Source organism: Bidens hawaiensis, unplaced genomic scaffold, assembly GCF_021521415.1.
Source record: "Bidens hawaiensis isolate Kalapana, Puna unplaced genomic scaffold, B.hawaiensis_p1.1 tig00006555_1, whole genome shotgun sequence".
Lineage (NCBI taxonomy): Eukaryota > Viridiplantae > Streptophyta > Magnoliopsida > Asterales > Asteraceae > Bidens > Bidens hawaiensis.
Window position 1 is genome coordinate 722,546 of NW_027491442.1, and position 144,179 is coordinate 866,724.

General features: G+C 36.8%; 8 protein-coding genes and 1 pseudogene across 14 annotated transcripts; 4 read left to right on the top strand and 5 right to left on the bottom strand.

Annotated features, from left to right (window-relative positions):
• Window positions 1-639: 639 nt before the first annotated feature.
• LOC143632947 (uncharacterized) lies at window positions 640-6,456 on the bottom strand. Its single transcript, XM_077101354.1, has 9 exons — window positions 5,740-6,456; window positions 5,339-5,527; window positions 5,058-5,150; window positions 4,303-4,485; window positions 4,113-4,215; window positions 3,836-4,021; window positions 1,635-3,739; window positions 789-1,309; window positions 640-688 (listed from the first exon to the last, which is right to left on the bottom strand). Exons 1-9 carry the CDS (start codon window positions 5,974-5,976, stop codon window positions 679-681), a joined length of 3,627 nt encoding a protein of 1,208 aa, XP_076957469.1. The 5' UTR covers window positions 5,977-6,456; the 3' UTR covers window positions 640-678.
• A 7,437-nt stretch (window positions 6,457-13,893) lies between these two features.
• LOC143632965 (phospholipase A1 PLIP1, chloroplastic-like) lies at window positions 13,894-20,908 on the bottom strand (annotated as a pseudogene). The gene is made up of 7 exons (XR_013153603.1): window positions 20,834-20,908; window positions 20,018-20,094; window positions 15,545-16,154; window positions 15,092-15,481; window positions 14,950-15,003; window positions 14,463-14,880; window positions 13,894-14,387 (listed from the first exon to the last, which is right to left on the bottom strand). The product of XR_013153603.1 is annotated as a phospholipase A1 PLIP1, chloroplastic-like (transcript).
• Window positions 20,909-49,501: 28,593 nt separating this feature from the next.
• On the top strand, window positions 49,502-52,017 carry LOC143632917 (abscisic acid receptor PYL9-like). The gene is made up of 3 exons (XM_077101322.1): window positions 49,502-49,632; window positions 50,501-50,716; window positions 51,578-52,017. The coding sequence occupies exons 1-3, from the start codon at window positions 49,525-49,527 to the stop codon at window positions 51,815-51,817; spliced, it is 564 nt and encodes a 187-aa protein (XP_076957437.1). The 5' UTR covers window positions 49,502-49,524; the 3' UTR covers window positions 51,818-52,017.
• An 18,901-nt stretch (window positions 52,018-70,918) lies between these two features.
• On the top strand, window positions 70,919-71,572 carry LOC143632918 (transcription initiation factor TFIID subunit 9-like). The gene is made up of 2 exons (XM_077101323.1): window positions 70,919-71,199; window positions 71,273-71,572. The coding sequence occupies exons 1-2, from the start codon at window positions 70,942-70,944 to the stop codon at window positions 71,531-71,533; spliced, it is 519 nt and encodes a 172-aa protein (XP_076957438.1). The 5' UTR covers window positions 70,919-70,941; the 3' UTR covers window positions 71,534-71,572.
• A 4,926-nt stretch (window positions 71,573-76,498) lies between these two features.
• On the bottom strand, window positions 76,499-80,811 carry LOC143632948 (DEAD-box ATP-dependent RNA helicase 42-like). 2 transcript variants are annotated; one of them, XM_077101355.1, is made up of 2 exons: window positions 77,593-80,811; window positions 76,499-76,624 (listed from the first exon to the last, which is right to left on the bottom strand). In XM_077101355.1, the coding sequence occupies exons 1-2, from the start codon at window positions 80,791-80,793 to the stop codon at window positions 76,610-76,612; spliced, it is 3,216 nt and encodes a 1,071-aa protein (XP_076957470.1). In that variant the 5' UTR covers window positions 80,794-80,811; the 3' UTR covers window positions 76,499-76,609. The 2 variants fall into 2 exon arrangements, with proteins under 2 accessions (XP_076957470.1, XP_076957471.1); XM_077101356.1 differs by having other exon boundaries at window positions 76,499-76,616; window positions 77,561-80,811.
• Window positions 80,812-84,151: 3,340 nt separating this feature from the next.
• On the top strand, window positions 84,152-89,764 carry LOC143632919 (BTB/POZ domain-containing protein POB1-like). Of its 4 annotated transcripts, none has more exons than XM_077101324.1 (6): window positions 84,152-84,416; window positions 87,899-88,024; window positions 88,133-88,254; window positions 88,346-88,409; window positions 88,494-88,773; window positions 88,838-89,764. In XM_077101324.1, the coding sequence occupies exons 1-6, from the start codon at window positions 84,152-84,154 to the stop codon at window positions 89,649-89,651; spliced, it is 1,671 nt and encodes a 556-aa protein (XP_076957439.1). In that variant the 3' UTR covers window positions 89,652-89,764. The 4 variants fall into 4 exon arrangements, with proteins under 4 accessions (XP_076957439.1, XP_076957441.1, XP_076957442.1 ...); XM_077101326.1 differs by lacking the exon at window positions 84,152-84,416 and adding an exon at window positions 84,844-84,868; XM_077101327.1 differs by lacking the exon at window positions 84,152-84,416 and adding an exon at window positions 86,265-86,283.
• A 2,510-nt stretch (window positions 89,765-92,274) lies between these two features.
• On the bottom strand, window positions 92,275-93,056 carry LOC143632920 (uncharacterized). The gene has a single exon (XM_077101328.1). It carries the CDS (start codon window positions 93,016-93,018, stop codon window positions 92,275-92,277), a length of 744 nt encoding a protein of 247 aa, XP_076957443.1. The 5' UTR covers window positions 93,019-93,056.
• A 1,185-nt stretch (window positions 93,057-94,241) lies between these two features.
• Window positions 94,242-96,613, bottom strand: LOC143632921 (protein CURVATURE THYLAKOID 1A, chloroplastic-like). The gene is made up of 5 exons (XM_077101329.1): window positions 96,433-96,613; window positions 94,998-95,092; window positions 94,811-94,918; window positions 94,612-94,683; window positions 94,242-94,437 (listed from the first exon to the last, which is right to left on the bottom strand). The coding sequence occupies exons 1-5, from the start codon at window positions 96,587-96,589 to the stop codon at window positions 94,372-94,374; spliced, it is 498 nt and encodes a 165-aa protein (XP_076957444.1). The 5' UTR covers window positions 96,590-96,613; the 3' UTR covers window positions 94,242-94,371.
• A 26,892-nt stretch (window positions 96,614-123,505) lies between these two features.
• LOC143632922 (common plant regulatory factor 1-like) lies at window positions 123,506-126,571 on the top strand. Of its 2 annotated transcripts, none has more exons than XM_077101330.1 (11): window positions 123,506-123,777; window positions 123,866-123,919; window positions 124,002-124,097; window positions 124,196-124,264; window positions 124,355-124,494; window positions 124,594-124,642; window positions 125,162-125,210; window positions 125,319-125,506; window positions 125,597-125,674; window positions 125,759-125,884; window positions 125,963-126,571. In XM_077101330.1, exons 1-11 carry the CDS (start codon window positions 123,712-123,714, stop codon window positions 126,173-126,175), a joined length of 1,128 nt encoding a protein of 375 aa, XP_076957445.1. In that variant the 5' UTR covers window positions 123,506-123,711; the 3' UTR covers window positions 126,176-126,571. The 2 variants fall into 2 exon arrangements, with proteins under 2 accessions (XP_076957445.1, XP_076957446.1); XM_077101331.1 differs by having other exon boundaries at window positions 123,869-123,919.
• The last annotated feature ends 17,608 nt before the right edge of the window (window positions 126,572-144,179 follow it).

The window sequence follows — 144,179 nt, forward strand, 5'->3', positions numbered from 1 at the left end:
GTTTAATAACCCCGGACCTAAAAATTATTATCATAAATATTTACGTAAGTGTTTTACATTTCGGTCAGAATTTGACGAGTAATTCAACATTTTAACAGCCCCACAACACGCAGCCGGTAAATCTCCAAGCCACCCAAGAATTATTGCCAACATCAAAATAGCATATTTGACTTTGTGGCAAATTTGAGCTTTTACAATGACAATGTTAATTTTAAGTCAACAGTATAATATACATACTTGGTTCAACATGACAAAATCTAAGACATGGTTAATTAACTGCAAAAGTTACATGACAAAAGAGTGGATCCATGGAAATTGGTACAAAGTGTTTTTATGTACTAAAAACCCTAACCATCATCACTAGTAAAACATGAGTAGCAAATGACGAAAGTTAATGTACTCGTGTTTAAACCCTAACATATTTGGCGGTGATGGCCCTTGCCTGCCTCGCGCATAACATACAAAAAACGAATAAACGGATTTCGTCACACCCAAATGTCACCGCCTTCAAGAGCATATTAAACCTGTGTGCTTTTGCTGCAATTGATAATCCGAGTACATATGGCACCTTTGTTGGCATCACGAGCCGCTTCTTTGTCTATTCCCAGAAGGGCAACTTTTGCAATTCTAATCGTCTCATCGCCTCATTAATGAAGGATATGGGATGGCAAAAGACAATCATAGCCTCCTTCCACGAAACAATGATACGCTTTTGTTAATATCATACAAAACCAACATACCATAAATAAACCGATAGCAATTCCGATATGTAGTCAGATAGAAAGTACCTTTGATGACGGGGCGATGATGGTTGATCTGGTGAATATAACCTATGTTCCTCAAGCATTCCCCGGGCCCGACTTCCTTCACCGCGTGGTGATTGCTCATTACCAGCAGAAGATCCCACCGAAGCAAACGCAAGCTGCTCGTTTTGAGAAGAAAAGCCTGCATTTTGCTCAAACGGGTACACCATCACAACCGGACCGTTTGACCCGTTAGACGGGACACCCTGTAAAGGATACATGCCATACGCCACATTAGCAGGACCACTTTGACTTGTTCCAGGATGCAATAGCCCGTTTTGGGTCTGGTATGTAGAAAACGAATCGTGCCTGTGTGAATTCATTGACCGACTTCCACTTGAACCCAGCCGGTCCGACCTAGCCGTTGACTTGTCCATTTGATTACGGTTGTGGTTCTGGTTACGGCCGGAACCACGTGATTTCGAGTTACCGTCTCTATCACCATGATTATCACCTCTGTCATTGTTATAATTCGCTCTGCGAGGCCGGTCCCTAACACCAACCTTCTAGAATAAAGGCCAAAATAACAAGTTAACTAATATTTTGTCGAAAAGGTAAAACTAACAAAAATCATAATAAAATTTAAAAAAAAAAATAAGTTGAAGTATATGAACCGAAAGAAAACTGCAAGTTTGTTATTTTGGCAGATAGTTTAATTAAAGTAGTAAAGTAGTTCACTTAGTGTCAATTTACATAAATACCCTCCACCAACAATATATGTAAAAATCTTATGAACCGAAAATAGCATATATGTACTTCACACTTTGAAGACAGCCAATGTATTATAAAATATTTTACTAAAATATAATAAATAAAGATCAACTTTCTTACAGGATTTGGCAAATACGTCCCGGTCCCGCTACGATATCTTGGCATATCTTCAACATAATGCTGGTAAACATTAGGAGGTCGGTTTGAACCAGACTGAAGCGGTGCAAACGGCACGAGCCGTGGTCCATAGTTCATGAGCTGTGTAACCATGTTCATGTTTGGCACGGGTCTTCCGGGACCGTCCCATGGGACCCGACCCTGCAAATACATGGGTGGAACCATGACGGGTGAAGGATAAACAGATGGTCCATGATGACGTGGACTTTGACATAACCGACCAAACTGTAGATTCTGCAAATGGCTAGCAAAGTCACTGTTAAGAATATCCGGCTTGTGCTCATCTGGTGTCTCGCCGGGACCCACCCCTTGAGGACTAAAATCCACCGACTGGTCAGCTCCTTCATGATGAAAGTTTTGACCAATATCACCGTTTTCCATTCTCTCAAAACGGCTAGCTGACGCGTCTGTTGACCCGTTTTCTGATGGGACGTTATAAAACGGAAGCATTGTCAAGAACGGAACGGGCGGCCCGGTTGGGTAAAAAGTCAAAGGCGTACCACCCGAATTCTCCATCGTTTGGTGTCTCGGGTTGGACCCAATAATCATCGGACCCATTGGGATTACAGAACTCGTCCCACTTGTTTGAGCCTGTTCAGTATCCGGGTCGTGGGGTCTCGGAACATGAATCGGAGCAATGGTTTGAGATACCGACTCAGATCCGAAACTCATTGGTGGGAACCAGTCCTGGTCATCCTCCTCCGACTGAAACCGGTCAGACATAGACGACTCCACAAGGTTGACCGTTTTCTTCCCACGTTTCTCCTTTGTTGACTTGTTGACCGTTGATGATTCATCTCTAGAACTCGCCGAGGAAGTTTTACTTCTTACAGAATTACTGTGAGCAGCAGACGAAAATCTTGAACTCGTGGCCCGTTCGTCTGAATAAGCATTGTTTAACTTATTTTCTTGAAACTGTGAATGATCCGGAAGATTATTTTCTCTTAACCGGTCTCGTTTTTCTTTGTTATTCTTGTGTTGACTTCTTACTAACCCACAGGACCCGCCTACACGACAAGGTGGCGGAATGTAGTTCATCCCGGTAGAAGACGATTGTGGTTTATTATCTTCTTGTGGAACAATTTCAGAATTCACTCTATTGGGATCCCGCCATAATTCATGATGATTAATATTATTATTACTATTATCATCAACAGAATTCATTTCAACCGACCCGATATTATTTTCATCAACTGAATCTTCGGAATTTGGAGGCACGTTAAACCCGGGAAAGTAATGAGGAACAACACCGTGAGGAAACTGCATACCCGAAAATTGGGGGTCAAGGTACGGCATATTTGCGGGAATCATTCCAGGAATATTCCTTTGTGTGTAACCTAAAGAAGCTAGAAAAGAAGGTGAGATTGGGAACGGTAGATGGCCCGATGGAAAATTCATCGGCCCGTTAAACCCGTGAAACCCAGAAGATGCCATCATGTTCACAAGATCTTGTTCCTCTTGATGCATATCTTCATAGTGATACATGTTTGACTCAGCTGACGGGTCAACACTTTGCTTCGGTGGAGCATGGGGTGAAGACGAAGCCTCGGTTTTCTCAGGTTCCGGTTCAACATTCTTTTTTCTGTTACGAGTTTTTCCATTTTCAGGTTGTTTGTTGTGTGTTCCTTGAAAAAGGACATATTGGTATGTGTCCGTTAGTTCCGGGCTGGACCGTGTTCTAGCAAAAGGGGACCGCTGAATGTCATTGACCAAAAGGCCAGATTTCAAATGACCTTGGTTAGCATTAGTAACACGGGTCTTTGGTGAACTTCCTGACTGATGATTGGTGGACCGAGTTTGGTCAAAGTCAGATTCTTGACTAACGGATTCTAACTTCTTGCCAACTGAATCACTCATACGAGTATCGATTTTCGAAGTCAACGAATCGCTAGCAGGTGCATCCAAACGAATACCATTACCATGTCGGTCCCACGTGTTGGTAAAAAATTTTGTTACTTCGTCAACAATATTTTCCTTCGGGCAGTCGAGAAATCTTCTCAGCCTTTTAGCCCCGAGCGAAAATGCACTACGTATTCTGAAAAAATTGCCTGAAACATAATAACAAAATTGTCGAAACAAAAAATAACATAATCATAATATATATACGCATATGTATATAGATGAAACTTAGGATATATATATACCTTTACTAACACTTCTTCCAAGATTATTACTCACACGTAGTGGATCAACGACATTAAAATGTTTAGAAATAAAAGGTTGCCCCTGATTATCTTGACCACTAGGAAAAACCGCATACACGGAACTACAAGCATCAAGAAACAATTTGTTAAGCAGCAATTCTCCACTGTCCTTACGAGGTGGCTCGGCTGCATATATTACAAAATATATCACCCTTAATACAAATATGTTAAATAGTTTATCATCAAGTAAAAACATATTTTAAATTAACACTATTACCAGTTACATCTGGAAGTGAGTTTATTGGCACTGGGCCCCACAGGCTCACACAGAAATTATCCCAATCAAAATTACTGAAAAACTCCAGAAAACGATAAAGCACCTGAAAGTGAAATGATAGCATTTCCTCACATTGCTATAAAACAATTTAAAAAAAAAAAGAAAAGAAAATGCGCATCAAGATTATAACCTCGAGTGGGCCCGCAAAAGAATTGTTGAAGACATGGAATATGTAAAGAACCAAAGTCTCAAGAGCGTAGGTGGAAATAAGTCCATGATGAGCACCGAGTATACGGCTCTCGTAATAACACCATGCTTTGATTAGTATGATGCTACGCTTAAATAAATGATTATGGTTTATCAAATGGTCTACCTGCACAACTAAAATTTCATTAAAAGAAGTGGAAAACGAAATCCATGATACGTGTAAAATCACATGCACTACAAATTTTTATATAAGAAGGTGCCAACTCGTTGCATAAATCACAACAAAGAAGTTTCTTGCTGACGTCTTACAAGAGAGTCGGCGCCCCTACCATCGGCAACCTCTTGGTGTTAGAACACATGCACTGATTTAGTCAGGTGAAAGATGCGGTTCCTACAAAAAATTGTCCCCGCCATGAGCAATATCTGCCACGTTTTGAAAAAAATTGCCCCTACCAAGAGCAAGCTCTCACTGGCGTTAGTACTGACTACACTGTAAGGTTACCACTGACAGGCACAATCTCCCCAAAAAATAGCAAATGTCGCCCATGATGGGGGCAATTTATGTGGGACTTATACTTCTCGCCTAACTAAAACAATGCAGCATGCATTTTAACACCAAGATGTTTTCCATGGTAGGGGCGTCGACCCCCTTGTGAGACATTGGCAAAAAACTACCCCCTTGTTAGATGCAAAAAGTAGGTACCCCCTTATGCAATAAATTCTTTCCACTACACTAACCTCCTCAAGAAAACAAAGCGTACAAAGCCCTCCAAGCTGATTAAAAGATATATCTACCACAATATTCTCCACCAAGCATTTTATAATCTTCACCTGCAGTTAAATGAACAATGTTGATGACTTGATGACTTGATGAACCATATAACTGTTCTTTTACAGGAAGCCATTGTTGATGACTTGATGCAAAGTATTTGTATACGCAAAATAACTCCAAAACTAGAAGACTAGTTATCATGATGATATGTAAAATAGTCGATGAAACATTAAAAGAAAAAACGCACTTCTGCTTGAATGTATTGAACTTCCTTTACATGAAACTCTGCATTCTCGTTCTTCTCTTCGGTCTGCAACAAATCACATACCTCACTTGCCCATGAATCTTTCAAGTTTGGATTGTTGCTGAATGCTGTTAAGTCGATATCCCCGTCAGGTAAATACGTTTTAAGAGGTACAGACCCGAATGTAAAAACCTGCAAATCACAAAAAAAAAATCATTAAAACTTCAATAATCACATTCATTCACCCTAAATGATTAAACAAACATAATCATAATCAGTTTTTGCCACACTAAAGTTTGTCAATAACACATAAAAACTAACCATAAATCATATATTTTCTAAATCATCATAACTAAAAAACAGTAAATACACAAGTAATAAATAAACATAAAAAAACAAACAACCTGACAGGGGAAACACTGCATAATAAGCCGTTGAACATAATCCGCAACCGCATTTCTCCGTTCTTCCGATGGCTGATTCGGTTGAATACAACTAATAAGCTCAGCTGTCCTTTCTTCCGCAATCAACCACCTATCCGAATCCAAATTATCCACCAACGATCGCGCATTCGGCACTAACCCATTCGGCAACAGGCGGCCCCCACCCCCCACCTGTGCCCATCCCTCAAGCTCACCCATACACACCCACTAAACTACACACAAACTCTTAACTCCTTAAAAAAAATCAAACTTTTTCAAATACCCAACGCATAAAAATCACTAATCTAAAATACCCAGAATCCCAACTGCCATAAAAAGTTCCAATTTTTCAGGAACCCTAATGAACAAACAAACCCTAAAGAACAAACAAGCCCTAAACTTTGATCAAAATCAACGGCAAGAAGATTATGAGCAAAGGGTGATGAAGGGTACAAAACCCTTGAAGCGTTAGGGCTATAATTGATGTATCCGAAAGAATTGGGTAAATGAATGATGAATTGGGGGTTAGGGTTTCGACGAATAATATAATGGAAACGGTGATGAATGATGAATTGGGGAAAAGGGTTTGGAGGAATCGGATGGAAGAAGAGAGAGAGAGATGAAAGGTGCGAAATTGTTGGGGGGTTTTGATTTGATTTGATTTTGATTTTGGTTTCAAGAAAATATTAAAAGGGGTTTTTGAAATTGTGAATTGTGAATTGAAATTGGGCAAACGATTATGTTTACTGGTTGGTGGTGATGGGAATCTGAACAGAAAGAAATTGGTTCATTTAATTTTTTGGAAGAAGAATAATAATAAATTGCCACAAAATCTATATAGATAATTTTATTGTCATCCCTAAGTTGTGTCGTTTTGGTGGATATTGCCAATTAATGATTTGAGTTATATATTGCGAGGGTGTTAATTCAGATCCCAAGTTTATCCGGGTTTTCTTCTCATAGTGTGTTACGCCAGTGAGTTCTGCTCTTTTAACGGCACAACGGCTGCCAAGTCACAATCGATAGTATGGTTTTCCGGGGGAACGTTCAAGCTAAACCTGAAGCGTGCACCCGGTTAAGGCACGCGTAGTCTGGCCAGAATAGGACAACGGGCTCTCTAATTTGAAGAGTTTGGTGGCCTAAACACAAAAAGAAAGTCACCATCTAAAACAAAAGGATAATTTTATTGTCCTTCCAGTCTGGTGTGGTGGATACAGGTTTAATCCTCACAGATAATATTTCTGGGTGCATGTGTGGCTCAATAAAAGAATACTGAGATTTCTGTGATTTTCAGTTCGATTCTGATTAGGGCGTCTGTATTTTTACCACCAATTGTCCTTCGGGTAGTTTTTCCCGAAACTAGACATAACTTGAAGGCGCTTGAGGACTCCGTACGGCTGGATTGGGCTAGCTGGCGATGGCCTTTTGTCGTTAAGTAACCCTGTACGGAGTACCTAGGTAATTCTCTAAAAAAAATATAGAAATTTTTATTATATTATATATTAAAATAAAATTATATGAATTAATAGAATAAAATGATTTATGATGTTAGGAATCATCTGATATCTAACTCCTATGTTTGAATTGATTGATTAGTTTTCCTTTCATGTAGTTTGTTTATATGGCATGTTATCATTGGCATTAACTTTAGACAACTAGTTTTATAAACTGTTTTAGTTGTTTGGTAATTATATTTGTTACAGTTTAAAACATTGGTACATGATCACTTGATATGCTTGTTTCAAAGCATTAGCAAATTTTTGTGATCATTGATGTTTGGTTTTGTTTAGCTTTTTTTATTAAAAATTTATATACATGCTTTACATGTGTGATTTTGTAATATTAAACTAAACAAAATAAAAGGTTATCTAATACGATCCTATATTATTATTATTATTATTTAAGTTTATCTTTTATTTAGTTTCCTTATTGTAGTCATATTATGTTTCCTTATTACTTATCTTTTACTATTTTTATGTCTTTGTTTTCCTATATATTGTAATATCGTTTAAGAAAAAGAATAAGAAAAAATTATTATTTTGGGTATCTTTTCTCTTCTTCTCTTGTGTTCTTGGGAGATTGACGGTTGTCTCGAATAAACCGTAACATTATCAAAGATTTTATCAATATGAAAATAGCCCGTAGGAGTTGGTTTCTTCCTAAAATACTTTTGAATGAATATAGTTTGTCAAAGGAATTGTAATTTGATTCGGGTCAAATTAATTAGAATATCATGCACTTCATGACTTCAACACTTATTAAAAAAAATAAGCAATATTTCACTTTTTGTATGTTTTGGTTTTATTGTGTCAAATGAATTGCAGTGTAAATTTTATGTTTTCTTAGCCACTATTATGAACTACCAAACTATCTATCAACATGAACTTCATATCACCATTACTGGTAAATTGAACCTCTATTCTCTTCTTTACTTTGTTATTCCATACCTTGACCATTGGCAAACATATTAACACTAATAGCAACATGTTTGGGGTATAAAGTTTAACGGACGTTGGGCTAGGTACCAGATGTTGTTACAAAATGAAAACCACAAAACTTGAACATGTTACATTTCGACGTTAGACCACAACCTGTTACTTGGGCTAAACCGCAAAGACCGTAAATTTTTTAGGTGGTATTCCATTATGATCCATTTGATTTGCTTGATGTGTTCTTTAATTTCGATGTAGGTATTCCAATAAGTTGTCGATGTATCCTCATTAATCACATCAGTTCTTTTATATTTGCGATTGATGTTGCTACTATCTTCGTGATGCCTTCAATGGGTCAATGTTCATCATCAAAACGGACAAAAACATATTCATCCAACGATTATAGCATGTCAACGAGAAGCCGATATGCCCGCTCAAGAGGAATAATAAAGTGAAGAATAAAATGAAAAAAATTATAAACAAATCGGTGACCACGTTCAAGGAAGTGTGAAAAAATTAGTGTCAAATGTGGCCGCTTTGGAACTCTTATATGAAATTGCTTACCATGCCGACTAAACAGCTGACTAGAGAGTCATCTGTTAGAAGCGATGAAAGAGGAAATCCATCAGGATTACAAGAATAATTAAGTTCTTTTTAATTTAAAACGCAAGAATTGTTATTTTTATTTTAAGTGTTTTGTGTTTTTTTTAAGTTGTGTATTTCCTTTAATATTGATTATTTTCTTAATATTAATTATATTTTTAAATATTTAATTAAAAATAAATATATATCAATCTATCTATCTATATAAATGTCTACCAAAAAAATCCTATGTGTCGCTCTCTGGATGCTCTTCATACCTATTAAGCCACCCGATTGTTTGTTTTTGTGACTTGAAGTTTCTCATGCGTTTGACTCAAATTCGTGGGTATGGATCTCACCGAACCCGGATAGTCCTTAAATGGTTTATAACATCTCATTTATTTGTGAAACCATTTTATAATCAAACAATAATTTTCACTGATCATGGGTCTCACCAAATCTGGATAACCCTTGAACGGGTTATGGCATCTCATTTATTTGTGAAATAACCTCTTAATCATCAAACAAAATTTTCAAGGGGCATGAGTCTCACCAAACTCGGATAGCCATTAAACGGGTTATAACATCTCATTTATTTGTGAAATACTTTCATCATCAATAATTTAATTTATCTCCTTCACATATTCTTCATCGTCGGTTAACTTCCGATTATCACCCACCATCGTCAACTTCCTCTCTCATGCATCGACCACTATCATCACATACATCAACCGCCTCTTTTCATAAGACAAATGTTTGTGTTCATGTTTGTTCGTTAAAAAAATCAGTAAGTTCATGTTCGTTTGTTAAAAATCTAAAAAAACCCACACATCTCAATTGAAAAGGCCCAAACGTTAAGAAAAATATAATGGACAAAACAAACTAATATATGCACTATTAAATCAAAACAAAACTACGTTAAAAAATAAACAAATCATTACAAAATATAAAACAGTAAATAACAAAACCTAAATAACCCCCCCCCCCCCCCCGGTAACACACGTGGGGCTCTAACTAGTATCATATGAAGAAATGAAATGATTTATGATGTTAGTAATCATATGATATCTAACCCCTTTGATTAAATTGATTGATTAGTTTTCCTTTTATGTAGTTTGTTTATATGGCGTATAATTATCATTGGCATTAACTCTAGATAAGTAGTTTTAAGCATGTTTAAATTGTCATCTTTGTATAAGTTGTGTTAGATCGTTTTATCAAACACCGAAATAACGAGTTGATTGGTGATTACTTGATATGTCTTTTTCAAAGTATATGTGATTTCAATAAGTAATGCTAAACATATGTAAATTATTGTAATCATTGATGTTTTATTTAAAAAAATAATTAAATAAATAAACTTTATATACATGCTTTACATGTGTGATTTTGACATTTTGTATATATTAAACTAAAACAAAATAAAAGGTTTTCAAATATTTTATTAGTATAAAAATAACCCAAAGAGGCTGGTTCGTTCCTAAAATACTTTATAGTGAATTCTAATTCGTCGAAGTAATTGGAATATCATGCACCTCTACACTTAGGAGGTGTTATGGATTCCTTATTTTATATCATTATTTCAGTAAATAAGTTAAAAAAGTATAACTTATTAATTTTTTCCTCTTACATCAAAAGTAATCTCAGACACCTTATTTATTTTTAAAAAGTTAATAAGTTGGTGAAAATAAGCAATCTGAAACGCCCCCTTAGTTTGAAATATAAACAATATTTCACTTTTTTTATGTTTAGGTTTTATTATGTCAAATGGATTCCAACGTAAATTTGAGGTGTTCCTTGCCACCACTATATGAACTAACAAGTTGAACTATATATCAACATGAACTACCTATCACTCGTGTACTTGTAAATTGAATCTTAAGTCCTTAACTTCCATCCATCTTCTCTCTTCATCTGGTTAAACTATGTTGTATACTCTATGTTTCCTGCTAAGAAGATGACGGGACAGAGGTTTTTCTTATAAAGGGGCTGCCATAATAAGATTTAGGGGCGAATCTAGCTTAGAAGCAAAGGTCCAGGCTTTTTTTGGCGAAGTACAAAGTTGGTAAACTTTTGTTCCTTACCCATTTTATTTATTCGAATACCCCCTAACTAATATTAAGATACTCATAATGTTAAAAAAAAGTATTGAAGTGCCCCTGAATATTTCCTTCAAATTCGCCACTAGTAAGGCTGGCAGGAGAATCCAGGGCCGGCTCTGGGTCTGTGCAGGCTGTGCTGCTACACAAGGCCCGGTAACTAGTAGGGGCCCATAATATTTTACATAACATATAGCCCACATGTCCAAAAACCTAATAAAACACAAGGCCTGGTAACTTTAATCAGGTCTAACCCAAATGTAAACTGAAGGCCTAATAACTGCATAAAAAATTCTGGCCCACATAAACGATAGTACCTTTTATCATGTTAAAAACATTTCCCTCCACTTAGTATTGTTTTGTTTAATGCTAATATGCTATCACACTTATCGTTCTATTACTGATTGTATGTATGTGTGTGTTTGCGTGTGTAAGTTTATATTAGAGCCCAGTTTTTTACTTACACAAAATCTATAAAAGCACACGCATTCTCAGAGACGTTCCTGAGAGAGTCATCACACTAATCTCCTCACCACTTTCAATCATTCGCTATCTAAAACTATTATTTTAATATAAAACTAATTATTGTTTTACTTTAAAATAATGGAAGATGATGGTGTATACCATATAGCCTTATTCCTTATCTTAACCATTTCTTCATTTTGTTGGCAAACATAATAAAAATAATAGTTAATTACACAGGTTGTCCATATGGTTTGGGCCAAATAACGAGTTTGGGGTCTAAGATTTAGCAAAAATGTTGGTCTTAGTACCCAATATAACAACAACAACAAACATACCCAGTACATCCCACAAATAGCAAAAGCTTTGGTAGGGTCTGGGAGGGTGTGATGTAGGCAGACCTTACCTCTATCTATGAGGATAGAGAGACTGCTTCCAAAAAGACCATCGGCTCCAAAGCATGCAACATAAGTACCAATAACAAAACTTATAGTGAGAAAGTGGCACAATTAAATACCAACACATATGAAATCATAGAACCCAAATAACATACCAACGCAAGAACAAATATAAGCCAAATTTGCCTAAAATGTAGAAGAGTCTAAGCCCATACGCTAAAACTAAGATACAAAAAGAGTAAATTGCGGTTTTCGTCCCTGTGGTTTGTCCAAATCTGCGGTTTTTGTCCAATAGTTTCAAATTTGCGATTTTCGTCCCTGAGGTTTCATTTCACTTGCAATTAAACCCGAATTCACTAATCCCGTTAAGTCTGGTCGTTAAACTCGTCAACGTGTCCTTCACGTGAGGGCAGTTTTGTCATTTTTCTCCCCAAATAAGCCCACGTCCTAATTTGCAAGCCCTCTCACGTGAGGGACAGAGGTGTATTTTGGGGGGGGGGGGGGGGAAGGACAAAACTACCCCTCACGTGAAGGACACGCTGAAGGGTTTAATGACCAGACTTAACGAGATTAGTGAATTCGGGTTTAATTGCAAGTGAAATTATTGCATATTTGAACAAACCACAGGGACGAAAACCGCAGTTCAATCATACAAAAAAGACCTTCTCTAAACGTCTTAACCTTAATTCTACGTCTCCATGAACACCTATCATGGACCATGTCCTCAGAGAGGTGTAACTCTAGCAAATCCTTCTCTAAAGTCCTTAACCTTAGTACCCAATACTGTTACAAAATGAAAACCACAAAACTCAAGCATGTTACATTGTTACTTTAGACCTTAGTCCCCAAACCCGCTACTTGTGCTATACCATCTAAATACCTACCTACATTGAGGTTTTAACCCTCACCACCTAGTTGATGAAAATTCACCAATGCACCAAATGCCTCTTGGCACCTTCAACAACTATAAGCTAATAACTATCATTTGTGTTAAGTGTTATACACGTCCCACATCGTGATTCATATCAACAGGTAATGCATTCATTGAATTGACAGGTGAAACATTTATCATGCGAGGTGATGAGATGGGTGACAGCTTTGAGTGGTTAACGTAACTAGCAATCATAAATATGCAAGAAAACCATGATCTATTTCACCTTGGTATAAATTCTATGTTTTATGGTTTCAAACTTTTTAAAAATTGTAATACATTTACCATCCATAACCATGTTGAGTATGAAAATCCGAAGATTTACAAATATTATCCAGTGTAATTCATTATTCTACGAGTGTTCAATATTCCGATTCAATAAGAAAAGCGTAAAATTAAAACATGCAAGCTTCTATGATTAGATATCACAAATTTGACTTAAGTAAAAAGGTTTTTTATTGGCTTCAAACAATTAAATTTTTAAATGAGCTTACTTGTTTATGATTTGGGCTGTGCAAATTTTTTAATATAAGAACGGACTTAAATTTGTTGAATAATTGTGTTTAAACATTAAGAATGCATATTTTTTTTCAAAAAAATATATGTACAAATTTAAAAAATAAAAACTTGGGCCTACTGGGTTGATCTGGTCGGGTACGGTCGACCACCAGCTGGTGGGCTGTTCACGTTAGGAGTACTGAGCATAAAACTGATTCACTTGACCACAATCGAAAAACCAAAGAAAACGACTATCCGATGGTTCAATTTTTTAACTTCTTGATAACCAATTTTTTGGTTCAGCTTTTGGTTACAAATATCCACAAAACTGAGTTAGAACCGATCCACTATTTTGAAGTAAAGAAACCAAACTGAACTGCACGGATTCGAGTATTGTTCTTTCTATTAAAGATTTTTGACAATGCTCAAATATTTAAGTCCATGCACATATTAAATTTGTTAAAATCTTTTATTTTTTGTCAAGTCTAAATAAGTAAATATGTATAATATTAATCCTGGTCCAGTCAGACAAGTCGAAAATGCAGCTCAATCGTTAATCTGTTAACCGAACCATAACCAACGATTTTGCATATTTAACCGGTTACTACATGATTCATATGATATGATATGATCATACAAATTAACTTCTAAAGGACTACTCATATTAATTTTATTAGTAAATGCATAATACAATAACACAATTTACAATAACATAAATCTGAAGCCGAACCGTTTATGAACACCACCCCATTTCGGTTAGTTTTAGTTTCCACGTCCTACTACATAACACGCTTCACGCCACCTCTGTCGTAACCAGCCTCTTCTGATCCGAAAAAGTCAACTTATTTTCTTTGACTTTCGTCTCTTGACTCCAATAATGTGGAGACTGAGAAGTCAACAACGGCCACAACACGTTCCTTTGTTGTTTAGGCTTCCTTATGAATGTCTTTGTGTGCTGTCTTATTATCGCGTTTACAGCCTTTAAATAGTTGCTCGAGTCATGGTCTCTAAGGATCGTCCCATCTGAGCCATATGCTGCAGGGTGTTGTAAAGTTTCTATTGGATGTGGTGAATTTAGAAACACCCGAATAGCGGTTTTGGTTAAAGTATGTTGTGTATTCTCCATAACATATAAAGCGCTTCCGGGAGGAAGTAAAGGATGACGTGGCGATGACTTTTCTTCGGGTTGGAGAATGAACATTTTTCCCAATGGTGTATATAGAAAACTCTGCATATGTAAAATATTATCTAAACATATGTAGATATAAAATTATATATAAAATATATAATAAAGTGTACTTACATTTTTATTCAGGCACGGATGAGAACGAAACGTGCCACACAAACGTTTAAGTAACCGCGCAACATGGCTAGGATAATTGCATGAAAATGCTCTAGGCACAATGTCTCTATGCATCATGACACAATGAACATGGTTCTCATCAAGGCCCAACTGATCAAGAACCTTTTGACCGTTACAAAACACGAACGGTGAGCCAAAGGTGACTACTGGTCTTAGAGCGGATGGTTTGACCACCTTCCGGGTCAATAACATCAAGTTTATCAGTAGAGATAGACTCCCCCCCTAGAGAATGACCTGTAAACTGAAGCTTCGCTCTTTCACCATATCGGTTCAGATGTTCGAGAATATGCGGCATGAATTGCTCGTATATCCCCTTTGCCGCCTCGTATATTAACCTATGAACTGGCACACCTGTTTCCTGTAAAAAATTTTTTATTAATAATAATTATCTTATTATTATTATTCAGTTATTTGAGAATCATCCTACCTCAAACTTAGCTGGTTCAAAGAAAAGATTTGCCTGCCATGAAGCCACCGAACCCTGAAATTTTTAAGAATAAAATGGTAAAAAATACACGCCTACATAACGGGCTTGACTAATTAGCATAATATAGGAAATACATGAATACCTGGATGACAAAACACCGAGTGTATATACTTGAATCATCACAAATAAACCATTCACACGGTGACGAATGAAGCGACTGAAGATCCCGTGCAGCCTCCTGTTTCTCCTTCTCAGGGGCTGCAACTACTGCTGTCATGGTAGAAGCCGCCATATACGCAGCCATTTCATATTCCTCGGTGAACGGTTCAGAGTCAATGTTTTTCAGCCCACATGCTTGCGATTGCACATATGTTGCAGCCGAGGCTGCTATTTCATACGCAGAGGTACACATTATCTGCTTCTCGGGCGTCTTGTTGTTTGTTAAAGTGGCTAACGGTACGCGTGCCAACGCTTTCCTTTCCAGTGAAGATGTTACAAATGTCAAGTCATAATATCTTCTCAAGTCATCTTCCTACAATGTTTATCATACATATTATCATATCATCATATGTTAACATATTACATATTTGCATACCTCAATTTCCGGGATAACATAGGCCATGTTACAAAGAAATGCCAGCTGCGAAAACTGCTTTGTATCCGACCATGAAACTTGTTTCAACAAACCCGAGAACGTTTCTTGATTAATGAGTATATCATCTTCATCATCACTATAATCCACCTCACACCCGCATCCGTTTCCATCTTCATCGCACCCTCTTTCCTCTTCGCTTTCACCACCGAGTTCATTATTTTTTTCATGAACCCATTGGCTTCTAATCTCCATCAACCTCTCAATCCAACTCGCCCGTTTCTTCTCGTCTTTCTCCACTTCCACATCACTTACATCCGTATCCACATCCACATCCGTGTTTATATCATTACTCGTTTCAAGATCAAACAACAATGTCTTGAGTGATTTTGGAATAAAGGAACTCGATAAACTCAAGTTGAACATCCCAACCGAGCGGCTGGTTTTCAGCTTCGGTTGGTTCATGGATGCTTGAGCATTATTAGTTGAATAACATAAGTTGTTGTCCGAGTGAGCTCTTCGAATTCGTGCATGCTGTCTTAGGTTTTGACTTGAGATTGAGCGGTTAAGGATGTTCGGTTTCTTTCCTGTTGGCTGGCTGGAAACCGAAATACTAGCATGCCATCCTTACCGAAAACCGTTTCACGTCCAGATAATAACCTGAGACATGTTTTCACTATAACATATTTATTTGGTCTCTGAAATGAAAACAATAAATGCAGTGAACAATTTATAAAGAAGTTTAATAAATGAGACAAACTGGGACCTTGGTATCAAAGACAACATAAGTCCATTGTAGATTACAACAAAAGGTAACATGTATTCTGAGGATGTCCGGCTGTTCATATAGGATTGATGCTATAATATTTACAATATTAATATAAACACAACACCGTATCTTTTCGCGTTTTTGGGGACCTTTTGCATACATCACTTACAAACTTTTGACTGCATTGTGTCAATACTCAATCACCAAAGAACATGCCACATTATATAACTATGATTCATAAGTGTTCATTATTTGGATCAAGCTCTAGGGGTGCCCGGTTAATGGTAAAAATTATACCTGTGAACCGACGGTATTGCTAATACTAGGTTTGGGTCCCAGGCAGGTCTCTCGGGTCCTAGAACCGTTTGTTAGTATTGGAATTGATTTGTGCAGTTTCTAAGCCATTCTTGCATACCCGGACCTGATTTTTTGGGCATTCCTAGGACCCAGGAACCGACCATATTGTATTTTGTGCATATGTTGTTTGTTCTATTTTTTATTTCGGTTTGTTTGAATTTTTCAATTTGAAATAACCTTCATTAATACTGAACAAAAGGATCTAATTCCAATTACAATAGAGAAGCAGGTAAGCGGGCAACAAGCTACGCCACCACCCCCGTTTGAATTAACCTGAATTAGAATCGGTTTGTTCGAATCCGGTTTTAAAATCTCTAAATTGAAATAAACCAAATAATCTGACTCTTCGACCCGGCAAACACCTCTACTTAAGCTTCGATTATACGCTAATTAGCTACGTCAAAAATATGCATTTTTCACATGTATGTTAAACTGAATTAACTAAAAGAATTTTATTATCCCAAATTTGTGCATTTTGTCCTTAATTGTATTGTAACAAAACAAAAGCACAAACCAATCATATAGAATACTAAATTATTAATACATTTGTCTTCAAACTGTTCCCTGGAGTTGATACCAATGTGAGAAGACTACAGTTTTAGCGTTCCAAAATAACCGGACACGAGACACTATAGAACAAAATTTGTAACTAAAAGTGAGGGTCAAGCCCGTGTCATGCCTTATAGGTTTTCTCACATGATCAGATCCGTACGAGGTTTTTGATATGTTATGTCCTGCAATCTGCATGAATCTAACTATAATATGTCAATATAATGATTGCTTCCTAGGAGAGGTGATACCTAAATTTGTTTCATCATAAATGATAAAGAGTATATTCATGGATATATTGAATCTATATAAATAAAGGTTATGCCATACTGTCCTAAAAGTTGTAACAAGTTGTCTTATTAAGAGGTGTTTTATCATCTTATATTTGTGCTGCAAGTTGTTACTTTTAACAAGACTATCAGAGATAATACGCGTATAACGTATACGCATTAGCTTAAGGCTAGTGATGAAGATGAACTCATGAAACTCCAGCTGATAAAATCTTAGTTAAATATGAATATATGTGATGTTATAAACTTGTTTTCTTTCTCTTTGGTCTACAAAGTACAAACTTGTTTGTATAAATTTAGAAGCGTTAAAAAGTTATATAAAGAAATGCTTTTTATCGCTCTTATAACGTAATTTGTCAAGCAATATATTTTATGATTTCCTTCAATCATAAATATGAGATATATTTTTTTTCTTTCATATTTAACATAATAACATGTTAAGGAATTACAGTATATGATAACAACACAAAGTATACTTGTTTTTTATGTGTAAAATATTGTTAATAGACTTTAAAAAAAATGAAAGTATGTTTGTTTTTTATGGTATTTCCCCTATATATAATATAAAAAAAGAGTAAAGTGCTAAAATCGTCCTTGAGGTTTGGTCAATTATGCGACTTTCGTCTAAAAAAATTATTTTTTTCAACTGGACCATCGAGGTCATTTCTTTTCAATTACGTTCAAATCATTAACTCTGTTAATGTAAAGTCGTCAAAGACGGAACCCTTTATTTGAATTGGGCCCTGAGGCCCACATATATCAAGAAAAACTGAAAAACTGCAGTTTTGGGGCATTGGGCCCTCAGGCTCACATTGGGCTTTTAACAAATAGTTATATAAAGTTCTTAAGCAACCAAAAATCTAAAAGTACATTTAATGCATAAATGCATGTGGGATGAAGCCTGGTGAAGGTGCCAAATCACTTGGGCTGTATGAGCTGTCACGAGGTTTATGAGAATCTTGTCCCACTAATACTATCACTAACTAAAAGAGTAACAGCAAGGTGGCATGGAATAGAAAATTATTATGTTATAAAAGTAGAAATAATTATATAAAAATGTTGGAAGTATTTTCTAGACAATAATTGCTAGAATCCAGATTATTTGCTCTGTCAAGTATACAATTGATTGAAACTTTCCTCAAAACTTGCAAATTCTTTTGAAAACATTTTTATTTATTTTTGTAACAAATCAAATGAAATTAAATACTTTTAAACTTTTACATGATGATACCAAGCTAAGCCTTTTGAAAACAACATTAATGCATCTTGGGAGTCATAATATTATTATGCATCATCTGTTAAACCCGGCTAAATAGCTTTACAGTCTTAGGTGTAAGAGCATTCTCATTCAACCCCTCATTTAATGTGAGGGGTGTTTTCATAATTTAGGGAGTGATTCATAGTGTTGTGAGTGAAGAGTTTTTATATTTTAGAAAAAGTAGTGATTTTTGTGTATATTTGAAAAGTTACTGTTCATCCTCTAAAATTTTTTAATATATTTTGAGAGTGGTTGTGAGTGAAGGAAAGAGAAAAGGTAATGATAAAATGTATAAAAAGTATTATTTAATTGAAATAGAGAGAAAAAATGTAGTGAGTTTTAGTGTAATTTTTGGTTTAGGGATAGGGGTGGGATGAGAATGCTCTAAGAGCATTCCCAACCCATTCCCCACCCTATATCCATATAATTACACTAAAAATCATTGTTTTTCTCTCTCATGTTTAATTAAATAATACTTTTTATACCTTTATCATTATCTTTTCTCTTTCCTTCACTCACAACCACTTTTAAAAAATTATACGGTATGAGCAGTGAAATCTCAAATTTAACTTTCTCCTATAACATTTTCTCTCTCCTCTATTCACAACCACTCATAACCATACCATATAATTTACAAATCCCTCTCACATAATTATAAGGAACTGGCTGAGAATGCTCTAAGAAAACTAAAAATATAAAAAAACAAATAGCATTTGTTTATATGTATTACTCACTTATATTATATTATAATATACAGTATAAAATAAAAATAAGAAACAAAATGTTACGACATATAAATCTATTTTAAAATAAAACTACTCTGTCAGCTAAAACCAAGTCACAATACTAACCGTGTATATCCATTTCATTAACGATCAACAAATAAAGTCCCGCTACCCGGAATAACCAAATAGCAAAAGATGACCCCAAATGCCCACAACCGTAGACAATGATGGGTAGCCTAAGCCCACCGTCTTGTGTGCTGTGAAAAACCCGCCGCTCGAATACTCATTGGGATATTATTCGAACTTGAGACATTACAGTCTCCAGCTCAAATCATCTCTTCCTCTCTGATGACAATTAAACTAAAATATTATTGTTATATAAAGCAGAATTACACTAGCATGAGACAACCAAAACACATTTAATGAGCCGTTCAAAATGCAAATAGAGTCAATAAGTTAGCAACTTAGCACATATTCTTCAAAGCATTAACTTCACATAAATTCATAAACATGTCCAAGAAAAATTACCTGAAACCTTGAAATCTATCAGCTATCAACTCAAGCGGCTTCAGCACGTTTGAGATCGGATTTTGCATCAGACATATCTGCAAAAATTACACAATACAATTAACTAAACCTTCAATTTTCTCGAAATTTTACTCGATGTTAAGATCATCTGGATCAATTGATTGATACATTTACAAGATCTCTGCATGAAGATTAATGATTTTCTGAGATATTGTCATCATCATCATCATCATCATCGTACTCAGTATATCCCACCAATAGCAAAGCTATGGTAGGGTCTGAGGAGGGTAAGATGTAGACAGCCTTACCTCTACCCCATAGGGATAGAGAGGCTGCTTCCAGTGAGACCCCCGGCTCGATAGTAGTTTTGCATCAAGCATTGGACATAAGGCACATAGAACTCAATCATCGGCTGATCGGTGCATGTACCATTGTCTTTCGGCTATCAACGCCACCACATGATGCCTGATTAACCTTCCGCTATTTTTAACGTTATTTTCACGAGTTTAGTAAAATAACGTCAAAATTAGTGCAATTTCACTTTTGCCCACCCGAGGGTTCACACATATATACATTATATGCGCGCACCGCAAGCAATGCTTAATTTTCTGAGATATTATACTAGTAGAAAATCATTAATCTTCACATAACAACACACAATCAAAAAATCCACCTAGCTATACTGTAAATGTAACGCTCATACATCAGAGCTTTGGTTGTTTCATATGGCTCCGCATATATTGTACAAACAGAAAATCATTAATCTTCACGCAACACCACAAAATTATAAATCTAAAAAAAATCATTAAGCTTCACCAAAGCTATTTGAACAACCAAAGCTCTAATATTTGCTTGAAGATTAATGAATTCTCGGTTCGTACAATATCCCATAAAATCATTAATCTTCACTCTAGAATCATAAATACAAATAAAAATATTGACGAATAATTAGCGAAACGATGAATTTGCTCCAAATTCTCCACAATTTCACTCGGAATTTAAAGGAAATTATTATGATATATTAGCTGTCATATTTAGTTGCCTGTTTAGTTTATCTGTTTCCTTTTTGTTCTCCTTGATCTTAGGATCTTATTTTGTATTTAACCTCTTGTTATGATATGAAAAACTAAGATTGAATACCAAATTCTATATGGTATCAGAGCGGGTTCTCAAGAACCACCGCTCGTAACCTAAGATGGCCGGAGATAAATCCAGCGGCAGTGGCAAGAATGAAGCCATCGACGCCAACTCACCCTATTATTTATCCCCTTCTGACTTACCCAAACAGATGCACGTCAATGAAACCTTAACCGACGGAAACTATAGTGACTGGGCGAAGGAGATGACAAACTTTCTGTTTGCAAAGAACAAGATGGGATTCGTGGACGGTACGATCCCTAAACCAGAAAAGGCGGCAGCCAACTACATGCTGTGGATGCGTTGTGACGCCATGATCATTGGATGGCTCACGACAGCGATGGATAAAGACATCAGGGGGAGTGTGAAGTATGCTAACGCCTCCTCTGAAATATGGAATGACTTGAAGGAAAGGTTCGGGAAGGAGAGTGCGCCTCGAGCCTATGAGTTAAAACAATCTCTCTCAATAACCCACCAAGATGATTCGTCCGTTTCGGCGTATTATACCAAGCTCCGTGGGATATGGGATGAGATACAATCTGTCTTTCCCATCCCGCGATGCACTTGTGGAAATTGCACTTGCAACATTGGGAAAAGACTCACTGAATTCAAGGACAAAGAACGATTGTATGAGTTTTTGATGGGTCTCGATAGGGATTTTTCAACAATAAGAACTCATGTTCTTTCCATCAAGCCCACTCCCACACTTGGAGAGGCCTATCGTCTAGCTTCTGAAGAGGAACAGCAGAAACAAATCACCATGATGAGAAAAACACAGGTGGAGCCGGCTGCGTTTAGAACTCAAGGACAACGGGAAGGTTCTTCCAGCTTTCAACGAAGCAAACAAGTTGATCATTGTTCTCACTGCGGGAGAGATGGTCATAAACGGGAAGGCTGTTTCAAATTGATAGGCTATCCCGAATGGTGGTCCAGTAAAGGTAAGATGGACAAAGGGAAGCCGAAGGCTGCACACGTTGAGACCGAATCCAGTCTAGCGGGCCTAACAGAAGCACAATACCAAACTCTCATGAAACATCTTGGTGGCAGTGGGCAGCATACAGAAGGTGAACCTACTCGTAAAGCAAACATGGCTGGTAAGCGTAATGAACCTGATTATTGGATCTGGGATTCGGGTTCGACCGAACATATTGTACATAAACAGGAGTCTCTTGAAAATGGCACTCGAGCCATACGAGAGGCGCCTGTTATGATACCGAATGGCGACAGTATACCGGTAGAAGCTAAAGGGAACTGCACCCTAATTGGTGGAATTAAAATCAAAGATGTTTTACACATTCCTAACTTCAATTGCAATTTGCTTTCTGTTAGTAGACTATCAAAGGAATTACAATGTATTGTAAGTTTTTTTCCGGATTTTTGCGTGATGCAGGACTTACACTCGAGGAAGTTGATTGGCACGGGTAAATGCGTTGAAGGTCTATATCGGATGGGGATGGTGGCTCAAGAAAGGAAGGCTATGGCAACGAAGGTTGATGCAAAAACTTGGCATTCAAGACTGGGCCATGCATCTGAATCCAAGTTATCGCATATTTCTTTTTTAAGAGAATTTTCTTTCAATTTTAAGAACAATGTTTGTGATTCGTGTACTAAAGCAAAACACACACGGTCTCCTTTTCCTAAGAGTTTTATTAAAACTACCGAATGTTTTGAGTTGATTCATTGTGACATTTGGGGTAAATATCGTAAACCATCCACAACCCATGCAAGTTTTTTCTTAACTATTGTGGATGATTTTAGTAGGGCTCTTTGGATTTTTTTAATCAGGCACAAGAGCGAAGCTAGTGATTGTTTGATAAACTTTCACCAAATGGTTAAAACCCAGTTTTCAAAAACCATCAAACGGATAAGAAGTGACAATGGAGGTGAGTTCACTTCCAATCGCATGAAAGAATTTTATGCGCGTGAGGGTATTTTGTCAGAAACTACTTGTCCTCATACACCCCAACAAAACGGAGTGGTTGAACGAAAACATCGACATCTCCTCGAAACGGCTCGGGCTCTCATGTTCAACGGGGGCATTCCAAAGAGATTTTGGGGAGAATGCATAGAGGCGGCTGTCTACATCATTAATCGCCTTCCGTCTAAGGTTATTAACAACCAAACCCCTTATGAGATCATTTTCGGACAAAAACCCGACTATGAACACATGCGGACTTTAGGGTGTTTAGCCTATTATAGCAGCATAGAGACAGGAGGTGACAAATTCGAATTCAAGGGAAGACCGGGAGTGTTTATGGGTTACCCACAGGGAACGAAAGGTGTCAAAATTTTTGATCTTGAGCACGGAAAAATGATAGTCTCACGTGATGTCAAGTTTGTTGAGAATAATTTTCCATTTGCTTATCTCAAATCCAAGGATCCAACTTCTGATATTTTTGAGCTCCCCATGTGGCATGAAGATGTTTATGCCAAGCATATGGAAGACGACAATGGTGAAGAAAATGCCATGTCCGATTTCTATCAGGAAACCGAACCCATTGAGACTACTGAACCGATTGAAGAGACACAAATCGAGGATAACATTGCCATTGAAGAATTTCATGTTGACCCTCTGGCTCCACGGGACACAAGGATCAAGGTGCCTCCATCCCGACTACAAGATTACAACGTGTCACTACCACCATCCATAGACCACGCCAAACCCGTGCACAATCGAACTTCTTCTACGGTACATCCTCTTTCCAATTATGTTTCTTATAACAAATTTTCGGAATCTCACAAAGCTTTTTTAGCGGCCATTACTGTTTCAAATGAGCCAAAATCCTTCAAAGAAGCTATGCAGGATAAAGATTGGCGTGATGCCATGCAGCAAGAGATTAAAGCTCTTGAACAAAACGAAACATGGACGTTAGAACAATTGCCAGAAGGGAAACACGCCATCGATTCGAAGTGGGTTTACAAAATAAAATACAAACCCAATGGCGAGATCGAGAGATATAAGGCCCGTCTAGTGGCAAGAGGATTTACTCAGATAGAGGGAATTGATTACCATGACACTTTTGCCCCAGTTGCAAAACTGGTTACTATTCGAACTCTGATCACGGTTGCTGTCAAGAAAGGATGGTCACTACACCAATTGGACGTAAATAACGCTTTTCTTCATGGTGATTTAAAGGAAGAAGTATACATGAAGATACCGCAAGGTTTTTCCAATCCAGAAGAATCTAGAGTTTGTCGTCTCAGAAAGTCCCTATACGGATTGAAGCAAGCCTCGCGTACTTGGTATCAAAAGTTCACAGTCTCGCTTCTAAATATTGGTTATAAACAATCTCATGCTGATCATTCCCTTTTTACCTATCAAAATGAAAGCAAGTTTGTGGCAATTTTAATTTATGTTGATGATGTCGTTATTACTGGTAATGACGAAGATATGATTCAAAGAACCAAAGCTCATTTGGATACGAATTTCAGCATTAGGGATCTTGGCCCATTGAAGTATTTCTTGGGTATTGAGGTTGCTCGGACTGAAGATGGGATTGTTCTAAGTCAGCATAAATATGCCATGGATATACTAATTGATTGTGGGCAGCTTGGATGTCGACCCAGTGGTTTTCCCATGGAGCAAAATCTAAAGCTTGATAAATGTCTTGAAAGTCACAAGGTCGATGCCTCTCTTTATAGGCGTCTTATCGGGAGACTGTTATATCTTCAGGCCACGCGTCCTGACATTGCCTATGCGGTCAATGTACTAAGCCAATTTGTCTCCGATCCCAGAGATAACCACATGAATGCAGCTCTTCGCGTGCTTCGTTACATAAAATCTAGTCTTGGTCAAGGTATATTTATACCAAAGGATGGTGGAATCCAACTTGTCGGTTATTGTGATGCCGATTGGTTGGGTTGTCCTTTCACCAGACGCTCGCGGACGGGTTATTTGCTGCTTTTGGGTGGTGCTCCGGTATCCTGGAAAACAAAGAAACAGTCAGTAGTTTCCCGTTCCTCGGCGGAAGCTGAATACCGTGCTATGGCTACTACAGTTAGTGAAATTCTTTGGATTCGTTCGCTGCTTAAGGATCTTACAGTTGACATACATGATGCTACACCTCTTCATTGTGATAATCTAGCTGCCAAACATATTGCAAACAATCCAGTTTTTCACGAGCGCACCAAACACGTGGAAATGGACTGTTTTTTTGTCCGAGAACGTGTTGAATCCTGTGAGATCTTGCCCCTTCACGTGTCCAGCAAACAACAGATTGCAGATCTTTTTACCAAGCCCTTGGGAACTCAGCCTTTATGTGATCTTCTTGGCAAGCTAGGTGTTCGAGATCTCCACACTCCAGCTTGAGGGGGAGTAAAGGAAATTATTATGATATATTAGCTGTCATATTTAGTTGCCTGTTTAGTTTATCTGTTTCCTTTTTGTTCTCCTTGATCTTAGGATCTTATTTTGTATTTAACCTCTTGTTATGATATGAAAAACTAAGATTGAATACCAAATTCTATAGAATTCGATCAATTAGTAGGCATTAACTGCGTGTTTTCGTGTGTGTAATCCGATAAAAAAAACATAAAAAACAAACTTACACATTATTGCTGCGAAAGCTCCAATTAATGGAGGACTCTCGCAGCAGTATCTACGACGATTTGATCGAACGCGTTCTCGGATTAATCGGTTTAACAAATTTTGATAATTCAGAAATTGAATTACATGATGAATGAATACGTATAGAATGTCACACAATGTAATGTATGTGTTAGAAGAAGGTGAGAAGAGAGATGATATAATAAGTTTAGGTGGTTAGTGAGATCTGGTAAGACTTTATATGGTTACCTGAGCAAGAATCTCATCACGTGGGTTTTCAACCTTAGCCACGTACTATTACCATTTCAGCATTTTTCTTTTTGACCAAAATACCCCTCCTCCTCAACTCCTAAAGAATTTTGTTGCTTTTATAAAGTAAAAATTAAAAGGGTATCAAAACGTAATTAAACAATTTCTGCCTAATGATATGAGACTTGGGTTCTTCGATATTCAATGAAAACCAAATTTTGATTCTTTTTTATGTTATTTTGGTGGATTAAGACAATTAAGTATTTGAGTTAGGTCTTGTGTAAGCTTGTCAGTTCGAATACAGAGCCCATCCGGGTTTTCGTCACACCGTATATTACGCTAAAGAGTTATGTGCCTCTTGTGGCGGCACAACGACTGTTTAGTGGTAGCCGGCGGCATGGTTTCTCGGCGGAACGCTGTCACACCCTGACCAAAACGGAAACGTCGGGGCGCAACCGATTGTTCATCGCACACAACACTATTAAGTGACAATATTTAATCAATTCATTTAAATTCATAAAAACACAAAGAGTCGCATAACTTGTTCATACAATAACCGAATTCAAATCATAGTAAATAATATATTGTTCGTTTTGCTAATATCCTAATAGTCTTGATAACGTTTTTTCTTCAAGTCCTCGAGTCAACCTAAAGTCAAACCTGTAACATTGCATAAATAGAATTTGTCAACACAAAGGTTGGTGAGCAATTTCATAGTTTTTGAACAATAGATATATAATATGAAATTCCACAACTTGTATACAAAACAATAAATATATGTGACATCCGTGGCAAAACCGAGTACACCTTAGTACTTACAAACTCGAATAAGCGTTTAACCACTTATTGCGTAACGAACAAACGAATAACCAAACGGGTCTGGTTATGGTCCGGATATCTCAGGGTGCCATCTATAAGTGATATACGATCTATGCAAGCTAAAATATTAGTAATATGGCCTTAGTTCGATAGCAAACAAGTTAAACGAAAACATGCTCGTTTAACTACCCGCTATAGACTTAAACGCGAAAGATAGTTACAAACCAAGCATTGTATCATCCGTTAAGCCGAAAAAGACTTACCAAACACTTATTTGAAATGTTTTAAGTTATCTGTGAAAATATTTTCGATTTTTACAAACGTATAGTATGTTTTTAAAATTTTACACAAAACTAGCCGAAAAACACTCGTTTTCGCTCCGTTTGTCGCACCCGATATATTTTTGTCGCCAGAAACCGAACCCGAAATAAATTTGGACACGGAATTTCATGTTCGGGCACGTAAATCGAGAAAAGTGGGCCAAATTGGCCCAAAAGGGGATCCAACGAGCCCAGCCCGCCAAAGAAGACTTTCCCCCCCTTAAACCCTTTTCATATTTAAACAAGTTCTAAGATATTTTGTGATATATTTTTCATGAGAATTCTGGACACAAGTTCTGCTCCAGCCACAAAACCTTCAAACCCTAAGGTAAGGAGCTTAAATAAGTAGCTTTTTCACTTGTTTAAATTTGTTTAATACCATAAAAACATGTCTTGGTTACTAAAAATCATTCCTAACCGTGTAAAAATCCTAAAAATGGTCCATAAACATGTTTTGATCATACACATGGTAAGGAACCTGTTTTGATAGTTTTTTTGGCCATAAACACGGATTAAAGTGTTGAAACGACGTTTTTACGGTTCAAAAGTTCGTTTTTGTGCACTAGCCGAAACCCTAAGTTAAAGGGCTGTTCTATTTGATGAAACTTGCTTGGTTTGTGATATAGGACTTGTACCTAGCTTTCTTAGAAGCACAAGAACCTGAAAACTTGATTAAAAGGTCGGAAACGAGCCAAACCCGCTAAGGTAATGCCGAAACACTCGCTTACGGGCTATTTAGGTTAAGGTTGTGATGTGCATATTTTTAGGACTTGAAATTTTTCATGGACATCAGGGACCATGTCAACAAGTCCCTGTTCAAATTTGGTAATTTTTCGACCATCCGAGAATATTTGGCGAATTTATTACCGAATTGGGACGTTTATTTGGGAAAAATAGCTAAAATACTTCAAAAATTATGAAATTTTTCTGGGAACTCATATTTGATGTATTTTTATCACATATGAATTTTGAGATCATTTGGAGAAGTCTAAAGGTGTTTTGTACATATGCGTTCGTGCTAATTTTTATAGCCGAATTTGGGCCGAAAAGAATATTGAATAAGATTTTTATATTCTGGAATTGATACAGATTGTTTTGGGACATGATTTGAGTATTCAGGAATTTTTGTGGAATTTTTGGAAATTATTTGGGGTAAACGGACGATTTTCAGGCGAAATATAGCTGATAAAACGAATTTTTATATATTAATAATCAGTAAATAAATTCCAGAAATATTTTTATTAAAATCTACATATTTTAATTGAGAAGTGGTTAAATTTTCATAATTTAATGATTAACGTTTAATTAATTATGCTAATCTGAATATTAAACAAATTCAGTTTTTATAACAACCGGCAAGTTCGCGGCTAGTGAACATGCGGGAAAATCAAAACACCAAGAGTGATCAAAAATCATATGTTTGGACTAATTAAGTGAAAACGAACTTTTCTATGAGAAACCTGGACAATCCGGATAGATTGTGCGCGTTTCTTCTTAAAGCAAACTGAATAAACGGAAACGGGCCCCGTGACTAATCCGGGACCCCAGTATGTGATCCTTCTTTGTAACTTAATCATTTTATTAACCAATACATTTACCCAAGTTTATTTTCCCATAACTATTTCCTGAACGCGTAAACGAACAACTTGGCCCAGCTAGGAAAACGGGAATCTGAGCCAAGTTCGGTTTTAAGTATTAGACATTGAACAACATCACAACCTAAGCCTATTGCCACTTTCTAGGCGTTCCAGCTATACCCAGATTAGTTATACAGCCCAGTTTAGTACTGAGATTATAATAATATTAAAATATTAATATTATTATAATATGGACTATAGGGACTAAGTGATAGCAAGGAAAACGAACCCCGAGCTGACCTCGCACTGAGTGCCTACAAAACTGCGAGTTTCATGACCCCACTCTTTAAACTATTTTACGAACTTTTAGGGTGGAAAGCATGTTTATACACGTTATCTATCTGAAAACGGTTCAGGATATAAAATATCTGAACATTTATATATGAAAAGTCCCTACAAACATAATGATTGACTACGTGCTGATGAAAAATAATTATTATCGTTGATTGATATATTGAGTGGAGTTAATACAAATTGCAAAACATAATGAAATTACACGTGACAGCATGTTTATACAAACAAATTATGTAATGTTAAACATAACCAATTTGGGAAACAACATGGTCTGTAATGGCCATGGGGATAACGTGGTCTGTGATGATTATGGGGCTAGTGTGGGCGGAAGGGGGGCCACAATAGTAATAAACTAAAGTTGAGTATGGCCTATGAGCCAAGTTCTGCTGCAGCTTATAAACTAAAGTTGAGTATGGCCTATGAGCCAAGTTCTGCTGCACCTTACTAAACTAAAGTTGAGTATGGCCTATGAGCCAAGTTCTGCTGCAACTTATAAACTAAAGTTGAGTATGGCCTATGAGCCAAGTTCTGCTGCAACTTACTAAACTAAAGTTGAGTATGGCCTATGAGCCAAGTTCTGCTGCAACTTATAAACTAAAGTTGAGTATGGCCTATGAGCCAAGTTCTGCTGCAACTTATTAAACGAACTAACTTAATTATGACATGAATGTTAAGAAAATAATGTGATTATGCGTATTGTGGGCGGATGGGGAGCCACAGTATTTGGTGATACGTGATAAATACTATATGTGTATATGTGTCTATATACATGCTATGTGATTAGCCGTAGGAAATACTATGTGTAGAATATACTAATTATTTGCGTGTACACTATATAATGTTTGAGTTTACGTGGAATCATTGTGGGTGGAAGGGGGACCACAGTGGTTGATGTTAACGCGTAACCGTTGTGGGCGGAAGGGGGGCCACAGTGGTTGAGTTTATGTGGAACCGTTGTGGGAGGAAGGGGGTCCACAGTGGTTGGTTAAACACGGAAATTGGAAACAGGTAGTACGAACAAACAATCACGATTTTACCGAAATTTCGAATTTATATTATAAACTTACATGTGTGCATATGCACACACAAGGATATGGCTGTACATATTTATACAAATGTAAATACATATTTTTACATACGCGCGTACATACAAACTATGACTGTGTGGTACGCAGAACTGATTTCGTTAAACTTATGAAACTCACTAACTATTCGCAGTTGACCTATTTTAACATGCTTTTCAGGTAATCAGATATGAGAAGTAATTTCCTGTGCGTTACGTGTCTGACTGATGATTGATGTCGCGGGCATTTGAGTTAGAAGTAAAGTAATTGAAGAACCGGTTTGATTGTATCACCTAGTTTGTAAAAGAGATTAGAACGATGTAATATATTGTAAATTAGTTAATAATGTTACTTTATGAACAATGTATTTGATACCAGTTGTATCTGTTGCATTTCCGTTTTACGCTTCCGCAAATCGCTTAACGGGGTGTGACATAATAGCAACAATTTAGATAAATGAAATCGTTAATAAGAATACATTAACGACACCTTTCTATAAGGGGATGCCAAATATACTCAAATTTTGTATGAAATCGTTAATAAGAATACATTAACGACACCTTTCTATAAGGGGATGCCAGATATACTTGGATTTTGTGAATCAACCATCCAAAAGCGGTAAACACATTAGCACTTAAGCATATAAGCATATAACACCAAATCGAGCATTTATTTAAGTAAAGTATACAATAAAGTTTGTGGTTTAAGACTCAAGTATAAATCATTTGGATTTGAATAAGTTTGCAATGTCACCCCCAAAATATAAAAGAGTGAAAACGAGGGATGAAAGTACTCACGTTCAAGTAATAAACTTTAAAGATTTGATGATTTGGAGATTTACCGGAACGATGAGTTTAACGAACGAAGCCTAAAGGAGTTTGAAGTCTTTAAATGAAAATAAATGATAAGAAATGTAAACAATTTAAAGTTTAAGGTTTAAAATGTAAATATTTAAGAAATTATAATAATAGTCCTTTAAAAATGTAAGTTTGCTCGAAACCGGGTTAAAGTATCTAGCCCTTAATTTTACTCAACCTGTGTTAAGTAATAAGGTGGGTAAAAATGCAAGAAAGCAAGTCCCTTTATAATATATATACTAAAACGGGTTTTAACGAGTGGTCGGTTCGGGTCTTGGTGACTTGACCAAACCCAAAGTCAACTTTCCCAAAATAATAAATGTATGAGATAACTCAATAAATCTTAAAGAGACTTAACCAAGTATGTAGTTCTATTGTTTTAGAACTAACAACGTCCGTTAAGCGAGTGTTCGGTTTAATCGGTCCAAACTTTGTTATAAGGTCAAGTTGGATTCAACATTCCGAGTACTTTGTGAAAATAATTAAAATCAGTTTATAAAGTTTTTTTTAAAAGAAATATATAAGCTTTAATGGTTAAAAACACACTTGTGTGTCTTAAGCGAGTAAACTTTGTTTAGTTCGGTTTGGTTCGGTTTTTATCTTGAATAAGCCCAAGAATGGTTACCACATGTCCAAACATCATAGAATTTGTAAAATAATTTATAAATAATAATACCAAAGTTTTACATACAAAAAGTCAACAATAAAGTCTTTAAACGAAGGTTTGGTTTCCGGTTCGGATCTTGTTTCGGGATAAGTCCGAGGATAGATTCTACAAACCCATAACCATGGAACTAATTAAAATGATTTTAGAAACTCAAATCTTACATAAAACATGTTTGTACAACTATTTAAACAAACTAGTAAACAAGAGTTCGGCTTCCGGTTTGGAGCTATTTACGGAATAACCGAGGCTAGTCTCTACAAACCCATAACCATGGAACTCAAAATGTAAAATAGAACTAAGATGAGCAGAAGTTAAACAAGTATAACAAGTTAGATGGTTATACGAGGAAAATATATAATCAAGGACTACTACGAGTCCTCCATGTAGCTTTGTCTTATGGGGACACTTAACCGACCGAGACCAAAGAAATGCCCGCCGAAGGTACAAATGGTGCTATTATATATATGTTGTATAACAATCTTCAAGTATTAATAAGTATTAACAAGTGATTATAATGTAAGACTATGGTCAGTTTGACTTTGGAAGGTCAAACTACCAAAAAAATATGAAGAACACCTTTGAATACTTGAGAATTAGGAGAGAAAGAGATGAATGAGCAGGGATTAATGAAGGGGATATGGGTGTATATATAGGGTGGGTTGAAAGGGTCAAGCATGGGGTTAAATATCAAGGTTTGCATGCAAAGGGGGGTCACGACAAGTCACAAAACAAAAAAAAAGGAGATGAAGCTGCCGGTCTGCTGCTGGTTCGCTACGAGTCGGTTCGTGTCCGGAAGTTCGTTTTTGATGTATTTTGAGCGTTTTAAGTCCGTTTTCGAATCCGTAAAAGGGGTTTTTCAAATTAGACAAGCGAGAATGTTTTAGTAACATAAAATCCAATATTTTATATATTTGAAATGTTCGGGATATAAATCGGGTCGGTTTACAACATAAAAGCAAATACAAAATAAATACAATTTGACCCGAAATCGAGGGATGTCACAAACGCCCAAGCCAAACTTTGAAGCCGGCGTGGGTCCGGTTAAGATAGTATAGTCTGGCTATAGTGGGGTAATGGGGCTCTCAAATTTCGGGAGTGAGCCGAGAATGAGCTTGAGCTCAGCTCATTTGAGCTTCTTTTGTATGGAGGTATTGCCAGGAATCGTGTTGAAAGCAAGAAGTGATAAGTTAATCTTTTTGGATGGAAGACGAAAATGAGTAGAATGCCAACCTTGGATACTCTTAATAAAAGGCGATCTCTTGATGAAATTAAATGGCGTCCACTATGTCAAGATGTTAGGGAGCTGCTAAAGCAAATATCCTATTATCTTGCTATGCTGCATAGGTGAAGCAATTTGTAAGTAGTTAGTTTGGAATCCCCCCGTATATACTTTTGAAGTCTGTGATCTCTTAAAGATTCATCTTACTATTGGAGATCAAAATACAAAAAAGAGACCAATCTAATATGAGATAGTTAGAGTATGTTGGTGTATATAAAAGACAAGACTTGAGGTACTTTTCAAAAACAAAAGAGCCTCAGTCAAAAGAGTCAATGAATACATTAAAAATATAGCTTCTTTAGATAAAGAATAAGGTGAATTAGTCAAATTAAATTGGAAAGCTAGGTGTTCGTTTTCTTTTTAAAAATAATTTTGTAATTGGATATGTATGTTATGCATACTCTAGACACTTACCATTCTAAACTACAAATAATCAAATAACTTCTTTAATTAACCAAAACGATAATCATATTTCGTTAACCAATTAAATTAAAGATAATAATAAAAAAAGATATAAAGTGAAAATTTAAACAACTTTTTGTATACTTAAAACAACTTGTCTATAATAATCAAACGAACTATACTAGTAACTAGTAAGCATAACATTCATAGCCACAAACTAATTGTAATTAGTAGCATATATTCCAACATTGATAACATCTTCTCAATCATACTTAAACGTTATGAAATAAAATTACATTATTGATCCAACTATAAATGTTGATAGACTATTGATATCAATATGCTTTTAATGACTATATTACTAATATATTGCATATTGAAAATTAGGGGTGGAAATTTCATACATGATTCGAAATACAACTCAACTCAAACACGAAATGAAATTTATTAAGCTTTCGGTACACTAATATAACCCATTTTATTGAACATGACAACACAAACACGGTTCGTTTAAAATGAGTTAACCCGAAATGATTTGTGTGATAAACGAGCTAACCAGCTAACACGCTTAGGATGAGTTTTAAAAAAATGCCTATTAGAATTTCAATTACAAAGGTTTCATTTGAGCCGGGTATTTCTTTTTTAAATTGCTACTAAATTACTATTATTATTATATTTATATAATACAATTATAAAGTTTGGTGTCGCAAAGTCCCGACTGGGCAACTTTGCGGCACTGTCTCTTTTAGTTTGTTTTAGTTTTAATCCGTAACAAACGTAACGAGAACCGGCCGAACACCTTCTTTGTCCTTTTTGGTCTATTTTAGTTTCGGTCCGTAACAAACGTAACGAAAACCGACCGAATGTCAGTTTTGTTTTGTTTTAGTTCTAGTACGGTACCAAACATAGCTAAAACCGACCTAATGCCGATTTTATTTTTGTTTTTGTTTTAGTTCCGGCACCTTAACAAACGTGACAGAAACCAACCAATTTGCGTAGACTCACTGTCTGAACGTCGTCCGAGATTGACAACGGTAGGGTTTTACCAACGTCCGAGTTTTACTGGCCAATGCCACTTGGTCCACCTCAAATTTTATTACCTTTTGTTTTTATTTTGGCTTTAGTTCCGGTATAATAACACACGTGGCTTAAACCGACCAAACCCACGTCGACTTACCGTCTCAACACTTGCAACCGACAACGCTTGAGTTTACAATTGCCCAGGTTTTATCGACCAGTATCGACGCAACGCGCCGGGTAAAATACTAGTTACTTATATTTGCAAAGAGTCATTTTCTAAAAACCATAATAAAATGTTGACGGAATATACTGAGTACGATGATGATGATGATGATGATGATAATAAAATGTTGACGGAGCTCAAATCCTTAATGATTTATTAAAATTCAGAAAACCTAAGATACGTTGGATTCCATGAATCTTGACTAAAAAACAAAAGCAAAGGAATTTAGTAGTACAAGTCCAAGTGAATACTATGGAATATACGTTGGATAACAATTTAGTAAAGGGTATTATGGGCAGTTGACATATTTATTTGTCAGGCAAAGATGGCCAAATGTGCGGTTGCATGTAAGTGAGTGTGGCCCAGTGTTATTAGGCAACCCGTCAGCTAATAAATTTAAAACCAAACTAGTTTTTTTTTTTTTTTTTTTTGAATGTTAATGCTTTCCTCCTACTATTTACAATATACCACCATTGCCAGGAATCGAACCCTGGACCTCTCACCCAAAGGCCAAAGCCTTTACCATCCCACCAAAGTGGAGATGGCTAAAACCGGACTAGTTGTTAAACGTTAAATTGAATAGACGTTGGGAGCTGGATCATTAACAACGGTTTTGTTTGGTATTTTGTGCAACGGACACGTGGCAGTAATCAATCTAGTTGGTTTCTAACTTCTTCATTAATGTTTTACACGGAGAGTTACCGTCGTCTCACCGTCATGTTAGCTCAAAATTCGTTGTCTCTCCGTCGTATTAGCTCAAAATTCGCCGTCTCCCCACAATGTTAGCTAAAAAAATTCTACCTTATTATCTTTACTACAAGCATGTGTCCTAAACTAATCTAAAAAATATTTAATATTTTTAATTTTATTGGTTTTAAATTCTTGTATATTGGATTTTAGATAATAATACGATTAAGAAAACTCATGCATACCATCAAAATCATTTTATGTGTACCTTATTTAGATATAATTTTTTTAAATAACAAAATTTATGAAATCTAATGTTTAAGCTAACAAGGCGGGAAGACGACGAGTTTTGAGCTAACATGGTGGTGGAGACAACGAGTTTTGAGCTAACAAGATAGTCAGACGACGAGTTTTGAGCTAATATCGCAGGGAGGCGACGAGTTAAGAAACATGTCGTCTCGAATTCCTAACGTAGATGCGACGACGTGTTAGTAAAGAGACAAATATGGAATTTGAATTTTATAGGGACATATTTGGAATCTATATATAAAAAAAGAGATATTTTAAGAATTTTCCCAATAATAAAAGGGAAGAAATGGAAAAAATTTAAAGGTTTGATGGTAAGAAGTATTTTATAATGTTTGTGCTACTGGAGGATCTTTTGTACTGTACCTGACGAGGTATGGACAAAAGATCTGACCAAAGCTGCGACAGCTCACTGACAACAGTACAACGAGCAGCATGCTCTATTACTTAATGTCACTATCAGCCGCTGCCTACTCACCAACCTGTCGTAGCACGTGCATAGCCTGCAGTTGGTGGAAAAGGAATAGTACACAGCCGGCCTGGTCACTATCAGCCGCTGCATACCCACCAACCATCAGCAAGGCATGTGCGTAGCCCACAGTTGGCAGAACAGGAATACTATTCAGCCGGCTGTACCTTCTTGGAAACCTACCTTCGGCTATAAATACTCCAACACCTTGGAATGGTATGGACACATTATCTTACATTATCTGATATCTCATTATCTTATCTTCTCTAGCAATCTCTTAATATACACTTATATTCAAGAGCAATCTAGTCTGATTCTCACGCCGGAGGGTGGTCACAAGGAGGTACCCCCCCTTCTCAGTGACGAGCTCACGGTGTCTGTTTTGCAGGTCATCAGAAGAACCATCTTTGCCGGACCTAACCCCTCGTGGGAAACATCTATTTAACCCCCAGATTATCCGTAATCTGCCCGGGGTCAATTAGTGTTTCTTCAGTTTGTGAATAGGTGAGTTAAACGTTAAAACAGACAAAGACAAATATGAATCAAAGTGGTTAAATACTAAAGTGGTTAATTAGACAACTGTATGTTGGTTTCATAAGTTACTACGTGTCTGCATATACCTGTTTAAGATTATTGTAGTTAACTTTTAGTACCATGTGACTAAATATACAACACAACGTGTTGTTGACAAACTATATCAATCTGTTGTTTCAAGTTTCAACTAATATAACAACCACAAATCACCACTAGACAACACACGACTTGGTATCGATCTTTGTTTACTAAATCTCGTAGCAAGTAGTCCTGCGTACTTCTGAATACTAAGCACTTCATAGGCTTTGCAAATCACTGACTCCGGTATTTGCATAACATACTTGTGTAATGTAGGGGTGTTCACGGTCCGGTTTTGACGGTTTCTAGGTCAAACCGTGAACCAAACCGTTAATCACGGTTTTTTATTATCAAAAACCGAAACCGAACCGTTAAATTTCAAAACCGAACCAAACCAAACTGTTACTAACGGTTTGAATCCGGTTCGGTTTCACGGTTTTTCAATTTGTAGTTTGCTTTTGATTAGAATTCAAAACTAGAAATATTTGTAACTAAAAGACATGTGCGGTTTTTTTTAATCTCATTTCACTGTGTTTTTTTTTCAAAACTTAAAAAGCATTCTAACTAATGTAGCTACAAAGCCATTTGACGCACCAAAGCAAAAACCATAGACTAGAGCAACAAATGACAACAAAAAAGAAAACAACGTATAACAGCATTCGATTTTTAGCAACATGTTAATGATAGTAAAGTAGTAATTCAAATTTTAGAAACATTTATATGTTGATTCAAATGATATAAACCACGTATATAAAAAAAGATTATAGCTAAATATACATTACGGTCCTCCGGTTTTTTACGGCTGGTTTGCGAGATAAACCGTAAACCAAACCGTTCGCTACGGTTTGAAAACTTTGAAACCGACCGACCAAAAGTTAACAAAAAAACCTACCGTAAAACCAAACCGATGATCGGTTTGGGCGGTTTCACAGTTCCAAACCGAACCATGAACACCCCTAGTGTAATGTGTCATTTATTGCAACTTTAAGGCCATGGGATATATGTATCCCCAACCCAAAAAACGAATTCACCACCCAAAACTAAACAACACTTTCATAAATAATATGCATTACATACTTTCACACCTTCGTACATAGGCCAACTGGTTGGGCCATGCCACCACTTTTTGGAGCCCATAATCATTTAGCCTATATTCATACTTCATAGTAATTTCATATACAAACATTTATAGACATCATTATTCATTAGTATTGATGTAACAAAATCGAGTAATAATCTATAATAATAATATATATAATTGAAACCCCTAAAATCCTACAAGTCGTGATGTGGTCGCTCCCTCTTTTTATGAAAGTCATCAGATTACTTGATTTTTAAATGGAGACCTCTCATTAATTTAACCCAAATTCATAGGTATGAGTCTTATCAAAATCAGATAGCTCTTAAACAGGTTATAACATCTCATTAAATTAAAAATTAATCTTACCAATTATTTGATAGGAAAATCCTATAAAATAGGGATATACTAAACTTTAATGTCCAATTTAAAAGAAAAATATATTATTTATATATAATAAACAATTTTATAGTAAAAAACATAAGCGGTTATGGGTCACCAAATCCAAATAGCTTTTAAATGGGTTATAATATATCATTTTTTTATGAAACCTTTTCATCATCAAACCCTAACTATATTATTAACTTTTTTATAATAAAGAAAATTAAAATTCAAAAAGTAAATACTAAAAAACGAAAAATGTAAAACAACCATTTTCTCAAGCAATCAGATTGCTTTATTTGTAAATAAAGGCTTCTCACGCATTCGACCCGAATTCACGGGTAAAGGTCTCACCAAACCCATATAACTCTTAAACGGGTTCTGACATCTCATTATATTAAAAATTAATCTAATCAAATATTTGATATGAAAATCCTATAAAATAGAGATAAACTAAAAATTAATATCCTATTTTATTTAAAAAAAAGATATTATTTATAATTAAGAACCAATTTTATAATAAAGAAAATAAATGGGCAATGGGTATCACCAAATCCAGATAGTTTTTAAACCGATAACATATCATTCATTTGTGAAACCATTTCATCATCAAACCTCAAGTATATTAATTATTAACTTTTTTATAATAAATAAAATTAAAAACCAAATAGACATATATAAAAATTGAAAACGAATGATGTAAAACATCCCCCGTAATACAGGGGATAAAATCTAGTATTTTATAAAGGACACTAGTACATTTATACATCCTAAATAATAATATAAGCTTGAGAGGAAAAGAAGGAAATAATTGAACAAATTCCTGAAATATTTAAATAGGTGATAAGAACTCACAAGTATAACTGCCGAGTGCCGACCAATAAATATGCATCAATCAATTTACGGCAGCTATAATTTTATAACATGAAATATTAATTTAAAAAAATAGTCATAATTTGTGTTGTAATTTTCATAGAAACAAGAAAATTCGTTTTGATAATTATATATGCATTTTTGGATCATGTTTGCCCTTAACGCCTTTACTATATCAATACTGATTTCAATAATGTATACAAATATAGCATTTGGTGACATTTGGAATTTATTTATTTTACTTAAGCATGTGACCACCTCTCGGATAATTTAATTAACCAACATATCAAACAACATGATGTGGAGCAAGTTTATGAGCTCAAGTTTGTGGGAAGTTTGTATCTGCAAACGAGAGGTGAACAGGATGTGGTGCGGCATGGCGTTACATAACTTTCACATTCACATATATATACAAATTTAAAATTTGTAATGGGGTTTGAAAAAGCTTCTTGTTGTGAAAGAAAATGTGTTTTTGAGCTAATGTACCAATTTATGACTGTTTAGCGTTATAGATGCTCTAAGATACTCTAGTTTATTAAAATGTAAAACCTCCCTTTTACCTGGATGATGCCTAGTGTCGTAAAATGCCTCTTTCACATAGCATGTTTCACTAATTCTACAACACATATAGGTTTTGCTTGTTTTTGCTTAAAAGATCTGCAATGTGCTTATGTCTGCGAAAATGCAGACATAAGTCTCTAAAGACAGTTTGTTTTTTTTAATATCTGAAAAGTACTTTTATGGTATTAAAAAACAAGCTAATATCTGTGACACCCGGTAAATTCCCAACCCCTTAAACTAAGTAATTAACCTAATAATTAGGTGATTGTAAATATTATGCGCGCCATGATAGTCAGCGCGTGCATGTGTTATGTGCGCCCTGCGCGAGCGCACCATATTAAGAACCTGCGTAAGCATATATTATATGCGCCATGCGTGAATGATTTGGCTTTATGTTTTCATGTAACTTAAACGTTATGTTGTCTATGGGTTGACCATCCCGCATGATGCTAAGGCGGGTGCATCCTACATCGTTTATGCGCGTGCGGAAGGGAACTAACCTACCCGCATGGCGGGAACGTTGAGAGCTAGTTTGTCTGAAGCTCCAGGATGGAATTGACTTCAACATGACTGATCACTATGTTGAAATACCAAGACCACCTGGAGAATCTACAAATGAAACTCAAATATCCCTAAACTGCGAGAAGGTTACGCACCTACCCGCAGCAAAGAGATGTTCTACACGCAGAAAGCTATGCGCACCAAGTTATACGCGCAGAACACTTAGTCAATGTTCAGATTTAAGGAAATTGTCCCCGCCCAAAAGAGGGCGGTAGCGTGTTTCAGAAAACTACTTTTTACTGTACACTGTCTAAAGCACTGAAAAAGCAAACTGTAAAAGTCAACTGCCAGCCACCCACTCTCACCAGCCACAGCCCTGCATGTCCTGTCCATATCAAATCAGAATCTTTAATCTACTTTTCTACTCTTTTTTAATAAATAATAATAATTTCCATACTTTATCATCATTACAAAAGATTACAATTCCCTAAAGCAAGGGATTGTGTTCCCTTGAGTTTGCCTATAAATTTGTAGCCTAAATTATCACCCAAAACACACTTCAAAGAACTACGAACTTGCACTAATCCTTTCCCAAGCATCCGTTGTTTCCAGCTCCAATCTTGTTACTAGGTAAGCCGAGAATATAACCTTGAAACCTACTATCCAACCCTTGTATTCTCCTATTTCTTGATCTTAATATATATACTTGTTATTTGATCGTATTCTAGACCTTCGATTCCGAGGCCAACACCAAGAAAACCCGAATCTCGATTAATCCCTTAACAAGAACCACAGGTGAGTCTCACAGCCCCTATTTTCACTGTTTTCACTGTTTTAAACTGCTTTCGGGGCGAGGGACACGTACTTAAATAATGTTTTATCATGGTATACTTACAAGCTATGAAAGCGATTATGTGTTTAAGATATGTTTCATGATGAGCAATGCAAACAGTTATCTAAGGTTTTCAATGTATGTGCGCTAGAACTCGAGTAAGTGATCACTTTACCATTGGAACTCTAAGGGTAGGGACTGCTGGTTTGATCCACCCACTCGTAGGGGTCGCACCTCTTTGCATGGACGAGTGCCTAGTATGGTCATGGGGCAGTACTATGGGTTTGAGCCCGCTCGTAGGGGTCGCGCCTCTTTGCATGGACGAGCGCCTTGTTTTCCGGCACAACGTCCGCGCGTAACCCGCGGGACGGAATTATTATTTTAGCTCGTAGGGGCAATGCCTCTTTGCATGGACGAGCACAGTTTCTCAGAATTGTTCGCGCGTAACCCGCGGGACAGTATCCTTAGCTCGTAGGGGCAATGCCTCTTTGCATAGACGAGCATAGTTTTCCAGAAACGTCTGCGCGTAACCCGCGGGACGGTATTACATTATTTTAGCTCGTAGTGGCAGCGCCACTTACACAGACGAGCACAGTTCCCAGAAATGTTCGCGCGTAACCCGCGGAACGGTTTTATCAGAATATGTTAATATAACTGTCTTACCAAGCATGTGTTTTAATGAGGCTAACAGAATATGTTTCAGAATGATTATGATGCAATACGATTTATCAAGTTACTAAAACTTGTGAACTCACTCAGTTTATACTGATTCAAATGTTTTTACGTGTCTTTCAGGAGATAACTAGGTAGCGCATGGAGTCACACTTAGAGCACCTCACGCTGAACATCTAAAACTAGCTTTTTGGAAGATTTTAGTTCTATCCCTTCGATGCGCGTGGTTGTACCCGCCGCGCAAGGGGATATGGCGTGGAAATCTTCAACAGTTTTTATACTTGGATGTTTTTATGTAATCTTAAACAATGTCATTTGTATTAAACATTTCATGCGTAATGAAAATCTTTGAATGCTTTGCAATGGCCCGTGCTTAATTATCAATCCCCACTCGCGCGCGCCCGGCTGTTTCCGCCGCTCAGGGCCGGGTGTGACAGATTGGTATCAGAGCACTGGTTATAGCGAACTAGGAAAAGAAGTTTTTAACCTAGACTATAACCTTTGGGGAATCGCATGAAATATTTTTCAAAGAATATTTTCAAAAGAATATTTTCAAAAGAAAAACCACACACGCACTTAGGAACACGGGTCACTGTCTAGAGATAAGAACATTATGTGCTCTGAGTACATGCGCTAAGTTTGTTATATTTTCTTTTTATGAAAAGAATGCCTCCAACCAGAGCCAAGGGAATTACCATGACACCCGAGGAGCTCGCAGAAATAATCGCGCAGGCGATTGCAACGCATGAGGCCAGCAAGGCCGAATCTAGTCAGGGTCGCCAAGAGAACGAGACCCCAGAACCCGAATCCGGAGCCTTGAACAAAGGATGCTCCTATAAAACATTCATGGCCTGTAGGCCTTGGCCGTTCAAAGGCACCGAAGGAGCCATTGGGCTCTACAATTGGATTGACAAGATGGAGACCGTTCTCTCCATCAGCGGATGTAGTGAAAACCAGAAGGTCCTTTACGCGACCTGCATGTTCCAAGAAGCAGCTTCGTCTTGGTGGAAGCTCCAAGTAAAGACTTTGGGGCGAGAAGTTGCTCTTCACAAGACCTGGGAAGAATTGAAAGAAATGATGATGAGAAAGTTCTGCTCTCGCGCAGAAATTCAGAGCTTGCAACAAGAATTCTGGAACCACACCATGGTAGGAACGGATATCGATGCCTACACCAATCGTTTCAACGAGCTTTGCCAGCTGGTGCCAGACATGGCAAACACAGAAGAAAAGAAAATCGAGAGGTACATCTTTGGGTTACCTCCTGTCGTTAGAGTCCCGCTCAACGCCGCCGCACCTCCGACCTTTGACGAGGCGGTTGCGCGAGCCATCACCCTTACAAGGGATACGGTTCGTGCGGGTATGTTGACCGCTCGCTTGAATGAGCAGCGAACCTCTGACTTCAAGAGGAAATGGAACTCCCACCGAGGATCAGACTTCAAGCAGCCACCGCCCAAGAAGCAGGAAAGCGCAAGGGTTTACGCGATTCAAGCCGCGGAACCATCAAGGAAAGGATACAGCGGGCCTCGCCCATGGTGCAGCAAATGCAAGTATCACCACGAGGGTGAATGCGCAAAAATCGAATGCGCCAAATGTGGCAGATCAGGACACAAGGCGATGAATTGTCGCATCAGAGAAGCTGGATCGAGCGACAGCTGCTACGCATGCGGGAAGCCTGGACACTTCAGTCGGGATTGCCCACAGAAAGGAAACCAAGCTCGCGGGAGAGCTTTTGTGATTGGCGCGGGTGAAGCAAAGGAAGAGCCGAATGTGGTAACCGGTACGTTTTTGCTTAACGGTCATTATGCATCTGTCTTATTTGATACTGGCGCTGACCTAAGTTTTATATCCCATGAGTTTAAAAACTCCCTGGGCTTAGCGACCAGTAAGCTAGACAAACCTTATACTATAGAACTAGCCAATGGTAGGCAGTTATGCGCGAATGAAAAGACTGAGCAATGTGTACTAGTCATGGGAGGTCATGAGTTCAATATAAACTTGTTGCCAATAGATTTGGGAAGTTTCGATATTGTGGTAGGTATGGATTGGTTGGTCGAGAATCTCGCGGAGATTGTTTGTCATGAGAAGCAGGTTCGGATTCCACTGTTGAACGGAGAAACTTTGATGATCCAAGGGGAAAGAAAGGGAATTGCGACGAAACTGATTTCGTGCCTAAAGGCGCGTAAGTGCCTAAGGAAAAGGGTGCTACGCCTTCCTGGCGCATGTAGTAGAGAAGAAAGATGAGCGAAGAATTGAAGACTTACCGGTAGTGCGCGAATTTCCAGAAGTTTTTCCTGAAGATCTGCCCGGATTACCGCCGCCGCGACAAGTCGAATTTCGCATCGATTTGGTCCCAGGAGCTGCGCCAGTAGCACGAGCGCCTTATCGATTAGCTCCATCTGAGATGCAAGAACTATCCAATCAGTTACAGGAACTATTGGATAAGGGTTTCATTCGCCCAAGTTTCTCACCTTGGGGAGCTCCAGTACTGTTTGTAAAGAAGAAGGATGGTTCGTTCTGGATGTGTATTGACTACAGGGAGCTGAACAAGCTGACAATCAAAAATCGGTACCCCTTACCGAGGATTGACGACTTATTTGACCAGTTGCAGGGATCCAGTTATTATTCGAAGATAGATCTACGGTCAGGATACCACCAACTTAGGGTCCATGAGGAAGACGCGCCAAAGACAGCCTTCCGAACCAGATATGGCCATTATGAGTTCTTAGTGATGCCTTTCGGGCTAACTAATGCGCCGGCTGTATTCATGGATCTGATGAACCGTGTATGCAAACCATATTTGGACAAGTTTGTGATTGTGTTTATAGATGATATTTTGATTTACTCTCGAACCAAGGCCGAGCATGAGCAACACCTGAGAATGATTTTGGAATTGTTAAGGAAAGAAAAGTTGTATGCAAAGTTTTCTAAATGTGAGTTTTGGCTTAGAGAGGTTCACTTTCTCGGTCACGTTGTAAACGAGAAAGGGATACACGTCGATCCTTCTAAGGTTAAAGCCATCGAAAACTGGGAAGCGCCAAAAACCCCAACAGAGGTGAGGCAATTCCTTGGACTAGCTGGCTACTATCGACGCTTCATTGAGAACTTCTCCAAGATAGCTCTACCTCTGACCGCGCTAACTCAGAAAGACAAGGCGTTTATTTGGGGCGAGAATCAGGAAGCGGCATTTCAAATGTTGAAACAGAAGTTATGTAGTGCGCCAATCTTATCCCTGCCCGAGGGGACGGATGACATCGTTGTTTACTGCGACGCTTCACACCAGGGACTCGGATGTGTCCTTATGCAGCGAGACAAAGTTATAGCGTATGCCTCGCGCCAACTTAAGACCAATGAGAAGAACTACACAACGCATGATCTGGAACTTGGAGCTGTTGTCTTCGCGCTAAAGATTTGGCGCCATTACCTCTATGGTACAAAGTGTATAATCTTTACGGATCACAAGAGCCTTCAACATATATTTGATCAAAAGGATTTAAACATGAGGCAACGAAGATGGGTTGAATTGTTGAATGATTATGATTGCGAGATCAAGTATCACCCGGGGAAAGCGAATGTGGTAGCAGACGCGCTAAGCAGAAAGGAGCGAATAAAAACGCTACGAGTCAAGGCTCTAAGGTTGACCATTCACGCAGATCTCTCTACCCGCATCCGAGACGCTCAGCAAGAAGCCTTGAAACCAGAGTTTGTTAAAAACGAATGCCTTGGGGGTATGATTAAGAATTTGGAACTTAAAGGGAACACTCGATATTTTGCCAACCGCATATGGGTCCCTCTCAAGGGAGGATTGCGCGAGCAAGTTTTAAACGAAGCTCACAAGACGCGATATTCCGTACATCCTGGCGCAGACAAGATGTACCAAGATGTTAAAACGCTGTATTGGTGGCCAAATCTTAAAGGCGCCATCGCGACGTATGTCAGTAAGTGCCTGACGTGTTCAAAGGTAAAAGCTGAATACCAGAAACCATCAGGGTTGCTTCAACAGCCAGAAATTCCCATGTGGAAGTGGGAACAAATCTCTATGGACTTCATCACCAAACTACCAAGGACACCTGGGGGTTACGACACGATATGGGTTATTGTGGATCGGCTAACTAAGTCAGCGCACTTCCTGCCGATTAAAGAAACTGATAAAATGGAAAAGCTAGCCCGACTATATATTCGAGAAGTAGTTTCAAAACATGGAGTCCCAGTGTCCATCATTTCCGATAGAGATAGTCGGTTCACCTCAAGGTTTTGGAGATCATTACAAGAGGGGTTAGGTACTCGACTGGACATGAGTACGGCTTATCACCCCCAAACGGATGGACAAAGCGAACGAACGATCCAGACATTGGAAGATATGCTGCGCGCGTGCGCGATCGATTTTGGAGGTAGTTGGGATACCCACCTCCCGTTGGTTGAATTTTCTTACAATAACAGTTATCACACAAGCATTAAGGCTGCGCCGTTCGAAGCTTTGTATGGGCGCAAGTGTAGATCCCCACTGTGCTGGGCTGAAGTGGGTGAGAAGCAAATGACTGGTCCAGAATTGATCCAAGAAACAACAGACAAGATTTTTCAGATAAGGGATCGCCTTAAGACAGCGCGCGACAGACAGAAGAGTTATGCTGATATGAGAAGGAAACCGTTGGAGTTTCAAGTAGGGGATAAAGTACTTTTGAAAGTCTCTCCATGGAAGGGAGTCCCCCGTTTCGGTAAGCGAGGAAAGCTAAATCCGCGCTTCATTGGACCATTCGAGATCCTGGAAAGGATCGGTCCGGTTGCTTATAAACTTCGTTTACCCGCCGAACTCGGTGGAGTTCATGATACGTTTCATGTATCCAACCTCAAGAAATGTTTATCTGACGAAACGTTGATTCTACCGTTGGAAGAAATTCATATTGACAAACAGCTGCACTTCGTAGAAGAACCTATAGCCGTAACCGATTGGAAAGAACAAAGGTTGCGCAGAAGCAGAATCAAGTTGGTAAAAGTTCAATGGAACTCAAGGCGTGGGCCTGAATTCACTTGGGAAAGAGAAGATCAGATGCGCATAAAATACCCACACCTCTTTCAGAACATGGCTTCTGCCAGCAACGTCTCCTAAATTTCGGGACGAAATTCGTTTAACGAGGGGAGAATGTGACACCCGGTAAATTCCCAACCCCTTAAACTAAGTAATTAACCTAATAATTAGGTGATTGTAAATATTATGCGCGCCATGATAGTCAGCGCGTGCATGTGTTATGTGCGCCCTGCGCGAGCGCACCATATTAAGAACCTGCGTAAGCATATATTATATGCGCCATGCGTGAATGATTTGGCTTTATGTTTTCATGTAACTTAAACGTTATGTTGTCTATGGGTTGACCATCCCGCATGATGCTAAGGCGGGTGCATCCTACATCGTTTATGCGCGTGCGGAAGGGAACTAACCTACCCGCATGGCGGGAACGTTGAGAGCTAGTTTGTCTGAAGCTCCAGGATGGAATTGACTTCAACATGACTGATCACTATGTTGAAATACCAAGACCACCTGGAGAATCTACAAATGAAACTCAAATATCCCTAAACTGCGAGAAGGTTACGCACCTACCCGCAGCAAAGAGATGTTCTACACGCAGAAAGCTATGCGCACCAAGTTATACGCGCAGAACACTTAGTCAATGTTCAGATTTAAGGAAATTGTCCCCGCCCAAAAGAGGGCGGTAGCGTGTTTCAGAAAACTACTTTTTACTGTACACTGTCTAAAGCACTGAAAAAGCAAACTGTAAAAGTCAACTGCCAGCCACCCACTCTCACCAGCCACAGCCCTGCATGTCCTGTCCATATCAAATCAGAATCTTTAATCTACTTTTCTACTCTTTTTTAATAAATAATAATAATTTCCATACTTTATCATCATTACAAAAGATTACAATTCCCTAAAGCAAGGGATTGTGTTCCCTTGAGTTTGCCTATAAATTTGTAGCCTAAATTATCACCCAAAACACACTTCAAAGAACTACGAACTTGCACTAATCCTTTCCCAAGCATCCGTTGTTTCCAGCTCCAATCTTGTTACTAGGTAAGCCGAGAATATAACCTTGAAACCTACTATCCAACCCTTGTATTCTCCTATTTCTTGATCTTAATATATATACTTGTTATTTGATCGTATTCTAGACCTTCGATTCCGAGGCCAACACCAAGAAAACCCGAATCTCGATTAATCCCTTAACAAGAACCACAGGTGAGTCTCACAGCCCCTATTTTCACTGTTTTCACTGTTTTAAACTGCTTTCGGGGCGAGGGACACGTACTTAAATAATGTTTTATCATGGTATACTTACAAGCTATGAAAGCGATTATGTGTTTAAGATATGTTTCATGATGAGCAATGCAAACAGTTATCTAAGGTTTTCAATGTATGTGCGCTAGAACTCGAGTAAGTGATCACTTTACCATTGGAACTCTAAGGGTAGGGACTGCTGGTTTGATCCACCCACTCGTAGGGGTCGCACCTCTTTGCATGGACGAGTGCCTAGTATGGTCATGGGGCAGTACTATGGGTTTGAGCCCGCTCGTAGGGGTCGCGCCTCTTTGCATGGACGAGCGCCTTGTTTTCCGGCACAACGTCCGCGCGTAACCCGCGGGACGGAATTATTATTTTAGCTCGTAGGGGCAATGCCTCTTTGCATGGACGAGCACAGTTTCTCAGAATTGTTCGCGCGTAACCCGCGGGACAGTATCCTTAGCTCGTAGGGGCAATGCCTCTTTGCATAGACGAGCATAGTTTTCCAGAAACGTCTGCGCGTAACCCGCGGGACGGTATTACATTATTTTAGCTCGTAGTGGCAGCGCCACTTACACAGACGAGCACAGTTCCCAGAAATGTTCGCGCGTAACCCGCGGAACGGTTTTATCAGAATATGTTAATATAACTGTCTTACCAAGCATGTGTTTTAATGAGGCTAACAGAATATGTTTCAGAATGATTATGATGCAATACGATTTATCAAGTTACTAAAACTTGTGAACTCACTCAGTTTATACTGATTCAAATGTTTTTACGTGTCTTTCAGGAGATAACTAGGTAGCGCATGGAGTCACACTTAGAGCACCTCACGCTGAACATCTAAAACTAGCTTTTTGGAAGATTTTAGTTCTATCCCTTCGATGCGCGTGGTTGTACCCGCCGCGCAAGGGGATATGGCGTGGAAATCTTCAACAGTTTTTATACTTGGATGTTTTTATGTAATCTTAAACAATGTCATTTGTATTAAACATTTCATGCGCAATGAAAATCTTTGAATGCTTTGCAATGGCCCGTGCTTAATTATCAATCCCCACTCGCGCGCGCCCGGCTGTTTCCGCCGCTCAGGGCCGGGTGTGACAATATCTAACTTCTTCACACCCTACCAACACCCACCGTCTGCCGCCATCACCACCGTCCACCACCCCACCATCCACCGTCAACCACTATCACCACCAGCGTCTACCACCACCATCGCTAACCACCTCCACCTACAACCATCGTTTACCACCAATCGTCCACCACACCACCACTATCACCGTCCACCACTACCACAATTCGTACACCACCACCACTTAATTTAGCGGTCTAAATACGTCAGAAAACAAACGGCCTTTTTCTTATAGATTTGGTTCACATTTTCTTTTACAAATGCCTACAGATATAATTTTAAAAACTAAAAACATCTTACCTCTAAAAAACATTAAAATATTGTACCGTTTTCATTTTCCAATATAAATACGTCCAAACTTAAACACGAACAATCCAATCCAATCCAATCCAATCCAATCCAAAACTTGTGGCTCGTAACGCATATATCGAATGATGTAACCACCACCCCACTGGTGGACCCCATTTGAGTCAAATCACTCTTTACTATTCTACCTTTGTCGGTGGTGGTGGACCATACTACCTTCAATAATAATTTATAAACACACACCCCAAAGCCTAAATAACAAACAAACAAACAAACAAACAATTAGGGTTTCAGTTGACAAATTGATGAAGAATGGAAGCAGCTCATTATATACGAAGACACCACAGGCATAATCCAATACCTGGACGTCATCAGTGCGCTTCGGCCGTTGTTAAACACATCAGTGCTCCAGTTGATATCGTAATTAAATCAATTCTCTAATTACACGCCTATTTGTTATAACTGTGTGGCTGTAGTGTAGATTCAATCAATAAGCTCTATATCTCTGTTTATTGATGTTATTGTGTAGTTGCTAGCAAATTGCAGAGATCTGTTGCTTAATTTTTACTGTTTCGGCTAGGGGCGTAAACGAGCAAAGCGGCTCGCAAGCTACTCGAGATCGGCTCGCAAAAAAAAATCGAATCAAGCCGAGCTTCATTGGGCTCGAGAGCCGGCTCGCGAGTTTAAAGGAGCCTGTTGCTTATATAATATTTATTTAATATATATAACTAAATAAAATATATTACATTATATATAAAATTATATTATAATTAAAAAATATATACAAAAATAGTTATAAATATATAAAAACTAACTAATAAATGGTAAACGAGCTGAGCTCGAGCTTGAAAACTACTTACGAGCGAGCTCGATTTCCAAAATGGAGCTCGAAATGAGCCCAAAAACTACTTACAAGCAAGCTCGAGCTTTATAAATGGAGGCTTGAAAAATTACTCAGAAACGAGCCCGAGTTTTATTAATGGAGCTCAAAATGAGCCGAACTCGAGCTTGAAAAACTATTCAGAAGCAAGCCCGAGCTTTAGAAATAGAGCTAGAAACGAGCCGAGCTCGAGCTCTCTATAAGTTAAACGTGTCGAGCTCGGCCTTGACTCAGCTCGGCTCGTTTAACCCCTAGTTTTGACGTTTTTTCACTGAATTAATGTGGATTTTTGAAAGTATTAACGCATAATGTGTTTATTCGAATAATTGAATTTGGTTTTTGCTCTGTGATTTTTTGTTATTCTTTAATATTACAGCTTAGTGAAGAATTGTTTCTATAATTGGTTAGGTGTGGTCACTAGTAAGGAGATTTGATGAGCCTCAAAAGTACAAACCATTTGTTAGCAGATGCACCATGCATGGTGATCTTCATATTGGGAGTGTTAGAGAGGTGAATGTCAAGTCAGGGCTTCCGGCTACTACCAGCACAGAGAGGCTGGAGCTTCTCGATGACAAGGAACACATACTCGGCATCAAAATCGTTGGTGGTGACCATAGGCTAAAGGTAATAATTACAACTTGAATTCAAAGTTTAATGTTCTAAAAATCAAACCGGTTAATGAACCGTTCACACTAATAGTTCATTGGTCGAATCGGACCAAAGAAAACCATCGAACCGTTCACACCACTAATTTGTAGGTTGAACCAGAACCGGACTAAAAATAGGAACATGTGAAACATATAGTACAATTTCTTAAATATTGTATTGTTATGCTGGCTATATTTAAAAATATATTGTTTTCTTAAAAGAATAGTAAAGAGGTTTTTTTTAGAAGGGATCATTTAATTTATTTAGCCATATAGAGTACACTGTCTAGCATGTTTAGAAGGGCCAAGATTTTGGGTTTTGGAGAACTGCTTTTTAACCCTTTCAAAAAGCTAAAATAAAAAAGATTTTTGTGACTGCCAAATACATTTTTAAATTATTGGCTTTTTGAAAACACCAATAAGCAAATAAGCATTTTTCAAACTCAATCCCAAAACATGCTCTTATGCATTAACTAACTAATTCATTTAAACGAGTAGTGTTTACATCGAAATAGAAGGCAAACGAACAACAAGTTGCACCGTTAGCCTTCTGTATAATACACATATGAGATATCCAAAGTTTTAAATTTTATAATCTAAAAAGAATTTACACAAAAGTATTTTATACTTCAACCGGTCCAAGCACTATACCGGGTCAGCAGTTCAACCGCCACCTGTCAGGTCTAACCAGTGCCGTCAACACGTGCGAACCAAACTCCCGACTCAACATGTCGCACCAAACTCCCGACTCAACATGCCACCCGTTTTTTTTTACAACATTGCTTTAAACCAGCTATATTATCTACTCTCCTGAATCTTTTTCTTTCTGATTCCGCAGAACTATTCATCAATCCTAACCGTCCACCCCGAGGTAATCGAAGGAAGACCCGGGACACTAGCAGTGGAGTCATTCGTAGTGGACATACCCGACGGCAACACTAAGGAAGAAACATGCTACTTTGTCAAAGCCTTAATCAACTGCAACCTTAAATCTCTCGCAGATGTTTCAGAAAGAATGGCTGTTTGTCCGGGATCAGGCATCAAAATACCCGAGATCGCTTATGGTGTTCCGGTTTAGTGTCAAGTTATTATGGAATATAATCATATATATAGTCAGTTGTAGTTGCAGCTCATTGTTTGCAGGATTGCTTAAGTCTGCAAACATTTGGTAGCGGTTTATATTTTATAAAAAGTTGATTAATGTGGTACCAAACAAGTGACATTTGGGTTATCTTTTGTGTATATATCCACATCATGTCTACGTGTTATTTTTATTAATTTAGAGATTAGTTTCCTTAATTCGCAAATTATTTTTCAAGCTATTTTAAAGAAACTTGATACGACATATCCACATACCACATGGGTCCATTTTGACAAGAAAATGACATGATGTTTCTTGTCATGTTTATCATCGTATAAATTGAAAATCTAAAGAGAAAATCATTAAGTTTTATTTTTTTGAACAGTGAGAAAATCATTAAGTAAATAACTAGACCAACCAATGTAATAATAATAATAATAATAATAATTTACTTTAGAACTTAAAAAATGATTTTTAAGATTAATTCTCAGATAAAAATATTAACTTTGAAACAACTGAGCTTCAGCTATTAAAATGCAAGAGCACTAGATTCTTGGGTAACACAAAAATCTTTTTTTGTTGATGGTTAAGAAAAACTTTTAAAAAAGAAAACAAATATAGTTATCAACTTATCATCCAATTATCGAATGAGTTAATTTAAGAACTAAAAAAATATGTTGAGAATTGCGATAACCGCATAATACTCTTATACGTAACTGGCGCACCTTTTATTTCTCCAACTACTTAGATCATATTCAATGCACTATGTCCAACAGCACAAGTGAATTATATGATTATTATAGTTTTCAATAATTTTTTGTTTGTGGAAAGCATGCATCCCAACTTTTCTAAAACCACACTTATTTGAGCCCAATGATATTAAGAGGGTGTTTGGGATTGCTTATTTTAAACAACTTATGATTTATTAACTTTTAGAAAAGTTAAAAGGTGTTTGGCATAATGTGTTATTATGGGGCGATAAGTTAATAAGTTATAAAGTTGTAACTTATTAACTTATAGAAAGAGGTAAAATAAGAAATCCCAAACACCCTCTAATTCATGATAAGTGATAGCTGTGGTAAACATATAACGCGTTACACGTCTCAAAATTAAATTTGTTTTAAAAAAGCCATCAAGTGTCATTTTCGAACTTTCGAGTTTGGGTATAAATAGACATTTAGTGTTTATAATAATAAATTTTTTTTAATTAGCCTTTTTTTTTCTTTCACTAAAAGGTACCAAAAAAAAAGCATGGTTTAGTGGAAGTGTGATTTAATCATTGCTTCTTTTGGTTTAAGAAATACTTTATAGCCGAAAGTCATAACGACATAACCTACATGTGAAGTGTATGACTGGTCCAAGAAAACAATTAATAGTATTAACATTTGTTACTGTTTGATAATAATTTGGATTGAATCAACTGATTTACGTTATGTTTACTTTTACGTGACATATAGATTTGTTGTTTTCGAAAAGTCAAGTTATATATAAAAAAACAAAAGAACCGCAAGCGAGAAGGAAGAAGTCCAAAATATATAATAAAAGTTAAAAACAAACTGCCACCAATTAAAGCAAACGAACATGAAACTTTTGATGAAGAAATTAACGAAAATAAATTTGTATCCCGAGTCTCAGTCGACGACTCGACGAATCGCCTTTTTGCTTCTATTCATATTGGATTGTTGTTTCTCTGGAATTGGCTTCTTGATGTTATGAGAATTCCTAAACCTATGCTTTGATACCAATAGAAAGATAGATGGTGTCAAATGGCTTCTTTTTTACTATGTACATTAATTCATAAAAACTTATATGATAAAATCTAAACGCTAAAGAACATACAAATATTTATAACCTGATTTAAGAAAAATATATATAAACGAAACCGCCCTATTTTTTCTCAAACCACCAGATTGTTTTATTTGTAAATGGTGGTTTCTTATGCATTTGACCCGAATTCACGATTATGAGTCTCACCAAATCCAGATAACCATTAAACGGGTTATAATATCTCATTATATTAAAAATTAATCTCATCAAATATTTAATATAAAAATCTTATAAAACAGGGATATAGTAAAAATTAATATCCGATTTAAAAAAAAGATATTATATATAATTATGAAACAATTTTATAGTACATGGGTGTCATCAAATCCACATAGCTTTTAAACAGGTTACAACATCTCATTTATTTGTGAAACCCTTTCGTCATCAAACACTAAGTAAATTATAAATTTCCTTACAATAAATAAAATTAAAATACAAAAAATTTTATAAATATTAGAAACGTAAAATGTAAACAAACCCCGTGATCAAACCATAATTTAATTTTTCAATATGGATTTAGTTACATTAGCGATTTTTTTTCCTTTTAAGTTTAACTTAAATAAAAAGTTTCACAAAATATTATCCAAATTATAACAAATGAACATAAACGAATAAATATAAAAATTAAATAGACAATTCATTCAACGTTTCATTAAAAAAAATGAACATAACCCAACATAAATTAATCAAAATATGTTCAAATATATTATTAACTTTTTACAATAAATAAACTAAAATCCAGAAAAATACATTTACAACATTAGAAACGAAAAACAACCCCCGTTATACGGGGGATAAAAACTAGTAATTTATAAACTTTCCATGGAAAAGAGAAACAATTTATAGGGTTAGGTTATAATAGGAAGTATAGTTTTTGTAGGAAGGATAAGAAGTAATCTTGGCCAATGATTTTGAACATAGAGGGTTGAGATTAGTTTAGAGGGAAATCAAGTGTGAACATAAGGGAAATGGTATAAAAGGAATAACACATTTGTTGTCTTTCTCTCTCCACATGCAAGGCACATGCCAAATTCCTCCATCATTTTAAAACGTCCATAACTTTTTTTTACTACGTTTTTATTGAAAAACAAATTCACCATAATAACGAGTGTCTTTTTATCTTTAATATGAGTAGCATATTGTAATATAAAAATAAAAAAAAATTAGTGGGTTTTTTACAAATTGTGTTTTACCAAATTGTGTTATACAATAGTATTTTTCATTGTATTTTTTTTCATTGTTTTTTTCCATTGTGTTTTTTTTTTCGTATAGTTTTTTACATTGTGTTTTTCATAGTGTTTTTCCGGACTTTTCCGGCGAGGTGGTAGCGGTTGGTGACGGGGAGTGGTGGTGGATGTAGGAGATGAGTGAAGATGTAAGTGGGTTTTTGAAATTAAGTTAAGTGGGTTTTGAGATTAAAGTAAGTGAGTTTTGATATAAAAGTGTTAAGACAAAAATACACTCCTTCCTAGCCTTCTTAGAAAAATCAAACTTCTTATTTAAACCTAGCCCACAATTTATAAACAAAAAAGATATATCAAATTTGTAGATTATAAATCATGATAAAAGGATAATTCTAAAATATCTAAACAAATCCGAATAAAACAAGATGCATCCTACATATAGAAACAGTAATTTTAAAATTAAAAAGAATTAGATTAGATAGATAATTATGATCAATCCCATCAACTTTTCAAATTACCAAAAAAAACCTTACTTATCATCTTATTTGACACAAAAGAATAATAAAACTCTCTTTTCTTATAAATAAATATTATTTAAAAAAATTTTAATACTTTATGTATTCCAAATTATTGTCTTGCTTATCTCCTTCTAAATAGAATACTTTCCTCTATCATAATTCATCCATCTCTTGTTGCGAAAAGATTTCGCACAATGCATGAACAATGTAGATATTCGAGTCGGTCGTGTGAGGATATCATGGCAACCACTCAACTTCGTCTATAACCAGATTGTATAACCCGATAGAAAGACTCACTCTAGCTACTACAACATCCTACAATATTATTAACTTTTTGATAAATATAATCTACTTGTAAGAAATAATGTTTGTAAAATAAACTATTTTTTTCTATTATACCCTTAAATTAATTGCAAATATATTAAATTGAGTTTTTCTTTTTCATTTATTTGGAGAGGAAGGATCAAATAGAAACCATTTTCTTTGTGAGAATGATAAGAACCAATTAAAAAATTACAAATAAAAATCAATAAATAAATATCAAAAGACATTATGGTACTTTATCAAATTCTCCATCATGGCAAGTCCTATATTTGAGCATGCAATTGATCGGTTACACTATATAACAACACACTAATATTTATTATATAACAACACTATTTCATATATAACAAGACTTAACACAATAATATTTCTTATGTAGCAGCACTAGTTTTTATAACAACATAATCACATAGCACAATAATATTTCTAATATAACAACACTAATTTATATAACAACACAATCATATAACAACTCAATAATGTTTCTTATACAACACTAGTCATAAGTATCCTATAACATCACTAGTACATATAACAACACATAAATATTTCTTATATAACACCATAACAACACTTCCAGTTCGTATAACAACACAACAATATACTTTAGCAATTTATCTACACAACGCTATTTTAATCAACATAAGTAGCACGATCCAAGCCCAAAAAGACACATGGATTTCATTAATTTTATATAAAAAGATAACTATGCTCTTTCCAAAAACATATGCACGTCAGTATAAAAAATGTGATTGTACGAAATTGAGGTTACTTAATTTACACATATTTTATTGAATAAAATCCATGTTTAAAATTTGAAATTAAAAAAAAAAGTGCCCTTGATTTTCGTCAATTGATGACTAGCAATTAATGGCTGCTCTTCCAGAAAAGGTCTGATTTACCCTTCTTTGTAATTAAAAACTTCTTTCTAATTAATAATATATAACCACTCTCTTTAGATCCTTGATTACTTAAATAGACATACTAGATCGTTTCTCATGTTTCTTATGAAAATATTGTTTTCAACAATAAGCACACTTTTTATTTGGGTATGCAAAATGTAGGTGGATTTGTTTTGGAACACAACCAATCAAAGGGAGTACAAGTTTCAAACTCTTTTGTTTTGAGAATGAGTCGTCATATTCTTTTTTCTTCATTGCCATAATTTGAAGGCATATATTTGGCAATACAACTATACAAGTGGAAGACTCAATAGTCAACATTTACATAATCACATGAAAATGAAAATGGATATTAATGGACCATAGACCATCGTCTATGTCGGCACCATGTCTGGAGGTGTATATAATACCCTGTTTCAGGTATGGCTATACATTGAAAAATCGGGTGTTGGTAATATCCTGGTTGGATTCGGGTCTGGATGTGGGTATTGTTTTTAAAAATCATGCCTTATGCACAAAGTTCAGGTCGGATGTAGAACTGGGTATTTGAATACTCTATTTATGGGTATTGAAAAAAAAACCTTATTTTGGGTTTTATCGGCCTTTTTTTCCGGGTATTTTTTGGGTATAGATTGGATGTTTTAAGGGCTTCACTTTTTTAGGGTATTCTTCGGGTATTTTTCAGGTAATTTTGGGTATAGTTGGGTAATTGAAATACCCAGTTTAGGGTAATGGAAAAAACCGGTTCTGGGTATGGAACTGGTTTCAGTTTTCGGGTATTACCTAGTACAAATCGGGTCCGGTTCCGGTTTCGGGTATGGATATTAATACTTAAATGCATACCCTATTTGTACCATACATATAGGGTCAGGTACGAGTTCGGGTAGTAAAAACCTAGGTATAAAAAACCTTGGTTCCAGGTTTTTTTCCGAATCTATTCCAAATTCAGGTTTTTTTGCACCTCTAACCATGTCCCACTAGAGTTGTAAGCCCAACCCAAACATCTTGGCTCACTTAAGAGTAGATCTTTCAACAACATCCATATTCTTCTTACAAACATTGTTACAAATCTTTATATTTTCACGTCATCACTTCTTCTTTATATTAATTTTTTACGTAATTTTAGCCGTTGAAGAGGGTTAAAACAAAAAAACTAATTTTTAAGAGGGGCTCATACCTCGTCCTTCTCAACATACATTCTTCACAAGCATTTGGCCCTTCTATGCAATCCTTTGCAAGGATAAGCACGCATCAGTTAAGGGTACCCTTATAGACAGTGCTTTGAAGATGGTATTAGAAATGATTTGAGTCTTACATATAACTGATAGCTGTTTCTCCATCATTTTTACCTTGGTGACCAATAATTAAGTAAAAGTCATCTTTAACGAATTATCTTTCTACAAAAGTACCTCACGTTATGCTTGGTGAGATATGTAAATAGTACTTCTAAGGAAGTATTTCACGGGCCAAAATGGTAAGTCACTTTGATGCCTGAGATAAAAGCTTTAGGCCTTGTTAGTTAGTATATCTAATCTTAAAAGTTAAAGTTTGTTTAGGTCATGATTAAGAGATGGTTTGCCCGAGATAAAATCTCTGGGTCTTTTGCATGGTCTGGTTAGTCGACATGTTTAATTAAACATATCAACCTGAACATAACCATTCACTTAAGTTGGTTAAACAAGTCAACTTGTCATAGCTCGTTTATCAAACATATTAAATATGCAAGTATGCAACCATAAACCTAATTATCTTCCTATCATATGAGAAACCATTAACTTAAACTAGTTAAACAAGTCAACTAAATATGATTATCTTCTAGCCATGTCAAAAACCATCACCCGTACAGTTGGAATTTTTAAGCAGGACAAGTCAAGTCGCTTACGCTAAGAATGGTATCGTTGTTGAGCTTTATCACAAGGCAATACTGGACCCATTCCATTCGCCTTTGTAACGAGCAATCTAGTATATGATACAAACAACGTAGATGATTGACTCCGAGGTAGACTATACCAACATATTCTCCAATCAAAAAAATATAATAAAAAGAACCACTTGAAAATCTACCACCAGACCCTCAAAAGCATAATGAACTGGCTAACATTAGAGGAAATGATCATAGGTGGAAGATAATACCTTTTAAAAAGAATTTCAGCAGCGAAAATATTAAGATAACTTTTGCCATCCCTTCCTCAAAGACCCCTAACGTTAAACCAGCCAAAATAAATGTAAGAAGTCTTTAAGGGAGAGAGGGTAAAAGTCTACCTTAACGAAGTCCAAATTCACAAGATATATAACAAAGACATTGAAGAAACACTAAGCGACCCGGTACAGATTATAGATAATCTGGGGGGTTAAGTAATGTTTCCCACGAATGAGGTCTAGCTGAGAAGGTTGTTCTTCAGGAGACCTGCAAAACAAACACCGTAAGCTCGTCACTGAGAAGGGGAGGGGTTCCTCCTTGTGACCACCCTCCGGCGTGAGAATCAGACTAGGTTGCTCTGAATATAAGTGTATATTAAGAGATTGCTAGATAACTGGATAGCAGATGATCTTACCATTCCAAGATGTTGGGGTATTTATAGCCGAAGGTAGGTTTTCTAGAAGGTATAGCCGGGTGAATAGTATTCCTGTTCAACCAACAGTGGATTATGCATAGGCCATACTGGTTGGTGGGTAGGTTACGGCCAACAGTAACAAAGTCGGCTGCACTATTCCACCAACTGTAGACTATGCACGTTCCACTTACTGTGGATTGAACGCAGGCCATGCTGGTTGGTGAATAGGTTACGGCCAATAGTAACACTATTCCACCAACTGTAGGCTGCGCATGCTCCACAGTAAGGGTTGGTGAGTAGGCAGCGGCTAATAGTGAAACAGTACTAGAGGGTGCTCCTCCTCGCACTGTTGTCGGTGAGCTGTCACCCTGTGATTGGCTCATGGGCTGTTCTGGTCAGATCATCTGTCCTATCCATACCTTGGTAGGTATGGTACAAAAGATCTTTCAGAATCAGACTGGCTCATTTGGGCGGGATTGTTCCCGCCTTGCTCATTCCTTCACGTGACTGCTGAAGTAGCTAGTGTCTTGTGCGTGTAGCCCTGCTGTCTGCGGGTAGCCTTCCCTGATGGCTTGTATCCGCAACTGCGGGAACAGGCGGGGTACTTCACCATTGGGAGGCTTTCCCTGCGTGTACAGCTTACGTACTGCGCGTAAGATTCTATGAGCATGGTGGGTCCTGCGGGAGCAGATGGCCTTTGCGCAGACGTCCCTGTTCAAGGTGAGTCTTGCGGGACCAACTGGTCTCTGCTGGGACCTACCTCTTCAAGTCCCCCCAGTCCAATGTTCTTCTCACGAATGTTTAATAAAGTGAGGTGAACTTTTGGACTTTAAGCAAGGGGTTTTGAAAAGGGTTTAGTTGTAAGGTTCTCCGTGGGGATTCTTCCCGCGGGTTTCCTAATGTCACTTGCAAAAATTCCCGATTTTTTTGCTTGATCTTTGGGTATGATGCGGGTAGGTATGTAACCTTCTCGCAAGTCAGGAGCGTTGAGTCTCACTTGTGTGGATTCTCCCTGAGGTTTTAGTGGTTTTGAACATAGTGATCAATTATGTTTAAACCACCAATTCCATCCTGGAGCCTCGAACAATGTAGTTCTCGACGTTCCCGCTATGCGGGGATGTTATTTCCGTTTCCACAAGCATTGCCCAGAAGATCCTTCCTGGTTTCAATTCCCTGCCGAGCGCTAGGTATGTGAAGGGTTTTGCCTTAACACTGTACCCGCGCTCGTGTTACGGTTACTTTACTTTCAAGGTACTCCTGGCGTCAATTCCCTGCGGGTGCTAGGTACGTGAAGGGTTTTGCCTCAACACTGTATCCGCACCCGTCTTATAGTTACTTTGTTGCCGGGGTATTCTTGGCTTCAATTCCCTGCGGGTGCTAGGTATGTGGAAGGTTTTGCCTTAACACTGTACCCGCATCCGTCTTATGGTTACTTGGTTGCCAAGGTAAGGGGTATTTTCCCGCTTACTTTTGAATCTTTTTGAATTTTGAATTTTGAAATTCGAAAGGTTGGTGAGGATAAGAACAATCCAAACATCTGAAACGTCGTGTGACGGTTTCTTCTGACTGTGTCAGGACGTGCAGGAAGTTATGGTGACGTGACAGAACATGGTCATTCCAGTCGCTTTTTCAGGCGCGTGGGCGTGTTTTTTCGGGCGCGTGGCCGCAAAGTTATTGGCACGTCCTTTCAACAGCTGTTGCCAGCTTGCTTTTTGCCACGTGTCATAGTTTCATTGCACTGTCGATTTCTCTTTCCTTCGCATTAAATTCACCGCATTAATTGCGATTACTATATAAAGGGGGAGAGGGTTATTTGCAATTCACACTTTCACCTCTCTTCTTCTTCTTCTTAGTGATTTCCGGCAAATACTCCCCTTTTTCAGGCAAGCATTTTCCCGAAATCACTCTTCTTTCTGCAAAAATGTCTTCTCATGATGCTGAAGCTGTAGCCGACGATAGGAGTACTGCTGGCGAGTGCCAGTGTGCTCTACCTGTCGATCAGTACCAGTACATCGTCAGGAAGTTCATGCTCGAGTCTCTCGAGCCTGAGTTTCCTGAATCTCACCAGACTGTGTACGATGCCCCCAGTGGCAAGATCGGGGTATATGCTGCATTCTTTGTTTATGGAAACCTTAGGTTCCCATTGACAAAGTTTATGTACCGTGTCCTGGAGAGGCACGGGGTGCACCTGACCGAGGTGCATCCGATGGCGATTGCCAAGGTCCGGCACTTCGAGTGGGTGTGCCGGATTCTGGGTATTGAGCCCTACGTGGACCGCCTGATGACCTTCTATACTTGGAGGTGCGTCCAAGGGTGGTATACCCTGACAACCCGTATAAAGGGTTTAAAGATCTGCGTGACCGAGCGCAGTCTCCGATCGTGGAAGCGAGAGTTCTTCTACATCTCTGCCCGCGCCATCCCCATTGCTATGAAGTTCAAGAAGGGTCAAGCGCTTCCGAGCCTTCACGCTTCCAGCTACCAGGAGGCGGAATGGTTCGCGAAGATATCCCGGGTCCAATCTCCGGTTTACCGGTTTGCGGAGTCCGGGATGGTGCTGCTAGGGATGAGCCGGGTATGGAAGGATGCGTCTCGGTTTCCTATCCTTCTCGAATACGGTTTGAACTCTATCCTTATGGTATGTCTTGTCTTTCTTGCTGATATCAGTTTATTTTTCTAACTGTTTCTTTTCTTTCAGAGGGGAATAATTTGGAGTCGCTCCTGTTCCCACGGGAGGCTGACCGTCCCGTGCGGGTGGGCACTCGTGCTCTGGACGACAATGAGTTGCCCATCCTGGAGCAAACGGCGGATAGGTTTGTGGAGGTCTATCCGCCAGGCCAAGAGATCCTGAGCCACCGGCGGCCAGGTAAGGAGATATTTTATCCCGAACCCCTCAATGCTGTACCTGCTGTTGGAAATCCTTACATCCTATCTTCTTCTGAGGAATCCGCAGATGGTCCTCCCCTTGTGCGGAAGAAGAAGACTGCTGCCGGCGTGAAGGGGAAGGAGAAGGCCACAGCTGATCCAGTGGTTCTATCTGACACGGAGTCAGATAGTGAAGAGGTGGCGGGGAAGCCCGGTGGTGAGAAGACCACTGCTCCGGAGGCTACGACCGTTACCTCCGGAGAACCAACGAAGATGACGGTGACCGGTACCAAGAGGCCGGCTCCATCGGGTTCCTCCCCGCCCGTCCGTACGTTCCGGGTCAAGAAAACCCGTAAGTATAATCATAATGCCTTTGTAGATTTGTCCCTTCATAATTTTCTTTTAACACTTTCTTCTTTGTGCAGGCGTGGATGTCGACGCAATCCTGGGTGAAACGCAGGGGAGTACCTCCTCGCCAATGACGGTAGGCTTGGTCAGCCTTCCTGAGGCGTCGACCCAGTCGCCTGCGCCTGCGTCCGCCGGTCCAGTTGCTCGTTCCATCGAGCCAACTGTTCCGGCCGAGATGACGTCACCGCCGGCCGTGAGTGCGATTTTTACAGCATCCTTCACGGAACCGGCGGTTACTGCTGCTTTTAAGGAGGCGGCGACCGCGGCGGAGACCACGACGGCGACCACGGCGGCTGCCACCATGCCCGCGCCACCGGCACCGACAGCCGGACCATCAGGTACGCGCAGGGCTTCCCGCCGATCTTTGCCACCTTCCCATCTGCCTGACCTGTTGGATGGATTTCCTTTAGGTTCAGGTGATGGGTTTGGCGGATATCGGCCTGTCATTGACCCTACAGGTGCGTAGGGTTCCTTTGTTTTTCCCCTTTTTTTATCATCTTTTCCTTACTGTCTGTTTCTTTTGCAGTGTCGGATTCCAATGAAGTGTATGTTCCACGATGGAACATACGCCGAGGAACAACCCTTCGTACCCCTGTGGAGTGCGTGGACTGGGCTCGCCACGCTGCTCCTCATGGTGCGTTGGGGGAAGCCATGGCTAGCTACCAGGAGGGTAGGCTAACCAATGAGCTTCGGGTTCTCCAGGCCCGGATGCAGCCGCGCATCGAGCTGCTTTGTCGTGAAAACGACAAGTTGAAAGCAGCTCGCGCTAAAGACGTATCTGAAGCGCGTGCTCTCCGGGAGGAGAACCAACAGCTGGCGGCAGCTGCCGCCACCAAGGAGAAGGCCTTCAAGGCCCTCGAGGTTGAAGTTCAGGCGCGACTCGAGGCCCGTTCCAAGGCTGCCCAAGCTGTGAATGAACAGCTTCGGCTGGCCAGGGAAACTGCGCGAAATGCAACCGAGAGGGCTGCCCAGGCTGAAGCCGTTGCTGAGCCTCTGCGTTTGGAGAATGAGGAGCTGAAAGGCAAATTAGAGGCTCTCCAACGCGCTCATGATGCCTTGGCAATGGAAGATGCCAAGAAACTCCAGGAAATCCTGGACCAGAGGGGGGTGCTTGACCAAACCGAGCGGAAGCTTAAGGGCGTCGAAGAGGCTGCCGCTAAGGAAGTTTTACTTGCCAACCTTAACAAGAGCGAAGCCGAACGCGCCCATACCGAAGCTCAAGCTGCCCTCCGATGGCTTCTTCGAGAAGCGTTGCCTCAGGTATGTTTAGATTTATCTTCACGCATTTCTTTTGTCAGAAAAGGTTCTAATACTTGTATTTTTTTCTGTAGGTTGTGCGTCGGGTCTTTTCAGAGACCTCCTACGATGATGCCATGACCGCAGCCCTCAACGCTTCTCATGATGATGGGGAAAAGGCCGGCTTCATGCTTGGTCTAGGGTTTGTTGAGAAAGGCGTCCCGCCTTCCAACTTCCCTTTGTTCGATGTGGATACCGAAGCCATTTAAGACCAAGCATTGAACCAATACGCCGCCTTCCCGCATCCAGTGGTGGAAAAGGCGGATGAAGTAGCTGTTGCTGATGATGGGTTAGCTGTCCTCAAAGCTTTCCTCGAACCACCCCGTTCTTCTGACGGAGCGGGTCCTAGTGGAGGCGGCCCTGAAGCTTGACCCCGAAGATCCCTTTCCATTGCTTAAACTTGTATATTCTCTTCTAGGCGGGTAGTAACCCGGCCATTCTTGTAATATATTATTGAAATATAAATCTTTTTTGCGTATAAGATTGTTATTTCCTTCTTTGGATTCCTTGCTTTATAAACTCATGACTTGCATACTTAGTTTAAGTTAGCAATTTTCCAAGTGTTCTTAGAATAAGTTAACCTCTTGAACGTGGTTGATGACGGGTTAAAGTTTCGCTTCCTCTTTCGTGATTGTGCGGGTAGAACCGTCACTTGCACTTGGTAGGATGGCTAAACTTTAACCTTTATCTGACCTGCGTGTAGGTTTTCCTCATTTCTAAGTATTTAGGATAAGTTAACCTTTGAACGTGGTTGATAGTGGGTTAAAGTTTCGCTTCCTCCTTCGTGATTGTGCGGATAGAACCGTCACTTGCACTTGGTAGGATGGCTAAACTTTACCCATACCTGACCTGCGTGTAGGGTTTCCTTTTTTCTAAGTATTTAGGATAAGTTAACCTTTGAACGTGGTTGATAGTGGGTTAAAGTTTCGCTTCCTCCTTCGTGATTGTGCGGATAGAACCGTCACTTGCACTTGGTAGGATGGCTAAACTTTACCCATACCTGACCTGCGTGTAGGGTTTCCTTTTTTCCTTGTATTTTTTTTTTTTTTTTTTTTTTTTTTTTTTTAGGATAACCTTTGAACGTGGTAAATGATAGTTTAAAGTTTTGCTTCCTTATTTGTGATTGTGCGGATAAGACCGTCACTTGCACTTACAAGGATGGCTAAACTTTACTTACATCCTACCTGCGTGTAGGTTTCCCTTATTTTTAACGTTGTGTTTATGCGGGTTTTGCCGCCTTCCACACGTAACGACTTACTTCTCCCCCTTTATGGTAAACACCGGCACCAGTGGGGAGTTCATAAGAATAAAGGTAAACACATTATGAAAGGAGAATCATTTCCATTAGAAGTGGCTCTTGGCCTTTTCTTTACAAGTATTGGAATTGATCTACATATAACATTTGCGTAATTGAGCTCCATTCCATGTTCTTGGGATGGGAGTGCCATCGAGCCTTTCGAGCCGGTATGCGCCCTTTCCCAGAACTTGTTTGATAACATATGGCCCTTCCCACACTGGGGCCAACTTTCCTGGGCGTTCTTGGTTCGAAGCCTCGTTGTTACGCAGTATGTAGTCTCCTTCCTTGAAGTTGCAGAGTTTTATCCGCGTGTTGTAGTACTTTTGCATTTGTCGTTTGTAATTCTCTTCACGCACTGCGGCTAAATCTCTGCGTTCCTCGGTTAGCATAAGATCCAACCGTCTTTCCGCATCATTGTCTTCTGGCTGACTCAAGACCCTTGGTGAGGGTAGACCAATTTCGACCGGGACCATGGCTTCCGTGCCATAAGTGAGGCTGAACGGGGTTTCCCCCGTACTGGCCTTCTTCAGCGTTCTGTTTGCCCAAAGGACGTGCGGAAGCTCGTCCACCCAGCCGGACATTGTTTGTTAGTACTCCCACAAGAGCCCCATGCTTTAAAGCTCTTCCTTCATACATTTTAAAATAATTAAAAAGAAATTAAAGGCAAGAAGAAGCCAATGCAAGAAGCCCTTGAGGGAGAGTTAACAACCATTGCCTTTCAAGCATTGCATGCTACTCAAATGTGTTGTTTTTCATAGCAAAAGACATAACTCCTATTTATAATAACAAAAAACAAGACACGACATGTTGGTGGGACCTTAAACCACACAAGTCAGTACCAAAGATCCTTACATAGCTACAAAACTGGCTCCTAATGAGAGAGTCAACCCCAATTGGATGAAGAACAAAAGCATCTAATCTATCAAAGGGCATATAAAACCATATCATTTTGAGTTTTTGGCACATTCTCCTAATCTCCACATCTCAACGGGGGCATCTTACAAATGGAACCTGATCTTAAATCTAAATACGGATGACACGTTTTATATTTTTGTTTTTCTTTCGGTATCTGCATATAATGTACAACAAAAGGGGCGAACCTATTCACAATGTTATTTATTCCCAAAAATCCCAATCCCCCCCTAACATTTTTATCAGGCCCCTCGATCGTTCCTCATAAAAAGAAATCTTGGGTATACCATAGACGGGTCAAGTTATTCTACAAAGGAAGACAAAAATGAGAATGATAAAAATGATTTATAGCAACAAATTTTTTTTTTAAAAATTAAATAAAATCATAACTCAAAATTTAATAAAAAAACAAAAAAAAGTAAAAACACAAAAGTGTTTCCCTTGTCATTCTCTTTCAAAAAAAAAACCCTAAAAAAATTCTAAAAAATTAATAAAAAAAATCATAAATCAAAATGTAAATGAAAAACAAAAAAAAACAAAAATGTTTCCCTTATCATTCTCGTTCACAAAAAAAAAATCGCCAAAAAGACACAATGCAGAGACAAAAGACACAATGACAAAAATGAACAAAATACACAATTATAACTAAAAAGACACAATAAATCGTAAAATATAACACAATACCGAACTAAATATAACACAATATTTAGTAATATAAAGCAATATCAAGAAAAAAAGATACAATGTTAAGGAAAAAAGACACAATAAATGACGAAAATAAACACAAAACACAATGATCTTTTTCCTAACATTGTTTTTTTTAAGAACGAGGAAGACGGTGGAAACGTTTTTGTGTTTTCACTTTTTTTTTTGTTTTTTTATTAAATTTTGAGTTTTTAATTTTTAAAAATTTTTTTGTGTAACTATAAATTCTTCTCATTTTTGTCTCCCTTTGTAGAATAAATTGACCATAATAATAATAATAATAATAATAATAATAATAGTTATAATTGGCAGCCAAGTTTAGGTAAGAAGAACCAAGTATTTTTAATAACTTTTTATAACATTACACATGTATGAAACAATTTTAAACTGCATAATAATATCAATGATGGAAAATGTTATGGTGCAAAAATCAAACACCAACAAAATGATCTTAACAAAGCAAAACATTAAATCAAAAAACCAAATGGACCCAAACCCGAAAAAACTTAACCGAATAACCAAATTCTTCGGTTCGGTTTGATACCCAAAGCGAATTAGGTGTTCGGTTTTCCCTTCCAGTAATGTGATTTTACCCATATATTGTTGATTTGTGTTAATATTTTTGTGATATCATTTACCTATTTAGCAAACCAATTAGGTAGTGTTTGGTATGCAGAAATGGAGGACGTAATGAAATAACTTATTACGAGAGAATGGAGAAAAGTGTTTTTGGTTAATCAAAGGAATTAAATGACCCATTGCTATTTATTTTTGGGTTTAATTTATTCTAGTAAATATCATCCATCCCAATTTGAAAAAAAGAAAAGAAAAAATGCTCGTTATTTTAATTCGGATGTGTTCAACAGAGTGCCAATTTAATGTTGAATGTTCTAAAGTAAAATGCCAATTTCGAATGTTTTGATCATTTAATGCCATTTTGTTACTGTAATTGTTTAGTTAGTAGAGAAAGTGAAGATGTGTACAGATCTCTTGTGTTTTTTATACATTTAAAACTTTTTTTTTAATCAGCTAGTTTTTATTATTTAATTAATTTGTTGGATGTCATCTTTTATTGTAATCATTTGATGTCAAATGTTGTAAAGTAGCAAATTTACAATACTTCTAAATGACTTATATAAATATACATCTTGTATGTGGAGACAAGATATCTATTAAGTGAGTTAGCTTTACATTAATGAATGTTTTAGAATGATAGAATGCCAATTTCGAATATTCTGATCATTTCACACCCTTTTTTATACATCATCAAGTGAAAGCCAACTATAAATCATTGATGATCATGCTACTGAGATTGTCATTAGTATTTGATAGCGGAGGACTATTGAGACAAAAATAGTTGAAAGTTGGGACCGCCGGTAGTGATTTTTAAAGTTGGGATTATTATCGGCCAATACACAAAAGTTGGGATTATTTATTTCCAATTTTCCATAAAAATTTGAGGTACATCAAAAAAAATTCAGTTCATTTGGTTAGAAACCGAAAACCAAACTGAACTCTTAATTCGATTATTTTGTATTCACAGACTTGACTATCCACGCAATTTTGCCCTTCAAATAGTAAATGAACACACATATTATATTGAGTCAAACCGATTTTGACCAGCTGTTGACCAAACCGATTCGATGTAGGTTAAAACCAAACCATTAATTTTGTTTCAGATCAGTTATTTTGGTTCGGGTTTTTTCGCTTTCGTGAATAACCAACATTAGAAGTTATACAATTACAGCCCATCTTTACTCAGAGCCCATGCCATATATTATCTATAAATTTATAAGCCCCTACAATTTCAACTTTAACTTTTTTAGTCCCCATGATTTTTTAGTCCCAATTTTGCAGCTCAAATTAACCCTAAAATCCAGATCCATGAGAAGCTAATTGAGATCCAGAAGGCGGTAAGATATCTAATCGAGTCTTCACCGATCCAGTAGCTTTAATTTTATTATTTTAATTGATTCATGTTTATATGCCTACCAAGTGTTCGATAAAATGCCCCTTTGTTCTGATGCTACAAATTAACAGTCTTTTTTATCAAACTTATAATTAATTGTTTTTTTCCTGGTTGTTTGATAAATTGTTTTTATCAGAATCTTAATTTCAAGCTGGTTCAAATTAAGATTGTAAAGGTTGTTTTGAAAGTAGGGGTGCAAACGAGCTGAGCCCGAGCTCGACTTGTTTAACTTACACAGAGCTCGAGCTCGGCTTGTATCGAGCTCTATTATCAAAGCTCGAGCTCGGCTCGTGAGTAGATTCTCAAGCTCGAGCGCGGCTCCTTTACTATTTATCAATTATTTTTTATAAAATTATAACTGTTTTTATATATTTTTCCTATTATAATTTTATGTATAAAAATATATATATTATTTAGTTATTTTTATTTATTTTTTCATAACATTATATATATTAATTAATAATTATTAAACATATATTTTAAAAAATTATATAAATGGCAGGCTCGTTTAGGTTCGTGAGCCGGCTCGAGCTCGATAAGTGAAGCTCGGGCTCGGGCTCGATTATTAAATGAGCTTACTTTTAGGCTCGAGCTCGAGCTTTTTAACGAGCCGATCTCGAGTAGCTTGCGAGCAGCTCGGTTCGTTTGCGCCCATAGTTTTGTTGATACTATTTCTCATCCACATTTACCAAACTAGTGCTCTAAACCTGCAATTTTATCCAATCCAACTAGGGGTGTAAACGAGCTGTGCCGAGCTAGAGCTCATTTAGGCCTGGATTGTTTTTAAATTAAGAGGGCTTGAGCTTGGCTTGTTTATAGTTGTATTTATAAAGCTCGAGCTCGGCTCGTTTAGAGTTGTATTTCTGAAGCTCGAGCTTGGCTCGTTTGTAGTTTGCTAAGCTCGAGCTCAACTCTGGCGCGGCCTATTTATTATTTAATTATATTACTTATATATAATTATTTACATATATATTTACGGTTATAATTATATGTGTATAAATATATTTTATATTTTATATACATACATACATACATACATACATACATACATACATATATTTGTAACCCTAAGTAACAAATTCCATTCTTAAACAATATATATCTATTTTGGAATATATTTAATGTATTTGTATTTTTTTTTATATATTTTTTTGCTGTACCTGTAACGTCCCCGTATCCTATCAACTTATTGCATGTATATAAAACTGAATATATTTAAAGTTTGTTGGAAGCGAATCAACTCTACGCATTTGCTACAACAAGGATGTTCAACATGTTCACGCTTCTGTAATCTCTTTAAAATTGAATAATTATAATCCAGTTAGAAAACAAAGTAAACATCACAATTTCAGTGCATTGATGATGAAGCATCTGGTGTTCGTCGTCTTCTTTTTCATTCTTTCGTCAACAATAGCTGAAAAGTTATACTTAGATCCTGCCCGTTCTAAAGGACCGAAACCCGAGCATGTGCAGTGTAATAAAGATACTTACACAAGCGGGAGCATCTTTGCTGACAACTTGAATGATGCATTCCATTGGTCATGTAATGTATCATTCAGGTTGTCAGCAAAGATGCTCCCGCTTGTGTAAGTATCTTTATAACACTGCACATGCTCGGGTTTCGGTCCTTTAGAACGGGCAGGATCTAAGTATAACTTTTCAGCTATTGTTGGCGAAAGAATGATAAAGAAGACTGTGAACATAAGATGCTTTATCATTGATACACTGAAAGTGTGATGCTTACTTTGTTTTCTAACTGGATTATAATTATTCAATTTTAAAGAGATTACAGAAGCGCGAACATGTCGAACATCCTTGTTGTAGCAAAATGCATAGAGTTGATTCACTTCCAACAAACTTTAAATATATACAGGCAATAAGTTTACTGGATACGGGGACGTTACAGCTACGGGAAACGGCAAAAATCCAAGATACAGGTACGGCAAAAAAATATATAAAAAAAAAATACGAATATATTAAGCATATTCCAAAATAGATATATATTGTTTAAGAATGTAATACGTTACAAATGAAATACACAAACCTAGAGAGAATACTATCATATTTTTGCAAATAATAATAGTTATTTTATAATATATTAAATAAATGTTATATAAATAAAAAGCTCGTTTAGGCTCACGACTGCTCATGCTCGATACGTGAAGCCCATGCTCGAGCTCGTTTATTTAATGAGCCTTACTAAAAGTCTAAAAGTTCGAGCTCGCTTAAGCTCGGCTCGGTTCAAGTCTTTTAACAAGTTAATCTCAAGTAGCTCACGGGCAGCTCGACTCATTTACACCTTATCCACCTCATGTCTTGAAATGAGTGTAAAATCAGTAATTGCAGATAGTAATAGCGAGTAATGGCTGATGGAGAAGAAGACTTGCCAAGGGATGCCAAGATAGTTAAAACATTGCTGAAATCAATGGGTGTTGATAACTATGAACCGCGCGTTGTTCACCAGTTACTAGAACTTTGGTACCGTTATGTGGTGGATGTGCTCACAGATGCACAGGTTTATTCAGAACATGCTGCCAAATCCACCATTGATTCCGATGATCTCAAACTTGCTATTCAATCGAAAGTTAACTTTAGCTTCTCACAACCCCCTCCCCGAGAGGTACCCTATTCAATATCCGTTCGTTTTCAGTATTTAGCTATTTATTCGTGTATGTTGTTATGTTATATTAAAGGTTCTTTTAGAGTTGGCACGGGAAAGGAACAAGATTCCATTGCCAAAGTCATTAAGTGGGCCCGGAATGGCGTTGCCTCCAGAGTCCGACATGTTAATCAGTCCAAATTACCAGCTTTTGATATCAAAGAAACGAGCTAGTGAAGCTGTTGAAGAAACGGAGGAAGATGAAGAAGCTAGTGATTCTAAGGCAAACACGTCTCAAGAACAGAGGACCCCTCAACGGGTTTCGTTTCCACTTGGGCCAAAACGAGCGAGGTGAACCGTGTTTTGATGAGTGGATTCGGATTGTGTTTATGTGTCTCTCCCTTTTTGCTCACGTGTTTTGTTTCTATTTATTAGTTTGCTGCAAGTGAAGGTGTAGTTTGAAGCATTTCAATGTCATATATGGTTTGCATTATTGTCTTTAGTCAATTAGTTTTTATTAAAACATTCATGGGCACACACCATCAAGGCTACAAAATAAAATAAAATTATTTTTGCAAATCGATGCACAATAAACAATCAAAAGTACCCTATAAAATCCCACTCGTAGCATGTCTATTGATAGGTCTGGGGAAGATGAGATGAGGGCAAAGCTTTTTAATCTTTGGGCGTATGCTAAGTTAGTTTAAATGTTAACGATCATTATTTTTGGGTTATTTGAAGTATTGAACAAGGATTTATCATATTGTGAGCACTAACTAATTGGGGATTACATAGTGTGTAGTGAATGGAGCCCCTACGGGGTTTTTTGAGTCATGTGGCGTCACGTCACCAAAGAGGTTTTTTGATAAAAGAAAGGTGTTGTGGATTGAGCCCCTATCAATCATTATCTTATTATTATTATTATTTAAAAATAATACAACAAAAAATACACAATTTAAAAATATTTTAAAACAATAATGCCATTTAGACTAAACTCATAGCCAAAAGATTTGTGTTGTAAAAGAGATTCACGTCCCTAAGTTATAAAACTAAACAAATAAACCTAGTAAAAATTTCACTCAAAATAAATAATAAAAACTGATATACCTTTAATCTTGGATTAACTATTGTAGAGGTTGTTCCTAGTTTCGTCTGGACCCAACCGTTTCTGGGCTAACACTTATAGTGGCCCATAGATACCCTAGTCTTATGTTTCCTATATAAAGGGTGCTTCACCTCAATGGTATAGCATCTTTTTCTCTTCTCTCTTAATGTATTACATACAACTGACTTGAGTGTCGAATGGTGGTCGAGAGACCTTGGTCTCTATCCCATTCTAACGAGGGCTTCATGGTTTTGTACATATAAAACGAGATAAAGAAGACGAGGTGTGGTCAATCCTTCTTTCTTTAACCAAGAGCATTTATACTGTCACAGTATGCTTCTTCATATATAATAGGTTAATACCTACATGGCTTATGACTAGAGATCTCCCCTTGGTTAAAACAAAGCACAAGAAAAGGTGTTAGGAAAAATTATCAAAACTAGCGTTTAGGACAGATTACAACAAACTACTTTTTATAAGCATTTGGTTAAAACAAAGCACAAGGCGTTAGGAAAAAACGATCAAAATCACATATTTCAACAATCTACTTTTTATAAACATTAGGTTAAAACAAAGCACAATAAATGGCGTTAGTAAAAATGATCAAAATCAGCGTTTAGGACAAATCATAACAAACTTACTTTTTATAAACACTAAAATAGATGGAAGGAGTTACAGGAACAGTTGTTCGATTGAAAATTCACTTTTTTCGTTGAGAAATCCTCCCCCCCCCCCTCAATAAACCAACGACGAATTCAAAACTTGTGGGGCCCTATCTTTCCGAGACCCCCGAAGAAAACCCACTGTCACTAAACATGAGTTGTCACTTAACGCAACATGTATGGAGACTCTTTCAAAGTGGAGTTACTTCTAATAAAGTTGATGATGAAGATATGATGAAATGGAGTTAACCTGCAAGATTAATAAAGTTGAAGATATGGTGAAAATGGAATTAACCAGCATTGTGGCTGCAAAGGAAGATATAGTTTCAAAATTGTGGCTGCTAAGGAAGATATAGTTTCAAAATTGTGGCTGCTAAGGAAGATATAGTTTCAAAATTGTCAACAAGAAAGAAACTGAACAATATGTTATATTTTCTTCAATGCATGATGTTGCTTGTTCTAATGCACACAAAAGTTTTTATTATGGCAATTTTCATAGTGGTTATAGAGCAGGTAGTGGAGCTAATAAACTAGACGAGGGTTTTGATTGTCAATATAAAGATGGAGAGCTAAGGGACCCGTAAATGCTTGGAAAGGATATATGTTGACTAAGGGTCAAAATGACTATGATATGAACAAGACTGAAGATGCCAATGAAATTAATTCTCAAAGTTTACAAGAAAATCCTCCAACAATTAAAGAATCCACCAAACTTGGACCCGAGAAAGAAGCATATTTTAACACCTGGTGCGGTTTCAATTGAGAAACTTCATGTGGTTGTGGTTGATGAAGCATTATCTGTTTCATAACCGAATGAGATGATAATCGACCAAGAGAAGACCGGAAGAAAGATAAACTTCATTGCCGAAAGTTCTCTTACTAGGAAAAACAAAAAGATAGATTTGATACCAATGATGTCAAAATGAAAGCCGAAAGGTCAAAATTCTATTGAAAAGAATCTTTTAACGCGTATCGGTGGCCCATCAACGGGTGATGTGTTTCACCTGAGCTATAAGAGCTGCCAACAATTATTTATGGTTTTGTATGTTCAGAATGACAACTTATTACTTAAATCAATCAGTTGTTACGTTGTAATGTATGACAGATATAAATTATCATCAGTCGGTTGTTTTAAAAGATTAATTATCATTAACCGAATTAACATTTCATCAACTACATGTGTAATACACGTTTCTCAAGCTAGTTTTTATAATAATTTTTTTTCTTGTATTTAAATTAATATAACTTTTAGAGGTAGTCCCCACATCAACCCTAACTCTTTGGCAAGGCCCTCCGCAAGGGCATCACGCATCAAGGATACCCACATAGACGGTGTATTAACGATGTTCTTAGAAATGACTTAATTCTCACACCTAAACATTAAGCATTTTAGGCCTCTTAATCACCGATATTTAAGTAAAACTCGCCTTCGACAAATTTTATTCCATACAGAAGTGGCTAGCAGACGCTTGATGCCTATGCTAATTAATTTATACGAACTAGCGAGGGAAAACTTTCAATGAAGCTTTCCATGGGCAAAATATGTCCGAAATAAAAAGTTTTGGGTTTCTTTAGTTAATCGTTATCCGGCTTCCTGTAACGGAAAGTTTGTTTTCTTCATGACTGAAAGATGGTTTCCATAAACCTTTAAATGAAGAAACCTTGAGATAGGGAGACTACAAGGAGATATTGACTTACAAGGGGAGTTAACAACCATTGACTTACAAGTATCAACTTATATATTTAGTTTAGCAAAGATGAACCATTGGGCCAAAGAATCTTCAACAAATAATTTGTTTTCTATCTTTTCTATAACAATTGCACTACTAAGTACCAAGCGAAGCGAAAAAGCTAGATGGGCCGAGGCCTAACCTGGCCAGAGTTAAGAACCGTCACTGGATAGAACTCTTATTTTTTAGGCAAATTGGAAATAAATAATCCCAACTTTTGTGTATTGGCTGATAATATCGTAACTTTAAAAATCACTATCATCATCCCAACTAACTACTTTTGTCTCAACGAATCTCTGTTAGAAAACATTTAACGTCGTCATGTTTATTTCCGAGTTTCAAACCGATGTTTTAGGGCTTTTGATCGAAAGAACGATACGAGTCGATCGATGTAAAACTTATCTCGAAACGGTGATCCAATTGACGAAGCAATGTATCAATTCGGGTGTTTGAATTTCCAATTAACAAAAATCAAGCCATTTGAATCACTGTTTCGAGATATTTTTACATCAATCGAATCGTACGTTGTTCTGAACAAAAGCCCCTAAAATATCAATTTAAAACATGGAAAAAAACTTAATGGTGTTAAATGTTTTTTAACGAAGGTCCATTAAGATAAAAAATAGTTGAAAATTGGAACCGCTGATAGTGATTTTTAAAGTTGAGATTATTATCGGTCAATACACAAAAGTTGGGATTATTTATTTTCAATTTTCCTATTTTTTTTTTAACAAAACACATGTTGGTGGACCTTAAATCACACAAATTGGTACCAAGATCCCTGCAATAGCTAGAAAACTGGCTCCAGAAGATAGAGTCAACCCCACTTGGATGAAGAACAAAAGCATCTAAAATCGTATCATTTCGACACTTTCATAATCTCCACATCAGCTTGCAAATGGAATCTGATCTTAAATCTAAAACGGATGGCCAGCGTTCTACGCTTCTTTTGGTGTCTGCGTATAATGTACAATAAAGATTGTCGCCTACACGCATCATCCAAGCGCCACAATTCACAACCTCAAAAACCATCTTGCATACCATGGTTTAATTTCATCACACCAGATTTACAATAAGAAGGCGCGTTACGCCAAATAGGTCGGTAAAACATAAGCGTTGACACGATAAGTCGACGCGAATTCATTCGGTTTCAGTTACGTGGGTTATTGTATCAGAACTAAGGCAAAAATAAAACAACAAAATTTTAAAAATTGGAGTGAACAAATGGTGTGACGTTGGTCGGTAAAACTCGATCATTTGTAAAATCCAACCGTTATAGATCCCGAGCGTTGAGGCGGTTGAGTCTTCACGAATTCAATTGATTTTCGTCATGTTCGTTACGGAACCGAAACTAAAAAAACAAAAAACAGCATTCGGTCAATTTTCGTTACAGTATTGGAACTAAAACAAAACGCGAGTCTACGCAAATTCGGTCGGTTTCCGTCACGTTAGGCACGGTACCGAAACTAAAGCAAAACAATAAAAAAAGCGAAAACAAAATTCACATTCGGTAGGTTTTCATTACGTTCGAAACTAACACAAAACAAAAACAGAAGAAAGAAAACCAAAAAAAAAATCTAATAGGGTGCCACAAAGTGACCCAGTCAGGCTTTGCAGCACCAAACTTGTTAATTATATTATATAATAATTGTCGCCAATATTAAAATTATGCAACTAGGAACATTAATTAAGCATGCAAAACAATCTCTCAATGTAGCAGCACTTGGGTTCTTTTTATAGAGTATTAAACATTAAAAAAAACAGTTGGAACAAACAGATTCTCAGTAGTTTGATTCTCAAAATAGTAAATAATAACAATAAAAACAAACTGAAGGCGCTAGAGCATAGCAGTCTCATCACAAGTTGTAATCCCGATAATGTATATAGCTTTTGATATTAGGCAACAAGCTTCATCATCCATAAGACGAGATGATCTATAACCTGAAACGCTAGAATCGTCAGAATTAATGAAGTAAAAGTAATAAAATTTCAGCCTAGTTTAAAACTGGATTATAATGCAAAAAATCATACATTAAACATGCAGGTCACTCGACTGACGTAAGATACAATTGAAAAATAACATGATAAATATGTCCAAAAAAATCCCGTTAAAACACCAACTATCATGAGTTTACTAAAGTCATTAAATTCGATGAAACAAATCAGGAATCTCGTGAAACAAAAGCAATATGCAATTTCACATGAAAATAATAGCAAAGCGTAATTTATTCTACCAAACTAGCCAAAGAAAATATTATGAAGACTTTCATGAGGCTGCAACGATATTTTATAGATATATTAATAAACCAGAACCGCATATCAAGGTTCGTGATCCTAGTTGCCACACTATTGAAAGAATGCTATTGGTCAGATGGACGACGGTAATAGGTAATATATAAAACATAGTAGAACTAGAGGACAAGGCTTTAAGCAAAACTCTAGTATATAGCGGATGTTAGTACGAATAGGTCATAACTTCTGAACACTGTCAAAGACGCAACAAAAGCCCGTTAGGCCGTTCCCCAACCAACCTACAATCAGAAATGAATGCTCAAATCAGAACAATCATCATAAAAAAACGATACGCAACTCAAGACTATAGCTTCAATATACATCACGTTTTACGTTTTCTTAAACGATCGCCATCTGCTGGCAGCCACAAAAAGCAAATGCATACACACATGTGCAAGCCGGGATCCTCCTACAAAGAACACATTAAAAATATATAAATATACATTAGACACGTGCAAACGACATCTAACCACATAACGAAACACACACTCAACAATATTGTCTTAGCAATATGCATCATGTAATAAAGTATAAAACTTGCATAAGAGAACTTCAGTTAAGAAGCAGAATATGTAAACAATACTGTAACACACCTTTATGCGCGACTCGAGTCTGATTCTCATACAACAGAGTAGCGGCCCGGTTGTGCGCTTGGAAGAGATAACGCCTGCGTTGTGATGTCTTCCAGAACACGTTTCAGTTCTGCTTTGGCCCGTTTAACAGATTGTTCAGTAGCTCCTTCAATGAACAGATAAAGTTTTCTCTCACCGGGTCCCGGGATTCTTCCAGGTTGAATATACTGGCCTCTAGTGGTAATAGCAGCCCCGGTCCACTCAGCAATCGGGCCCAGTGTTTCTTTATGTGTCACCTTCCACCTGGCGTTTTGAGGGAAATCATTAATCTCCAACTCAGCTTCGTAATGTTCAGGCAAAGAATCCGCTTGAATCCTAGCCAAATTGTGCTGCAAGTTCATCGCAGCCGCCAATGCTGCAGCCCTAGCAGCACCATCATTGCCACCAGCAACACCCGCCATGGTACCAAGAATACCCGGCAGAGTAGGTACGCCACTAGTAGCAGGCTGTTGGCTGGCGGCAGCAAGAGCGGCAGCTTGAGCAATAACAGCCTGCTGCGCAATATCACCGCCTGCTTTTCGCACACCGTCATCCTCGTCTTCTGAATCAGACTTATCTTCTTCAAACCCGTATTCTTTTGCCTGCGCTTTCTTTGCCGCTTTCCTAACTTCATCTTCTTCTTCATTAAACTTAAAACCGCTTCCACCATAACCAGTACCATGAGCCTGCACAAGCCCCTGGTTAACCTTAGCCATAAATGCATCAGCAAGAGCTTTCAAATCATCAGGAACCGCTTGATTCGACAACTCCAAAGCCTTCACAAGATCCGGTGCATATCGCTCATCGTCACTCGATAAAAAAGTGACAGCGCACCCTTTTCTCCCCGCTCGCCCCGTACGGCCCACCCGATGAACATAATCTTCATAATGATTCGGTACGTCATAATTTATCACAAGTTCAAGCTCTTTAACATCCAAACCCCTTGCAGCAATACTTGTTGCAATCAATAAGTTGCATACGTCACTCTTGAAATCAGAAATGGTAGACTCTCTATCGGTCTGATCTTTAGCCCCGTGAAGCGATAAACACGGGTATCCGTGTTTAATCAAATCTTTAAATAAAGCATCACATTTGTCCTGTGATTGTACAAATATCAAAACCTTACCTTTTTCATACCATTCTCCAAGTAACTCTAGAAGTCTAAAAAACCTTTCGTTTTCGGGCCTCACTTCCACTAACTGCGTTATGTCTTTATTCACGACACTTCTTCCACCTACCTGTATCTCGACGGGTTTGTTAAGAACTTTACGAGCCAACACCTCCACCTGCCGAGGAAATGTAGCGGAAAAAAGTACAGTCTGGCGATTAGGTTGAGTGTTCTGCACGATTCTAGTAATTTGCGGCTCGAAGCCCATATCAAACATACGATCAGCTTCGTCCATAACCAAATAAGAAACCCGTCTCAGATTCGTGATTTTCCCGGCACTGGTGCATAAAATATCAATCATCCTACCTGGCGTGCAAACAACAATCTCAGCCCCTCGTTTCAACTCGCTGATTTGTTGGGCAACACCAGAACCACCGTACACCGGCACGCAGCGAAGCCCCATTACCTTGGTGAATTTTCTTATATCACTGTGAATCTGCTGAACAAGCTCTCGTGTAGGCGCCATTATAAGCCCAATGGGCCCGTCTCCCGGGCTAAGTTCCGGTTGATCCTTGATATGCCTCAACATTGGTAGAACAAAAGCTAGGGTTTTACCAGAACCCGTCTTTGCAACGCCTATACAATCTCTACCACTCATTATGACCGGCAAAGCTTGTGCTTGAATAGGCATTGGTTTATCATAGTTCAGCTTTCTAATTGTTTCTAAAACTTTAGTCGTGAGGCCCGTTTGGTACCAGGTTTTAATCGGCTTTGGTACGTCTTTTCCGTGTACTTTCAGTTCCAATTCTTTTCTATACGCAGCAACCTCTTCTTGAGTCATCTTCTTTATCTCTTTCACTTCAATATAAAAATTCTTTCGGAATTCAATGTAAGTGATCTTCGAGTGATCAACAAGTGAGAGTTTTTCGACCTTGGTTTTTTTCACTCGTTTCATAAACTCGTCATCGTCCTCGTCTACTACAGTATCTTCATCGTTTTCGACATCCGGATACTCTTCATCAGATTCTTCACCAGGAATAATCCTATCCGTTGATCTGCCACCGTTCTTTTTCTTTTTGTCCTTATTCGTGTCATCTTTCTTTAACTCGGTACTCGTTTGATCTACAACAGAAACCTCGGTATTAATCAACTTGTTAACTTCAGGTATCACCATGCTATCCATGAAAGCATCTAATGGATCTATTTCGTCTTCTTCCATATCACCATCATTCTGCGAAGCAACAACGGTATTATCACCGTTATCTAATCCATTAGCCACGTCATCCCCGTTTCGCTTTCCGTCCTTCACGTTATCCATCTCAACATCTGCATTCTCCACAGGAACAGCTTCTTCATCGTCAGACTCGCCTTCTAACGTCCACGTCTTACCCGCAGCCTCGTCCGTTACTCCAAGTTGTTCCCTTTCGGACTCCTCTTTCTTCCTTCTTTTCTCCTGCCACTCCTGCACTCTCCGCCTCCGTTTCTCCATCTCGTCATCCAACTTCCTCTGCTCTTCTTCCATGTCTTCTTCCCGACTCCTCGACACTTTCTTATCCGAAGAATCTTCATGAGCCTTCTTCACCTCCCCGTTATCCACACTATCCTCCCTCCGTCTACTCGAACCTTTACTACTCTCCTTATACTCATCTTCCCGCCTTCGCCTCTTTCGGTCTCTATCTTTCCCATCGTCAACATTATGATCCCGCTCCGCTTCTCGTCTTTTCTCCCTCATCTTCTCCCTATCCCTCTCCTCCCGCTCTCGCCTCTCCCTCCTCTCCCTCTCCTTCTCTCGATTCTCCTTCTCTTTCACTCGTTCCCGTTCACGTTCCTTCTCTCTGTTCTCTTTATCTTTCAGCCTTTCCCTTTCCCGCTCTCGTTCCCGCTCCTTCCTTTCCTTATCCTTATCCCGATGCCTCTCTTTATGCTTCTCGCGTTCCTTATACTTCTCATCGACACTCCTTTCTCTCTCTCTTTCCCTGTCCCGATCTCTCTCCCGCTCTCTACGCCTCTCACCGTTCCGCTCCTTCTCTCTGTGCCCTCTCTTCAAATCGTCATCTTTTTTCGCATATTCATCCTTCTTGCTAGATTTATGCTTCAAATCTTCCATATCTCAAATCTCACTACACTAAACTTAACAAAAACAAGTTAATAACCATTCACCATAAAAAAAATAAAAAAATAAAAAAAAAACCCCAAATTAATTACCAGATAAACTTGCTTCCAGATGAAAACCCAGATCACAGTAACCCTAATTCCTTCAAAAATACAAAAAAAAATTAATAATAATAAAAATAATAAATCAATATCACATGAAAACGTATACAATAAACTAAATAAATAAATATAAAATCAGATGAATTACCAGATAAACTTGCTTCTGAATGAAAACCCAGATCCCAGTAACCCTAATTCCTTCAAAAATACAAAAATAATAATAATAATAATAAATCAATATCAAATAAAAACGTATACAAAAAATTAAATAAATATGAAAGCAGATGAATTACCAGATGGGTTTGCTTTAGAGTCAAAACCCAGATCCCAGTAACCCTAATTCCTTCAAATAATAACCTAATTCGAATCTCGATATCAGATTTGATAGGGAATATTAATATTAATACCGTGCGAATGGTGAAACAGATGGATATATGGATTTGATTTGAAGGCGTTCGAGTATGCGCCGAATCGATAGATAATAATAAGAAGACGATGACGGATGGATGACCTAGAATCGTAATAATAATAATAATAATCGAGCCTGTTATAAGCACCACCGACTAAATAATAATAATAATAATATCCAACCGGGTTCTAGGGTGGGAAGATTTTTTTTAGGTTCGGAACTAACTTGACGTATACGAATCGAGTTCGTTTAAGTTTAACTAAACAAATAATGGAGATGAATGTTATAGAGGGTTTGTTATTCGTGTTTGTTCGGGGAAATATTGTTGTTGTTTTTTTTGTTTAAGAGGTAAACGAATGTACGTGAAAAGATACGTGTGTACCATTTCAACACCTGATTATATGTTACTTGTTTACCTGATATTTTTAAGTCGGTTCGTTTTAAAGTTAGATATGTGTTTACTATTATCTAATTCTCTCTTAAGTCCCAAAAGGCCAAAAACCAGTCAAGTTTGGAACATTGCAAGTAGAGAACATGAGAATAGTAAACGTCCCATGTGAATGCGTAAAACCTTTACAAGCAGTAAAAAGATTTATTACTCAATAAGATGAACGAGCAATTTATCTTAAAGATTCAGTCAAATATTTATGAGATTACGTGATCTCTATCATACAAGATAGAAAATAAAAGCAACTCAGGTTGATTACATTGAGTCCGAATCCAAACATAACTGACCAAATAAGCATGCTAAATGTTGAGCATGCATGCTAAATGGCGGTCATAACCAGTTCTCCAACGAGCTACGTGGCTCGGATAACTCTTGAATTGTGTGAGTATGCCATTGGTACAAATCCCGGTATGGAAAGATGTTTCTGCTGAGATTGTTCAAGAAAATTATCTTGTTATTTAAAGATTTGTTAAATGTTATAGAGTCAACGTTTCACTAGCATATAACTGATGTATCCCCCCCCCCCCTTTTCCATTGCGTTTTCAAGTTTAATTTAAAGGAGGAAAGGAAAACGAGAGAGAGAGAATTTGTTATGTCCCGAGTTTCAATCAATGAAGGAAAAATAAGTAAAAAATAAAGGGGTGTTCCCGAACTTCATTAAATGAAAGAAAAAGAGAGGATGGGAGAGAAAATGATGAGTAAAATAAGAGAATTTGTATATTTCCAAATTGGAAATATTTGGAAGGAAGGAAAATTGAGATATTGAAATAAAAGATAAGAGGAGAAAACTTTATTCTATTTCCCTTTATTTTCATAATTGAACTCGGGAACATAGCGTTCATAATATCAAGTTTAGCATAAATATCAAGGATTATAGTCACTCATAGAGTTAGATACTCGCGATACGAAGATGACTAATTTTTATTAAAACCCTGTAATCTTATGAAACAGTATTTTGTAATTCAAATACTCGGGTATTTAATTATCGAGTAAGTTTTTCAATATAATGTAATATTTTAATAAATTAAAATCTTCCGCTAAAACGAACCCGCAACTCTGATATATTTATAAAACATGTAACAACTATTGGTCACACATTTAAGCCCTAAAATCAAGGTGTGACATCTACATATGAAAAAAAGAAAAAAGAAAACAATAAAAAAATTTGCTAGGTGGATTTATTTTGAGTTCTCACAACTTAAGACGTGTGTGTATTAATGTCGAACCATTACCCACTATCATCATCCCTAATCACAACCGTCATAAGACTCGAAGCCCTAAAATCACACCACTGCCAGTTGCTCATTTGGAACCAAAACCCTAACCGCTACAGATTGAGTTTAAGATCAAACGGGTTTCAAGGGAGTCGCGAATCAGGCTCGGTTTTAGACATAGATCGATAGGGCTGCGAACTATATTCATATACGATAAATATGATGACGTGACAAGTCTTCAATCAGGGTTTTTATGTTACATGCATGTTTAGAGATGAGGATGACAACGGATGGTGGCAGTGGTCAGTGGTGGTGGGGTGCTTAGTCAAGGTAAGCGATGATAAATGAAGATGATGAACCGAGGTTGTGTAAAATCGTTTAGTAAAACTAATAAAAAAACTAAACAAACCGGATAAAACAATCCACCCTTGATATAACGATAAAAGTAGACAGAGTCAACAAGAAACCTCAAGAGACCAACCGAAAAAAAAAACTGCACATCCCAAAGACCATAGTGTTTTAAAAATCGCTAGTCGGACGGTAGGGTAGGGACTAACGATTAAACGAGACTAATCGGAATTAATCGGGTCCGACTTTAATGAATAATTTTCAATTATATATATATATACATGCACACATTTTTATATGAAATTTTCAGTTTTATAAACACATAAACACATTTTGGCTATGACCTCGCAGGAAATCGTTTGTTTTTTATGAAAATCTCACCGGAAACCGTTGATTTTGGTCGGAATCTCATCGGAAACCGTTGATTTTGGTCGGAATCTCGTCGAAACCGTCAACTTTATCCGGATTTGACGTTGACCGATTAAGCCAGACTAACCAAAAATTAATCAATAAAGCAGGGAACAACGATTAATTAGAGATTAATCGACACCTAATCGGGTTTTTTCAACACCGTCTATCCCAAAATCACAAAAATAATAAGTTTAAATTCAAAAAAACGAATACGTTTAACAAATTGATGATAACCGTTTACCAGTGTATGAGTTTCTCTCTACGTATATAAAGATAAACAAATATAAATATAAATAAATAAATTAATTAATTAATAATACCAAACTCGTCTTGTGTCTCTTGACCTCAACACATTTCATTTCAACTTCCATCAGCTAACCAAAAACCTAGGGTTTCCAATTCCATTCAAGTCAATCAAACCATGCGTGATTCGAATCTGGATCTATTCGATCCACGAACGGCTATTATGGACTCATCGGACTACACTCCTTCCGACGTCAGCCGCGGCGACGGCGACTTCGGATTCGCGTTCAACGACAGCAACTTCTCGGACCGGATACTTCGGATTGAGATAGTTTCCGAGTCTACGGAGGAGGAGACTAGAGCTGACGGCGAAGGTTGCACTAGCTTAGCTGATTGGGCGAGAAACCGGAAGCGAAGGCGAGAGGATATTAAGCGAGAGAATGGTATATTGTTTGCTTATAGTTTCAGAGTTTGTTAATTAGAGGTTTATTAATTGATTGATTGATTGATTGATTGTTGTTGATACACTTTGTGAAACTAGGTGAATATGTAAATTGTGAAGAATTTGATGATTATTTTTTGTCTCAGTAGCCTGTTTTAAGTTACCGTGAAGCTTATTTTGTGATTTATTAAGTGACTGTGAAGCTTGCTTTGTGATTTTTTAAATGATTTATTATTGTGGCAGGAAGAATTTGATGGTTATTATTGTTTTGTTGTTAGGAAGCTGTTTTAAGTGACTGTGAAGCTTGTTTTATGGTTTATTAAGTGAATTAGACACTGAGTTATCGTGTTATTTGGTGTGAAAGTGAGATGTGATAGAAAGAGGGAGCTGAACTAGTTTAGCTTTGGGGGAGGAATCGGAAGCGACGGAGAGTGAATATTAAACGAGAGAATGGTATGTTGTTTGTTTAGGTTTTGAGAGTTTGTTAATTAGAGGTTGATGCGTGTGTGTGTGTATGTTATCTATTGCTTCTTGTTGATTATACAATTGATGCCATACATGATTTGATGAACTGTTTATGAAATTAGGAGGATATAGGAGAGAACTGTAAGATGTGAAGAATTTGATGATTAATTTTATGTTAGGATCCTATTTTAAGTAGTTGTGAAGCTCCTTTTTGACAGTATTACATGATTAGACATTGAATTATCATGTATGTTCACATGTATTATTTGGTATAAGAGTCAGATGTTGCTGGTGCGGAGCAGAGCTGAGCTGAGCTTATGATATATGCCGTAAATTGTTGTTTATAGTTTGAGGTTTTGTTAATTAGAGGTTGATGTGTGTGTGTGTATCTGTTGCTTGTTGTTGCTTATTCGATTGATGTCGTACATGATTTGAATAAGTGTTTGTGAAATTAGGTGAATAGTGTTAGATGCTAAGGGTTTGGTGATTGTTTTTGTGTTAGGAACCTGTTTTAAGTAATTGTGAAGCTTATTTTATGATTTAGACATTGAGTTATCTGTATGCTTACATGTATTATTGGTTATAAGAGTCAGATGTGATAGAAAGATTTCTCTGGTGGGGAGCTGAACTTAAGACATACAGTATTACATTGTGACAGACAGACAGTGTCAGCCTTTGACAATTATAAGTTGTTTGACATGAATGAACTGATATGATGCTAATAATTAGGATGAAACTGTAAGATGTGAAGAGGATGATTATTTTTATGTTAGGAATCTATTTTAAGTGAATAGACATTGAGTTGTCATGTTCAGATGTATTGTTTGGTATGAAAGCTATATGTGGTAGAAAGATGTTGCTGGTGGGGAGCTGAACTTAAGACATACAGTGTGACAGTGAGACAGTGCCATAAGTGTTGTTGGTTGAAGGAACCTATGACAATTATAAGTTGTTTTGACATGAATGAACTGATATGATGATGATAATTAGTGAGCATCACTTTATTTTTTGTCTGTTTAGCCTGTTCTGTCTCTATTTTAGGTTTCTACATGAATATAGGTTTTTTTTCCAGTTATTTGAGCATTTGGCATAATATTTTGAAAATGAGAAAATCAATGATAAATGATAAATATAGTTAATAGTTTGCATAATGGAAGAAGTTATTTTAAATTTACTTTCTTAAGGGAAATCCTTGAGCTATTTGCTTAATTTTATATTCACAGAGCATATTTATTAACATTTTCAGTTTGATGGTTGTTGCTTGACATGAAGATTGCAGATGTCTAATAAGAAGTGCTGTAGGGATACTTGCTTTTGCTATTGATGCTGTACTTGATTTGAATAGCTGTTTGTTAAATTAGGAGAATACTGTTAGATGTGAAGAATTTGATGATTATTTTTGTGTTAGGAACCTATTTTAAGTAACTGTGAAGCTCCTTTTTGACAGTATTAAGTGATTAGACGTTGAGTTATCATGTTCACATTTATTATTTGATATGGAAGTTAGATGTGATATAAAAATGTTGCTGGTGGGGAACTGAACTTAAGACATTCAGTGTCTAGTTCATAAGTTGTTTGACATGAATGAACTGACATGTTGGTAATAGTTAGTAAAAATAGTACTTAAAATTGTATATATGTACCTTTTTCTGTCTATTTCTTAGGTCACTACACGAATATAGGTTTATCTTCCAGCCATTGGAGGATTTGACATGATATTTCATTAAATTGAAAATAAAGTATTCTGATAAATATAGTTTGCATAATGGAACTTGTTATTATAAGAGTATTCCTCGAGCTATTGGCTTGATATTTTTTACTTTCTTAAAAGAGTATTCCTCGAACGATTGGCTTGATATGTTTTAACATGTTCAATTAGGTGGTTGACTGGTTGTTGGTTGATATGAAGATTGCAATTGTCTAATAACAAGTGCTGTAGGGATACTGCACATGTCTGTTTCCTTGAGATAGTTATCTTCTTAGATCTTTACTTTAGGGCATATTTGACACACTGCATGGGCCATTCTTAGTCTGTTGATTGCAAGTTTAATTGGTACATGAGTACATCAGTATACACAAAGTATTACTCTTTTACTCTGCTTTTGGCTTCTTGAGAGTGTAACTCTTGGTACTGCTGGCAATTTAATTGCCATTTTGTGGACTGTAAAAGGCTGTTCATGGTGGAAAACAGGAGGAAGTGAGAAGCGTTGGTATCTAGAAAAACTTTGAGTTTAAAAACTCAAGTAATATATAGTTTACTCTTGTTCAGTGATATAGTTTTTGTAGGATTCAATTCTTTAAAACAGTTTTTATAAAATAAATAGCAGGGTTCTGGTTAATCAACTAAATGGATCATCTCATGTATGGTTGGGACTTGGGCCAGTCGGCTCTGTTGGGAGAGTATGTATGATTTAGGGCCAACCTTTTAGATTAAACAAAGCATAATAATATATAGGACAGAGTTGAGGTAATCTGGTCATAGGGAGGGCTGAGGTGAAAGGGGGAGGAGTTTAAGAAAGTTTTGTCATTTATAAAAGCTTTGGAACGGGTGATAAAGTCGGGATGGGAATATGATATTTCCTGTTTTTTGTTCTCACTTGTTGTATGGGCAAATTACTGCTGACACGTTCTGTAATGTGGTCATTAATTGCAGAATCATGGTTATACTTGACTCTTTTCTGGTGGAAGTCATGTTTCTTATTGAATGAGTGTCTTCCACAAGGTGCATGTCTCTTTACTAGTGTAGGAGGATCGGAGTCAAACTTTAGCATCTTTTTGCATGCATTTATTGATCGAGTTTAGTCATCTTTGAAGCACAATTTGCTATAAAAGCAGTCACTTGTCAGGATTTGATTTCTGAGTTTTAGCTCCTCATAATAACCAACAAGCACTCAGGAAAACACAAAACAGTTTTTTTCTGTATTCATTTAGGCTTGCTTGATGCTTGATAAAGATGGTTATAGTTTGGTTACTTTGAACAAAAGTGCATTCATTGACCTTGACAATTGGTGTTCACAGCTGTAGATATGTCTGCTGTTGGTCCAGAGGAACAAATTCTGAACCAGCCTGATAACATTCCTGATGACTTGGACACTGAAAACCAGGATGAGGAGACCGCAGCAATGATTGAAGAACCCCCATCAGGTTTGCTCATTTTCCCTATTGTTTTCTCAAATAATTTTTTATCTTGTGTTTGTCAGTTTTATTATCACATCAAAATATGTTAAACGTGTTCTTCCATTCCACTTACAGGAGATGAAGGTGCAAACGACCTTGATTCAAACTGGAGCATGGAGTGCTCAACAGTTGTAAGAGTAAAAACTCTACACATTAGCTCTCCAATTTTGGCAGCAAAAAGTCCATTCTTTTACAAGGTGAAATTCCCAATTTCCAAATGAGTATACTATTTTCTGTCATTAAAATTCTTTAATTTATAGTATTCATTTCCATTCATCTCCAATGCAGCTTTTCTCTAATGGTATGAGGGAGTCAGAGCAACGACATGTAACATTGCGTATCAATGCATCCGGTACATATTTCATTTTATGTTGAGCATACTACACCTAAAACTGATAAATATTTTTTAGATTTCTCACCTTTCGTTTCGCAACAGAGGAAGCTGCACTTATGGAACTCCTCAACTTTATGTACAGCAACACCTTAAACGTGACAACTGCTCCTGCTTTGCTCGACGTATTAATGGCTGCTGATAAGTTTGAGGTGGCTTCTTGCATGAGATATTGCAGCCGTGCATTGAGAAATCTGGATATGACACCTGATTCTGCACTGCTCTATCTTGATCTTCCATCCAGTGTTTTAATGGCGGAAGCCGTTCAGCCATTGACCGATGCAGCAAAACAGTTTCTTGCTGTCCGTTACAAAGATATCACCAAGTAAGCTCATCTAATTTTACGTTTATTTAAGAAAAGGACCATTAATTTTCCATATTATAATCAGGTTTCAAGATGAGGTTCTCAACTTGCCTCTTGCTGGAGTAGAAGCAATTATAGCAAGTGATGATTTGCAAGTGGCATCAGAAGACGCGGTTTATGATTTTGTACTCAAATGGTCCAGACTTCAGTACCCTAAAATAGAAGAACGCCGTGAGATCCTAGCCACACGGCTAGCTCAGTTCATCCGGTTCCCCCACATGACCTGCAGAAAGCTCAGAAAAGTCATGGCATGCAATGACTTCGACCACGAGTTTGCACAAAAAGTGGTCGTGGAAGCCCTCTTCTTCAAAGCCGAGGCCCCACACCGACAACGCACCCTAGCCGCTGACGAAAACCCTCCCCCAAATCGCCGGTTCATCGAACGGGCCTACAAGTACCGTCCCGTTAAAGTTGTGGAGTTCGAACAACCACGCCAGCAATGTGTAGTATACCTAGATCTGAAACGTGAAGAGTGCGAGAATTTGTTCCCCTCCGGCCGGGTCTACTCTCAAGCGTTTCATTTAGGTGGACAAGGGTTTTTCTTATCAGCTCATTGTAACATGGACCAACAAAGCTCGTTTCATTGTTTCGGGTTGTTTCTAGGGATGCAGGAAAAAGGGTCGGTGACATTTGCGGTTGACTATGAGTTTTCAGCTCGGTCAAAGCCTACTGAAGAGTATATTAGCAAGTATAAAGGGAATTATACTTTTACGGGTGGAAAGGCGGTTGGTTACAGAAACTTGTTTGCGATTCCGTGGACCTCGTTTATGGCCGAGGACAGTCTTTACTTCATCAATGGCATCCTTCATCTTCGGGCCGAGCTTACTATCAGGCATTAAAAATATAGTAGTTAATGAATATTTCTAACTTCAAATGTTGTTATTTGAGAACTGAATCAAAACTTGTGTGCTTTGAAAAGATAAAAGAGTAAATGTAAATTGGTATTATGGACCTTAATATGCCTATATTTATGACTAGGATAGAGCTCGTGTAATACACGGGTGGTTAAAAAAGAAAACAAAATGGAATGTTGTGAATTTATAACAATTATGAAAAAGAAAAGACATTTGAGTTGGTAAGTCACAAGCATTTTAAAAGCAAGGTCTTAACAACATATTTTTCATTTTATCATTCATGAAGGGAAAATTGTAACACGTAGAGGGTCCAATTGAATGACATGTGAAAACATTGTCCTGCTTTAATAGTAGGGAAAATCTTATAGAATAGTAATCAACTTTCAAAAGTGTTCTAATTAGGTCACCGATGTATATTTTTCTCAAATCGGGTCACTAAATCTTCAAATCAAGTCTTACCGATTTTTGTGTACATCAAGAAAGAAATGGATGATAAGATGTGGGTGTCGGAATTTGCAATATATGTAGTTAAATTTAAAAATTTTAAAAAAACGTTAATTATATTAAAATTTAAAAATAAAAAATAAAATTCACGTCGCCACTCAACGTCAACTTAAAAAAAAAGATAAAAAGATTTCCTATGTGAAACAGAAAAGAAATTGGCTAAAAAAACATGTTAAAACTTTTAATTTAATCAAACACGAAAGTTGAGTGACCTAATTGGAACACTTTTTAAAGTTAAGTGATCTAATTGGAACACTTTTGAAAGTTGGTTACTATTCTATAAAAGATTTGCTATCATATCATACAATACGACAGCTCAATTGAACTTTTAACATATTCATATCGAATTATTAAACTACATTTTTGAGAAACGATAACCAAATTTGCTGAACTTGTCAAACCGACCATGACGGTTTGGCTTATATGGTTTAAATAATCTTTTTTCAAACTAAAATTTGTACTTGTAACTAAGTAGTCGGCCGGTAAAACTTGGTTTTTAGACTATAAATAGTTCGATTTAGTTGTGCTTAGACAAGTTGATCGTTTCACCGGTGGAGGAAATTATGGTGGTTTCGTTGATGCATGAGAAATTAATAATGGAAGAAAGTAAATAGCATGGTCATATGATTATTTAAAAAACAGATCGTCCAACTAGTTTCGCACTTTTAGCAGTTTAACCGGTCACAAAACAGTAACAGTGTAACACATTGTAGAGTGTAGACGGTAGACAGTTGTTACAATCCGGTTTACACCTACGGTTCTTTTTTTTTGTACATCTCTACAATAAGAAAAATTAGCGCATTTCTTGCACTGCAACAACCTTAGTGACAAGGATTTCTGTAGCAACACATGATACCACACTTGCATATAATTAATTACACAGTAAGCAGAAGACTCGAGGCAGCCTTCACCTTCCTTTTCATGAGACGAGATAGAAACAAACAAACCCCGCCCACTAGGCGATACCAGCTTCAAAGCAGTCACAAGAACTAGTAAATTTTCTGTCACATGATGTTTAGAATACCAGACCGGTAAAACTTACTAATGGCAAAATATTAGCACCAACATGCCAACCATGTTAACATTATCCCAAAATAATATGAATCAAAAGCTAATATTATCCCAAACTATAAGATGAGATGAGATGATACAATCATTGATCAATGTTCAACCAAATTTTCATGAACAAAACTGAAGGTCATTTATTGAATGGGTGATGAGATCTAACAAACTAAAAGCAAACCTGCCGACACTATACGGCTGAAACTGCAAACACCCAGAAGTCGATACCATGTATAACCTGCATCAATCAAAAGAAAGACTCGTAAAGATCAAAGATTGGCTAATAACAAGTTCTTGGATCATGTAAGACAAACTAGATATGCATTTTCTGCAAACGAACCAAGCGTTCAGCTGGAAGTTCGTTTGTGCTCGTAAACCGTTCACAAACAAATTCATTAGCTTAATAAACAAACACGAACAAGAACCTTCGTTCGGTTAAGTATTCGTGAACCGTTTGCTTGCCCAATAGAAGCGAACGGACATGAACAAGGTCTTGTTCGATTTGGTTCGGTTCTGTTCGTTACAACCCTACGCATTTCTATTAAAATCAAGTTCAAATATCCACATTCAACAAACACCACAAATCAATGCCATTATTATCAAAAATCCAAATTTAACAAAGAAACCAGTTTCTGACCCGAACCGAATTGATAGGCTCGCTTATCCACCCCCCCCCCCCCCCCCCCCCCGCCAAAAAAAAAAACCATTTTATAACCCGAACCAGTTATTTACAAAACGATTTTTACAACCTGTCGACCAACCGATTCAGCTTATAACCCAAACCAGTTTCGTGCATCAATAATCCACACTCAAAACAAAATATTAATGTTTAACAAATCATAAAGATCACAGCTTGGCTAATAACAAGTTCTTGATCATCTCACACAAACTAAATATTATTCATTTGCTGTCAAAAAAAACCAACTCGTTTGTGCTCGTGAACCGTTCACAAACAAATTCATTTCCTTAACTAGTTCCGTTTAGTTCGTTTACAACCCTACGCATTTCCAGCACAACCAACTTCAAAAACTAACCTCACCATTCATCGAAGCTTGGCCTGAATTGAACTCTGCCTTTTCGCCGCCGCCTTCACCTTCTCAACATACCCTTCGATCGGCGGCGTCAGCGTCGCCAGAAACCTATTAACCGGAAACGGCGTCAAATCCGGCACCAACGCCTTCTCCCTCAACCCGTCCGGCAACGCCTGAACCGCCTCCTTCTTACACTTCAACAACGCTGACTCCGCCGCCTGCCTCGCCCGATGCTTCCTCATCAAAATCCTACTATACTCCTTCGCCAGCTTCCGCCCATCCTCCACCGTTAACTCGTATTTCGGGACCTTTTCGCCATCGACAACGCCTAATGTTATCAAATCCAATCCCTCAGGTCCTATTAACCCTAACTTATTACTATTATTATCATTATTATTATTATTTTTAATATTTTTTTTGAAATTAGTGATTTCTAGTTTTCGGTCTTCGGATATTAATCCCATTTTCTCTCTTTCGGCTTCTCGAGCACGTTCTTTGGGGGTTAAGTGGCGTACGGGTGCCTTGGCTTGCAAGCAACCGTCGATTAGGACCTCCAAATGGCTTCTTCTCGGGCCGGATTTTGAATCGGATGGATCCGGTTTCTGTTGCTGGCCTTTTTTGATGGTGATTTTGGACCGGGTTAAGGTTTTGCCGTCCTTGAGCTTGCCTTTGCCTTTGGCCGTGCCGCTGACGGAACGGCGTTGGAGGATTTGGTGAGGTAGGGTTAGGGTTTGGAGTTTGGTGAGGCGGTTCATTGTCGTTGGATGGATGGAGTTAGGGTTTTGTGAAGGAGATGAAGTGAGACTTGAGACTGGAATAATTAGCTGGTGAAAGAGGAAGGGGTTGAATTTGATAAGATGGAAAGTATTGAGGTTTATATTGTAACTAGTTTTTCCCGAGCAAACCAGTAAAACCCAAGCGTTGATACGGTAAGTCGACGCGAATTCGGTCGGTTTTGGTTACGTGCGTTATTGTATCGAAACTAAAACAAAAAAATATAAAAATTGGGGTGGACTGCGTAACGTCGGTCAGTAAAACTTGGTAAACCCGACTGTTATCGATCCCGGGCATTGAGGCGGTTGAGTTTACGTGGATTCAGTCATTTTCGTCATGTTCGTTACGGTACTGGAATTAAAATAACAAAAATCAGCATTCGGTCGGTTTTCGTTACTGTACTGGAACTAAAACAAAACTCGGTGAGTCTAGCGAATTTGGTCGGTTTCGCTCGCGTTCGGCACGGTACCGTAACTAAATCAAAGTAATAAAAAAAACAAAAAACAAAATTCATATTCGGTAGGTTTTCATTACGTTTATTACGGGCCGAAACTAAAACAAAACAAAAAGAAATACTACTAACAAGGTGCCGCAAATTAGCCTAACATGGCTTTGCGGCGCCAAACTTGTAAGTTATAATGTATAATAATTGATTCACAATTTATATAAATCAATGTATTTCCGAGTTTCAGCTGTGTTCCCGAGTTTCATTTAAAGAATGAAAGGAAGGAAAATAAGGGATGAAAAAATATGTTCTGCTCCAGTGTTTCATTTAAAAAAGGAAAAGTTAAAAAGGTGTTCCCGAGTTTCATTAAAAGAAAGAAAAGGAGGGATGGGAAGAAAATATGATAAGTAAAATAAGAGAATTTATATCTTTCCAATTAAGGAAAGAAAATTGAAGAGAATGAGGATAGGTTGGGGGTTCAAACCCAATACAGATTCGAAAATTTGAACTCGAACACAACATAAATATTATATCAATTTCTCTTTCAACTTTAAATTGCAGGCAAAATCACCCATCTAGTTTCATTTACGGAATATAAACATTAACAACAAACAGCTTAAGCGAGTCAATTTGCAAACCTGTCATGTTGACACAAATGCCACCCGTTTAGGTAAATGTGTTTGTGGATTCAACACGAAAGCCAAACCCGTTTATACAGCATACAACCAACTCAGAGTACTCTAGCTTGGCAAATCCACATATAAGATACTATACTACATTACAAGACCATATATGCTTCTTGTACATAAAATTTATGGAAAAAAAAACACATGGAGTCGAATTCAACAAACAAAGTAAATGTAGGATTATAGACTGACACAACGACCATCTATTCGGTCCCTGCAATCTTCTTCTTTATGGACTCGATGTCTGTGGCTAGTTCTTTTCTGCTCGACTGTACAAAAAACATGACACCATCAATCATTTTCCATCTTTGATAAACATACGTAAACTTAGAAACTAGGTGATTACTCAGCCGGCCTGGTCAACAGACCGGTCAAAGTCAACTGTTCTGTGTAACAGTCACCTGAAAATTATCTTGCAATAATTTTAATTATTTATTTTGTACCTTGAAGAGCAGATATCGGTAGACAAACCATCCACTATATCCGAGTCCTACCAACTCCATGATCTTTGGAAGCTGAAATTTTTATGAAACCGTAAAAATAAGATCAGAAAAGGTTATAAAATTTAATATTTAAAATTGCCAAATAATGTTATTACTTATTACAATAATATCAAACATTCAAGCTTATGCTACTGCTTACCACTGGCACGGAGTTGATTGCACCGACAACGATTGAGGACAACCAAACCGCAACAATTGCACCTCCACCATAGATTATGACGGTGGATTTGTTTTCTACTGCATCCCACTGCAAATAATAAACAAAAAAGAAAAGAATATTAAGATACGAAACATAAAATGTTTTAGACTTTTAGAATCATGTTTACCTTTTCTTTAAGGTCATTGAACAACTCGTTAGCATCTGGGGCGGACGATGCGTCTTCTGAGACCTTTATCTGGAAAAGATTTGACCTTTTTGACCCTGGTGTGAAAAGAAACATGAAACAGAAATGAGATAAGCTAAGTATTATTATTAGGCAAACTGGTGCAACAAAGAAAACGATTTGATGGTTTTAAAATCATAGAAAGCTCATGAAGATCTAATTCCCGAGCAAACATATTGAAACTTTTAAATATGGTATTGCAGTCACAATAATAAAAGGTTATGTAATGTCTTAAATTCATCAAAATTCGAGTAAATATGAATACAAAGCACTTGAAGTAAGCATTTACTTGAGTCCGAAACTCTTTTTATGCCTTATCATCAGCAATATAATCATTTATCACATCAAAATAATCATACAGTTTGACGAAATGCTTGAAACAAACAAACAACTTTTACGAAATATCAGATAAACTCTACGGTTAAACACTTGAATTATGAATTACTCAAGCCCCCAAAATCTCTATACACGTCCTTAACAACAATCTAAGCATTTACTTAACAAAATTCTTCGCGCACACACACACACACTAAGTGTTCGACAAAATGCTTGAAAGAAACAAACAAACTAATGAGAAACTTTACAACTAAATTCTCCGGTTGAACACTTGAATTATGAATTACTCAAGCCCCACAATCTTTATAAGCGTTCTTATCAACATAAGCATTAACTTAACCAAAATCTTCATACCCACACCAAGGGTTCGACAAAATGCTTGAACGAAACAAACAAACAAACAAATGGGAAACTTTTAAAACTAAATTCTCTAGTTAACACTTAGACTATAAGCAAGTAACACACACCCAAAAAATCGTTATACACGTTCTTATCAACAATCTAACCATTCATTAACTTAATCAAAATCTTCATATACACACCAAGTGTTCGACGAAATGCTAGAACTTTTTAAAACTAAATTCTCCGGTTAAACGCTTAAATTATCGACTACTCAAGCGCTCGGAACCTTTACACACGTTCTTATCAACAACCTAACCATTAACTTATCCAAACTCTTGACACACACCAAGCGCTCGACGAAATGCTTGAAACACCAAAAAATAATTTTTTAACAGTAAACTCTCCGGTTAAACACTTGAACTACGGATTACTCAAACCCCAGAATCTCCATATTCACTCTTATTAGCAATCTAAGCATTTAAGTCACGAAAACCTTCACACGCGCGACGAAATGCTTGAAAGAAAGAAACAAACAAACAAACAAATTACAAATTTCTACTTCAAGTTAAACACTTGAATTACGTATTACTCAAACCCCAGAATCTCTATATCGCTCTTATTAACAATCTAAGCATTTAACTCAACCAAACTCTTGACACCCACCAAGTGTTCGACGAAATGCCTGAAAGAAACAAACTACCTGAAACCCGCATAACAGAAGTCGAAAACGCGCGAGCAGGGAGTGAAGGTAAGCCAGAGAAACGGGTAATAGTGGGTCTGGTCGGAATACGTGGTAAGATGACGGCAGTGGCCGCCATGGAGGTTGAATTAGCCGCCGCATACACCGTCGACGCCATTACGAATGCTATCCGCACAAAGTCTAATCTATTAAGTTTTTATTATTTGTTATAAAATTAAAAGTGTAGATTTTGTTGTTGACTCGTGGAAGAATAAGGGGTTTTGATTGGTTGGTTGTTTATCTTCTTAATCCACGTTTGAAAGGTTCATACTTGAAAGAACAATAGTCAATAGAACATACTTGCTTTGGGCCATATTTACTGGGCCTTGAGTTTTAAGTATTTGGTTTCGTTGATTTGGGCTTCAAGGGCTTTCTAGGTGCATAAATCGGGTTCGGAACAGAATTCGGGTATGATCGGCTATTGTAAAATCTGGTTTTGAGAGAAATCAGGTAGGGTATTGAGGAGAAAAACTCAACCTTATCTACCCGGGTAGGGTATGTCGGGTTCGATATAACCAGGTACTGGAAGTTTGGAACCGGGTTTTGTATTTGTAATTTTTATACAAATTTAAGTCGTTAAAAATTAAATTTGTTTTGTAATTTATATAAATAAGACAGAATTACAGAAATTGTTCTTTATCTTTCACTCAAATTTCACTCGTTGTCCATCATCTTCAAAATTGATCTTTTTTGTCTTTTACGTTTCAAAATCCAACAGCGTTTGTCCTTTTCGCCTAACCCGGTTAGATTTTCTCGTTAAGTCAGGTCATGTGTCTTGCACATGATGACAAATTAGTCATTTTACCTATTAAATTAAAATAATATTTTAATAAATAAACAAAAACAATAAAAAATTTAATATATAATTACTCCTTCTCCCTCTCTCTTCGCCCTTCTTCTTCCTCCATAGCCAAGCTTTCCAGCCACCACCAAGCTCTCCGGCGGCCACCACCGCCGTCTTCTCCGACAAAACTGTCAGCCACCATTTCGCCGGCCACCATCAGCTCGTCTCCCGCCAGCCACCATCAGCCCGTCGCCGCGTTTTTTTAAGGCTAACGAGCAGTGAGTTCCGACGAAGCCTCCGGCGCCGGTGAGAGTATGGAGAAGCTGTTGGGTCTAAGTGGCGTTGAGGAGCAACCACTGCCGCCGCCACGGTCCGTAATTCTTCCTCCATAGCCATCAAGATTTCCGGCAGCCACCACCAAGACACTGTTCATCAGTGCCGTCCAAGTTTGTTCCTATTAATCTTCTTTTTTTTATTTGTGCACTCTGCTTCTGCAACTCCTTGCCATAATCAAAATTCCCAATCACTCAACCTTTAACGACAATGCGACTTCAATCAAAACCGTCGGTCAAACCCCACCTGAAACACTGATTCTCCAATCAAACGTAACTCGCCGGCTGGATAATTTTGAGAAAACGGATCTCGTTGAAGTTTTTGAGGACCTTGTTTTCACCTCCGTGTTCGAGATCGTCGCCGGCTAAGGCAGAATTGGCTTGACGATGCCTCCGAACACGATAGTGCTTCGCTTAGAAGCTTGATTGTTTAGCCAGACTTGGAGAACACAAAGATAGAGTGGGGTTATTTTGGTGGCCGGAATTGGTGGCTTAATGGTGATAGCCAAATCCCTATCCCTAATTGTTGCTGTTAGGTGAATCCACTGTGGAACTGTCTTCCGGAGGCTCGTCTTCAACCTTAATTATTCCATATCTTCAATGGTGGCGGCGGTAATGGAGGAGTTTCCGGTGACTTCATCTTCAAAAGGGGATGAAGACCACACAGAGAAGGGGAGGGGAGGTAGAGATGGTGGTGTCCTTGGAGATGGCCGTTGAAGGTTGGATGGTGGTGGCGGCGATGGATGAACAGGATAAGAAAGAAAGAGATAGATACAGGTTTTTTTTTCATTTATGTGTATTAGTGTATATATATATATTATACTCTTTTAATTATTAAAAATCTTTTTTTTAATTGGGTAAAGTTACCGATTTACCCTCATGTGCAAGGCACATGACCAACTTAACGAAGATTTTTAACTGGGTTAGGCGAAAAGGACAAACGCTGAAGGATTTTGAAACGTAAAGGACAAAAAATATCAATTTTGAAGATGAGGGACAATGAGTGAAATTTAGATGAAAGATAAATGACAATTTCTGTAATTCTGTCTATAAATAATTGAAATATGTCGCAAAAACCATGAATTCACTCAAGTACAAATTAGTTATTTTGTAATATGCACTTTAAAAAACGTAAATATAAAACTTGTGAAATCAGCATAAAAATATACTATAATAGTTCGTGTATCATATCGGGTATTAAAAAAATGGCTTCGGTATGGGTATAAGGTTTGACCGGTTCTAGTTTTTTTTTCAGGTCAGGTTCTGGATACGTGTTTTTTGAGCATCTCTAGCCTAAGTTAGTGGTGTACAAACCAATTATCAATTAAGCCAGAGTCGATTACTTTCAAAATCGGCTATGGTCTACGCAGTTAACTAGCCGGTAAGCCCAATAACCAGTTAGGGTACTAACCGGTTTTCAGTGATGAAAACCTCTACCCAAACCGAACCAGTTAAACGGTAAATAACCAGAAAAAAATTTGTTTTAAAAAACGGTTTCGGAAATCAATACTATAAACCGGTTTCTAACTGCCAAGTTGAATCGGGTACTAACCGATTTTCTTTGGAACAGGTACTAACCAGTTAGTGTTTCGGGTATAAACCGGTTAACTGTTTGTTTGTGCACCTCTCGCCTAAGTCCAATTAAGGGTGAAAACAAGCTGAGTCGCTCACGAGTTAATGAAGATCTAATTGATAAAAAGCCTGAGCTTCAAATAAAGTTTATTTATTTATCATTTATGAGTTTGGGCCTTGTATAGGAAGATCGTTTAATCCAGTTAAACCTTACCAAGTCTAGTCATGTTGTTAAGCTTTTAACTCTTTTGGACTTCTATGCAATAGTTTCATATTACATAGTTGTGCTTGAGCTATGGTAAATACTGGGTTGATCGCATTGTTAATAAATAATGCATTGCAATATATAGAGAATGATATGCAAATCCTAATCATTTAAGGTGGCCATGAGCTCACAATACATAATATAATCCAATACTCCCCCGAAGTCGGAGCAGAAGGAAACCAAAAGCTTAGACTGATAAAACAATAATTAAGATAAACGTGCTTCAATCGACTTAAAAATCCAAACTTTTGCCAATCAATTTTTATTTTGTTTGATTTTACCATCCACAATCTTCAATGACATATATCGTAATCCTGCAAGAGGCGTGCAATGCGACGGTGCAAAAGTGGGTAGAAATCTAACTAACTAGTAGCGCGGCGACGGACCGTAGTCCTGCAGGCGGCACGGCGAAAGATCGAAGTCTAATGAGCGGCGGACCAAAGTCAGCAGCAATGGGAAGGAACCGTGGTTCAATGAGCGGCGAGCCGAAGTCCGCGGCAATAGTAGGGACTGTAGTCCCATAAGCGGCTGACCGAAGTCAGCGACAATAAAAATAACAAAAAAGAGTGGCAGCTCGGCAGCAAGGAGTGGCTTGAGGAGTACGATCAGGGAGTGGCATGATGGCTGAGATGGTGCCGTAGCATCAGACTCAAAGTAAATGTTCATGTCATGGCAGCCATGGGGATACCTTAAAATTGTAAAACAAGCACCAAAAATAAATTCGATCCTTGCGTGGATCACTTCTGCTTTGTTAGGGAATCAAGATTTAGTTCAAAACAATTTTGTGTTGTTGTGCAAGAATGGATGAAGCCACGCGTAAACCAACTTGATATTAAACTTTTGAATGAAAGGTGCGGCTAATAATTAAAAAGATGGTTTGATGGCGGTGTTGAATGAAAAGACCTACGATAACTGATTACAAAGCTTTATTTAATGGAAACTAAATATAGAGAAGCAAAAACGAAACTGATAAAAGAAGGCGGGACAGGCGGCGGCGATGGCGGCACACTGCCTTGTCTAGGGTTCAAACTTGGTGGCGACGGCTAGGGTTTATATTTTTGTGGTGGAGCAGTGGAAAAAATTGTAATCAGAACATACGGCTCTGATACCATGTTAGACAATGGTAAATACCGGGTTGATCTCATTGATAATAATGCATTGCAATATATAAAGAACTAGTTTTTGAACACGTGTATTACACGGGATTTGTCAAATGATAAAAATAAATAAGGTTCGTTATTTGAAAGAAATGAACAAATATAAAGGTAAAAAGAAAATAAGATATATAGTATAAACAAACAATACGAAGTATAGTATCTCAAATTTACAAATTCGAACAAATTCTCTTTATATACAACATTTGCCAAAATTGTTTTAACCTATTACCTACAGATAGCTATAACAAATGAAATAAGATATTAGAGAATTAGAAGGAAAATTATAACTCATTTGTCAAATTTGTTTTGACCCATGACCCATGGATAGGAAGGATAAATAAGATGAAAAATTAGAGAATTAAAAAGGAAATTATAAGATATTAGAGAATTAGAAATGAATTTATAACCCATTTTCCAAGATGGTTTTGCTCCATAATCCATGGATTGATAGAATGAATGAGAAGAGAGATTAAACCCAAAAGAAATATGAGTTTGTCCCATCATCCTTATTATTTTATATTATTAGTATATAGTTAGCTGATATGCAAATCCTAATCATTTAAGGTGGGCCCGCGGGCTCACACTACATAATATAATCCAATAGAGCCGAGCTTTGGCTAGTCTAAGGTATTACACACGAGTTCGAATCAAGTTTAGACTCAGTTAAGATTTTTTCAAAATATATCCTAAAAATGTATATAAGTAAACTAATATGATAATAAACAAGCCATGACCGAGACAAACTCGAGCTTGAAGAAAACAACCCATAAGCCAAGCTCGAGCTCTTATAAGCCAAAGCAAGTCGAGCTGAAGTCTAGTCAAGCTCAGGATCGGCTCAGCTCGTTTGTTGTTGCACTTGTAAGTCCAACAAGTGCTATTTTATAAGTTATAACGGCCCCGGTAAGACAATATCGTATCGTTTCGTTTCTTTATACGGGTCATGTGGTTTGGGCCTGTTTGCTTTTGTATGTGGCACTACAGTACTATCAACGGCCCATATTTATTGGGCGAAACAATGGCTTTAAGTGGCCCCAGATATTTTTGTATTGATTTAATTAAATTACTTGGTTATGAAACACGTATAAATGAGACGTATACGTAGGGATACAAATGAGCCAAGCGAAGTTTGACTAGGCTCAAGCTTAGCCCATGTCGCTCGAGCTTAAGCTCGGCTTCTTCAGTTTTGTATTTCTAAAGCGCAGCTCCGCTTGTTAAGTATTTATTATTTAGTTTATACATACGCATATTATAACTATAAATATATATATGTAACATAATATAGATTATTTGGTTATTTTTATAATTATTATGTATATAATCATAGTATTATAAATATATAATAAATATATTAGATAAAATTTGTATAAATACTCGAGCTCATCTAGGCTCATGAGCCGGATCAAGCTAATTAAACAAGCTTAATTTAATCTTGGACCCAGGCTCGTCTGAGCACGACTTAGTTCAAATTTTTTACAAGCCGGTCTCAAGTAGCTCGCGTACAGCTAGTTTGTTTACTCCCTTGGTATACCATGAATTAATTGATGCGGTATCACAATGATGGATCTAAAAATAAAAGAAAAATATTAATAAATTAGTTTGTTTGTTTGTAATATACATATATAACCAGCACGTGTTTATGTTTGTGTAACAAACACACTATAACTCGTATAAGTTCAAGCTCAAACACGAAACTAAATGAGTGGGTTTGGCTCAAAAACAATTACCAAGATGAAATTTGAACTTGAAAAAGCTTTTTTTACTGGTCCTTTAAAAAAGTGAAGTTATAATCGATTATTTCAGTATTTAGAATTATTTACCTGTTATTTTGGTTATAAACGACGGAAAGGATTCTTTGATTCATCCAGTCAGCAATTGAATTTCTAATTCAAACTTACACACTTTAAACTTACTCGTAAATTTATATTCTCATGTTCATACTAATATATCATTGGTAACTTTGATTAACTAAATGCTAACTTTACATATTACTAGTCAACTTTTTCAAGTGTATCACTAATTTAACTCAAAGTTTTTTTTCTTTCTCAAAAGACAAAAGTTTCCTTGAGTGTTGCTGTCCTATATATTATTTTATAAACTGATTTATTTTTTTAAGTTACTGAAACAAATGAAGCATATATGAATATTGGTTATTGTTTAGAGATTACTTTTTTAATGACCTAAATTTAGCAGTTATTGATTATTAGTTAGTGAATTTTCTCTATTTACTATTTACCTTTTTACTTCAAATTTGCGGGAAGAAAAATACTGGGGTGTGAATATATTAACTGTGATTGTTATTAGTTTTTAATTTAATCAATTTATATAAGTATTAAATTAAATAAACTATATAAACATAATTTTATTTTAAAAGGCTTAAATGACCTTACTTTTAGTAGAGGAGCACTATTTTGGTAATTATTTTTGAGACTACATATATTTGGTAACTAATTTTTTCAACTACGCACTTTTGAAGAGCAATTATAATAATTTATATTTTTTATTATTAATAATTTGATCATAAAGAAAACAAGTTAATCATCTGGATCACGAATTGAACCGACACCAGCAATGGGGGGTCGGCCAAATTATTTCTACGATGCCTTTCGTTTCGTGGTTTCTCGTGACGTAATCCTAACTATCTTTTTGATTAGACAAAAAGATAATATAACATTAGGTTTATTATAGTCTATTTTAATCCTAGATTACATATAAATTTTTTTTGAGCGATATGCTTTCTTAAAATGACCAAATAAAAAGAATTTTAGCAAGTGGCTATGAGCATTTCAAGAGAACATATACGACAACGAAATTTTCATATATTGATTTTCGGGTCTAAAAGGGAGTTGTTGTTCTATTTCTAACCTACGCGAAAGAGTTCATTTCCATCACTTTAAGCACCTTATATCTTTGAGGAATTCTATGATTGAACCTCCCATAATTCTGGTGCGATTTGTTGAAGTACAAAACATAGCCGGTTGGTGGAACACTGATCTCGCCCTTGAGAAGCGAATCCACTGTTGGGATTTTGTTGTAGCTAAAGAAGTTAACCTTAATCGATACCCTATTAACCCAAAGATGTATGTAGCCATTTGCGTGGTACGATTATGTTTCAATCAACTGTTGGACGGATTGTACTCATTGTTCCTCAACATTGTACTAAGACTCTAAGACTATCCGTTATGGGCGCGGTGGATGGGGTGACGAGGGCACGGTGGGTGCGGAACACCGCCGGGGGGCGCTGTGGAGGCGGGTGCGGAGTGGGGAAAGGTGGTTCTGACGACCGGCGCCCTCAAGGGTTCTCTCTCTCTCCTCTCTCACATACACACATACATATATACGCATATATATATTGGGGGCGTCCGAGGGCATTAAACCATAGCGAGGCGGGCTTCGATGCCCCTTTTTTACGAGACGATGATGTAGCGTTGACGTGATACGGTGGAGGGGCTTCGAAGCCCCCCACCATAGCATACAGCCTAAGAGTTCCCCAACATCGTGTTCATACCAAATTCCAAGACCATTGTACCTTGTTGTCATTTATGTGCATATCATTATTTAAAAACATTGTTATAAACTTATAGTTCTTGATCCTCATTGCGAAAGCATCCCTCTTTTCCATTTCAAATTCTAAGTCAATTTATTGTTGTGTTTATGGGTTTTATTTTGACATAAACAGCCCCATGTAAATTTTTTAGCACCTTTTATTATGTTAGACAAATTACAATTAGCCTTTAAGAGGTAAAAGACTAAAATACCCTCATGTGCAGTGCACATGTGATGATTTAACTAAAAATTTTAATGGTCGCTAATGTAAAAGACTAAAAACAAGACATTTATCATTTAAAGGGAAATATTAAAAGTGACTTTTTTAAATGACCTAAACCATAAATTGACAATATTTAAAGGATAAAAATTGTAATTTTGTCTTCTGTTTGACATACTTAGCCAGATCAATTGTCCAATTAAAAGTCCAGTTATCCACCATCTCCTACTTTTCCTTACGCAAAGGCCTTAAATGCAATATATAGTTCTTGGCTAATCACAATGATATTGTTTTCACATGCCATCAGTACCCTTCTTGACCAGGATAAAAAAGACCACACTCTTTTGTTGAGTGGATTGACAAGGTGACATTTTTCCACAGGCACGAGCTTTTTCGACTTATATCTCCACCACCACTTTAGTGAGTAGAGTGAGATTAGACGACGAAAAACTTATTACCTTTTCCCACGTCACCCAAGCTATTTTATTGTTTTGGCTATCTCTACACCATAGTTCATTTTATTCTAATTTTCTCAACTTCATTAAGAAACAAAAGGTTAGGACAGCCTTGATTAAGCTTAGCCCAGGGTCGGCCCTAGGGCAATCCAAATCAAGCAGCCGCTTAGCTCCTAAATTTTTTTAAAATTTTGTAAGTTTTTATCGTTAAATTTATAAAAGTAATAAGCTCGCTAACGAAATTAAACTTTTTTATTTTCTTACCATCTATATAAAACAAGGGTAAAATTAAAAAACAAAGAGAGACAAAAATGAGCAGTGTGAGAAAGATTCGTGACAAAAAAAACCTCTTAAAAATAAATTAAAAAAATAATAAAAAAATCATAATTCAAAATATAAATAAAAAACGAAAAAAATTAAAAAACTAAAATGTTTCCCTTATCATTCCCGTTTAAAAAAAATTGATGAAAAGACACAATGCCGAGATCAAAGACAAAATGACGAACATGAACAAAAGACACAATTATAACTAAAAAAAGACACAATATATCGCAAAATATAACACAATGCTAAACAAAATATAACACAATGTTGAGTAATATAACACAATATCAAGTAAAAAAGGCACAATATCAAGTAAAAAAGGCACAATGTCAAGGGAAAAAAGACACAATTAATGACGAAAATAAACACAGAACACAATAACAAACGAAAGACACAATGATTTTCTTCACTTGACAATTTTTTTTTTTTTTGAGAATGAGAAAGACGATGAAAACATTTTTGTATTTTTTTTTTTTGTTTTTTATTAAATTTTGAGTTATGATTTTTTTAATTTTTTTAGGAATTTTTTGGGTGGTTACAAATCCTACTCATTTTTCTCATTTTTTCCCCTTTTTAATAGAGGTGCACAAACCGGTTTAAAACTTAAAAGCAGTTTGGGTTAAAACCGGTTCGGTTTGGTCAACAAAACCGGTTTATGATTGGTTTCGGTTCGGGTTGAAACCGGTTTCTTAAAATGTTACGATCGATTTCGGTTTGGGTTTCGATCGGTTAACCGGTTTTGGTGGAGAAAATTACAAACCGGTTCCGAACCTACGGTTTCAATCTATTTAAAACCGGTTTCTACATAATCGGTTTCGAACCGGTTCGATTTCGGTTCCGGGTAGGTTCGGTTAACCAGTTTGTTTGCCCACCTCTACTTTTTAGAATAATTTGACCTTAACAAATGCATGTTAAACCGGCATCCAAGTTCTCACAAGTAATGCCAAAATAACAAATGTCATTAAAAACTATTTACAACTAATCATCAAAAACCTGTAAGGGAATTGTTGGTTGCTGCCAAATAATTTGGTTGATGATGTAGCAAATATTATCGTTTAGGATTAATTAATAAATTAATTTAAAAGAATAAACGCAGTGGGATCAACTATTGATCTGGTGGAGGGTGGTGAGATAGAAAGCGTGCTGATTCAGCATAAGCAAATGGACGGCTGGGATTGAGTCACAGTTTGTTGTTGGTGCACCAATTCAAACATCATGCGTCAGACACGGTGTGCCTTCCGCGTCGGCTGTTTCGATAAGTGGGCCCCACTTCATATCCTTTTTCCATCCTCGAAAAGGCTAAACGTAACATGTCAATTACTTTTACCACTGAAATGTTTAAATTACGCGGATCAGCGGACATCTAGATGGACTAAATCTTTGTGGTATGTGAAAAGAAAACTGTTTGTTTTTTAAATGGCCATGGATTGCTAAAATAAATTAGTAGTGTAGTATAAGCTGTGATAGGGGTGATGATGGTGTTGGATGGTGATAGTGGTAATGGTGGGCGGTGGTCGGTGGTGCACATTTGTGGTGCTGGACGATGGTGGTAGACGGTGGCGGTGGCGAACAGTGGGTGGTAGACGATGATGGTGGTGGCGGCGGACGGTGGTGGTGGTGGCGGATGATGGTGGTGGCGGCGGACGGTGGTGGTGGTGGCGGATGATGGTGGCAGCGAACGGTGGATGGTGGTGGTGGACAATGGGTGTTGGTAGGGTGTAATTTTTAACCCTTTGTAGACCTTAGAAAATCTTAGAAGTGGATGGACCAAGTCTGCACCAAGAAGAGTATGTACAGACATTTTTTAATGAAATGTCTTCGAAAAACCAAACGGTTTGCAGATGACAATGTCTGCACGTGGTCTGCGCGGCGCAAACAAAAGAGCCCGCGCAGACTTTTTTCAGATAAACAAACAACACCTTAGACCATTCGTAGTGCAGGTTTTGGCCGACGTTTTGGCTCAAAACTCTCCTAAAATGTAATGTATATCGCCCCCTTTTAAGTTTTGGAAGGCATTTCGGGTCAAGGCCGGCTGGAGGGTGGCGCCGGTTGGACCATCGGTCGGGACACGTAATTTTTGGGGGGCAAACTTTTTTGTATCTATATTTTTTATAAATACATTTAAAAATATAAAACTTATAAAATATGAATTGCTCTTTACCATCTTATGATTATTGGACCCGAAATTATTTTTTTATCCATAATTCATTTAATTAAGTTTAAATTGTTGTGCCAAACTAAACTGAAAACTAAATAAAATTAAATAAAAACCCGATGCAAAATAAAAGAAATAGCGGTCGATTGAAATTTCTCTTTTGTTCCTTCCTTCTTTACGAATGCTGAACAACGACCAACTCAGCCGACCACCATTGTTGGTTTGTTGTTAACCACCAGGCTACTCCACGGTTGACCAAGCTAGCCACCAAGGACCAAGCTATATTTTTTCCAATGTTAGGACTTAAGAGAGTTTCACGAATAATTGGTTAATCGTTAATTATTACGGTATTTGATTTTAATAATATATTTTTCTATGTTTATTGTTATAACATTAAGCCTCGTTTAAAAAAATTAACTTATATATTTCGTTACTCGTTAAGGCTGTGACTCTTTTTTTTCCAACTCGACCGAGGTATTTAAATCCTCGGAGACGACTCTATTTCGGGTGTCAGAGTTATTTCTTTGAAGGAGACGTTTTGTGAGGGAGGGATAATGATTGCATGAGAGTTATGGATTTTTTACCGCCACATCATTTTTTATAAAATTCTCCAATGTTGACCGAACGTCACATGTCGCTAATCGCCTAAATGTGAAAAGTTTTGACTGCACATGATCTTACTACTTAGTGAATAAAGTTAGCCCCATAAACAAACTGAGCATGCTCTAAATGAACCGAATGATCATAAATTTAGGTTTTAAACGATTGAGCACAAATGAACCTAAGGTAGCATTCACAAATACAAATTGTAGTGAGCTTAACATTGTTTTAAGTAATGTGCATTTGCACTGAATAATAATTAGCCACAACAGATAACGAGATGCCCACGAACATAATAACAAGTATTGGCAACCCAACGGGTATAAGAATTATTATATAATCAGATCTGAGATTGAAGTTCTCAACAATAGACACATATACCTAAGTTGGCATTGTCCAAAACATTAGAGTGTAATTAAAGTTTTGTTTTATATGAATTATAACACATTTTTTTAAATCTTAATTTATGTATTAAGTTATATAAATGGACAGTTTAATACAATTTTTCAAAGTTTTATACATTCATGTTATCTAGCAAAAAAAAAATCATAATACCAAACATATAACATATGGATGATATATAAAAGCTAGAAATACAACTTGTATTATGATATGAAAGATTGAAATATTACGAGAGAGCAATAACATATGGATGGATGGGAGATAGAGCGGATGGAGAAGCAATATAGTTGAGGTGACAAGACTTGTATGGCGGGAACACTGCCCCCACCTCTAGGTATCGTTGTGGCGTCTCCATGCTGATTAATTATAATAATTACATCATAATTTTTATGCAATAAAGCATGTTTGATATTAATCTTTCTTGGTTCGGTAATAAACAATTATTCATGAATGTGTACATAAACCAGGGGGAAAGTTAACATACAAATGAAATTAACGTGTTAATTGTGAGAATCAAGTAAAGTAATTATATATACAGGTAGAGTAATTATGTAATTACTCTATACAACCTACACAAAAACATGAAACATACACTTGTTATAAGAATAATAAAACATATTATCTACACACGAAAAACATATAACCTACACACGTATAGGATATGTGTATCTTTTTCTAGTTTATATAATTGTTGATGTATAATTACATATGTAAGTTGTATACTTTTTTTGTATGTTGTACGTTTTTATTTTTCAAAACAAGTGTAGGTAATATAATTTCATGTATATTGTATATTTATTGTTTATATTTAATGAACACATTTGTATGATATTTTTTTTATTATTATTTATAACAATAATTTTTCTAAGTATATCAATTGAAAAAAAAATATTATGTTATGATATTATTAATTAGAGAGGATTTATTTTGGTTATATTAGTTGTATTAATTGAAAAGAGAGAGATTTATTATGGTTATATTAGTTATATTAATTGAAAAGAAAGAGTGCATTTATTGTTGCATTTATATTTTTTTCATTTATTTTTAAACATTTTAAACATAAAATAAAACTAGTGGTCCACATTTATTTATCTCTTGAACTTAAGCCTATATATATATATATATATATATATATATATAGGGTTTGGATCAGATACAAATGAAATTAACGTGCTAAACGTAAGAATCAAATAGAGTAATTATATATGCAAGTAGAGTAATCATGTAATTACATCATAGAGTAATTACGTAATTACTCTATGGTGTAATTACATAATTACTCTACTTGTATATATAATTACTCTACTTGATTCTCATGTTTAGCACGTTAATTTCATTTTTACGTTAACCCTCCCATATATATATATATATATATATTGGAGATTTCAAATGAGAACCCCTTTGAGTTTTAAGAACTCGAAAGAACCCAGTGTAATAATTTTTTTTTCGAATTTTTTTTACACATGCGTAATATATGTAAGTTACATACACTTAAAAAAATTACAGAATTTTTTACGTACCGTCGATTTTTTACACATGTGTAACGGACGTAAAAGTTAGTGTAACCACTTACATCTTTATTCTCTCTCCAACTTTGACTTTTTTGCCAGATTTAATCTCAACCACATGTTCCAATCCATAATGTGTGGCATAGAATGGAGTTCTTACAACTCAACATGGTTCTCAAAAAATCCCTCCCCTATATATATATATGTATGTATATATATATATATAATGACTCAGATTAAGAATGAAACCTAATCAAATAATTTATCTAAACTATGGTATCTATATAACAATAAACCTTGATATTATATTTTTATATAATACTCCCCCACGGTAAGAGCAAAATAAAACCAAACGCTCAAATTTGAGTGAAAAACTATGAACATACAAAAAGAACATTGTTGTTGGCGGCGAATGAGCATGGTGACAACTGAAAAGAACTATCTTATGGCGGCACAAAATGAAGAGAGATTAGTGTTGGTTGGCTGATCAAAGAAGATCAACGGCGGATGGATTGTGGTCAAAGAATGACGGATAGGCATCGAAGGAGGAGCTATGACTGTGGCGACACAAATTGTAGAGATATCGGCGATAGTTCACTAGTTAACCAATCAAAGATGATTCGAGGCGACAGCTGGGTCGTGGTTAGGTGAAGGCGACTTAGCATGGTTGAAAGTATAAGTAACTTAATAAATATGTGTACAAACGTCCCTAAAGCAAGACGGGGAGGAAATAAGAGAAACAATATTTCAACATTTCTAAGCTCTAATACCAAATAGAATGATGAAAACTCGATGAGATATTACGCATTATTAATCAACAATATACATATGTTATAAATCGATATCACGAGAACAATTACTGAGAAAATCCAATCAAATAATAACCATGAAGCACGTTAACATTATAACAATATAAGCTAATAAAGTCTAATATTATATTCTCTCTAGCAAGACCAAACTAATCACTAATGACTAAAAATCGAATTCAAGGTTGTTTGGTAGTTCTATTAGCAAATTAAGTGTTATTGATTATTGAAGTACCATAATATACGACTCTATTAGAGCATCTACAACAAGCTCCATCTCTTTAAGTCTGGATCTACATGGCGAACGGCAAATTCGAGAAAAGCCAAGTTCACCATTGTCAAGAGAGGTCTTTGAGAGGAAAGTTTGCTCCTGCAAACTTGAAACAAACCTTAGGTGGCACACTCACTCTCTCTATGTATCTCACACACATATAAATATACACACATTATATGTAGATAACTTTAATATTTTTTTAATAAGTTTTAGAGATTTTTTGTTGTGGAAAAAAGTAAGATTTTTAGAAAAAGTTGGAACTTGATATGACGATAATGTGACGGTTTGTAAAAATTTGTTGTGAATACTGTTAGTTTCACAACTGAAAATCGTAACAGCATAAACCATGTGGAAAATCCAATTTCCAAACAACATAAACCATGTTGACTATTTTCATGTGTTACCCTCGATAAGAACAAGTTACCGACATATAATATTTAGAAAGTCAATGTTTCTTTTTTATTTGATTTGTGTATTTCTGTCATCTCGGGGACTTGAACACAAGATTAACTAGCCCCTTGTTGTTTTTAAAGCTTTGTATTTAGTTATTTGTCAATGGACCGCCAACCTTGTTCATTTTAGAAAGTCAGTATTGGTTTCCTTGTGTTTTTTTTTTTTAATGTAAACTTTATATAAAGCAGAATATAATCTATGAAGTAAACTAATCTAATCCAGAGAGAAAACAGAGAATAAACCGTGATTTGTGATTATAAGTTATTACAAATGGCTAAACTAGATACTCGTATCATCATCATGATGCTATACATGCATGTATTTTTCATCATTTATATCAGAATTGATCAACAATGCATCACATGATGATTGTGACCTTAAGTTTTTAATAACTTTTCATAACTATTAACTAATGATTTGTAGACATATTAGGTACAATTCTTGTATTCTTAAAAGACATTTGGCAAACTTGGCAAGCTTAAATTGTAGGTTTAATACATTAATGTTACATGTGGCAACCATAACACACTCTTAAAACAATAAATTCTCTATTTTAAAAAACTCAAACCAGACATGTTAAAACGAGTAACTATTGTAAATCGTGCTAACTTAATATATGTTTAAGGGTCAATATTATTCATGGTTACTGCCTTTCTCTACCCTTGATCATTGTCGTTACCGACACCAGTACAATGTTTTAATATCTGGATTTTATACCGTGCTGGGTCGGGCTCATAAGAGACACATTGCCGGCCGGTTTGAACTAGTTTTTAAAATATAACTTCAACTAAAAATTATTCAAAACTACATAATTCCATAATAAAAAATCAACTTCCAACAATTTTTTTATAAATAAGCGTCTACAGTATGCTTATGACATTTGAGTGTTGAATGCATCTAGTTCACAACTGCTTAAAAGATGAACTTCATTATCACTGTCTTCACCATTAACAAGAGCATAACTCTTTCGCTTCCCATAACATAAAATAAGAAGTTTTAGTTACTAACTAGGTTATTGACCCGTGTACGACACGGGCGGAAATATAGAAATGTTCAAGTAAACATATATATAATTTCAAACGAAAAGTTATTTTTTAATATATTTTTTGAGACAACAATATGATTTCTATTGCAATTCATATTCATACGCAAACAAAGTACAGAGGTACATAAACTTACAAAGAATAACTTTACATAGTAGAATGTTTACGAAGAAAACTTGAAACTTTAAACATGAACTTCATAAACTTTAAAAAATAATATTAGAAAACAAACAAACTTCACTAACATTAGTCTGGAAAGCAAACAAATTAGTAAATAAGCATCAATGAAAGATTCCTGATAAGCATTCAAGAATAATTCGGGCTACTTTTCTTCCTAGACCTGGAACACAGTTGATGACATAAACATTCATATACCAATCTAACAAACATAATGACCAACTGACTACGAAAACTATTTTTACATTTTATGTGAAAAGTCTTGCACCCTAATAAACTGAAGCACGTCCAAGGCACATTTAAGAACATAACCAAATCGAAGCTTTTTTAAAATGACATGTTTTGACCATAATTAAATCGTTAGTTTTGAGAATGACCATTTTAACCCGAACCAAATATATACCTTCTAAAATTGACCTGTTATGACCCGAACCAAATCGATACGATTTTAAAAAGACCCGTTGAAACCCAAATGAATTCAATATCTTTTTATATTGACTTATTGACCAGAACAAAATGATATTCTTTTAAAATGGCCTATTTTGACCCGAGCCAAAGCAAACCGAAACATTTATAAGATGACCCATTTTCATAACTGAAAATTGAAATAACACACTTGAAGACTATGAAAAAAATGAAAGGGAACACATACAATATTCTTAGTGTCACACCCCGACCAAAGGCCGAACATGTCGGGGTACAACGTGATTGGACAAATACACAAGACACTATTTAAAGTGAGAATATTCATTTAACTCATTTTATTTCAACAAATCGATAAACAACACTTCTCGTCTACACAAACAAACTGAATACAAGTAATAATTATATTGTTCGTTTTGCTAATATCCTAAAGGTCTTGGTAACGTTTTCCGTCAAGCACTCGAGTCAACAAAAGTCAAACCTGTAACATTTCATAAAATAAAGTTTGTCAACACAAAGGTTGGTGAGCAATTCTAAGTTTGAGCATATAAGTGTATAGTATGAAAATCCACAAAACTTGTATACAAAACAATAAATAAGAGCTATAAACTGGAATAAATAGTTATCACTAAACAAGTTAGCGACACCTAGCTATTGGCAATTAGTCTAGGATTTTATGACAGTTGCTAATAAGCTTACATTAGCACCACCTAACTACAAGGGGATGCCGAGTAGTCTAGGATTTATAGTTATCGTTAATAGCATACGTTAACGACACCTTGCCATTGCCAAATGGTATAGGATTTATAGTTTCACCATCCAAAAGCTGTAAACACATAGTCAAATAAGCATACAACACCAAATCGAGCAATTATTCAAGTAAGGTATACAATCACGTTTGTGGGTTAAAGATGCCAGTAATTAAAGCATTTAGTTTGATAAGTATGAAATGTCACCCCAAAACGAAAGATGGAAAAAGGGGTATGAAAGTACTCACCTCGATTGATGAACCGATAAATAAATAGATAAATAAATGAAGCTCGAACGGTAAACGAACAGATCCGACTTGAAACGATAAACGCCTTAGCTAAAATAAATAATGTAATATATATTAATGAACTTGAAGCCATAATGAAACTATATTGAAAACATTGAATGAGACGGTTCGGTTGTTAATCGGGTTACTGGTTAATTTGTTAACGATTAAGGACTCACACTTAATTGATAATTAAAATAAAAATAATATTATTTTATTGAGGCTTTTAATTAGCTAAACTAATATTAAAAAGGACAAGACGGGTTTTTAATCAATGGTTCGGTTTTATAAAAAAATGAATTGATAATCAAGTTTATAATAATATTATTAATGATAATGATAGTAATAGTTCTAGAACATGTTATGAATATATATATATATATATATATATATATATAGATATATAAGATAATAATGATAATAAAAATGATAATAATAATAATAATAACAATAATTATTATTAATAATACTAATAATATTAGTTTAAGAATAACGATCTTAGTATTAGTTAAAATGTTGTTGATAAAAATAATAATAATAATAAATAATATTGATAGTAAATAATGATATTATACTCGATGTCGGTTTGATTTCTAAACGAATTCATAAAATAGCTATAATGATATTATTGCTAATAATTGATGATAATAATATGAAGATAATAATAAGATGATCTTTAATAATATTAATAACTTTAATATTTATAATAATAATGATAATAATAATAGTTTTGTTAAAAGATAATAGTAATAATAATAATATTAATAATCTTTTTAATAATAATAATAATGATAATACTATATCTAGTTAATAATAATAATAATAATAATAATAATAATAATAATAATCTTTACATATTTATGTTAATACTAATAGTAATAATAAATTTATTAAGTATAACAAGAAACAATACCAAAAACCGATCTAGGATGACCCGAACCCGAGACCTCTAATTTAACAAACGTACCAACCAAACCGAACCAAAATAACTAAACCCAAGAACTTATTATATCCGTTTCCCGGGTATTCATCTTTTACCCAATTCATACCAACAACGCAAACCCGATTCGTTTCAAAGTATTTGACCAAAAACATAACTGATACTACCAAGCCAATTATTAACAATCTAATTCTGACAAATCGATATATGAAAGATTAACAATACCAAACCCCAAATTATATACCTTTTTCGTGTTCACGAGTCGTGGTTCGATATCGGGAAGCAAACGAACCGAACCCGCTGGAGACGAAGCAACAACAGCCGCCGGAAAACGAAGGCTGAGAGAGAAAGAGAGCTGCGAGAGAGAGATAACACGGAGAGAGAGAGAGAGAGAGATAGAGTGAGCCGAGAGAGATAGAGAGAAAACCGAGAGAGATAGAGAGAGAGAAAGCCGAGAGAGACAGAGAGGTAGAGAAAGAGAGAGGGAGCGACTGAGAGAGAGAGTTGCGGGACAGAGTGACCACGGCGGCCGGTTTTCCAGTCGCCGGAAAAGCGAAGGAGGGGAGGCTCGCCGGAAAACGAAGGGAGAAAGGGGAGAGTGGTGGCTGCGGTGAACAGGGGAGAGTGAGGTGGTGGTGCGGTGGAGAGGTGGTGGCCGACAGCTTCTTCGCCGGAAATCGGTTAGGGGGGGGGGTGTGGCGGCTGGTGGTTATAATAAAAATAGGGTTAGGGTTTTTAATATATATATGGTATATAAATGTTACATTTTAGCCTCTCAAGTTCTAATTGTTTTACAAAAATGGTATAAAACTTAATAAAAGTTAATATAGGTTAAAAAATGGCAAAGATTACCCTTTACAACTTATAAACTAATTTTTATGTTAAATGAACAACGATTTGTACACGCCTACATGATGGGTTTGAAGTATAACTTATTAAAATAAAGCGTGAAAGAAAATCGAAATCCGAATTTGACGAATGTCACACTTAGCTTTTGAATCCTTTCTACCAAATGGCAATTCATTATTACTGGTTATAAAGATCCAAAAAAATATAAAGCTTCAATGACTTCAACTCACTTGAAAGTCGAAACTCATGTGAACCTTTCACTTAATTTGTGAACTCTTCATATTCTTTCAATTTTCAATAGGCACTAAAACCAAACACCAAGCAAACTAAATACAAATTGAAACGAAACTAAATTGAAAAAAAAAACTAAAAAAACAAACCGAAAACCTAAATAAAACCAATACCAATAAAACTAAACAAAAACCGAAATGAAACTAAAAATTAAAACCGAGAAATCTGAAACCAAACCAAAAATTGGTAAAAACCAAAACAAAAAACTGAATAAAGTTAAACCCACCTAAAATGAAACTAAAAAAAAAACAAAATCAAACCGAAACAAAACAACTTTATAAAAACTAAAACTGAACAAAAACTAAGCGCTAAAATGAAACCAAAATAGAAAATAACTACCATGAAACTTTGAAAAAAAAAACACAAACTTATTAAGAAACACATGTATTATTATTATTATTATTATTAGTAGTCGTAGTAGTAGTAGAATATGTTTAATGTAATTAAGTTGAATGTAATTTAATATAATTTTGAATTATTTTATTAAAAAGAAATTATGAGGATGAATATTATTTATGAAAATAGTTATTTATTTAATTATATAGTAGAAGTGGATATACTAAATTTGAGCGATGGGAATTGGAAAACCGCTATGTTATAACTGGGAGCTTGAAAATAAAAACTTAAAATTGAACATGTGTATAAACCGGTTCATTGATATGCACCGATAATACTAGAATCTCATGTGGTTTCCAAAACTAGACCGACACCCTAATTAGACCGGAATCTATCACACCAATTATATCTCCAGTAGCCAATGTAACCAGTATTATCAGTCGGTTTAAACCGGTTTTTAAAACATTGCATCATCGACATCAACATGTCGCCAGCTCAACCGTCACCGACAACATCGCCACTCGTTGTAGTCATTGTTTTCATCACACCATCACCACCACCACCACCGTAACCGATAAATATTTAAATACATATTAGCAATGAAATAAACATTAGTAATTCACAAAGGTACTAAAAACATTATTTAAACTATATTAATAAAAGTGAAGATAAAATGTCACAAAAATGTTGGACTTGTGAGGGGTAGCAGGTGGAGATTCATGCAATTGAGATCCATGGGCAAAACCGTAATTTCCAATCAGATGACGCATCCGGACGTGAAGCATTTCATAAAATACACAACATTTTATGTATCTTGACTAAATTTAATATTTCTTTTAATTTAATAAGGTGGCGTAAAATGACCACGTCAGCCACATGACTGGTGGCGTTAGTTGTCCAATTCTTCACGACGCGTAGATCGATCCAGTTTCGGACACGTGTACGGTGACCAACAATGTGAGTACCGTACAGTTTTTGTTGTTTACACCTTGCACCGGCCTTTTATTTAAATTGGACGCTATGCCTCCTTTTAGTTTCATAATAAGACAAATAGTCCCTTTATTTTGATAATAATATTTGAAGGTATGTATGTATGACTTTACCTCATTATCGAACTTGCTCTACCAATATATGTATGGCTTTACCTCTTTAATGGAACTAGTACCTTTTTATGGTGAAAGTACGATAATGTGTTTCTTTGATTTTAAAAAAGCTACTGCTACTTAACTCATATTATGTTATTCTTAATAAGTATGAATGATAAATCAGTAAAATATTTATGATTTAAGATAAAAGTATATTTCGGTTTAGATTACACGCATATAAATTTCTAGATGATTTACGAGAAGCATGTAATGTAAATATGTTTTATATGATTGTTAAATTATAAAAGAAGAATATATGAGCAATGATGAAATTTCTATTCGTGACATCAACTTTCTCGACCACAAGCATAAGCAGGTGCCCCAAACTAGGGTTGCACAACCGCTCCCAAAGTCAAAACCGGTTCGGGTTGGTCAACAAAAGTCAAGCCGGCTCTATTTTTTACTGGGTTTTTGCTAGTTTTACCAGGTCGGTTCGGGTTAATCGGTTATATTGGAGAATGCTATTATCTGGTTCCAAACTTATGGGTTCAATCGGGTCAAAAATCAATTTTTATTATACTGGGTCCAGACCCCACCACACGGTAGCCACTGGAGTCATTCTAAAAAGGGAGAAATTTGCACCACTTGATGAAATAGGTTCTTTTATAGTCAATAATCAATTTAAAACCATCTGCTAGAGGTTGTAACAATCCGAACGATACCACTACAACATGATCCTTTTGACATTACACAAAAGCCATTGCTTTACGTTTATCTGGCACTAAAACGGCTACTCCTAGCAGAAGTGGCAGAATTATTCCAAGTAATTCAGCTGGAACCGCTATGTACATTTTCTATTTTCTATTCACTCATGATGTGGCCTGGTCGACATGATCATGATATTTCACTTAGGATCTACTTAAAAGTTAAATCTTGTTCCATAGTGTAAACAATAGTTTTAAATGGACTAAATAGTCATTATAGCCAACACTGGGGCATTAAATGGAAAAATAGTTATTTTGTATTAATATCAACAATTATTTAGAAAACAATTCGAACGGCCAGCACGATAGCAATGGGCCAGCTAAACAACCACTTTTCTCGCTGCATAATTTAATATGTTATTTTTTATTTTTATTTAATTTTTTGAAAGGATTTAATATGTTTATTTAAACTTACTTAAAAGAGCATATTTAAAATAGTGACTAGTCGAATAAACCGTTTGACCTTGTTTTTATATAATTAGCATCAACCTCTGTTATTTATTTATCTATGATATTTTTGTGTTTTAAATTTACACTTTTAATCCTGTATGGTGTATAGTAATTACCCTTTAAGTAGTGCTTTTTAAATATGCTGAAAACTATACGCATAGATAATTTAGAATTTACATGTTACTATAAATCGAATGTATTCAATATTCGTATACTTTTGCATGATAAATCATGAAAGAAAAAACATACCCTAACTTTTATACCCAAATTTAATTTTAGTTATAGTTTTTTAATAATTCTGTGCTATTGTTCTAATTACGAATGCTATAATTTTAATGAACAAAGAGTAACTTTCAACTGTATCCGAAATTTAACATTAAAATGAATACCTTATATTTGATGGGTCAGGTTTTTCTATAAAGGGGAACAAAAAATAAGAAGTAGTATAAGGAAAAAATCCTAAAAAAAATGAAAAATTAATAAAAAATAATAACTCAAAATTTAATTAAAAAAACGAAAAATGTAAAAACACAAAAATGTTTCCACCGTTTTCCTCGTTTAAAAAAAATAAATTAAAAATAAAAAACCATTGAAAAAAAAAACACAATGTTGAAAAAAAAAATAATTGTGTTTTTTGTTTATTTTCGTTGACACACCGTCTTCCTCATTGACTGTGTTTTTTTCCTTGACACTGTGTTTTTTTTTTAATATTTTGTTATATTACTCATCATTGTGTTATATTTTGTTCGACATCGTGTTAAATTTTGTGACCTTTTGTGTCTTTTTTATTTATCTTTGTGTTGTTTGTTCATTTTCGATATTGTGTATTTTTTCTCGCATTGAGTCTTTTTGTCTTTTTTTTTTAACGGTAATGACGGGGTAAACATTTTGATTTTATAATTTTTTTATTTATATTTTGAAACCTAATTTTTTTTCCCCACGAATCCTTGTCAATTTTTTTTTTTCTCTTTTTACTTCTAACTTATCCCTATATTTGATATTAAGGGTGTTCAGCGATTGGTTTAAAACCGTGAAATCGCTTAAGCCGGTCATTGGTTTGGCTTTGCGGTCGGTTTTTTTTTTACATTTGGTCGGTCGGCTTCAAAATTTTCAAACCGTAATGAACTGTTTGGCTTGCGGTTTTTATTGAAAACCGGCCGTAAAAAACCGGACCGGACCGTAGGATTTATTTATATATAACTTTTATTTTTTGATATTAGATTTATATAAGTATTTATAATATATCATATGTTTTAAAAATTGGGTATGCTAGTGTGTAATTTAACTCAACTTTAATAAAAATCCGGTATCCTGCCATGTTTTAGGCTTATATTCTGGACAATATGATTAATTACGGGGAACTTGTATTTTGGTTATTTTATTTTTGGACAGCTTGAAATCTGAACTTGTGAATTAGAGTTTAAGTTTTTGACAATAGCATATTAATGCCTAAACCGTGAAACCGGTTGGAGCCAAACCGTTAGTAACGGTTCGGTTTGGTTTTTATTTTCAACGGTTTGGCTTCGGTTTTTTATTAGCAAAAACCGTACTAACGGTTTGACTTACGGTTTGACCCAAAAACCGTCAAAACCGGATCGTGAACACCCCTATTTGATATACTAACTTTTGCATAATGTACTAGTAGTAAAAAAAAATCTAGCTTTTACACCGTCCGCCTTTACTTTAAAAGACGTCAAACTTTTAACATCTTTAGTTTTTTCTGTTACCTATTACGTGTTATCATGTTGACCAAAATGTGTTTGATATTTATTTTAGAAGCTATACAAACAAACATACACACTAAACTTCCACTCACAAAAATTAAAAGGTATATATAATCCAATACTTCGACGATACGTAATTGTTTAATATTGCTATATATATTATTTTTTGTATCTAAAAAATAGTTGAGTGACGATTGATAAGAGTGATAATTATTTCCATTTAGGATAATCTTTCTTTATCAAATACTGGTATTGTATCGGGACTGAACAGCAGTAGTACCAATATTCATTTTCATTTTTTGGCATATGTTAGTACGACATTGTCAAATGCCTATCATTATCGATTTCGAAATGGTTTGTACAACACACAGGTTGTCTTTTTACGCATTTTTCAATTTTATTGTTTTTCAATACTAGTATCAGTACGGTATTTGGTATTTTATGATTTTGTATTTGTGACGCGCTATGTGTCATTTGCAACGTGGCGTAGTGGTAGGGAAAATTGAGTTCAATCACTACATACAACACATTTTTTTTTGGGGGGGGGGGGATGAGTGGCTCTCAATGAAGAAAGACTGAGATCTTTGTGATCTCCGGTTTGATTGTGAGGGTGTCCGTCAGCCCAGAGATGGATTCAGTGTTGAGCCAGGGGGGGGGGGGCATAGACATCTCCTCAAATTCGTATTTTCTTTTATAAACTTATAATATATTAGGTTCAAAGATCCTAAGTGCCCCATCCATGTTTTTTAAAGTGCCCCAAACTTAACTTTCCAAGCTCAACTTTTCAAACGCAAGTTTAAGTTTGCTTTCACAAAATAACAATTAAGCTTATAGATTGTTTAATTGTCTAACCACTTCATTAATTAGTTATTAATATAGTTAGGGATGAGCAAAAGTCGATATGGTACTGGTACCGATTTGGTACCGTCAGTACTGAATTGGTACCAAAGTTTTGAGTTTTCGTGACCGGTACGGTATCAAACCGAACATTTCGGTACCAATAGCAAAAATTTGTGATTTTCGGGATCGGGATTTTAGTTATCGGTGTCGGTTGGTACCGGTACGGTACCAAGCGCATCCCTAAATACAGTGATATATTCTTGAGTTTAATTAGACTGTTATAAAAATTAAACCAAAATATAATAGTATTCAGAGTATCATTTCTTTTTTATAATTATACACTATACAACTTGTATTTTTTTTAATTTGTACACAATATGACAACTATGGAAAATTTTTGTCAATTTTAATATGTATTTTATTTTTTGATGAAATTTATTGTTCGCATGTCTGTACATGGTTTATTTAACGTAATTTATTTTGACTTGACCTATTTTGTTTTGACCCGTTTTTAGTTTGACTTGACCCGTTCTAAGTTAATCAGCCGGGTGACTATTCTCCAAAACTAAAGATAACTTAAAGACGTGTAAGGACTCTCTTGGGTCTCTCGGTATATCTAGACAATTTATACGTGCCCGGTGACGTGGAATGCTGCTTTCTCTCCAAAAAGGCCACAGCCTCTTCCCTCCATCCGCTCTTCTCTTCCTTCGTCTTGTTTTAGAGAGAGAAAGAAACTCAAATTCTAGAGAGAGAAAAAAATGCACTTCTAAACTATTATTATTATTATTATTATTATTATTATTATTGTTCCAACTCAGGTACGCCTTATACTCCCTTCAATCTCCAACTCTACTGTTCTATGTTCTATACCACACAATTACCTACTCATAACTTGAATTCAATTCACCACTCCTCACAATTTTATCTATTTTTTTTTAATAATAAAATCTATCTAGAAATAAATTCATGCACTTATTGTTTATTTCTGTTGATTTATCTATAACTGATTCAATATTTATTATTATTATTTTTTGGTGAACAATATATTCATATATAAATTCACATATATAACTGAATTTGTTTTTTTATTTTTATTTTGTTTTATAATTATAATTGGGCTAGTATAGTGTAGTAATAATAATTGTTAATAACTTTTGGGATGAATCCGAGGGCAGTTTCGTAAATTGATTGTTCGGTTATTAATATCTTGTTGGAGTTTGTTGGATGCTGTGTGTTACTTGTTTGATTTGAATGAAGATTTACCAGATCCGGTTAATTAACTCTTATTATTGATATCCCGAAACCCGATTAATTAGTGATTACTCATTTAGTTTTATGCTTCTAATCAGTAGGGGTGCAAACGAGCTGAGCTACTCGAGATAAGAAGCTCGAAAGGAGCCGAGCCTTGCCTTTTCGTGCCCGAGCTCGAGTCTCAAACGAAGCTTGTTTAGTAACCGAGCCTGAGCATGAGCCTTATGTATTTTTAAGTTTTTTGAAATTTTAACTGTTAGTTTTACACTGCACAGCTGAGCTTTGGCTCGTTTAAGGTACCGCACACGAGCTCGAGCCAAGATTAGGCTCGCTTAAGGTTATTTTCAAAATATATAAAATTAATTAAACAGGTAAATAAATTAATTAATAAATAACGAACGAGCCGAGTTTGAGCTTGAGAATACTTCTCAGTCAACACGAGCCAAGCTCGAGGTCGGGTCGGCTCGTGTACACCCCTACTGATTAGAAGCATAAAATTAAAACTGAAGCTAGTTTTAAGTTGTGAAATCGATCTTTAGTAACCGAGCCTTGTGTATTTTAACTTTTTAACTCTTCTGAAATCCTAACAAGTAGTTTTACACTCTGCACAGCCGAGCTTTGGCTCGTTTAAGGTACTGCACACGAGCTCGAGCCGAGATTAGGCGCGTTTAAGGTTATTCTCAAAATATATAAAATAATTAGACAGGTATATAAATTAATTAGTAAGTAATGAATGAGCTGAGTTCGAGCTTGAAAATACTTGTCAGTCAACACGAGCCAAGCTCGAGGTCGGGTCGGCTCGTGTACACCCCTACTGATTAGAAGAATAAAGTTAAAACTGAAGCTAGTTTTAAGTTGTGAAATCTCTCTTGTTGTTACTGGTAGTTACAGTTTCCAGTTTTTCAAATATAGTTTTTGGATGTTACTATATGATAATATTATCGATATTCGATATATACTTGTAACAAATACAAAGAGTTGCGCCTTAGAAGCAACAAATATGGTAAAAGATGGTCTTGAAGAAGAAACCGACACGTTATATTTGTTTATGGTTTTTTGTTGATTGGTAGTGGTTTAAGTTTGTAGCTGAAGATTATTGATGACTTGACATTTCTGTCTCGCATTGCAGGACTTTGACCAGCGTTGACCGTTATTCTTTGAATCCGTTGACGTTTTTGCCCATGGGCAGTTGTGAAGAAACAAAGGCTTGTAAACCTGAAAAATCATCTTCACCTCCACCTCAACCTGTGAGCTCAAATATTATTCATATTTCACATTTAATTAAGATATGTTTCGGTAAGTATTTTGTTTATGAAAATCTGTTACTAATTGTAGCAGGAGCATCAGCAGGCTGGTGTTCATGCGTATCCCGACTGGGCAGCCATGCAGGTTTGTGTCACTGTCATCTAAAATATTGTTTTTGTTTCATAAGAGTTGAAACGGAATCTTATTTGAACGTTTCTTTTTGCAGGCTTATTATGGGCCTAGAATGGCGGTGCCACCATACTTCAACTCGGCTGTTGCATCTGGTCATGCCCCTCCACCTTACATGTGGGGACCACCTCAGGTATAGTACGATACGGTTCGGTTATGTATGTTGAAAGTATATCATGGTGGTCAGCTGGTCTGGTCATGTTGTTGACTTGTCTGTGATTGTAATTTCAGCATATGATGCCACCGTATGCTGCAATGTATCCACATGGAGGTGTTTATCCACATCCCGGAGTTCCTATTGTAAGTCTTTATAATTTTTTTTGAAAAAAAGAAAACTTACATTAGAACTTGTAAATTTAATTTTTGATCATTTTTGGAATTATGATGCAGGCGAGCCCTATGAGCATTGATTCTCCTGCTAAGTCATCAGGGAATTCTGACCGTGGATTGATGAAGAAACTGAAGGGATTTGACGGGCTGGCAATGTCGATTGGCAATGACAATGCTAATGAAGATGGGAATTCTCACAGGTACTAACCTTTTTCTAAGTATTAATTAATATATTCAAGTACATACCTATTTTCCGTTACATAGAGTTGAACTTATTTGGTAACATTTTTTAATAATAGTGGAGAGACTGAAGGTTCTAGCGACGGAAGTGATGGCAATACCACTGAGGTAATGACAATACAAAGAGTTGAAATTCTTAGATATAAATCATTTACCTTCTTTCGGGTTGAATCACAGTTTTAGCTAAACGAGATACGGGTATGTTAGGGTCAATGGTTTAGCTAAATAAGTAACACAGGGCAATTTCATATATACCAAACTTGGAAAATATTATATATACCCATGCAAAACTAAAATATCATGTATGTCCTTACAAAGTAGTTAAAATATCAAATGTACCGAAATCATTAAAAACAATTTAATAAATGACCATTTTACCCTTACGTTTTTGAAACTTCAAAATTTCATACATGCTCATTTTGCTTATCGTCAAAGTTGCTCAAAATTCAAACATAAATAGGGTTTAAACATATAAAATGGTAAGGGGTAGTATGGTCAATAAGTAAAAATTCATCAAAGTTGGGTATATATGATATTTTTAGTTTTGATTGGATATATGAGAAAAATTTCGAGTTTGAAAGGGTATTTATGAAATTAATCCTAAATCTTTTCACTTTTTTTTTTCAGGGTGGTCAAAATAATGGAAAAAGGAGCCGTGAAGAATCACCAAATGCGCGTAAGTTCAACAATCTATCCAGTTTTTCACTAGTATTTTTATTTGGAATTGATCTGTATGACTGTATTGTACTTGTTTATAACTCTTTTGCTTACATGTTTACACCAGCTGCTGAAGTTGGCAAGACTGAGCCATTCAACGGTCAACTATTCCCTGTTGACCAAAATGAAGCTTCCAAGAAAGTGACTCCACTCACCGTAACTGCTTACAAGGCCTCTGATTCTGAAGTGAAGAAATCTCCCACTGAGTTGACATCAGCTACTCTTGCAGTAGTGCCAAATGAAGCTCTGTTGCTGGTCCGTTTTAATAATTTTTATTCGGTAAAATTAACCTGTTAACATTGTTTTCTGATTTTATATTTAATTTATTTATTTTAATTGTGATAGAGCGAGCGAGAACTTAAACGGGAGAGGAGAAAACAGTCTAACCGAGAATCTGCCAGAAGGTCTAGATTAAGGAAACAGGTACGGTTTCTTATTTTTTCTAATGTTAAAACTTATATCAAAATGAAATAATTTATTTAAGTGTCTAAAATTTCAAATATTCAGGCTGAAGCTGAGGAACTTGCAATAAAAGTTGAAGCCCTAACTTCTGAAAATTTGAACCTTAAATCTGAGATTAATCGGTTGACCGACACATCAGAGAAACTGAAGCTTCAAAATACTATACTAATGGTAAGACGGTAAACATAGTTAAATAATAAACGGGCTCGATTTTTTTTTCTTAATATAACATTTCCTTTTCAACCACAGGAAAAACTTAAAGCTGCTCAGCTAGAACAAGAGCCCGAAGGCCCTAGACCTGACCCGACAGCTAACCTTCTTTCACGGGTCGACAACGGTTCAAGTTCAAATTCTGGTGGAGAAGGTGAAGTTTATGAAAGTAACAATAACCAAATATCTGGTGCAAAGCTGCGTCAACTTCTGGACGCTAGCCCACGGGCTGATGCCGTTGTTGCAAGCTAATTATTGATGAAATAACCAACCGACCCCGTAATAATTAAGTATTCTGTTTGCTTACCTTAGTTTTTTAAAGCTAATTAGTAATGTGATTTGGGCGTCATTTTGAAGCCGAAATTGCTGTTATGCTAACGTTAGTAGATGATGACGAGATTGCGATTTTTAAACTTATGTCTGGTTGTGCTTTGAAATTTCGTTGGCGAACCTGAAACGTGTTTTTAGTTTCTGAGTTTGCTACGAAATTAGCCACCGACGGTTTATCTTATATGATTGTTAAGAACTGGAGAGATGAGAATATTGATGGAACATATATTATATATATGGTGTGTAATAATATATGGGATGATAATATTATTGGATGGGTGTGACTTCAATTATATTTTTAATGATGGTTTGCATTAATATGATTGTGTCCAGTCTTGGTTTTGCTACATGCCTTGACGGATGTGTAATGTGTTTTGATGGTGGTCGAACATTTCTGTATCGATGTAAACACTACTTTTTAATAAAATAATAAAAAAATTTATACTAGATTATAAAAAATAAAAATTATAAATTATATGCTAATCTTGATCCCACATTCAATGTATTAGCTCATATGGTAGTATACTAGTATAGCCTAATCTTGGAGGTTGCTATTGATCAGAGTGACAGCCTAGTGGAAACACTATCACACACGCAAACGAAAGCAAAAAATAAGGCACTAGAAATAATGTGGTACGGTCAAAGTAACATGCACCCACGATGCAACTACGGTTTCTTCTTTATTAGCCTAGACAATATTACAATTACAATAGCGAGTATTTATAATAGAGACTAATTAGCTTTAATAACTTAATTAGCAAAATAACAAAATATGGGCCTAAAACAGCCCCCAATCTTGAGCCCAATTCCTCTTCACAAGCCCAACAAAACATAGGCACATCACAACTAATTTCCAACTTAAGTCATTGTAAGAAGATGCTTGTATTTAGGGCTGGCAATTTATACCCGATACACGAATACACGACATGTATCTACACGACTTTAACAGGTACCGGGTAAGGTTTTAACAGGTTTCGTGTACTAAATAGGTAGACACGAATCCACCTGTTAATTTTCGTGTCTAAACAGGTAAAATACCCGTTTACCTGTTAAGTACATGTTAAGTACATGATTTGATTTTTTATAATTATACATACATATATATATATATATATATATATATATATATAGTTATCATAAACCCTAAATTCCTAAAACATTCTCACTTTTTCTCAGCCGTCACATTCTCATGACATTCATAATTAGGTTAATACGAATAATTTGACTATCGTAGGATCGATTTCAGCTCTTATCGTGTATTATCGTGTATACCAGGTATTAACAGGTCCGTGTTCGTGTTTGGGAAACAGGTACATGATAAGTTTTCGTGTCGTGTACAGGTATACACATTTCGTGTTCGTGTCTTATCGTGTACGGGTATACACGATATGCCAGCCCTACTTGTATTAATATTCTTCACCAACTTTTACCCTGTTAGGTAATAACAGGTGTTACACTATCCGACAAGCATATCAGTCTTGTAACAAAGCTTGATAGATCCTATAACAATCGATCCGTTTGGGACAAGTATTACTCGAACTCGATGAGAAATTTCAAAACATTTGAAACAGGTATTACCCGACTCGGTTACCCGACATTTCAACAACATAGCCCCATTTATTCAATTATATACCTGATAATCTGACGTAATTTTATGTTTAATTATATATTTTAAATATAAATATGTATATTTATGTCAATATAATAATTTAACTATTTACTTCATATATTTTAAATATGCATATTTATGTCAATATAAATGAATATAACATTTTAGTAATATTATCCAACTAGCTTTCGCACCCGTATATTATACGGGGAAATATATTAAATAGGTTCGCTATTTGAAATGAAGACATAAAATTAAAACTAGGAAAGAAATGAATTACATATATTACAAACCAAAAAAAAAGTCTACAATCTCAATTTACAAATTTGAGAAAATATCTTTATATACAATATTTTAGTTTTATTACAAATATGTACAATTCAGTATTATTAGGATTATAAACACAATCAACATTTTTGATTTTATGTCTTTTTTGTTTGTTTATTCATTTTATTAATTTAAACATTGACAAATTTCGTACATTATATGAGTTTTAAAGCTAGATGAAATAAACCAATGATAAAATGAATTTATGTAGGTTTACAATCACAGCTTAATATTCCTCTTAATTCTCTAAGTTATAACTCTTTTGTTAAAATGGTTTTGACCCATAACCCATGGATAATTAGGATGAATGAGATGAAAGATTTTGTGGCCTAGTGTTAGGAGTTCTAGGTTCTTCGTTGAAGACCCAAGTTCGATCTACACTTGTGCCACTTTTGGTGGATATTTAGACAATAAAGGACTTGAGCTAGACATTGCGAGCTTGTCAGTTCGAATCCTAAGCCCACGCGGATTTTCGTCCCACCGTGTGTTACGCATAGAGTTATGTTTTTGTGGTGGCACAATGCTAGCAAGTGGCAGCCGACGGTATGGTTTCCAGGGGAAACGTCCAAGTCAAACTGTGAATACCAGCGTAGGCACGGTTAAAGCAACGTAGTCTGGAAAAAGTTGAGCAATAGGGCTTTTCAAAATTATGGAGTACGGTGGCCTAACACACAAGAAAGTTGTTGTTACCCAAAAAAAATAATAAATAAAAGGAAAATTTAGGCTAGGATTGAATATGATTATGACACCTAAGCATCATTATTTTCGTTTATTAGAATAGTAAGATAAGATATCTATTTCTTATTTGTCTTTTCGGTTTTCAAAAATATTGGAATTTAATTTTTCTAATAAGTGTTTAGCCTAATGTTAAGAATGACACGGAATTTTAGAGTGTGACATTTGTCAATTTCGGGTTATTTTATACTTGTATTCTTAATGTAAACCCGACCCGTTTTGTATCCCGAACCTTTCGATATTATCAAAATGATGAATTGTATGTTAAATATTTGTTTTATAGTTGTTTGATAAAAAAAACACCCTTTTCGGTTCTTAAAATTCCCTGAAAACGCTCAAAACGAACTCCAGGGACTAAAACTACCAAAATGGAGACTTGAAGGACCCATTTGTAGTTTGTGCTTTCTTGGGTCTATAACCAACCCATTTTCATAAAACACCCTTTATGAAAGACCCATTCAACTTACCATATATATACACACCCATCTTCTTCATTTGTGCTTGCTCATTTCTTCATTTCTCTCTCAAATTCTTGAATTCTAAGGTTGTTCTTCATAAGCTAATCTTTCATTTTAACTAACTTCTCAATACTTAAAGCTTGATGTTACAACATATATATAATATACACTCCTTGTTTACCTTCGGTCTTTCATTTCTCCGGTCTCAGCCGGTTGAAATGCCGGACTAGTAAGGCAAGGTTACATGGAGGACTTTGTAGTCCTTGTTTATATATTTAACAAATCTAACCATATAACTTGTTATACTTGCTTAAATTCTACATATTTTAGTTTATTTTTCATATTTGTCAAATTCCATGGTATTGGGTATGTGGTGACTAGCCTCGGTTTCATCCCGAGTTGAGAACCGAACCAAAAACCGAACTTTTGTTTAAAAGCATTATTGTTAACTTTTTGAATGTAAAACTTGAGTATTATTATTTATAAGTTATTTTACAAGTTCCATGGTAATTGGGTATGTGGTAACCATCCTCGGTCTTATTTCGAGTCAAGGACCGAACCAAAAACCGAACTTTTGTTTAAAAGCTTTATTGTTAACTTTTTGAATGTAAAACTTGAGTATTATTATTTATAAGTTATTTTACAAGTTCCATGGTAATTGGGTATGTGGTAACCATCCTCGGTCTTATTCCGAGTCAAGGACCGAACCAAAAACCGAACTAAACCGAGTTCACTCGCTTAAGACACACAAGTGTGTTTTTAGCCACCAAAACTCATATTTTTCTTCAAGATTATATTTTAAATCAATTTTAGTTAATTTCTAAACATACTTGGCATGTCGGTTACCAACTTGATCTTATAACAAGTTCGAACCGATAAGGTCGTATACTCGCTTAACGAACGTTAAGGTTCTTCACAATAGAACTACATACTTGGTTAAGTCTATTTTGATTTTATTGAGTTATCTCATAACATTTATTATTTTGGGAAGTTAACTGTGAGCTTGGTCAATTATCAAGTCTCGAACCGACAAATCCGAACACTCGTTTAAACCTTGTTTTGGTATTCTTATAACCAAAGGTTTTGCAATATCGCATTTTAACCCACATTTATTACTTAACATAGGTTGAGTAAAAAAAAGAAAAAAACTAATGAATAGAATACCGAGACCCGGTTTCGAGTAAACTTATTTTACAAAACTCGTTTCTTTAATTTCTCAAATATTTACATTTTAAATCCTAAACTTTATTTATTTACTTTATTTGTCATGTATTTTATTTTAAACCCTTCTAAGACTACCTACTAACACAAGACCCGTTTAATATAGGTCTTGCTCGTTAAACCGATCTCTCCGATTATTCACGACACTATCTTTCAAGTTACTTGTTAATGTGAGTACTTTTTCATCCCCCGTTTTCCATCTTTCGTTTTGGGGGTGACATTGCATACTTATTCAAATTCAAATGATTTATACTTGAGTCTTAAACCACAACACGTATTGTATATGTTTACTTAAATAAATGCTCGATTTGGTGTTATATGCTTTACATGATTATGTGCAAATTTTTGAATGCTAAGGCGGGTAGCCTCTTGAATGCTAAGGCGGGTAGCCTCATCAAAGTATGATCATACGTTAATTTCGAGTATATATGGTATCCCCATATAGAAATGTGTCGTCAATGTATTCTTATAGACGATTTCATTATTGTCGTCAATGTATTCTTATTGACGGTTTCATTTATCTAAATTGTTGCTATTATTTTTTGTTTTCATATACTAGTTGTGGATTTCATACTATATACTTATTGTCCAAAACTATGAAAATTGCTCACCAACCTTCGTGTTGACAAACTCTATTTTATGCAATGTTACAGGTTTGATGTTAGCTTGATTGGATTACTTGAAGAAACTTATTATCTTGGCTTTTGGATATTAGAAAATAAAAGAACAAGTTATTTGTTTATCTATCTATTTGGCATTTTGTATGAACAATTGTTGTGTTATTTATGATGATATGGATTTAAATGAGTTGTTTAAATATTCTAACTTTATAGTGTCATTGTGCAATGAGCAATCATGTCGCGTCTCGACGTTTCCGCCTTCATTGGTCGGGGTGTGACATAGAGCATGTTTGAGCTTGAGTTTGGCAAATGCTTATTAGCTTATTGGTGTTTTCAAAAACCAATAAATTAAAATGTGTTTGACAATCATTTAAAACTTTCTTACTTTAGATTTTTGAAAAGGTTGAAAAGTAGCTTTCCAAAAATTTCAAATCCTAACTTTTCAAAATGGTTTTTTGAAAAAGCTAATAAAAATTTTTCAAACTCAATCCCAAACATGCTCTTAAAAAGAGATTATTCTCACTTTATTGCTATTTAATTCTTCTACAAAAATAAATATGTATTGATTTTAATTTATTATCTTTAGATGATCCTTTTCTCAATGGGTATCCGAATACATGGGTATACCTGACTGGTAATTACCCAACAAATACTTTATAGGTTTGAGATTCACTTTAATAATTGGGTATTGGTTGTTTGGGAATACCTAAATTTGTCTCTAAGTCCGACCCATTGTCATCTCCAGGTGCAAGTGGTAACAACTCCCCCCCCTCGATAATAATTTATTTTTTGTATTTGCGAATCATTTTAACACATTAATAATTTATTTTCTGTATTTGCTACACAACACTTTATTAATATCATTAATAACATGCATTTATTGTTATTTATATCATTAATATCATGTAATTATTATTATTAGAACATGCTTTTTTAATGTATCAACAAATTTCGTAGTATAAAAGTAACATTTCACTACACAATTCTTTTATTTCAATACACCAAAATATCATAAACATGTCTTCTATAAAGTTTTGTTTTTTAGTCTTACTCATAGTCGCAATTATGGATAAACTACACATTCCTTGTTACCTATCGTCCTTTCATGTTTTTTACTTCAAACCTTCTTTTATATGACTAACAACTTGCACTCACATATTACTTGTATTGCCATGTTTTTATCTAACTAATTTAAGCTGCACACTAATGATGGGCGAAGCGTGTCATGAAAATTGGTTTCTTCAGCCATGTGACCAGAATACTTGTGCCACTCAATGCCAAGCTAGAAGACCAGGCGGGATGGCAAAGTGCAGTCCGTATGATAATATATGTATTTGTACTTGGGCGTGTTAAGAACCATGGATTTGAATAAATAAAAAGATTATATGTTATCTTATTTCTTTTTCATTCCTATTTAATTAGTTGATATGCACCATTTTTCTTAAAGTTTGCTATTGTTATGGAATATCATATAGGCACCATGTTCTATATATTTTGGGGGTAAAATGGCTGTTTTTATTTTTGTATATTTAAATATCTGCATTTTTATTTTTAAAGATGAGCATATACAAGGTTTTGAACTTTAATGATTAGATTGCAAAGTAAATATTTTTGGGCATGGTTTTGAAATTATGAGTGCTATTATCAAACAAATGGTGTAAGAAAATTATTAGATTTTATTTTTGGTGTTTTCAAAGTTTTTGGGCGACAACTTAAGGCTGGGTGTACTGGGCTAACGCCCAAGCACCTCAGCATGATGGCAACGTTCAAACAATTTCGCATTTGTGTGTATAAGGTGTCAAAAGTAAAAGAGTCCTCTTAAAAGCTATACGATTAACAGGCATAGGAGCAAGAAAACTCAGACCCAATGAAGGACTAGTAAATTTTTTTCCAACGGGGTCCATTTTTCTGGTTGTTCAGACTTTTCACAACCACATGCCAATTTTTGGGCCGGTCGTTGTTTGTATCTTGCATGTTTGAGTTTATTAAAGAAAACCCTAAAATTCATTTATATTAAAAATAAAATAAAAAACCTAAAATCAAGTGGGATGAGATTTTTTTTACTACAACACCAAACATAATCTTAATACAATGGGATCCAATTCATTTTTTTTATTGGGCCATTGAAATATACTGGAACCACTAAATTTTTAAAAAATGATAGGGGTTCGTAGGCAACAATTATGTGTTTTTCGCGGAAAAAAGTTAATAAATGCTCTTTACATACGTATAATAACTTTTACACGTAATTACTCTACTTTTCATGTGTGAACGCAAACGAACGAAATATTAGGACCATGTATATATAGGGGAATTCTTGGGACATTTTACTAAAAAATCACCAATACGTCCCGTATAGGACTATCGTAGCGTATAGGGTCCCGTATAGCCCCCCCTGTATAGTCCTATACGTGACGTATAGGGCCCCGTATAGCCCTACACGAAACGTTAGAGGGTGTCTGGGTGTCTCGTGGGACCCATATCGGTCTTCACTATATATATTCAAAATACTTACTAATTTGTTGATTATGCACCATGCACGTGCATTACACACCTGTGTCCGTACGAAAAATAGAAAATGCCGGAGAACACCACTGAAACCGCCGCGGAATAAACGCCGGCAACCCATTACTCCATGTGAAACTGTTACCCTGAGGAGTGACGTTTACAAGAAAATAACATTTTCCATAAGAAAGAATAATACCTTTTTAAATATTTATAAACTTAAAATAATCTAATTGCTTTTAAAGAATATTAATTCAAATTATTCGTTTCTTAAATGACAATCTTTGTAAAGTATTGAAAATACTGCATGTGGTTAACGTGTTTTCACATATATAGGACCAGGACATGTAGTGCATGAACAAGTTATATTAGTTTTATTTTTATTATACTCATAAATTAAATAAAATATGAAATATACGAGCAATCAATTAAAAATATAAGAAATGTATACCAAAGTACCCTTTAAAATTAACAAGATTAAAACATATATATTTATATTTTAGTAATATAATAATTATATTATTATTAAATATGTTGATAATTAATTTAACTAATAGTGTTAAATAAAAATAGATTAATGTAGTCAGTAATTTTTTTTGTTAAATACTTCAAGTATAAAAGGTATATATTATTAACTTTAATTAAAATGCTAACATAGTTATACAGTTGATAAAAATATCGATTTCATTATATATATGATTTTAGAAAGCTATGATAGCATATTAATTTTAAAGAAGAAATTAAAAGGTATTTCATGCATGTATTTGGTTACTAAAAATTGTTATTATGTGTATTAATGTAACAAATTAGAATATATTTTGACTTATAATACTATATTAAATTTAACATGAACTAAATAAAAGATAATTGACTAATAAGATACCAACCGGAATTCTTTATGTAGCAAAATATGTCATGTTATACTTGATACTAGAATATATCTTTACTAGGATAGAGCCCGTGTAATACACGGGTAGTTAAAAAGTAAAATGAAAAAGTTAAATTTAATAATATGTATATTTGCACATCTTATGTTCATAAGATATAAATAATTTTTTAAAATACATAGATTAGTAAAAATAATTTGTATTTGTATTTTAAAAGTAATAAAATGGAAGGTTTTGAATTTATACAATTAAGAATAAGAGAAGACTAACATCAATTAATCATAGTTGAGTTGGTAATAGGGGTGTGTTTTTTAACCGTACCCGAATAACAAACCCGAACCGAAGCGACCTGTGACACCCGGTAATTTCCCAATTCCATAAACCAAGTAATCAACCTAATTATTAGGTGATTGTGAATATTATGCGCGCCATGTTATGATCAGCGCGGGACATATGTTATATGCGCCATGCGCGGATGCGATGCATGTTATGATCAGCGCGGGGCATATGTTATATGCGCCATGCGCGGATGCGATGCATGTTATGATCAGCGCGGGGCATATGTTATATGCGCCATGCGCGGATGCGATGCGCGCCATGTTAGGATCAGCGCGGGCATATGTTATATGCGCCACGCGCACAGGTTTTTGTTGTGTTTTCATGACAACTTAATTTTATGTCGTTTCTGTCTAATGGGTTGCATACCTCTTCAATGATCAATAAGTAAAACTATGTTCAAACAATATCCTAATTTCCTAATTAAGACCCAAATCATTTGTGCGCGTGCGCAAAGGGAACTAACCTCCCCGCATGGCGGGAACATTGAGAGCTAGTTTGTTTGAAGCTCCAAGATGGAATTGACTTCAACATAACTGATCACTATGTTGAAATACCAAGACCTCATGGAGAATCTACAAATGAAACTCAACGTCCCTGACTACGAGAAGGTTACGCACCTACCCGCATCAAATAAAAAGGAGTTATGTGCGACACCTGCGGGAAGAATCCCCGCGGGACACCTTAAAACTAAACCCTTTACGCTATGAACGTCTGCACAGAAACCAACCACCTTTTCGCTTAAATCCAAAAGTTCACCCTGTTAATAAACTCTGAGAACGCTGGTTCCAGCAGAGCCGGATGGACTCGCAGGATTCCTTATAAGGACGCCTGCGCAGTGATACGCGCAGGATTCGTTACAAGGACGCTTGCGCGAAGACCAACTGGAGCCGCCGGACCCACAACGTTCAAAGAAATGGCCTTCACGCAGAAGGCTATACGCGCAAGGCTACACGCACAAAACACTTAGTCTATTCTTCAGATGTAAGGGGATTACCCCCGCCCAGAAAGAACCAGTTGCGTGTTTCAGAGATTTTTACCTTTTGACTGCACACTGACAACAGTACCAGGAAAAGTATACTGTAACACGAAATGTCAGCTGTCAGCCGCACCTACTCTCACCAACCACAGTCCTGCATGTACTGTCAAATCCATCAGAATCTTTATAACCACTCCCTAGGACCATCACCCCCATCCCTAAAATAAATAATAATAAACCCCATACCTTGTCATCATTACACCCAATATGATAAGATTTCAATCCCCTAAATCAAGGGATTGTGTTCCCTTGAATTTGCCTATAAATAAGTATCAATTCTTGAATAAAAATATCACACAAACACACTTCAAACTCCTCTCTTAAACCTGTAATTCTGCACTAACCATCTCCCGAGCATCCGTTTTCAGTTCCGTTTCCATCACTAGACTTCCAATTTCGAGGCTAACATCAGGAAACCTGAATCTCGTTTAATCTCTCTCTAAACCATCACTTAACAAGAATCACAAGTGAGTCTCACAGCCCCTATTTTCACTGTTTTTAAACTGTTTTCGGGGCGAGGGACAAGTGTTTAAATTATGTTTTATCATGGTATATTTACAAGCAATGCAAACGATTATCTGTTCATGATGTTTATCTTGGTTTTCAATGTGAGTGCGCAAGATTTAGAAAGTGATCACTTCAACGATGGAACTCTAAGGGTAGGGACTACTGTGTTTGATCAACCCGCTCGTAGGGGTCGCACCTCTTTGCATAGACGAGTGCCTAGTATGGTCATGGGGTAGTACTACTGGCTGCAAAGCCCGCTCGTAGGGGTCGCACCTCTTTGCACGGACGAGCGCCTAGTTTTCCGAGCACAACGTCCGCGCGTAACCCGCGGGACGGTATTGTTTTAGCTCGTAGTGGCAGCGCCACTTTGCATGGACGAGCACGGTTTTTCAAAAATGTCCGCGCGTAACCCGCGGGACGGTTTTATCAAGCATATGTTTTAATGATGTTATCAGAAATATGTTTCAATATGGTTTTATCAAGGATATGATGCAATACGATTTATCAAGTCACCAAAACTTGTGAACTCACTCAGTTTATACTGATTCAAATGTTTTTACGTGTCTTTCAGGTGATAATTAGTAGCGCAAGGAGTCACACATAGAGCACTTCACGCAGAACATCTATAAAATGGTTTTTGGAAGATTTTAGTTCTATCCCTTCCACACGCGTGGTTGTTCCCGCCGTGTAAGGGGATATGGCGCGGAAATCTTCAACGTTTTTCGTATGTGGATGTTTTTATATGTAAATCTAAACAATGTAATGTATTTTGTACTAGACATTTCATGCGCAATGGAAAATTTATTTGAATGTTTGCAATGACCCGTGCTTGATTATCAATTCCCACTCGCGCGCACCCGGCTGTTTCCGCCGTTTAGGGCCGGGTGTGACAGATTGGTATCAGAGCTCTGGTTATAGCGAACTAGGAAAGAAGTTTTTTTAACCTAGACTATAACCGTAGGGGAATCGCATGAAATATTTTGCAAAGAAAATATTTTCAAAAGAAAAACCACACACACACTTAGGAACACGGGTCACGCAATGTCTAGTGAACACTAAGGATAAGAACATTATGTGCTCAGGGTACATGCGCTAAGTTTGATATATTTTCGTTCTCTTTTAAGAAAAACGAGAATGCCTCCAACCAGAGCCAAGGGAATTACCATGACACCCGAGGAACTCGCAGAAATAATCGCACAGGCGATCGCAACGCATGAGGCCAGCAAGGCCGAATCAAGTCAGGGTCGTCAAGAGACCGAAACCCCAGAACCCGAATCAGGAGCTTTGGACAAAGGATGCTCCTATAAGACATTTATGGCCTGTAAGCCTTGGCCATTCAAGGGCACCGAAGGGGCCATTGGGCTCTACAACTGGATCGACAAAATGGAGACAGTTCTCTCCATTAGCGGGTGTAGTGAAAACCAAAAGGTCCTTTACGCGACCTGCATGTTTCAAGAAGCGGCCTCGTCTTGGTGGAAGCTTCAAGTGAAAACATTGGGACGAGAAGTTGCTCTCCACAAGACCTGGGAGGAGCTGAAGGAAATGATGATGAAAAAGTTCTGCTCTCGCGCCGAAATTCAGAGTCTACAGCAGGAATTTTGGAACCACACCATGATAGGAACTGATATCGACGCCTACAACAACCGATTCAACGAACTTTGCCAGATGGTGCCGGATATGGCGAACACGGAGGAGAAAAAGATAGAGAGGTATATCTTTGGGTTACCCCATGTTATCATAGTTCCGCTCAATGCCGCAGCGCCTCCAACCTTTGATGAGGCAGTGGCGCGGGCCATCACTCTTACAAGAGATACGGTCCGTGCGGGCATGTTGACCTCGCGCGGGAACGAGCAGCGAACCTCTGACCCCAAGAGAAAATGGAACTCTCACCACCAAGGGTCCGACTCCAAGCAACCACCATTCAAGAAACAGGAGAGCGTAAGGGCTTACGCGATTCAAGCCCTGGAGCCATCACGAAAAGGGTACAATGGGCCTCGCCCATGGTGCAGCAGATGCAAGTATCACCACGAGGGTGAATGCGCAAGCATCGTATGCGCCAAATGTAGCAGACCTGGGCACAAGGCGATAAACTGCCATAAGGAAGCTGGAGCAAACGACAACTGCTACGCATGCGGGAAGCCAGGACATTTCAGTCGGGATTGCCCGCAAAAGAGAAACCAAGCTCGCGGGAGAGCCTTTGTGATCGGCGCGGGCGAAGCAAAAGAAGAACCGAATGTGGTAACCGGTACGTTTCTACTTAACGACCATTTTGCATCTGTCTTATTTGATACTGGCGCTGACCTAAGTTTCATATCCACTGAGTTTAAAAACTCCCTAGGCCTAGCAACCAGTAGGCTAGACACGCCTTATACTATAGAACTAGCCAATGGTAGGCAGATACGCGCGAACGAGAGGACTGAGCAATGTGTATTGGTCATGGGAGGTCACGGATTCAATATTAACTTATTGCCAATAGACTTGGGAAGCTTTGACATTGTGGTAGGCATGGATTGGTTAGTCGAGAACCACGCGGAAGTTATTTGCCATGAGAAGCAGGTTCGGATTCCACTGTTGAGCGGAGAAACCATAGTAATTCAAGGGGAAAGAAGTGGAGTTGCGATAAAACTCATTTCGTGTCTAAAGGCGCGCAAGTGCCTGAGGAAAGGATGCTACGCCTTCCTGGCGCACGTAGTAGAGAAGAAAGGAGATGAACGAAAGATTGAAGACTTACCAGTGGTACGCGAATTCCCGGAAGTTTTCCCTGAAGATCTGCCCGGATTACCGCCACCGCGACAAGTCGAGTTTCGAATCGACTTGGTTCCAGGAGCTGCACCAGTAGCTCGAGCACCCTATCGACTAGCTCCATCCGAGATGCAAGAGCTATCCAATCAGTTGCAGGAACTATTGGATAAGGGTTTCATACGCCCAAGCTTTTCACCCTGGGGAGCTCCAGTACTTTTTGTAAAGAAGAAGGATGGTTCATTCAGAATGTGTATTGACTACAGGGAACTGAACAAGCTGACAGTCAAGAATCGGTACCCCTTACCGAGGATTGACGACTTATTTGATCAGTTGCAGGGATCCAGTTATTACTCGAAGATAGATCTACGGTCAGGTTACCACCAACTTAGAGTCCATGAGGAAGACGTGCCAAAGACAGCCTTCCGAACTAGATACGGCCATTATGAGTTCTTAGTGATGCATTTCGGGCTAACTAATGCGCCGGCTGTATTCATGGATCTGATGAACCGTGTGTGCAAGCCATACTTGGATAAGTTTGTGATTGTATTTATAGATGATATTCTGGTTTACTCCCGAACCAGAGCTGAGCATGAACAACATCTGAGATTAATTTTGGGGTTGCTGAAGGAAGAAAAGTTGTATGCAAAGTTTTCTAAATGTGAGTTTTGGCTTAGAGAGGTTCACTTTCTCGGTCACGTTGTAAACGAGAAAGGAATACACGTCGATCCTTCCAAGGTCAAAGCCATCGAGAATTGGGAAGCGCCAAAAACACCAACTGAGGTGAGGCAATTCCTAGGACTAGCTGGCTACTATCGACGTTTCATTGAGAACTTCTCCAAGATAGCTTTACCTCTGACTGCGCTAACTCAGAAAGATAAGAAGTTTGATTGGGGCGAAAACCAGGAAGCAGCGTTTCAAATGTTAAAGCAAAAGTTATGTAGTGCGCCAAAATTTGTCGCTACCCGAGGGGACGGACGACATCGTCGTCTACTGCGACGCTTCACATCAAGGACTCGGATGTGTCCTTATGCAGAGAAACAAAGTCATAGCGTATGCCTCTCGTCAACTCAAGGTCAATGAAAGGAATTATACAACGCATGATCTGGAACTTGGAGCAGTTGTTTTCGCGCTAAAGATTTGGCGCCATTATCTTTATGGTACAAAGTGTTTGATTTTTACGGATCACAAGAGCCTTCAACATATATTTAATCAAAAGGATTTAAACATGAGGCAACGAAGATGGGTTGAATTATTGAATGATTATGATTGTGAAATAAAGTATCATCCTGGAAAGGCGAATGTGGTAGCAGACGCTTTAAGTAGGAAAGAGCGAGCAAAGACGCTACGAGTTAAGGCTCTAAGATTGACCATTCGCGCAGACCTCACTACCCGCATCCGAGAAGCTCAACAAGAAGCCTTGAAATCAGAGTTTGTCAAGAACGAATCCCTTGGGGGTATGATTAAGAATTTGGAGCTCAAAGAGAACGATACTCGATATTTTGCTAACCGCAGATGGGTCCCTCTCAAAGGAGGATTGCGCGAGCAAGTGTTAAACGAAGCTCACAAAACGCGGTATTCCGTACATCCTGGCGCAGACAAGATGTACCAAGATGTTAAAGCGCTGTATTGGTGGCCCAATCTTAAGGGCGACATCGCGACGTATGTCAGTAAGTGCCTGACGTGTTCGAAGGTGAAGGCTGAATACCAGAAACCGTCGGGGTTTCTGGTACAGCCAGAAATTCCCATGTGGAAGTGGGAACAAATCTCCATGGACTTCATTACCAAACTGCCAAGGACACCTGGGGGTTACAACACGATTTGGGTTATTGTAGACCGGCTAACTAAGTCAGCACACTTCCTGCCGATCAAGGAAACCGATAAGATGGAAAAGTTAGCCCGATTGTACATTCGAGAAGTAGTTTCAAAACACGGAGTTCCGGTATCCATCATTTCTGATAGAGATAGTCGTTTCACCTCAAGATTTTGGAGATCGTTACAAGGGGCTTTAGGTACTCGTCTTGACATGAGTACGGCTTATCATCCCCAAACGGATGGACAAAGCGAGCGAACCATTCAAACATTAGAAGATATTTTGCGCGCGTGCGCAATCGATTTCGGGGGTAGCTGGGATACTCATCTCCCATTGGTTGAATTTTCATACAATAACAGTTATCACACAAGCCTCAAGGCTGCGCCATTTGAAGCCTTGTATGGGCGCAAGTGTAGGTCCCCACTGTGTTGGGCTGAAGTGGGTGACAAGCAAATGACTGGTCCAGAATTGATCCAAGAAACGACGGACAAAATTTTCCAGATACGGGATCGCCTTAAGGCAGCGCGCGACAGACAGAAAAGCTATGCAGATGTGAGAAGAAAACCGTTGGAATTTCAAGTAGGGGATAGAGTACTTTTGAAAGTCTCTCCATGGAAGGGAGTCCCCCGTTTCGGCAAGTGAGGAAAGTTAAATCCGCGATACATCGGACCATTTGAGATCCTGGAAAGGATCGGTCCAGTTGCTTATAAACTCCATTTACCCGCCGAACTTAATGGAGTTCACGACACTTTTCATGTATCCAACCTCAAGAAGTGCTTATCTGATGAAACGTTAATTTTACCATTGGACGAGGTTCATATCGACAAACAGCTACACTTCGTGGAAGAGCCTATAGCAGTAACCGATTGGAAAGAACAAAAGTTGCGAAGAAGCCGAATCAAGTTAGTAAAGGTTCAATGGGACTCAAAGCGTGGACCTGAATTCACTTGGGAAAGAGAAGACCAAATGCGCAAAAAGTACCCATACCTCTTCCAAAGGATAGCTCCTACCAGCGACACCTCCTAATTTCGGGACGAAATTCTCCTAACAGGGGGAGAATGTGACACCCGGTAATTTCCCAATTCCATAAACCAAGTAATCAACCTAATTATTAGGTGATTGTGAATATTATGCGCGCCATGTTATGATCAGCGCGGGACACATGTTATATGCGCCATGCGCGGATGCGATGCATGTTATGATCAGCGCGGGGCATATGTTATATGCGCCATGCGCGGATGCGATGCATGTTATGATCAGCGCGGGGCATATGTTATATGCGCCATACGCGGATGCGATGCGCGCCATGTTAGGATCAGCGCGGGCATATGTTATATGCGCCACGCGCACAGGTTTTTGTTGTGTTTTCATGACAACTTAATTTTATGTCGTTTCTGTCTAATGGGTTGCATACCTCTTCAATGATCAATAAGTAAAACTATGTTCAAACAATATCCTAATTTCCTAATTAAGACCCAAATCATTTGTGCGCGTGCGCAAAGGGAACTAACCTCCCCGCATGGCGGGAACATTGAGAGCTAGTTTGTTTGAAGCTCCAAGATGGAATTGACTTCAACATAACTGATCACTATGTTGAAATACCAAGACCTCATGGAGAATCTACAAATGAAACTCAACGTCCCTGACTACGAGAAGGTTACGCACCTACCCGCATCAAATAAAAAGGAGTTATGTGCGACACCTGCGGGAAGAATCCCCGCGGGACACCTTAAAACTAAACCCTTTACGCATGAACGTCTGCACAGAAACCAACCACCTTTTCGCTTAAATCCAAAAGTTCACCCTGTTAATAAACTCTGAGAATGCTGGTTCCAGCAGAGCCGGATGGACTCGCAGGATTCCTTATAAGGACGCCTGCGCAGTGATACGCGCAGGATTCGTTACAAGGACGCTTGCGCGAAGACCAACTGGAGCCGCCGGACCCACAACGTTCAAAGAAATGGCCTTCACGCAGAAGGCTATACGCGCAAGGCTACACGCACAAAACACTTAGTCTATTCTTCAGATGTAAGGGGATTACCCCCGCCCAGAAAGAACCAGTTGCGTGTTTCAGAGATTTTTACCTTTTGACTGCACACTGACAACAGTACCAGGAAAAGTATACTGTAACACGAAATGTCAGCTGTCAGCCGCACCTACTCTCACCAACCACAGTCCTGCATGTACTGTCAAATCCATCAGAATCTTTATAACCACTCCCTAGGACCATCACCCCCATCCCCAAAATAAATAATAATAAACCCCATACCTTGTCATCATTACACCCAATATGATAAGATTTCAATCCCCTAAATCAAGGGATTGTGTTCCCTTGAATTTGCCTATAAATAAGTATCAATTCTTGAATAAAAATATCACACAAACACACTTCAAACTCCTCTCTTAAACCTGTAATTCTGCACTAACCATCTCCCGAGCATCCGTTTTCAGTTCCGTTTCCATCACTAGACTTCCAATTTCGAGGCTAACATCAGGAAACCTGAATCTCGTTTAATCTCTCTCTAAACCATCACTTAACAAGAATCACAGGTGAGTCTCACAGCCCCTATTTTCACTGTTTTTAAACTGTTTTCGGGGCGAGGGACACGTGTTTAAACTATGTTTTATCATGGTATATTTACAAGCAATGCAAACGATTATCTGTTCATGATGTTTATCTTGGTTTTCAATGTGAGTGCGCAAGATTTAGAAAGTGATCACTTCAACGATGGAACTCTAAGGGTAGGGACTACTGTGTTTGATCAACCCGCTCGTAGGGGTCGCACCTCTTTGCATAGACGAGTGCCTAGTATGGTCATGGGGTAGTACTACTGGCTGCAAAGCCCGCTCGTAGGGGTCGCACCTCTTTGCACGGACGAGCGCCTAGTTTTCCGAGCACAACGTCCGCGCGTAACCCGCGGGACGGTATTGTTTTAGCTCGTAGTGGCAGCGCCACTTTGCATGGACGAGCACGGTTTTTCAGAAATGTCCGCGCGTAACCCGCGGGACGGTTTTATCAAGCATATGTTTTAATGATGTTATCAGAAATATGTTTCAATATGGTTTTATCAAGGATATGATGCAATACGATTTATCAAGTCACCAAAACTTGTGAACTCACTCAGTTTAT

What these genes read in the sequence shown, in the direction of transcription:
- LOC143632921 (XM_077101329.1), bottom strand. Translation starts at nt 96,589, where the DNA reads ATGGCGTCGACGGTGTATGCGGCGGCTAATTCAACCTCCATGGCGGCC. An exon ending in TCAATGACCTTAAAGAAAAG is followed by an intron (nt 94,919 to 94,997) that starts GTAAACATGATT and finishes TATTATTTGCAG; the next exon opens with TGGGATGCAGTAGAAAACAA. An exon ending in ACCGATATCTGCTCTTCAAG is followed by an intron (nt 94,438 to 94,611) that starts GTACAAAATAAA and finishes TTTTTTGTACAG; the next exon opens with TCGAGCAGAAAAGAACTAGC.
- LOC143632917 (XM_077101322.1), top strand. Translation starts at nt 49,525, where the DNA reads ATGGAAGCAGCTCATTATATACGAAGACACCACAGGCATAATCCAATA. An exon ending in TCAGTGCTCCAGTTGATATC is followed by an intron (nt 49,633 to 50,500) that starts GTAATTAAATCA and finishes ATAATTGGTTAG; the next exon opens with GTGTGGTCACTAGTAAGGAG. An exon ending in GTGGTGACCATAGGCTAAAG is followed by an intron (nt 50,717 to 51,577) that starts GTAATAATTACA and finishes CTGATTCCGCAG; the next exon opens with AACTATTCATCAATCCTAAC.
- LOC143632920 (XM_077101328.1), bottom strand. Translation starts at nt 93,018, where the DNA reads ATGAACCGCCTCACCAAACTCCAAACCCTAACCCTACCTCACCAAATC.
- LOC143632922 (XM_077101330.1), top strand. Translation starts at nt 123,712, where the DNA reads ATGGGCAGTTGTGAAGAAACAAAGGCTTGTAAACCTGAAAAATCATCT. An exon ending in GAAGATGGGAATTCTCACAG is followed by an intron (nt 124,495 to 124,593) that starts GTACTAACCTTT and finishes TTTTAATAATAG; the next exon opens with TGGAGAGACTGAAGGTTCTA. An exon ending in GGTCTAGATTAAGGAAACAG is followed by an intron (nt 125,675 to 125,758) that starts GTACGGTTTCTT and finishes TCAAATATTCAG; the next exon opens with GCTGAAGCTGAGGAACTTGC.
- LOC143632919 (XM_077101324.1), top strand. Translation starts at nt 84,152, where the DNA reads ATGCGTGATTCGAATCTGGATCTATTCGATCCACGAACGGCTATTATG. An exon ending in GATTGAAGAACCCCCATCAG is followed by an intron (nt 88,025 to 88,132) that starts GTTTGCTCATTT and finishes TTCCACTTACAG; the next exon opens with GAGATGAAGGTGCAAACGAC. An exon ending in AAAGTCCATTCTTTTACAAG is followed by an intron (nt 88,255 to 88,345) that starts GTGAAATTCCCA and finishes TCTCCAATGCAG; the next exon opens with CTTTTCTCTAATGGTATGAG.
- LOC143632918 (XM_077101323.1), top strand. Translation starts at nt 70,942, where the DNA reads ATGGCTGATGGAGAAGAAGACTTGCCAAGGGATGCCAAGATAGTTAAA. An exon ending in CACAACCCCCTCCCCGAGAG is followed by an intron (nt 71,200 to 71,272) that starts GTACCCTATTCA and finishes GTTATATTAAAG; the next exon opens with GTTCTTTTAGAGTTGGCACG.
- LOC143632948 (XM_077101355.1), bottom strand. Translation starts at nt 80,793, where the DNA reads ATGGAAGATTTGAAGCATAAATCTAGCAAGAAGGATGAATATGCGAAA.
- LOC143632947 (XM_077101354.1), bottom strand. Translation starts at nt 5,976, where the DNA reads ATGGGTGAGCTTGAGGGATGGGCACAGGTGGGGGGTGGGGGCCGCCTG. An exon ending in TGCAGTGTTTCCCCTGTCAG is followed by an intron (nt 5,528 to 5,739) that starts GTTGTTTGTTTT and finishes TGTGATTTGCAG; the next exon opens with GTTTTTACATTCGGGTCTGT. An exon ending in GGACGTATTTGCCAAATCCT is followed by an intron (nt 1,310 to 1,634) that starts GTAAGAAAGTTG and finishes CCTTTATTCTAG; the next exon opens with AAGGTTGGTGTTAGGGACCG.